Source organism: Cervus elaphus, chromosome 12 (assembly GCF_910594005.1).
Source record: "Cervus elaphus chromosome 12, mCerEla1.1, whole genome shotgun sequence".
NCBI lineage: Eukaryota > Metazoa > Chordata > Mammalia > Artiodactyla > Cervidae > Cervus > Cervus elaphus.
In genome coordinates, this window is record NC_057826.1 from 94335774 (window position 1) to 94479547 (window position 143774).

At 49.6% G+C, this 143774-nt stretch overlaps 1 protein-coding gene across 3 annotated transcripts; it reads left to right on the forward strand.

Annotated features, from left to right (window-relative positions):
- Positions 1-5899: 5899 nt before the first annotated feature.
- Positions 5900-93137, forward strand: CPLX2 (complexin 2). Of its 3 annotated transcripts, none has more exons than XM_043920973.1 (4): positions 5900-6184; positions 87821-87939; positions 88071-88246; positions 88989-93137. In XM_043920973.1, exons 2-4 carry the CDS (start codon positions 87909-87911, stop codon positions 89184-89186), a joined length of 405 nt encoding a protein of 134 aa, XP_043776908.1. In that variant the 5' UTR covers positions 5900-6184; positions 87821-87908; the 3' UTR covers positions 89187-93137. The 3 variants fall into 3 exon arrangements, with proteins under 3 accessions (XP_043776908.1, XP_043776907.1, XP_043776909.1); XM_043920972.1 differs by lacking the exon at positions 5900-6184 and adding an exon at positions 80462-80714; XM_043920974.1 differs by lacking the exon at positions 5900-6184 and adding an exon at positions 81224-81246.
- The last annotated feature ends 50637 nt before the right edge of the window (positions 93138-143774 follow it).

The following is a 143774-nucleotide window of genomic DNA, read 5'->3' on the forward strand; positions in this document are numbered from 1 at the left end:
AAGGAAAGAGCACCATTTAGTTGTCTTCGTATATTACCTCGCTTATTTCCCAACCAACCTGCCTTAGTGGCTACTTATATCCCTACTTTACAGAAGAGGAAACTGGGGCTCTCAGAGATTAAATTATTTTCCAGGCTTACACAGGCAGTCTGGGAGGAAACAGAATAGGAAATTTTGTATCTGGGAGACAGTCAGGTATAGTCTTAGAAACTATAGACTCAAGTCAAATAGCCAAAGTTTGAGGTCTGTCTCTGTCAGGCAAAGCTCATGACTCCTTTTTATCTTCATCTGAGTCATACCTGCCTCACAGGGTTAATATACGTCAAGGGCTATAAAGTGGAAAAAAAAATGATTTGTTAGTTGCTCAGTCATGTGACTCTCTACGATCCCATGGACTGCAGCCTGGCAGGCTCCTCCGTCCATGGGATTCTCCAGGCAAGACCAAACCAGGGATCGAACCCTGGTATCCCACATTGCAGACAGATTCTTTACCATCTGAGCCAGCAGAGAAGCCCCAAGTGCTCTAAAGGAGCCTAATATAAGTCAGTCATCTGTAAGTTAGCCATTATCAGGGTCCATGTGGACTTCCCAGAGGGCTGGGGAAACAGAAGGTAGATTTTAGTTCTTGAGCCAAGACTGAGTTTCATTAGCATGGTGATTGCCCTTTAAAACACTGACACAAACAATGGCATGTTATGTTATTGCCACATAATAGAGACCATCGGGACCAAAATTCAGGAGCCAAAAGACATAAAGAGCATACAACAGAGGAAATCCTGGCTTGGCTGGGTGTTGGCAGCCTAGGTGCCAATTTTCTTTTTGGTATGTTGGAGAGGAAAATTATTGCAATTATTCAGCAACCATTTTGGATAACTAAATTCCAACCTCTTGAAGGTGCTTGGAGGTAGGCGGCCATAGGTTTTTACTTTCCAGAGTCAGTAGTTCACAGAATTCTACACTCGTGGATTAAGTGATGCTTCTCATCACTTCTCTCTTACTTGAATTATTGTGGCAGCCTCTAAACTAGATTCCTCCAATTTTTCCCTCTTCAACAGATACTTATTAACTGAGCTCCTACATTGTACCAGCTTCTCTGCTAGGTACTAGGAACAATAAGAAAAGCCCAAGGATATGGGGCTCTCATGGAGCTTCAGGTCCACATCACTCTAGAGCAGTATTTCTGTTAGTATTATAGAGGCACTTTGCAAATTATAAAGGACTTAACCAATGTTGTTCTTGTGAGATGATCAAGGTGATGACGGCAGTTATTAAAGAAGAGCTCTTGCCTTTCAATGACTCTCTGCTGCCTGTAGGATAAAGGCATACAGTCAAGTTCAAACTGCATTCCAGACTCATTTCCCATCTCTCATCCCTTCCATCAGCCTTAGTCTCCATTCACACCAAACCAAGTCCCTTAATTTCCATACTTCAAAGATCTTGTATATTCCATTCCCTCTGACTGAAATACTTTACCTTCTGTCTGCCTAGAAACTCTTAATCCTTCAAGGCCAAATCTCAATCTCTCCTCCCCACGGACAGCTTTCATCCCTTCTTCCTCTCCTTCTGCCACACTCTCTACAGGAGTGCTTCTCAAAGGGGTTAAGATACAACAGAATGACCTAAAGATCATCTTTAAATTCCAGGCCATCCATGCTCACCAGACATTCAGATTCAGTAGGTCTGGGGTGTGTAATGGTTAAGAATTCAGGCTTTGAGTCAAACAAACTTAAGTCCCAGCTGAGCTGTTTACCAGCCCCCGACCTTAGCCAAGTTAGTCAACCTCCCTAAGGTTCTGTTGTGTGCTAAGTCACTTCAGTCATGTCCCATTCTTTCAACCCCATGGACTGTAGCTCACCAGGCTTCTCTGTCCATTGGATTCTCCAGGCAAGAATACTGGAGTGGGTTGCCATGCCCTCCTCCAGGGGACCTTCTTGGCCCAAAGGTTCTATTAGCTCTGAAAAGCTGGGGATAGAAATAGGTAGGAATGATAAATGGAGACAACATGTGTAAAACACTTAGTATAGTACCTGATACCTGGAAAGGACTGAACAAATTGAAATTGTTATTGAAAAGAATTTTGGTTTATTCTGCACCTGGCAGCCTATTCATTTCTTTTCCAACTCATCCATCTCCAGGTTGAGAATCACTACTGTTATTCATTAAACTGCATTGAAAGTGTAAGTTGCTCAATCATGTCCAACTCTTTGAGACCCCATGGGCTCTAGCCCACCTGGCTCCTCCATCCATGGGATTTTCCAGGCAAGAGTACTGGAGTGGGGTGTCATTTCCTTCTCCAGGGTCCACATCTTAGCTCTAGATCCCCAGCACACAGCACAGTACCAGGAATGGCATCACCACTTACAAGTTGTGTGATCTTGGTTAAGTGAGTCTTGCTCTTTTGACCTCAGCTATGTTTTCTGTTGGGGAGAACAATCTCTACCAGAGAAGGTTGCTATGGATATCAAATGAGATTGTGGGTATGGAAGTGCTTTCTATGGTATGGAGAAGGGAGCCAGTGTGGAGAAAAGAGGCTGTGATTCAGGCCTGTCATCTCACAGCCACATATCCATGGCCCTCCACTTCCTCTTCTTCCCCATCCCACAGAATGTCAGTGTGACCTTCTTTCCTTAAATATTCTCAGTTAATTTATACCTAGTAGAAGATTGCATAATGACCTGCCCAATGGCTAAAATCTTCCCAGGGAGAAAGGGACTATAGATGCACTGGTATGAGGTAAGTGCCCCTTGGATTGCTAATCACCTAAAATATTGCATGGAGTAAGACATTCATGATATTTGCCCTAGTCTCAATTCCAGTTGAAGGAAAGCCAATGATCAGCAAGAAAACCTACAAATAAAATAATGTCAGAATAATAATTACTAAGAAAAATGAAGCAGACAATGTCAAAGAGTCATTCAGAAAACAAACATTAGTGTGGCCAGTAAAGGCCTCTTTGGGAGCAGACACTTGAGCTGAAACCCGAAAGACAAGAAGGACTCAGACCAAGGTTACAAGGGTCCAAAATAGAGAAAACAGAAAAAAAAGAACTTTTTTTTTAAAGTTTTAAAAAGCAGCTTGGTGGGACTGGATCTTTCAGTCATGCTGGTTTGCTCCAAACGGGACCTACTGGATACATGGCTCTTACCTATGGGTTTTGCTTCCCCCTGGCTGGATAGGGAGATGCACCCTAGGTCTAACTTTTACTCATGGCTTCATATTTTTAGAGCTTCCAGAGAAGCCTACTAATCTGCCACACCTTAAAACTCGTTGGGCAAGATCTGCATTTCACTGGTATGATTATCTGGCTACAGTATCCACTCCCTCTCTGGAACCACAGATCAGATATTATGCTACGAGTTGATGCTCTGACTAACTTTCAGCCCCTACTGCTAAACAAATACAAATTAGAAAGGTGGTTCTACAAAACAGATTGGCCTTAGATATTCTGACGGCTGCACAAGGAGGAATTTGTGCCATTATTCATACCCAACATGAGTTACTCACTTTACTAAACACATGAACAAGATGATTCAGACTACGGATTCTCCTGAAGCCTCAGTCACCTCGCTTTGGGAAATGTTAACTAGCTCCCCATGGTGGAAAACTATCTTAATGATAATAATTCTAATTGTTCTGTTTTTGCTGTTTACCTTATATTCTGTAACTGTAAAACGGGGTTTGTTTCTAACCATCTGAAAGCTTTTAGGTTGCAAATGGTTGTCCAAGCTCCTACGATTGCCACAATTTTCCCCAACTATTACTTGGAGCCCCTGGATCAGAGACCCTCAATATGAGGGTTAGGAGAATATGTTGCCTCAACAATTTAGGGACAGTGCCCGTCACAGCAGGAAGTAGTTGTGGAATGAAACGACACCCCTTTCCCTTGGCAACATAATTCTCCTAAAAGAAAAGGGGGTATGAGAGAGTCATTTCCTAGGCAGGTTCACAAGAGGAGAGAGGGGTCTGGAATTCTCAAGGAGGAGGAAAGGACAAGCATCATTTTTTCTCTACATTCCTTAGTCTTAGTAACAGAAAACATTTTTTTCTTTAAGCCGGGAACTGATGATTACACAACAAACAACTCAGTTTAAACTCTGTACTGAAGATTATATAATAACATTGTATCCTCCTTGAGGACAGTTTCTCCTTCCTGAAAACCTTCTGGCTAATCCTATTATCTTAAAATGTAAATTATGGGAGTGGGTCTAGTAAGATCTTTACAACCTTGAGACATTCTTTTGATTTATTGTAATAACTGATTTTAAAAGTTGTAACTCCCTTGCTGGAACTAGCAAGGGGGCACTCTCTGTCCCGCCTTCTGATGTCTGTGTGTCAGAAGCTTTCTCTGCTCCTTTTTATACTATAATAAAAGTCTGCTACACGCACACACACAACAAGAGCAGCTTGGTACAAAACAGAAGTTTCTGTAGGTGAAGTGACTGAGTCAGGGGAGAGTTGATGGTGATGAGGCAGGAAGGCTAGGCAGGAACGCTGCCACATGGGACTTTGCAGGCTGTGATTATATATATATTTAATATATACATATATGTATATATTACTTTCCTTTATAAGATTGCTCACTTGAATATATATTCATATGTTGAATGAATTATATATTGATATAGTCAATATATATGCATATATATTCAAATGAGCGATCACATGAAGGAAGGGAAGCGACTTTGACCTGTTTCTCACGTGTGCATTCACTCAGCCTATGTAATTCAACTATTCTACTGTGTGTCAGTCACCGTGCTAGGAGACAGAGATACAGAGAAAGACAAAATATGAACCCAGTTTTTATGAGCCTGGTAACAGAGGATATGGGACTTCCCTGGTGGCTCAGAGGGTAAAGCGTCTGCCTTCAATGCAGGAGACCTGGGTTCGATCCCTGGGTTGGGAAGATCCCCTGGAGAAGAAAATGGCAACCCACTCCAGTATTCTTGCCTGGAAAACCCCATGGACTTAGGAGCCTGGTGGGCTACAGTCCATGGAGTCACAAAAAGTCAGACACGACTGAGTGACTTCACAACAGAGGATATAGATACACAAGTAAGTACAAAACAGTGTGACAAGAAGCCTAATAAAGGAATGTAGAGGCTGAGAGAGCCTAGAAAAGAGTTGATTGTGCCTTAGAGATTGGGGAAATTTTCATTAAAAATGGAGACACTTTAACTCGCAGACAAAGCATAAGTAGTAAGGGGGAAGAACGTTCCAGCAAGAGGAGCAGCAGGTGCCAAGGCACTGCAGTGACCCTGTTCAGAAGAAATGCTCATTTGTCCTGACAAGCACACAGTTGGAGAGGAGGCCCTTGGTCTTCCTGGTAAAAGATCTTTCAATTCCAGACCAAAGAGCTTATATTTTATTACTGGTGCTCGTGCTTAGTCGCTCAGTCATGTCCAGCTCTTTGTGACCCCGTGGACTGCAGCCCACCAGGCTCCTCTGTCCATGGGGTTTCTCCAGGAAAGAACACTGGAGTGAGTTGCCATGCTCTCCTCCAGGGGATCTTCCCAACCCAGGGATCGAACCCAGGTCTCCCGCATTGCAGACGGATTCACCGTCTGAGCCACCAGGGAAGCTTGTGTTTTTATTACAGATGCACGATAAATAGGGCAGGTTTAGAAAGCTCTCTCCAGGGAATGGTAGATGATAGACTGGAGTTAGGTACTAAAGGCAGTCGGACCAGTGAGTGGAGTTTGCAGCAGAGCAGGTACAAGATCTGCATTTGGTCATTGATCCCAGAAACGAAGCGGGGTGGGGGAGAGATGTTTCCAAAGCAGGATGCCCTTTGTCCCTTAAGCAACAGGACCCTGCTGTCTCTAAACTTCAGGACAGAAATGACCCTGGGGAGCTCCCCTATGCCTCCCTCTGAGTTACAGACACCTCTGCTGGCGCCCTCTCTCGTTCCCGTCGCCAGCCCCCGCCTCCTTTCTCAGGAAGCTTGGGTCTCCCTGGGAGCGGGTCTGCCCTTGGGGGAGGCCTGTCGACTCGGCGCCCTGCAGACCGACGGGCATTCGGGGCGGATCGAAGAGGGGCTCGGCGCCCCCTGCGTGCACATGTGCTAGCCCGGGCAGGAGGGAGCGCCTCCGCGGAGGAGTCCAGGAAGAGGGGGCAGGGAGAGGCGCTCCACAACCTCGGTCCCGGGCGCCCTGGTCGGCCGCGGTGGAGCTGCAGCTTCCAACAGGTTCGTAGAACTCGCGCTCGCTCTCCGTTGCGGAGCCGCCACCTCCTCCGCTGGAGCAGGTTCGCGGGAGAGACCCTAGCCATAGGCCCCGCGCTGCTGAGCTCCCTGAGGGCGGCTTCCTCCGCCCTCCTTCCTTCTCCGGGTAGCTCTGCGCTGCCGCCGGCTCTTCCGGGGCGAGGCGGAGGGCGCCACGGGCTCCAACTCGCTTCAGCACCACCTCGGGGACAGCTCCCGCGCCCCGCAGCGTCCTCTCCCTGGGGTCAGCTCTCGCACCGGCGGACCGCGCCCGCCCGGCCGGCTCGTCTAATGGTTCGGTCTGGGTTCAGTACCACGGTCGCGGAGGACAGTCCTCCGCCCCCGCGGGCTCCGTTCCCCGCGTCAGCACCGTAGCGGCGGACAGCTCTCGCCGGGCGCCAGCTTCCTAGCGAGCCGCGAACAAAGACAGGGGGCTGGCTGGGGCCTTCCGCGTTCCTTGGGAGTGGGTGGTTGCCTCCGTGCGGGTCTTTCGACTTCCCCCAGAGCAGTGCCAGAGGCGATCAGGGGAGGGGGCCTAGTCATATTCGCGCGTTTCTTGCCTTGGGTCTGCAGTTCGCCAAGGCCTGGCGGTGCAATGGCGGGTCCCAGCTGGAAGTCGGAAAGAGGATGGGAGGGGAGACGGGCACAAAAGGTCCCGGGCTACAGCTGGGCAGGTTGGGCCTAGGCTAAGAGGAAGGAGTGCGCCGCCCCCTCTTTCTTCCAAATCCCCACCTCCGCGGCTAGCTCGGGACCGCGGACTTCCATCGCAGAGCCTAACACAGATGCCTAAGGCTGGCAGCTGCAATCACTGACTCCGACTGTCCCCGGAACATCCCTAGAAAGTGTGAGGCTGAGTTTCCGTGGGGGGAAGGGGGCCGAGAAACCGCGGGGAAGCCTCACGAAGCCGGCGGCTACACGCTCCCCCTCCCTCCTGCCTAGGGTTCCGCCCCCACCTCCAGAGTGAAGCCCGCAAGGAAAGAAGGGGGAAGGAGGGGACCTGGGCAGCAGGTTGTGAAAATGGCTTGACCCCGGGAGGTTGCAAGTGGCAAGAAAAGAGGATGAGAAGCTGGGAGGTTCTCAAACAGGGAGGCCGGTTCGGCGACAGGAGATCAAATGTGGAAAAGGAAACCTTTCCTCTGCTGAAGCAGGGAGGGCCCTGGAATCACGTGATCCTCGCTTACTGAGAGTCTCACTGGGAGATGGGAAGACCGAGCTTAGGGGGCAAAGGTAATTTGCCCAAGGTCAGTTAGCAATTTTGTAGCAAAATTGAGCCTAAAATTCAGGCTCCACAAATCCTGGACTTGTGTAAGATTGATAGGGAAGTCTTAAAATACCAGATGTGCAAAGAAAGGCCAAGTCGTTTCAGTTGAGTTCAAATCTCAGCTCTGTCACTTACTAGCCTGTGACCTTGGAAGTGACCTTCTGAGAAGACAGGTTAGTAGTACCCACTTGTAGTGAGGCTTTAATGAAATACCTATGTAATGAGATTAGGGCAGTGCCTGGCACATAATAAGTGCTCAAAAAATAATAACTACTATTCCTGATATTAGTCCCTCTGTAAACATGTGCTGAGGGCTCTTACATGCCCTGGCTGTGAACTAGGGAGGCAGAGAAGTGTCCTGAAAAGGACACAGACCAGCACAAGGAGCAGAAAAGTAAACAATTGCAATATGATATGATCGTGCTGTAATTAAGGTGAGTGTGTGTGCGAGGCTGTGAGATCACAGAGGCAGGAGTGATGAACTGTGAGGAAAGGAGGAAAACTACCTTGAACAGATGGAACTGTGTGTAGAGGCCTCACGTGTAAAACCACAGCCACCAGGGTGATGTCATTGTGACAGAGGGTCCTCAGGATGGGGACTAGGAAATGAGAGTGTAGAGAAAGCTGGAGTCAGTCTCCAAAGGCCCTTTTGTGATAAAATATTTCAAATATTTTTTAAAAATAGAAAGAATAGTATAATATTCTTATTATTCCCCCATATACCCATCATCTAACTTCAACAGTTGGGTAATTTATTTCATCTGTACCCACGTCCACTCTGTACCCACATCCACTTTAATCACACATACATGTACAAACACACACAAACACAGACTTATTTTGAAGCAAAGCTAAGACATCCTGTCATTTCATACAGAAATATTTTTAACATTAGCAACAACCTCTGCCATTCAAGTGGCATTCCATGTTAGAAGTCACTAACTCAAACCATGACTTTCTCTTCTTAATGTGTTCTGAACATTCCTGTTCCTTAGTATAAAGTTTTGAGAGAAGCCCACACTATGGTGACAAGCCACATGCTTTAGAGAAACTATTTTAGGAAAAGCAAAGGGCACATCAACTCTCTACAGATTTTACCCAGCCAGGGTAATCTCTACTACCTATACAGTGACCAGGGGCCAGTGACTATTGGCAAAGCTGATCAAAAGACAAATAGAGCCCCATAAAGAAGAAGAAAAAAAGTGAGCTTCCCTTTCAAGTCATCTGAATCATAAGTTCATAAATATAGAAGGTATGAAGTCATGGAAATCATCCAACCCAACAGCCATGTTTTACAGATGAAGAAGACAAGGGACACAGTTGGGGATGCATCCAAGTTCCTACAGGGCTGACACCAGAGCCAAGGCCTTTGAACTTAAAACCCAGACTTCTATTCAGTTCTCCATTTCGCCCAAAAGATTAGGCCTTAGAGTTTCTCAGGCCCTCCAGGTGAGATGCCATTTCCTTCCCCATCTCAAAGAAGCTGGAAGGAAGAGGCAGAAGTAGGGCAAGAAGGGTCCTTTCTGGTTCTCAAGAGGATGACAATGTCTGACACTTGGTCTCTGAGGTACCCTGACACAGCTCCCTCTTATATCTTTTTGGAGAAAGTTGAGGATGATGGTACCTCTGTTCCAGCTGCTACACATTAGCAATAGCTCTGCAGTCAGACACCTAGACCTTAATTCTGTGCATGTGTGTCCATCCTGCCTGCTTTAACCAGAAGCACGTGAAGACTTCCCATTTGCCCTGAATTTGGCTGCACATCCCTCTTGGCTACAGATAGCCATTCCTCTGGGGTGTTAAATGAGTAGTGTTTGGCCCAGGCGCTGGTAGGACTCAGCTCTTGTGCTTTCCTGGAGCATGATGTCTCCCCTGTTATTGACGAAATGTGATGGCTGTGATGAGTGTGTGCACTCCCATTGGGCTTGGGCACTTTGCAAGTCAACAGTCTTGCTTTTCAGGGATGTCCCTGCCTGCAAAATGGTAAGGGCAATATCTCACAAGTTTCCTTGAATCTTAGTTGGGCAAATTAAAACATGTATAAGAAGTTTAAGCATCCCTGATGAAGAGAAGTCAGCAGAGAATAGTCAATAAAGTGGCCTTATTTCTAGGAGCATGGTTGCAGGTAAGAAGTAGGAAGGTAATGAAGATCATGAATTTCAGCTTGTGAAATTATCCCAGCTTTTAGCCTGAGATGAGGCCAAATTAGATAAATTATATTATATTATCCGGGCTTAGTTGAATTGTAGCTCCCCAAAGAGACCTTGGAGAGTATCTACTCTTCCTTCAACACGAACTCATTGAGTGGCTATTATGTCAGGCACTGTTCCACATGCTGAGCAAGACCCTCCAGACCCCTGCTTCATGGGGCTTACAGACTTGCAATAGACACAGTCATTAACAATAAGTAAAAGGTGAAAACATCTAAGCAAACGAACAATAGGGGAGGTCTGTCTGCAAAGACTGTGATTTGGACTGAAGCCCAAATCACAAAAACAGTCGGTCATGTGTGGACGTGGGGCAAATGTTCCAGGAGAAGAAATAGCTCGATAGAGTGTCTATTGTGAGCCTGGACTGTCTGCAGACAGACAGGAACCAAAGTGGCTAGGAGCCAAGTGAGGGAGACGGGAGTGGCGGCAAATAAGGAGGGGTGGGCAGGGACCAGCCCATGCAAAGCCTTCTAAGTGCAATGGATTGTCACTGGACGGTTCAAGCAGTGGAGTGATAAAAATTAGTTTTGTTTTTAAAAGCTGCCTCTGGTTGCTGCATGGAGAGTGGATGATCCGGGAATGCTGGGCTGGGCAAGAGGGAGCAGAGAGGGTGAAACACAGCCTCCCCCGTTGAGATGCTCAGCATCCAACAGAGAAGACAAGACCCAAACCAGAACAACAGTCTTCCATGGGAAGGGCTATTGTGGCGAGATGTGCAAGGCGTCGCGGGAACCCAGAGACAAGAAGAACTCATTCAACCTCGGAGACATCAGGGAAGGCTTCCTGGAAGTGGGCAATGTCTGCTGAATTGCATCTAGAAAAGGAGATGGTAGGGTTAGTGTCTGAAACAGGCAGAGAGGGCACGGAGTGGCAGCAGGATGCAGGGGGTGGGCGCCAGCCTGCCTGGGTCCATTTAGCAGCTGTGTATCCTCAAGCAAATTACCTACCTCTCTGTGTCTCAGGGTCCCCATCTTTAAGATGGAGATGAGAATTACAACACTTTTCAAGGTGCTTCTGTTAGGATTAAACAAGTTACATTTTGTGAAGCATTTAGACAGTGCCTGGCACTGAGAAAGTGACAAATGAGCGTTGGTTAAATAAAAATGTGGCAAAATGGGGGTGGGAAGGCAGGGAACATGTGCCGGGAAAGTTCAACTAGAGCCCCACACTGAGGGGCCTTGAGGATCAGGCCAGGGAGGCCCACCTTGGTTTTGTCTGGTTTTTGTCTGCAAGCCAGTGGCTGTTACGGCTGCTCTGGGTCTCTGTTGGGGCACTTGGTCTTTCTCTAATCGAGGTGCATAGGCTTCTCCTGTTGCAGGGCGTGAGCTCTAGAGCATGTGGGTGCAGTAGTTGTGGCGATGGCCTTAGTTGCCCTCGGGCATGTGAATCTTAGTCCCCTCACCAGGATCAACTCAGGTTCCCTACTTTGTAAGGTGATTCTTTACCACTGGACCACCAGGGAAGTTTCCCATCTTGCATTTTTTTTTTCTTTTTCTTTTTTTTTTTTACAGGGAGAAGTCATCAAAGTCTCTTAAGCAGGGGGAATTAGGGGTGGAGAATAAACTGAAACCCAAAGGCCCAGAAATAGAAAGGAACCTACCCAGAGTCACAGAGCCAGTTACTAGACACTGTCATCTGTCTCCCCTACAGATCCATTATTGTAGGAGGGTAAGGACAGTATATATTTTATTTTGTTCTCCACTGCAGCCTCAGGGTTATAAGAATGCCTAGGATAGTCTCAGTAAATATTTGTAGATACGCTGCTGAACCAATGAACAAATGGGCAGGGAAAGTCAGAATCCTTGAATCCTCGAGAAGGTCAGGGCATTTTGGACAGTGGAGAAACTGCTCTCAGAAAAATAAACTCCTGGAGATGTTGACTTGGGGGCCTCAAGCCCCTCCAAACCCCAGCTTCCCCTGTGGCAGAGACACTGCTGCCCACAGTCCGCCAGGCACCCCCTCAAACTGCAGCAAGCAGTGCTGCATGGGGTTCAGAAGTTAATCTTGGTAAAGTGCCTGGAAGATGAGAATCGTTCCGCAGACATTCAGGGTGGTAATTGCCAGTGCAGAGAAAATGTATCTCTCCATTGGCGAGAAGCAGGACTTTGTGTTCCACAAAAACCAGCCTTTAGAATTCCTGTCTCTGACTTGTCAGAGAGCTGTGACTGCCGGGCGGGCAAGTAGGGTCTTGCAGTTCAAGCAGCAGATGGCAAGATACTCAGAGGCACTCAGATCCAGTTTTCGTGTTGCTGACTGTCTCCTCTGAGCCAGGCATGGAAGTGGGCGCATCTCCAAACTGGGGAGAACCCCAGCCCCAGCCCTTCCCAGCTGGGTGAACTGGGGCAAGTCCTTGCACCTTTCTGAACTTCAGGTTCATCATCTGTGAAATGGGAACACTGCAGCCAGTCCACCCAGGCCGTTTGATTCTGACAGTGTGGGCTTAGGGTTGTACGTCATTTCACAAATGTGGAAACTGAAGCTCAGGATATGGCTCATTGGCCCCTCAGTACTTACTGAGCACCTGTGATGGGCCAGTAACTCTTGCGGGAGCTGGAGAGTCAGTGAAGAATGAAATGAAAACACATTCTAGTGGAGACAGAGGAAGCAAGCGAGTAAACAAATATAATTCCACCAAGTTATGTAAGTGCTAGGAAGGAAATAAAAGAGGAGGTGTGCTAAGGAGAGTGGGGTTGCTTAGGTAAGGCAGGCTGGGGAGGCTTGATGGAAGAGGCATGGAGACCGACATCTGGATAGGGAGAAGCAGCTGGCCATGAAGCAGCTGTCCAGGCAGAAAGTGCAAAGGGCCTGGGGCAGGAATAAGCCTGATGAGATCACAGGACAGAAACCTACTGAGCAAAGGGGAAGGTGGTAGAGAAGAGCGCAGAGCTGGCAGGGCCTTGAAGACTGGTTGAAGCAGAGAGGTGACAGAATCTAACTTCTGAGTCATTTACCTCCATCTCCCTAGCCATAAGGGGCCTGACGTGGCAAAGCCCACATCAGAGAGATCCCTGGGACCTCTTCAGACCCACAGTCCCCACTGCCATCTCTGGAGCAGGTCAGCCAAAGGGCAAGCAAAATGATGGATTCTCCTGCTGGGAAATAAATCCATCAGCTGGCTGGCTGCCGGGTGGGCACCGCAGTGCCTCGCAGGCAGCATCCTAATGCCGTGAGGCAAGAGAGGGAGGGAGAGGACACAGGGCCGGCCCCGGCTGGGGGGTGGCAGGTGGGAGAGGCACCTGTCTTAGGTGCAAAATGTAAGGGTGTGCTAAAAAGCTCAGCCATCAACACAGATATCCTTTTGTGCAGTATTTTTTAATAAGATTAATGCAAAAAATCTATGATGATTAAAATACAAAATATTTTCAAATAAAGACAGGATTCCAAAAGAGGTTGAAAGATGAGTCATTCATGTGCAGGATGTAATCCTGACTCTCAGATGCTCACTCCCCTGCAGGGACACTTCCTGGGCCAGGGCCCTGTTACCACAGGGAGCCAGCATCTAAAACTAGTCTGTTCTTGATGAAGTGAAAGAAACAAACATCTCCAAACAGGAACTCAGAGATCACCGCTTGCTTCAGTTGTGGAGACAGAGCTCAAGCAGGGACCACACAGCTTGGAGGCGCTGCTAGGCCCACAACCCCCAGGGCACAACATTAGTCAAGCAGTTCAAACCCATGTCTTGCACATGGTGGGATCCTGAGCAGGTCAGGCAAAGGGCAAGCACAGTGATGGATTAAGTAAGGCGCTTTGCCTCTCAAGCCTCAGTTCCCCATCTGTGACCCTGGTGCCAATTAAACCTGATCCCCAGGATTCAATAAGATAAAGTCCCCTGGTGACTCAGAAAGTAAAGCATCTGCCTGCAATGCAGGAGACCCAGGTTCCATCCCTGGGTTGGGAGGATCCCCTGGAGGGGGGCATGGCAACCCACTCCAGTACTCTTGCCTGGAAAATCCCATGGACGGAGGAGCCTGGTAGGCTACAGTCCATGGGGTCACAAAGAGTCCGACACGACTTCACTTTCACTTTTAAGTCTTCTAGGACCTAGCTGGGCCTTCCCTAGAGGCTCAGTAGTAAAGAATTTGCCTGCAATGCCGAAGACGCAGGAGATATGAGTTTGATCCCTGGGCCAGGAAGATCCCCTGGAGGAGGGCATGGCAACCCACTCCAGTACTCTTGCCTGGAAAATCCCATGGACAGAGGAGTCTGGGGCGGGGGTGGGAGGGGGCGGCTACAGTCCATGGGGTCGCAGAGAGTTGAACATGATGGAAGCGACTGAGCACGCACGCACACATGGGACCCAGCTACACCAAGGGGATCACAAACCAGCAAAGTCAGTATCTTCTGGGAACGTATTAGAAATGAGGAAGTGCAGCTGCTTCCCAGACCCATGGAATCAGAATCTGCATTTTAACGAGACTTCCTGGGAGGGGGTGGCATGCTTGTGAAAGCCTGAGAAAGCGGTCAATTCTTGCCATTTGGAAGATGCACACAAAAATGACAGGCTTGCCGCTGTACCCACCAGACCCTGAGTTAGATCCTGACTTGAGGCAAGAGGAGAAACCAAAGATGGAGAGGCGAGATGCTGGTGTGGCCACCTCACTAAATTTTGAACAGTCAAATATTGAAGCCAGGGAGTCTGGCTGAGCTCCTTCTATGCTTAACCATGGAGGCCCCCCATTTGTTCACCTGGAAAATGGGAATAATAATAGCTGCCTTACTGATTGTTGTGAAATATGAAATTGTTGTGCTAAAGATCACTGAATGCTTGCCCTTGTTGCTGGTGGGGTGGTTGGCGTCTAATACATCATTACTGAGCACTGTCCATGTGATGAAATAGGTAACATTTGTGTAGCTCTTTGTCATTTACAAAGCACTTTCCTACATACCATCACCTGACTCTCAATCCTTTGGGTGAGAAAGCATGAGATTTATTTACTTTATAGAGGAAAGTACTCTAGGCTCAAAAATATGCAGTGACTTGTCCAAGCAAACCAGGATTTAAATGCCTGGAGTCCAACACTAAAATCCATGCCATCATCAGAGCATCCAACAATAACCACAGAAAAGATTAAACACAGGAATAACTGGAATAAGACCATATTATACACTAGGGATGGTCTTGTTCAATCTCCTTATTTTACTGAAGGGAACACTGAGGCCCCGGGAGTGGAAGATGCTTGACCGAGTTTACTCAGACAGAGCACCAGCCCTGCGGTCAGAATGCAGCTCACGAGGCTCTCAGTCCAGGGCCTTTGTTCAGTGTCCACACCCCTCATCACACAGGCCAGCCTCCACCCGATCAGCCCCGGGGTGAGGTGCTGGCAGCCAGGGGTGCAAGACCAGTCTAGTGTACAGGAGGGACCCCAACTCCTCCTTCCACTCCAGCCCGGCCAGAATAGGGAGTGCAGAGGTTGCAGTTGCCAAGGTGAAGCCTGCGAGGTTGCTAGGACACATTTTGGGAGCAGTCAGGTGGCAGAGGAGGGTTCAGCTGGGCTGAGGCTGGGGCAGAGATGACGACCTGACCCACTGGTCTTCTTGGAGCTGCGGGAGGACTTCCAACTCTGCAGGGCGGGTCAGCCAACCGGAGGGCTGACTTGCAGAGAACCCACAGCTCTGTACTCAACACACCGCCCAAGCCTGGGGGCTGAGAGGCTCTTTCCTCTGCCCTGCGCCTCATCAAACACAAGCCTTCCTGCTGAGTCCTCCCATCCCCCCAGCCACATCAGCTCCCTTCCAGAAGGAGCTCTCTAGAGCTCAAAGCCAAGCCCTGCAGGGCCCTCCAGGATCCTCGGGGTGAAGCCCACACCCTGCTGAACTGAGCCCCCCAACCTGGCACCAACAATCTGCCAGCCTCATCTTTCTTTCTCCCCAAGGCTCTGGCCAAACCTAACTCCTCCAAGTGCCTGGGAAGACCATGCTCTCTTGATGCCTTTGCAGATGCTCTTCCCTATGCCTGGGAAACCCTTCCAGCCCCACTGTCCCTAAGCCTCAGCTCCAGACTCTATCTCAGGGAAGCCCTCCCACTGCCTCCTGGCAGTGAGTCTCCTCTGACCAGCCCACCCTCAGGTGGGTGGCTCATCGTGTTTTAAGTATCCACTTCCCTCTTTGGGTCCCAATTAGGTTGTGAGCTTTATAACACCTCACTCTAGAGTAAACCCGGGTTCCAGCGGTGCAAGATTAGCACTTCTCAGAGCATCTGTGCCCTCCTCTGTGATGAGGAGGATGACCTTGGCCTTGCCAGGCTAACGAGAGGATTAGAGATTGTGGATGTGAAGGACTCGACACAACTCAGTTACACTGAAGCTGCGGTCACCATCCTGTTGCTTATGTCAATAACACGGACACCAGGCATAGAGGGCTCCCCTGTAAACCCGTGCCAAATGGGTCCCTCAGCTGCCCAGTGGGCGAATCACCAGGCACGAAAGCTCTAGAAAGAGCAAAGCCCCGTTCTGGTGTGAGTCATAAGGACTCCAGTAGTTAACACTCTTGATTCCCACAAGTCTCCGGACCTGTGTCGTCCCAACACACTCTCTGCCTACCCTTCACTCACCAAACAAAATTTATTAAGTACCTACTATGTGCCAGGCAAAGCAGTAGGTAGACACGAAGCACTTGATCTCAACACCTACATTTCTCTCCTTGCCCCCCCACCTTTTTTTTTGAAGTATAGTTGATTTACAATGTTTTGTTAATTTCTGCTATACAACAAAATGATTCAGTTATACACATATTCTTTTTTTATTGTTTTCCATTCTGGTTTATTCCGGGAGATTGGATATAGTTCCCTGTGCTCTATAGTAGGACCTTGTTGTTTATCCATTCCAAATGTAACAGTTCACATCTACTGACCCCAAACTGCCTATCAGGGTCAGCCTCCCAACTCAACACGCAGACCCTGCTCAGAGGCGCTCCCGGCAGCCAGCAGGCCCAACCAAAGACCCGCCTCCCCCGACCCCCACCTCACCAGTGAGGAAAAAGCAGCTCTGCCCTTTTGCCAATCCAGCTGCTAGCTTTAAATTCAAATACTGTCAGCCTCCCCAGAGCAGGCAGCCCGCATGGCCTTTCACTGCGCTGTTACCAACGTTTAGAACAGGGCCTGGCACAGTCATCCAGCCTCTTATTTACGTGTTCATTCACTCACTCAGCAGATATTTATCAAGCCCTGCTAAGTGCCAGGCTCCGGGCAGCCAGCAGCAGGGCCCTTCCTCACTCCACTCCTCTCTCAGTGGAGGGGCTGAGGGGGCAGAGGGGATTCTGTTAGGAGGTGATGACGCCAGGAGCTGTTGAGACCCAGCGGGTTAGGGCTGTGCTACCCAGGGTGGTCCCGGAAGATCGCCAGTGACGGAAAGGTCCTCGAGTGGGCTGACCTGTTGGAACCCCTGACCTGGGGCCAACCCCCCAGCCCCAGCTCTGTCGCCGAGACCGGAATCTCCACGTCGTGTGTCACAGCAAGCAGGACCCTGGTGGCGGCAGGAAGAGAAAATATTCGAGGAGGAGATGACAGGTTGCGCTCAGGTCCCTGCAGTGGCTGAGGCCTTGGCGTCCAGCCCAGAGAGGAGCTGACTGCAGCAGGAGAGAGAGAGTGAGGGCTGCAGGGTCTCGCCCGGCCCCACACTCTCCCCTGTGAGTGAGTAACCGAGCGGATCACGTCCGCTTCCAGCCCCTGTGTGCGCACTGTGCGCACCTACGACGTGGGAGCGGAACATCGACCTCGTTCTTCCGAGCCGTGTGAAGGCAAATCTAGCAAATTTGCTGAGCATTGCTCAATCGACAAATACTTACTGGGTACCCTTTGCCTTTTTAGGTATATCTGCTACCTCCTAGAAGAGAGCAGAGGAAGGCAATTAGGATTTCAGGGGCTACCATGTAATAGAAATCTTCACAGGCATTATCTTACGTAACACCACCACCAATAATACTAGAGGCTTCCCTGGTGGTTCAAGCAGTAAAGAATCTGCCGGCAATGCAGGAGACCCGGGTTCAATCTCTAGGTCGGGAAGATCCCCCGGAGGGGGGCCTGGCTACCCACTCCAGTATTCTTGCTGGGAGAATCCCAAGGTCAGAGGAGCTTGGGGAGATTACAGTCCACAGCGTCACCAAGGACTGGACACGACTGAGTGACTAACTCTAATATTAACTAACCAATAACAGTAACAAGTACCTATACGGCACAATACATGAGGCTGGTGCTATTAGTAGCCCCATTCTATACAGGAGGAAACAGGCTCAGAGAAATGGAATGGATTTCCCCAAAACCAGAACTCAAACCCAGATCTGACCGACCGTAAATCCCACCCACTGACACCAGTCAGAAATCACAAGGAAGCCAGAAAGCAGTGTGGTCAGTGGTACCGCAGCTGCATTGCCTGAACCGGAGACTAAGATGGATGGCTGCTGTCAGGAGCAGGCGAGGTGGGGTCAGGGTTGGGTCTCCTGCCAAGCAGGACCCCTCCTGAACTGCCCAGCCCTTTGCCAGAACCCAGAGAATCAGTGCAGCCTCAACAGGGGCAAGGGCTCATCTGTCAGGGGGGTCTGGGGAGGGGTGCCCATTCAGGAAGCCGCCCCACCCCCTGCAGCCCTCTCCCCTCCACCCTTACCACCCTCTCCCCCTCCGGGAAGTCTGTGGGTCTCTGGCACGCTGCCGGCTCTGCCTGGTAACTGAAGGCTCCTGCCTCTCAGCTCAGCCAGGAAGCAAAGTAAGGGTGCTGCCCAGGCTCACGCCCATACGCGGTGCTCAGCGCGCCCCCCACTCCTGGTGAAGGTGGTCGTGACGTTACTTCCCCATGGTGGTCACCAAGAGCACTCCCCAGTGGGAATGAGATGGGTCAGTCTGGCAACACGTTAGAATGGCGCTAGCTCACATTACAGCAGAGAAGAACGTCTTTGTGTGTGCTACCTTATTCAATGATGACCCTCCCTCCCCAAAACACCTGAGGTATCACCCCCAGGTTACAAATGAGGAAACTGAAGCACAGAGCAAGGGAAGGACTTGCCTGAAGACGGACAGCTGCAGGTGGCTAAGCCTGAGTTTCCACCTTCTTTTTCCTGTCTGTATCCCAAGTGGCCCACGTACCTTTTAGGTGGTTGGTATTTGTTGGACAGATGAATGAGTGAACTAACGAATTGCCTAAGATCAATGGCAGGGCAGAGCAGAGCTGGGAGCTTACTCTCCTCTCACTCCCAGCTCCTATGCCTTTTGTTGAGCTTCTGCGTTGATGAGCTTAACACTCCGCTCTGCACCCCCACCCCAGGACCTCAAGCATCTCATGTGTGATGTTCATTACCCCCACCCCCGCAGCAGACTAAATGATGAAAGGTGGGCCAGTCAGCCTTGGTTACTCTTCCAGGTGGCCCCCAAGCTTGGATCACACCCAGCATCCCTTCATCCATCCACCTCGCCTCTTCCTCACCACCCACTACCAGTAATCCAACGTGCATAGTTGTAAACTTGTTTCTTTAAATAAACAGTCTTGAGTTTCATACCAAATAGTCTTTTAAGAGGAGGAACGTCTCCAGGCCACCTCGTATTTAGCATACACTGAGCCACATATTTGCACAGAGAGAGTGTGTGTGGATATAGAGATCGCTTGATCGCTATAGATATCATTGCTCATCCAGATGGGAGCTATTTATGATGCTGAGTCACTCGCAGAGAATGCCACTGAGGGATTCCAGGCTGGGCTCTGAGCCCCAGCATCACAGACCTCGTGGCTCTTTGCCTCATCCTCACTTTTCACAAATGAGAGAGACAGAGACGGAGTGGTCTCTCCCACCACCGCGCAGGGACAGAAGGAGACGTGTTGGCCACAGTGTATACAGACTTTCTCATAACCAAGCCCTATTCCAAATCCTTGTCCTCCATCCAGGACACCACAGCCCTTTCATCTCGTCCAGCTTCTTCATTGTATAGGAGCAGAAACTGGGAGCCAGAGGCGGAAGGGACTCGTCCAGTGTCCCACAGCCAGTCGGGGGCAGAGCTGGTCCCAGGGTTCAGATTTGCTGAGTGCTGTCTGGTCCTCCCTTCCATCCCCCAGCAGCCTTCTTCAGTTCCTCTCCGAGGTCACGCCGCTTCACAGGAGCCTCTCTGTAAACCCAGAGCTGACCCTGAGCATCCCCTTTCATGGGCTGTTCCAAGAGGGGAACTGAGTCTGGCTTGTTTGGATAACCCCCATGCTTAATGCAGGACCTGTATACGCTAGGGGCTCGATGCTAGTGCCCTGGGTGTTATATAAGGCCAAACTCAGTACCAATTCCTGGGGAATCCTAGTTCCCTGTTTGAAAAAGCACCCATCTCTCTCCACCCTCTCTTTCTTGTCTCTAAGCCAGTTCTTTATCCATGCAAAAATAGACTCCCTCCCACTCACCACCCACTTCTGCCCAGTTCTATAATGAATCAATTTTATTAATAGGCTTTGGGATGAAAACTTGACAAAGGCTTTTTGTAAAAGTCACCCTTTATCTCCGTATATAGTTCACTTCTCAAAGCATTCTACTAAACTGGTCAGGTGGGATTTTGCCTCACATGAAATATTCATTAATCCACTCTTTCCCTCCATATAGAATGTGTTTGTTTAAGCATTTGGTGATCTCTATGCTTTATTATGGATTCTACTCAATTGTTCTAAGAGACAGTGGGATGAGATAGAAAGAGAACAAGCTTTGGAATTAGGACTGAGTTACATCCTAGCTGACCACTTAATGGTTCTGCACCCACACCGATTGCTGTGAGAATTAAAAGGTATAATGGCTGTAAAGTACCTGGCACATAAAATGCTCAATACATGTTTGTGAATGAATAAACAAATGAATGAGTTACTCAGGACACTTATGAATAAACTATCCTACTCTGAAGTGTGAGAGACCACTGACTCTGCAGTCTGAAGTACTGAGGTCAGACAAGTCCAAGGGCAGTTTGAAAAGTCTTGTGTCACCGACCGCAGGGATTAAGCTACTGGTCGGACTGTCTCCAAGCCAGAGAGGGATGTTCTTTCTGTGGCCCCTTTGGAAGGTATTCATTCCCTCAGGAAATCTTGTGCTGAATATAGGTTCAAAATAGAAAACTCCTTGAGAGTAACGATTGTGTCTGGTTGTCAGATTCTAACTTTTCCCAAACAAGAGCTTGACTCAGGGTAGTAGACAGAGAGATGTGCGGTAGGTACGCATTGAGGTATGAGTATGCAGTAATTATGCACCAGACTGCAAGGGGGTCCATCCTAAAGGAAATCAACCCTGAATATTCATTGGAAGGACTGATGCTGAAGCTGAAGCTCTTCGGCCACCTGATACAAAGAGCCGACTCAGTGGAAAAGCCCCTGATGCTGGGAAGGATTGAAGGCGGGAGGAGAAGGGGACAACAGAGGATGAGATGGTTGGATGGCATCACTGACTAAGTGGACATGAGTTTGAGAAAATTCCAGGAGGTAGTGAAGGACAGGAAGGTCTGGTGTGCTGCAGTCCATGAGATCGCAGAGTTCAGATTGAGCGACTGGACAACAACAACAAATGCACAGAGTTGGGTTGAGTTGAGTAGAGTTGACTTGAGTTGACTTGGCTTGAACTGACTTGTTTTGCATTTGTTAATGGACTCAAATTAAGGACTACCAAGGGAGAAGGCCTGACTTAGACATGGTCCCTCAGCACAGGGGAGACCCCAAATGTGATGTTATGGGGACATTCAGAGCCTTCCAAAGATGGAGGCATCTCAGAGAAGACAGGGCCATTGCCAAGACTGAGGAAAAAAGGTAGCAGCCTTGGCTTGGTCGGGGGCACCGCAAGGCTGAATGTCCTTTAGGAATCTTTAAAACGTACTGTAACTCTATGAGGATCTTTCCATATTTTAGGGCAACAGAGTCTTCTCTCCTGGGAGACAAAGGACTTTGGGGAATACCTACTTCAGTGGGGGATGGACTCTAGTTTTGAGGGGCCAAATCAGCTTCACCATGAGGTGGCCTGTGACGGCCCACAGTTAGGCAGAGCCCCCATACTGCAGACGCTGGGAGAGTCATAAACTGGTCTTCCCGCTGCGGGGAAGGTTTGGGGTTCTGAGGGAGTATGAGTCTAAGTCTCGACTTCCATCAGGCGGTGGTTACTAAAGGGAGCAGCAATGCGGGGACATTAGTGAGTAGTCAGACAAGACCTCTGGCGTCCCACCATTGAGGCCAGCCAGCACTGCTGGGTCCCCTCTGCTGGCTCCGCCTCAGTCACCACCCCTCTCAGGGTGTGGCCAGGCGTCTGCGGGAGAAGGAGCTGAGGGAGAAAACGGGATTCCGGATCGTGCGCAGCTGGGTCTGTGTGAGCCCCTCTCCCACACTGGCCTGAGACCCATCAGCCCCCCGTGCCGTCCGAAAACCTGGGTACCAGTTATACGTTCCGTGAGTGAATAATGACGGCAGAGTAAGGCTTACAATGCCAGTGGAAGATTTCAGGAAGGAAAGATGGAAAATTTCAAGATTTCAAGATGGCAAAAGCCCAGGGTGAAGACGTCCAGCCAGAAAGGATAGCATAGATTCAAAAGTTGTCCCTCAGAAGTGTGGCTTATAGAGAAAATTGGGCTAAGGAGAGTCAAGAAAGGGTGGTGCAGTGTAGGCTTAAAATACTGTTCCTCAGAGTCTCAGGCTTCCGAGGCAGACTCCCAGGGACCACCCTAGGGTGAATTTGAGCAAGGGAAATTCCCCTGACCCACCCGAGACCGTGCCATTCAAAGTTTTAAACTGCAATTTTATCTATTTTATACATTGGATTGGGCTCCCCAGGTGGTGCTAGTGGTAAAGAGAACCCAACTGCCAATGCAGGAGGCATAAGATGCGGGTTCGATCTCTGGGCTGGCAAGAACCCCTGGAGGAGGTCATGGCAACCCACTCCAGTATTCTTGCCTGGAGAATCCCCATGGACAGAGGAGCTTGGTGGGCTACAGTCCATGGGGCCACAAGGAGTTGGACACAACTGAAGTGACTTCACACACATGTATATTGGGTTTCCACACATTTTCATTTTTAAAGGATTCTTTGGATTGAAAAAACTCATTTGGAAAACACCAATGTTGAAATAGTCTAGGCATCTGCATTAGGCTGTCTGGATGCAAATCTCAGCCCCTAGACTTTCCACCTATGAACATCAGAATGGGGCCCTTCTGAGCCTCCACATTCTTGTCTGTAAACCATCCTTCTTCCAAGCATGTGTGAGCATTAGCTAAGATGCTGTAGTATTTCCCAAAGGCTGGTGCACGTGTGATTGATGGTGTGTGTGATGGTTTTAGGTGGTATAAGGATAAATATTTATTATTTTAATAGCTCACAATTGATGCATGTTAGGAAAACATAAGCAGCATATTAGACTCCATGATTTATGGAAATAATATAGCATTTCCTTTTAAAATAAAATTCTGTGCTTTTTTGAAAGGCAAATCGATTTAAAGAAAAACACTAAGTAAATGAACAGCACTGATAACCGCAGAAATCATGAAGGTGATACATGAATGACTGAAAGGTGGCAATATTTGAAATGATATATATAAAACAGCTATCATAGTGCCTGTCATTTAGGGAGGGCTCTAAATGGTGAATTCTTATACCTTTCTGTACCTTGCTGGGATGGCTCAGCCTAGAACCAAGCTCTCTACTCGGGCAAAGTAACTGTCCAGGCCTGGTCAGTCTGGAATCCAGTGTTTGATGGGCATGGGGCAGGCAGCAAAGGTCAATTTCAGGCAGACAGCAGTGGTCAAGCCCCAGAGGGCAGCACCGATCGGGTCCTGGCAGCCAGCCGGCCACAGGATCTTGAAGCAGACATTGGCTGCTGAGGCAGCATCCATGGTGCCAACCACGAGTGGTCTATGAGATTACTTGGAGAGTTATTCAGGCACAAGTCAAATACCCCTGGGAGAGAGTTACTTCCTTTTCAGCTGATTCCATCAAGGGGGAAGTCTCAGTTGGAGGGTAGCACCTCCTTGAGACCTCTCTAATGCTTGTTGATCTTCATTTCCAAGACAGAGACCCAGTCTTCAGCTGCCAAGAGTTTCTGGCTGAAAATGAATAACAATGTTGTCTTTTCCGTGTATTTTTTTTTTACTATTACTTTCCATGTATAGAACACAATACAGGTATTCTGTTATGAGAAGGATCTCGTGTTCCCTTTTCAAATACATGTTTTACAGGTTAAAAGGGAGAGTGTTACTTTTGTTCAGTATAAAGATAATGAAAGTACAAGCAGGATAGAGACATAGAAACAGATAAATGTAGTCCTTGACCAAGAAAAATCCCAGCCTGGCAGAGGCACGGCTCCAGAGTCCAGGCCGGCCCACAAGCAGGATGTCTTCTGACTCGGCCACAAGCTTTGCGGCAAGCATTGTCCTGGGGAGGGCAGAGGAGGCCACACCCTGAGAAGGGGTCAGACTGCTGGGCAGATGACCCTGAGCTGCCAGGCTGCCCAGGGCAGCGGCCGGATAGTAGTCAGGACAGCTAGGGGTGACCCCAGACGGTGGGCCTGGGAGGGATGCCGGGCCTTTAGTTCCTAGTGAGGCTGGGCCGGCAGAAGATGGCTCTGATTGAGGGGGACGAAGGGGCTGAGGATTGGGAACAGGGAAGGCCTGACTCCACAGCCTGCACCAGCTAGGTGCTCAGGGGAAATCTGGTATGAACCCAAACCATTCATACCAGTCTTTGAGAGGGGCTGGGTATGAGTTAGGGTGTGTTGGTAGCAAGCAACAGAAACCAATCAGCCTCACTCAGACAGAAGCAGGGATTATAAAGAGAGTATCAGCTCCCAGAATCAAAGGCCAGGCTGGTTGTCAGACCCAGGAAAGGATCGGGGCCGGGGCAGACTAGGAGTTTGGGAGCAGGGACTGAAGTCATTTTTTCCCTAAGTTCCCCTTTGGGATGCATCAGCCACAACTGCTGTTTCCCCTCTGCCTCAGTCTTCTCGTGAGTCACAGTCCCAGGAGGGGTCAAGCCAGCCTGCCCGTGTCCCGTGTCCTCCTCTTGGCCGATGGAGAGCCTTGAGATTTGATTAGACTCAATCCAAGTTTGAACACCGAGGAAGGGGTTGTTCCCAGAAAGAAAATCAAAGGACTATTACTAAAGGAGGAGGAATTGATTCTGCGCAGTCAAAACCCAGTAGCGCATGTCTTCTACAAGGGGTGGGCGGTGAGGTGCAGGCCTGCCTCTCTGGGACCATAAGGGGGTTTCCTTTCCCCCACCCTGGCTGAACCAGGTTCCTCCCACTCCGGGCCATGGTCAGCTGAGGCAGGGACCTCTTATGCTTCCCATGAGGAGCTCCTGGAGTCTCCGATGGTCTGGGAGAGGGAAGTGGCTGGACAAGCCTGGCTCATGGCTCTTCAGACTTTTCATGGCTGGAAAGGATCTGCTGGGTTGAGAAAGTCTAATGAGAATTGCACGCTCAGGGGTTGCAAACCCAACTGTCTGCTGGCTGGCAGAGAGCAAATGCATGAAGGTAACTGAGATGGCTTGGAATAGCCATGCCTGTCTAGAGGGGATGCCACTGCCGGCTCCAACCAGTTATTGGAGCTGGATTCTTTCTGGGGGGTGGGGGCTGCGCTGTGCCTTCGCTCTGGTGCATGGGCTCTTCACTGTAGCATGAAGACTTTGCCTGGCTGCATGTGTGGAAGCTCCTCGCTGGCTGTGGCGCACTGGCTCTAAAGCATGCAGGCTTTAGGAGTTGTGGCAGGCCAGCTTAGGTGCCCTGCGTCATGTGGGATCTTACCTCCCTGACCAGGGATCGAACCCTCATCCCCTGCATTGGAAGGTGGATTCTTAACTACTGGACCACCAGGGAAATCCCTTCATCCTGAGTTTTTAAAGTGAAACCCAAACCCAGAATTTTACAAGGCTCCTCGTTTTTAAATATTATTAACATTTAAAATACTGCGCTGACCAAATGGTACAAACCACCAGTTTGCAGCCGTCGGACTGACTTCTATTCATCCACTGCAACCCAGCTGAGCAGGGACTTCTCAGCCGGGAAGCCTTCTGTGACTTCTTCCTCCCTCCACCGTGTCCACCCTTTCTTTGGATTCCTTGTAGATGCTGTATTTCTTCTTGTCACAGTACTGACACTCTGCATTATAAAAACTCATTTGTTTTCATCTGCTGCCTCGTCAAGGGTGAGGACACCCACTGTGTCTCGTGTCTCTTCCCAGCACAGTGCCTGACACATACGGGGTGCTGTGGCATTGCTGAAGGGGGGCTGTGGGGACTGCGTTTGTCAAGGTGGCTAGGTTATTCAGTGGTAACAAATTAATCCTGCAGTCTCTCTGGCTTAATACAACAAAGGCTTGTGTCTCTCTCCTATGGAGTCTGCTGTGGGACCTGCAGCTCTCCAGGCAGCTTCTTTCTGAGCGGTGACTCATGGAACCAGACTAGCTCCCTCATTAGGGGGTGGGGGGAGAGCACCGGGGGAGAACTCACACCCCCTCTGACAAGCCTCAGCCTAGCAGCGACTCTCACCGGCTCTCTTCACAGCCACTGGCCAGAAGGAGGCCCATGACCAGCCTCCCTATAAAGGCCTGGAAATATGGGTGGAAGGCAGCCAGGGCCCATCATTCACAGGAAACAATGGGACTCTTAAGGTCACTGCATGGAAACACCTCTTAATTTGTGACATCCAGAAAAGTAGAAAAGAAGTAGGGAGAGATTTCATTAGCTTAAACTTTTTTCCCAATCAGTAAACACTAGGAACTGGAAATCAAATTGATGGAAAGTAGAGGTCAAACACCAGTGAACAAACCATTTATAGTGAAATCACATCTGAGTCCTTGGCATCTCATTTGAGGTCCATGATGGCCTGGGAATGATTGCTGCTACTCAAAGTGTCTCTCTTCTGTGATCAAATGCTGATGCATTCAGGGATCCTGACCCTCGCTGCCACCCTTGGCCAGAAACTCAGCCAAGGTGGGTCAGTGGGCCCCCCCAGAGGCTGGAGACACACATCATGCCTTCTACAGGCTGGGCACAATGCAATCGCAGATGTTTCCTTGGATTGGAATCACAGGATAGTAGACGTGCTCTAGAAAGAGGGCAAGCTTTGAGAGCCGAAAACACCCGGGTTCAAATCCTAGCTCTTTCCTAATAAGTTAAATTCCAAGCAAGACTCTTCACTTCTCTGAACCTCTTTCATCATCTTGGAAATGCGGACAATGGTAACACCTTCCTCCCAGAACAATTGTGCAAAGTCTATGAGGTAACACATGTAAAGGGCCTGGTACACAGTAATACCTCAATTGACATCATTTCTTTTTCCCCACTGGGTTGAAAGGACCGAATCTAACCTATCAATAGCACTCCTGAGTGCAGTCAGCAAGTTCCCATTTGCACGCCTCTGTTGATAAGAAGTTCACTATATATCTGGCCCCCAAGCCCCAAGCACCCTGCTCCATTTTTTAACCACTCCCATGGTATCTGTAATGAGAGGATCTGATGTCCCTGGGGACTGGAGTATGGGGGAAAGGCGCTTGACCCAGCTCTCCTCTCTAGATGACTGATCACTACCTCTGCCCTAGGAGAAGATAAGTGTAGTGGGAATGAAGGAGGTGAGGGTTTCAGAGAGGCGGAATATGTGTCCATTTCCAGCTTACAGAGAGAGGACAGAGAAACTCATCACATGGGAGACAGGATCCCAGAGAAGAAAACTATCTGGGAGACTGTCACAGGACAATGATTGGGGCCTAGCCTGGGATTAAATGAGGGAAGCTACAAGGGAGCCAACAGGAGTTCAGAATAAGAATGAACATTCCTTTATTCATTTCGCAAACATTCACTATCCTCTATGCCAGGCTCCATGCTGAGCACTGGAGTCATGAGTCAGCCATAGGGCCTGATCTTGGGGAAGACCATGTGATAATAATATTAAACCCATATGAAGGGAGTAGCCGAGATAAAGGGAAGTATGGGGACTGTGAGAGCTCAGAAGAGGGGTCCCAGACCCACCTGGGGATGGGGGGTTTAGGAAAGGATGAGGAGGTGGGCAAAAATGGGGATGCTAGGCAGTGGGGCAACATAGGAAAAGACATAAAGATAAGCAACATCCTAAAAAAAAAAGAGAAACATCCTGGCCTGTGGAAAGACCTACGCTCTGTCCTGCTGCTTAAGGCAGGGAGATGGCCGGAGCAGGCAGCAGAGGGCCTGGAATGACAGTGCAGAGCTGAGACCCTCCCCAGACTAGGAGGAGGCTTGGAAAGGTGCGAGACTTCGTGGAAGATTGTTACTGCAACACAACCCACATTTGTAAAAGTGGTCGTATCACATATTTACAGCTCATTGTATTTTCACAAAACGAACATACCCCTGTAACCAATCAAAAAACAGAAAGGTAAAAGCAGCGCACAAAGCCCCCTTCACTCACCTTCCCAGACACCATCCCCGGCAAAGAAACCCGTCTCAACTTCTAACCCCATGCGTTAGCTGTCTTGTTTCTGAACTTCATGTAAATGAAGTCATGCGGTGTTTGTGTCTGACTTCTTTCAATCAATATTATGTTTGGGATTCTTTCACATTGTTGCATCATGTTGCATTCTTTCACAGTGTTCATTCTCATTGCTAAATTTTATTCCACTGTGCAACTGTACCAAAATCTGTCCACTGCTCTGGTGCTGAGGGGCATTCAGGCTGTGTTCACCTTGGGCTCCTGTGAAAAGTTCTGCAGTGTAGATTCTTGTATGTGGCTTTGGATCAACATTTATGTACATTTCTGTTGCGTTTATACCAAGAAGTAGAATCAACGCATCCTAGAGGATGCAGGTTCCCCAAGGAGAACAAACATTTGTGTCCAAAATGGTAGCCCCAATTTACAGTCCGTGCAGTACTGCATGAACATTCCAGTGGCTCCATATTGTCAGGAACACTTGACATTTTCTGACTTTTCCATTTAAGCCGTTCTTGTGAGAATGCTCTGATTGTAATTTGCACTTCCCTGATGACTAGTAAGGTTGAAAACCTATTTGTAGGCTTGCTGGCCATTTGATCATCATCTTTCCTGAAGTACTTATTCAAGTCCTTGGGAAAAGAGAGACAAGGTTTACGTTGCATTTCAGAAAGTCATCTTGGATGGCCAAGTAGGATGATGGAGATGGTAGAAGTAGGTTCTCTGAAATTTCTGGCTGGTACCAATGGCATCTCACTTAGGTGCTGGACTTCATCTACTTCTTCTGCTTCTTCAAATGCCTCCTTACCAACCTCTCACAGATGAGGTGACTGCGATAACAGGGGGTAATGACTTGCCCAAGATTTCACAGTTGGGCTGAAAGTGAAGCCCATGGGTGTGGGCCTCGGACCCTCAGTTCATATCCTCAGTCTCAGACTAGAGTGGGATGTTGTGGGAGAAAAAAGAATAGGAAAAAAAACGGAAAGAAAAGTAAAGAAACAACTACACAGACACCTCACTCATTTTACACAAGAGCAGATTGTCTCTCCCTTTCCCCTCTCCCTTCCTCCTTCTCCCCAGAAGCCCAGCAGAGGGCGGGGCCATCAGAAGCCACATGCCCACCAACCCTGATACTGTGTTGGGTGCCCAGTGGTGTGAAGGGAGGAACGGGGCCCACCCGAGTCAGATCCCCGCCTTCCACCGCCCACTGTGGGCCCTAGACTCATCACTACCTCCCTGGGCCTGACGCTCTTCGTCTGTTTCAATACCGCCTTCCTCAGAGCCTGCAGAAGGGACCCAGCGAGCCAGCTCCCTGCCTGGCGAGGGGTAGCCCTAGTCTAGGTGACATGCCCATTCCCTCCCCGGGAGCAGGGCTCCCCATCCTGCCCACTGCCCCGTTCTTTGACTCCTGCCTTCCTGAGCGGCAGGAGCAGCATCCTTTTGTCTCCTGCAGCCGCAACAGGCCCCGGAGGGCTCCTCACTGCTGAAGCGCAGGTGTGGCAGGGGCAGGAAGGGTGGCCCTCCCCTCCCACCAGGAGCTCCATTTCCCATGTGGGCTGACAGCCACACACTTAACCCCAGAAGGGCCTTTCTCTTCTCAAGGGCTCTCAGCTCAGAGCCCAGACACCTTTATTTTGGGAGCCTTGCTTGGTAAAGTGCTTTGTCAACACCACCTCCAAGCAAACCCCCTCTCCCACCACACACACACCCCACAGTGCCATCCTGCCTGTCCTTCCATTCATTAACCCACTCAGCACGTAGGGAGCATCCCAAGCACTGTGCTAGGCATCGGGACACCCACGAGGTCTCTATCATCATGGAGTTTTCCCTTCGGGGAAGAGATGGATAATAAACAAGCAGGTGGGTACTGTAAATAGGATCCCTTTGGATGGTACTCAGAGCCATGACATGGGGAAAGGCCCCCTTTGATGGAGGGGGCCAGGTGGGCAACCACTCCATCCCAGGGCAGAGGGGGAGAGGATAGGCCACTGCCTGCAAGGCTATGTCCTTCTCTGGTTTGGGTTCCAAACTCAGCTTCTGGAGGGAAGGGTCCCACTGCAGCCACCACGGTGGGGAGGTCCCAAGACTTTGTAGCAGAAGGTCATAGCTGCTGCTGACCCCTAACAGCTCTGCCCCCTCCCCTCCAACCAGCTCCTTCAAAGTCTGCCTGCTCTGGGCCCTAGCAGCAGGGAGATGGTCCTGGGAATTCTTTCTCTATCCACCAGCTTTTCCCTACCCATCCCATAGGTTGAACCCTCCAATCCTACTGGACTTGGAGAAAACAGTCTTTTCTAGTTGGTTCCCCCAGCATAGCACCAGCGGCAAGGCCAACAGAGCCCCAGTCAGGGCCAGCAGCCCCTCCTGGCTCCCCCCGCCCAGGACGCTCTCTCTCCACCTCTCCTTCTCAGACCCCCTCTTCTTTCTTTTACCCTCTCGCTGACTCATCCTCTGTGTGCCTGTCTCTGTGTCTCGTTTTGATCCCGTCCACCCCACCCCCGCCCCATCTCCCTGTCACTCTAATTCACATCCTAAATGTATGTCTTTCTTGGACATTAATTTACTTCAAATACTGATTTTTTTTTTTTAAATGCATTGAGCCCCTACCGGGTGCCAGGCATGGGGCAAGGAGCTTGGGTCTAATCAAAGATGAGTAAAGCATGCACTTCCCTGGAATGGAGATGAGTCATGCACTTAAATAAGTGAAATGGGGAGACTGTAAGTGACCAGTGTAATAAAGGAGACACAGATGGGGGCTGAAGGGAGTCAAGGAGAGGGGCTCCTGGGGACTTCATGGAGGAGGTGACTTTTAGTCAGATGTTGGGACATGGTCATGTCACGGACTGTGGGCTGACTGTGGGGAGGAAGACTGCCTCCCGTGGGCTGGCTGCTCGGTGCTCCCCTCTCACATGGAAATCTTACTGTGTCCTCCTTACTTAACCTCCAAGAAATCCTGAATAAAGCATGGACTTTGTGTCTGAAAGCCCTGGGTCTGAGTCTCACTGACTCAACAATCTGAGCTTTCATTTCATCATCTGTAAACAGCCTCCTAGGGCTGTTGTGAAAATCAAATAAGACAAAGGATGTGAAAATGCTTTCCTACTGTTAATGAGGCTCTTTACCGTTAATGAGGGCTCTTCTGACTGCAAAGGACAGAAATCCAACTCAAAATGGCTTAAAGTAAAAAAGAAAAGTCTGACACAGCTTGTGTCAGGCACACTTGGACCCGGAGATTCAAATGATAACCTCAAGCATCTCTTTCTGCAGCTCTTGGGTCTGCTCTCCGCACATTGGCATCATTCTTAGGCAGGCATTCCCCCTCTGAGTGGCAACACAGCAACCACCTTCCACTAGCTGAGTCAATCCAGTGGAAATAGGATACCAAATTCCCAGTGGGGATTGAATCTCAGGGAACTGATTCCTAGTCCATCCCTAGAGCCAGACCTGGGTCACACACTCACCCTGAAGTTGGTGATGACGTGATCCTCCCACCCAACCCATGACTATGAGTGGGAAAGGGGTAGGCCCTCCCAAACAGGCACTGTTACACTGTTATAAGTAGGGGTAATGGATATCCTATTTTCTTTTTTCACTTTAACGGGTTGTTGTTGTTGTTATGACTTATGACTTATCCTAAGCTGTGTCCGATTCTGCGATCCCATGGACTACAGCACGCCAGGCTTCCCTGTCCTTCACGATCTCCCAGAGTTTGCCCAAATTCATGTCCATTGAGTTGGTGATGCCATCCAACCATCTTATCCTCTGTTGCCCCCTTCTTCTCCTGCCCTCAGTCTTTCCCAGAATCAGGGTCTTTTCCAGTGAGTTGGGTCTTCATATCAGGTGGCCAAAGAATTAGAACTTCAGCTTGAGCATCAGTCCTTCAATGAATATTCAGGGTTGATTTCATTTAGGATTGACTGTTTTGATCTCCTTGCTGTCCAAGGGACTGTCAAGGGTCTTTTCCAGCACAATTAGAAAGCATCACTTCTTTGGCATTCAGCCTTCTTTATTGGGTAATGGGTACTGGGTGTCAATTCACTTGGAAAATGGAGACAAAGAACACAGAGGAAAAGAAGATGTACTCCTTCTTGTCTCTCAGGTCTCAGCCTAGTTGTCATCTCCTCCAAAATTCTCTTCTGATCCCTCAAAGCTGTATAGGGTACCATCACGACCACCACCCTCATGGGTACAGCACCTTATGCTTCCCTTTCCGTCATACTCATAACATTTATTATAACTTTCTACTTACTTGTCTGTTTCCTTCATAATATTGGGAATAAAAACACAGTGCCTGTCTTATGTGTTATGGTAGCCTTCATACTGACAAATGCTAGACACTTAGTAAATAGTGGATGGACGGATGGATTATGGATGGATGGATGAATGATTGAATGTAGGGATGATGGATAGATGGCTAGATGAATGGATAATGGATGGATGGTTGAAATGAACAAATGAATGAGTGGTTGGATGAATAGATGAGTGGCTGGGTGGGTGGAGGGATGGATGGATGAAGATGAATGGAAGAATGAAGAGATGGATGATTGGCTAGATAGATGAAAGAAGTAGTAGGATGAGTTTGGGATGTGCTAAGCATAGGCTGCCTGTGAGTACAGAGATGTCCCTTAAGCTGTTGACAGGCGAACTTGCAATTCAGGAGGGAGGTCTGGGGTAGAAATAGAGATTTGAGAGCTATCAGCCTGGAGGCGATTATGGAGGCCTTGAGAGTCGTTCAAGACCACCAGGGAGGGGGCGGGAGGGGGCAAGTGATGCTGCAAAGTCACACCCATCACATCATAGACACTTGCACTCAGGGCTGTGTGATGTCAAGGTCTGCTCTCCTTTTTTCACTCCAAGGGAACCTGGCCACTCCTTGAGGGGGTCAGCACAGAGTTAACTTCTCTCCCTTCTCCCCTCCCTCCCCCTCCTCAAACCACTCAGCCAGAAGGGAGCAGCTGCCTGGGAGGACAGAGAGACAGATTATGTAAACTGTGATTGCCACCCACAGGAGGAGGAGGAGCAGGAGAGTGAATAGGTATTGAAATGCGCTTTCAATAATGCATGTCCTCCTCCGCAGAGGCCCGGGGCTTGGTGGAGGGGAGAAGAGCCTTAAAGAGACCAAGCCTCTGGTCCCTAGGGGCAGCCCACACACACCCCAGCCACACGGTCCTCTGTCCACAGCTGGAGGGTCCATGGACATCGGGGGTCCTCAGCCTTTCACCATCAAGGACACTTTTTTCCCCCCTCTCCTGGTCCCAGGAGATTTGAGCTTTTAAAGATTCTGTTTCCCAAACACACTGCATTTAAGTCATGATTAATTCATTTTTCCCATTTTTTATTAATCAAAGACACTTAACCGCCAGTCAGAGCTTTGTTCAGCAAGAAGTAAGTCACAAGGATATAACTCCAACCCAAAACCGAGAAATCTGACAACATTGTTAGCCAAACCCACCTTGCTGTTAGAAAAAAAACCATCTTCTCTCCCCAACCCCCATTCATTACTGTTTTTGGAAAACAAGAGCTTCCTAGGTGGCTTGCTGGGTAAAGAATCTGTGTGTAATGCAGGAGATGCTGGTTCGACCCCTGGGTTGGGAAGATCCCCTGGAGAAGGGTGTGGTAACCCACTCCAGTATTCTTGCCTGGAGAATCTCCATAGACAGAGGAGCCTGGAGGGCCAAAATCAATGGGGTCACAAAGAGGTGGACACAGCTGAAATGACTGAGCACATATGCATATGCAGCCAGGATACAGGGCTTCCGGCAGCACGCTCATTTCACAGAGTAGCAAACTGAGACCCAGAAAGATGAAGGGACTTGACTCAGTCTCAGAATCAGTGGGAACTGAAGGCTGAGGTCTGGCCTCTCCAGCTTCAGTTGATTTAGAACTTGGCAGTGAGGTAGGGATATGGAAGTAAGAGGATGGCAGGGGGGAAAGCCTCATAGGCAGCACCTTCATCGGAACCCTACTATGCACCTGACCCAGTAGATATACTCCTACTGTGTTCCCACACAATGGCCCTGAGAGGAGAGGTCACTATGCCTCGTTATGCATATGAGGAAACTGGGCATCGAAGAAGCTCTGTGGGTTACATAATCCCCTTGGCTGGAAAGTGAAAGATCAGGATTCCAGCAGGTTCTCCCATTGACTGTGAAATTCATACTCATTCTACTCACTGGTCTAGCTGGGAGGAAACAAGGCAGCCGTTCAGACTGGATCTCAAGTTCTGCCCACCTCTTACCAACCGTGTGATTTGGTTACTGATCCTATCTCTCTGAGCCTCCATTCCTTCACCTGGGGAACTGGGGTAATATCTTGTTCCTTGAGTGATTGTGGAAGGTGAGAAGAGACAATGGATGTTCAAGACTCCAGCACAGACCTTGGGGTACAGCATTTGGAATTGGCTTCTCCTTTCCTACTCCCCTTTACTTGTTAAAAATCCAAACTGACAGAAGTCAGGGTGAGAGATCTGATTGCTTATGTTTGGGGGCATCTCCTAGACTTGGAATAAGAAAAGTATTGCTCTGTTCTCCCTCTGTTATCAACTAAGTGGACTGCCCTCCTCTGGTCCAATAATTCTAAGACAAGAGCCAAGTCTATCCCTCCAGTGTGAATGCTCTCCTGGCCATCACCATTTTATGCCATGTCTGGTTTTGTTGGTATCAGGTCAAGATGTCTCGAAAATTCCACACAACACCCCCACCCTCCTGAAAACCCCATTTATTTCTCTAAGTGGAAATCTTAGCTCCCAGCAGCTGGAGAGGGCGACCTCCTCGACCTGCCATGGTTGTTGCCCTGGACAAGGGGGAGGTTGAGCAATTGACTCCCTGGTCCCTCCCACCCCAAAATGGTTTTAAATGATTAAGTTCAATAGACATGGTAAGTAGGATAGAACACCAAGAATTCCTTGGGCATTATGCAATGTATCAGAGATTTGTGAGGCTCCTCCTAGGGCCAGCTGTGAGCTGAGTGGTGAAGACTGATGGATGAGGGGGCCCTGGCTCTGCCCTGCAGGAGCTCCCGGACTGGAGGGAGAGACGGACGCAAAGCCAAGCTAGGACCACTGGGCAGTTTAGAGATTGTGCTAGAACTCTAGGCAGGGTGTGGGGGCCCAAGGGATAGGTGGGGCTGACTGAATGCAGAAAGCAACATGGGGAAACGTCACAAAAGGCTGATGCTTATGCTGAACCTGGTATAAAAGTCAATTTCAGACAGTGGGACAGATGGAAAGACAGGGCCATGGGAGAACATTTTAAGGAGGATTCTTGGTTGTATGAATGGAAGGGGGTGGACATAAGGAAAGCTGTGTTGGGTTAGGTCAGGTAGTGAAAGGTCTTGAATGCCATTGCCAGTGGTAAAGGATTCCAGGCTTTGGCCATGGAAAGCCATGGCACAAGAGGGTCTGTGATCAGATTAGCATTTTAGAAAGAGCTCTCTTTTGTAGAAAATAGATTCACAAGGACAAAACTAGAGGCAGATGTTTTGAAACATGAGTGACAGTTGATGTGAAAATCAGAGGGGCCTTGGACTAGGCTAGAGAGGTTTTGTGGAGGGTGAATGTATTGGATGTTATGGTTGATTGGATGTGGGGATGAGAGACAGCAAGAAATCTCTCAGGATGGCACCTTGCTTTTTGGATCCTACCTGCCTCTCTACTCTACCTGACCACCAATGTCCAGGCCAACTCAGGTTCCCAAGGAAGCTTGGAGAAGGATGACTTCCCATCAGCTACCTCCCAAAACTGAAGAGGAAGTTTAACGCTTGTACTCTCCTGCTGGTCAACACACCCCCCAGTTGCAACTGAAAGAAACTCAGTTGAAAGTAAATTTAGCAAAAAGCACAATTTATTGGCATAGGTGATGAGAAATTCAAAGGACGACTGGCTTCCTCCCTAGCTGAATAAGGCAACTCGAATAATAAGAGCAGATCTCAGCTTCTCTCCAGGTCTTGGCTCTTCTTTCCTTTGGTGTTTGCTTCATGTTCAGTCAGCTTCTGGTCCCTGCCGTTCTGCACTTGGACCGCGCTAGCTTAGCAACCCACCACAGAAGGAAGCTTCCCAACGTCTCCAAAAGTAATTCCAGCGCCGAGCCTCATTGGTCTCTCATGGGTCACATGCCCATCCTTGAACCAATCACTGTAGCCCAGATGAACAAGCGCTGGGCTTGTAGCGCTGATTGGCCAAACCCTGGCCATGCGCCGTCTACTGGAGCTTCAGGCTGCTTGGCTTATTCTAGTTAAACTGCGTGGAAGGAGACGGGGAGAGGAGCCGTTCCCCCAAAGGAAAATGGGGGTGCCTTACTGAAAGAAAGGGAAATGGGAGCCTAGTATGCAAAACTACCAGCTCTTGACCTCCTTTCCATTGCAGCGTGGAGCTATGTAGAAAGGGCACCATGCCTTCCGGAGTTTGGCATCTGTGTTAGATCACGTACCCAGGCCTGCTCAATACACCTTTAAGGTCTAGAGCAAGGAGATGTGCTTGGCCTCTTGCACTTTGAAAGTAACAACCAACTGAAACTATTCGTTCATGTAGTCACTGGCCGCCCATGTGCCCTGGCCAGCTCTGCCTGCTGTGGGTGATGATGGAAGGACTCAGACTCTTCCCCCAAGTCATTCACAGGCTATTTTAAGTGTAATTCTCTGATAATTTAGTAGAGTCAAATTTACCCTCCAAAAATTACATTTCACTGCATATTTTTTTCTGGCACTTGGATGCTTTTATTTACTTTTAGATTAACTGCCTCCCATGAAAATCACAAATTGAAAAGGCCTCTAAAATTCCCTTTTTACTTCTGAGTCAATTTTGTCTTTACTAATAAAAAAAATCTAGTTGTTATTGCATTTATTGAACACTCTCATTGAGGCAGCCTCTAGTGTTTTCATGACTTATTCTTTGGAAATCTAGATATGAGCCCTGACAAGGTGCACAGACTAAGAGGGTAAAGATCTGTCCTGTTGGATCAGGGGAAAATTGAAGACCAGACAACACAATACTGGTGGCATGTGATGCCTATTATCAAATATCTACCTGTGGAAGCAATGTGATGTTGATCTTTAGGGCAGAGGTTCCAGTGGTTGGGAAAAAATTTTAGCTCTGTGAATGAGAAATATTTAAGGACAGAGCTATCACAAAATGAATAAGCTGCTATATAAGGTTGTGAGCTCCTCATCCCTGGAGGCATGTAAGCAGAAACTTTTGGATAGGAAGTTGTACCAAAAGATTCAGACTCTTCCAACTGGGAGATTCCTGAACCACAGGTTGAGTTCTACCTCAGTCATTGTCTTACAGTGTGGCCTTGGGTGAGGTCCTGTCCCTCTCTGAGCCTCAGTGATCTAGATAACTCTGTATTTTCTTCTTCCTCAAAATGTCTTGCCTCAGGTATTCACACATGTCTCTGTATACTCAGGCAACTTCTGTCCTGTGTATAGCCCAAGGCTCCTAGTGCCTGAGAAAAGCAGGCCAGCAAACCTACAGGAGTGAAGCACCTTCTGTTTGTAGAGACCTGTGATTGATAGCCAGGGGGATAGGCAGGTCTGTGGAGGGAAAGCAGCCCCTGGGGCAGAATGTATCCCAAACACCTGACTTGGCCTCCAGCATGCATCGTCCCTCTCACCCAGGATGGGCCCTCCACCCACAGATCATCTTGGGAATTGGCCTCATCCCACCAGGTCAGGCAAAGGGCAGAAGAGACTGATGCAGAAACCAGTGTCATGGAGGCAGAACGTTTCTTCTGCCTTTTCATGAGTGATCTCAGTTCTCTTGCTTTTCTCACTCCTTTTCTGCTCCCTGCAAGGGAGGCATTACTATCCCCAATTTCTTGGAGATCTGAAGCTCAGAGAAGCTGCCAATTGTTGGAGGTCAGCCAGCAAGTAAGCAGTGGAGAGGGCCCTGGAGGAGGTCCACATGCCTTGCACCATACTCCCTGCCCAAGGATGCTCACCAGCTCACCTTCCAGAAGGAAGTATCAGTTCCTCCTAGGTAAGTGCCCCTTTGCCAGCATAGTGGGTGAGAGACAGACCAGCACCTCCAGTGCCTCTGTGAGTGTTTGCCAAAGGATCAGGAGGAACAGGCGGGCCCGGAGCAACACCTTCCCTCTGAATTCTGCTGGACCTGTTGGAAAGGCTGTTGCCGTCTCTGGACTGACCTAGTCCCTTCAACAGTAAGGTCTAGGATTCCACCATCCAAAGTCTTGCTCCCAGGTCTCCATCTGGGTGGGGATGATGTCTTCTGGCCACATACAGGCTGACAGAGTACTTTCCGTGGCCTGTCGACCCAGAAATGACCCTGAGACATGGACAGTAGAGGTCCCCCACCCAGGACAGATGAAAAAACGAGAGGCTGCGTCTTGTGCCCAAGGACACACAGTCAGGAGGGCACAGAGCTGGGGATGAGGCCCAGACTCTTAACACCCTGATGGTGACTGCCCAGAACTCACAGAGACAGAGGGGACCTCAGTGTGGGGAGCAAGGTAGGGAGGCATGCAGGGAGACAGGACGGGACCTATATTCTGTGGTTTAATTTTCACAATTCTTGGAGATGATCTGTACCATTTTTCAGGTGAAAACACTGAGGCTTGGAGACGTTAAGGGATTCCAGGTCGTAGCCAGGGAGTGGCAGAACCAGTTATAAACCACTATGTCATGGCACCCCCAGGAGGTGCGGAAAGCCCCCACCCAGGGTTGCTAAGCCAGTGGTCCTCCTCCAGGAGGGACAGGTTTAGTGGTGAAGTACCCCCCAGCCCTCGCCATCAGATGCACTCAGCCTCTGCCTCTTGGCCACAGCCCACAGCCACGACCAGGGAGGCTGGGCAGGTGTGCTGGAGGTCTCTCTGGGGTACTTTGCACACAGCAACACAGACAGCAAGGAACAAGTAAAATCCAGTCTCTGGAGTCTTTATTCCCCAGGGCTTTCCTGGAAACAGCAGGAAGCTATTTTAAAAAGCTGCATCCATAGGCAGTAACCCAGGAGATGGGTCCCCTGCCCAGTCTTCACCCCTGTTGGTGGGAAGCGACGTTTATCCTGCTCATTGCTCAGCCAAGAGGACCACAGGGCCCCCACCTGGCCCAGGCCTGGGAGAGAGGGCAGGGGGACATGTCATGTGCCAGGGGAAGGGCCGTGTGTCTCGCTGAAAGCATCCCCACCCTACCAGCTGGAAGGGGCCTCCGATTCCTCAAAGGCAGTGTGCACGCTTGTGGTGCAGCACTCGTGGGTATCAATGAGACTGCATCTGTTGAGTATTGTAAAGTGGAGTCTTGTGTATCTGGGGGTGGTGTGTGTCCACGGCAGCCCAAGCGTCTCTCTGTCTCGCACAAGTGTGATGTGCAAGTGGGTGTCTCTGTGCTTCTGAAGGTCAGTATGTTGATGTGAATCTGTGTGTGTATGCACGCACGCGTGTGTGTGTCTGGGTAGCTGCATCTGTTTACTTCTGTGTGTAGGTGTGTATACACATGAGTGTTTATGTGTGTCTGTCAGTCTCCAAGAAGCCCAGAAGGTAAATGTATGCAATTTTAGATGCTGGAGAAACATAAGCTACCTCTTGAGCTCAGCTCCTGCTATCTCCACGGCTTAAGTCACAGAAGGAGAATTCAAAGCTCAGAGAAGGAAAGGGATCCGCCTGACGTCAGGCAGCAGAAGAGAGGACTGGAGCCCGGTTCCCTTCTTCCCCATTAAAGCCTGTCTACCCAGTCACACCACAGAAGCTGCATTTCCAAGGTCAGCAGCTGCCCCCTGCCTGCCCCATGCAAGTAAGGGTCAGCTGAGCCCTTCGTCCCCACTGGGCTTTAAACTAGCGACTGAGAAGGGAGAGGTGTCTAGGCACAGGCGCATCTGTTCTGGGCTCCGAGCAGTACATTCACGAGAATAACACGGCCTTGATTCGGGGAAAGAGCATGAGCTGAGCTGACTGGCTACTGAACCCTGGGCCCACAGAGATCCTGAGAGAGGCTCGATGGTGCCTGCCCCGAGGAGGCTGCAGGAGGCCAGGCAGGCAAACCAAAAACTCTGACCTGGGGGTAAAAGCTCCTGCGTTTCTGCACAGAGGCAGGGGCACGTGAGCCTGCCCAGAAGGCTGAGCAAAGCTAGTGAGGAGGTGAGGTCTGAGTTTGGACTGCAGAGAGGCAGGGTGGTATGTCAGACACTGAGGAGAAAGGGGCATTCCAAGCCTGGGGCACAGCCTATACAAAGGGATCTTATTGACATCCTCACACTTTATTCCAGCCAGACCCAGCTCCTTCCTGATCTACCCTCACCCTCTGCGTAGTCTACCCTCCACCTCTCTCTCCTGTGCCCCTGTATCTCCACCACACAGAACCTGCTAGTTCCTTCAGCAGACGTGTCCTGGGCCCCAGATAGGTGCCTGGCCCTGAAAGTGGCACAGGAGCTAGAGGCGGGGATTGGGCGCAGTCAGCCAGCCGCATCCCCTGATTTTCTATGTCCCTGGACCTATGCTCAGTGCAGTGAGGGATGAGAAGACCATGGGGGAGAGGAAGGAAGCTCAGTGAAGGCCTTGCTATGCCGGGTGTGAGCCCCCACTACAGCACAGAAACTTAAGTCCTGGTGGCCCCATTTCTGGAAAAGAAAGTTGAGGCTCAGAGAGATGAGCCGACGTATTTGAGATTGAGCACAGTGTGTAGAGTCGAGCCAGGTCTGTGGGACTCTGGAGTCTGGTTCTTTCTGCCAGGCCCAGCTGGCTGTCTGCATGACCGGCAACACAGGCTTTGGAAACTGCCGCTTCTGCTGTTCCTTTGTCTGTACCCATCTCTTCACCGAGTGCTCTAAGCTTTCAGCTCTGTTCCTTTTGGAAATGCCTGTCAAGTCAGTAGCAGGGCCCTAGGCAGTAGGGGGCTTCTTTGCCCTTGGGTTCAAAGAAAATGGGATCAAACGCCCATGTCTAAGGAGCCCATGTGGGCCCAGAAGATTTGAGATCAGAGTACATGGGGAGGCCTCAGGGCACATGGCTGGACCTCCTAGTTTTCCATGCCTTCTGTTAATAAGGAAGCCTCCCTGCCCAGACCCTTCACTACTCAGCCTAAGAAAGGAAGTACACACCGTGAGGACCCAGCAAGGCCACGCGCGGGAGACTCAGCATTCTGCTTGCTGGGAGTAAGCTCTCCATAACATCAGCTAAGAAGAAAATGACTAGTCCACATCGCGTGTCAGCCATAACATTTTGTAAGTTTTCAAAATCTTATTTATGACTGAATCTTCACAGTCCGCCCCCCTGTGATTAGGAGTGGCCACCTCCACAGATGACAAACACTGCCTCTGTGCAGATGAACAAACCATGGCCCTCACCCTCCAAGAACCACAGGCAAGAAATACAGACACACAGGGGCCTCTGGGTACTCAGTAGCAGTGTGTGCCCAGTTGTGTCTGACTCTTCTGCAACCCCATGGAGTGTAGCCCACCAGGCTTCTCTGTCCATGGCAAGCATACTGGAGTGGGTTGCCATTTCCTTCTCCAGGGATTGAACCCACGGCTCTTGCATCTCCTGCATTGGCGAGCAGATTCTTTACCACTAGCTCCACCTGGGCAATCTATCTGTGATAGACTGAGTGTACTCATGGCTGTGATAGAAAGAAGCATGGTGAAGGAAGATAGCGGCACATGAAGGACTCCTTTTCCAACAGGGATAATTACAGAAGGCTTCCTGGAGGAGGAGACCTCTAAACTGAGGCCTGAGGGTGAGTCAGAGTTAAGCAGGAAAATGTGAGTAGGAAGGGATGATAAGCGATAGAACAAAGCTTCTAGTCCAAAGCTCAAGTTCTACCTGCTCTGAGAAATCTTATTTCAACAGTCCTCAGATGGGCGTGGTCTGAAATGCTTTGGCAACAAGAGTCTGAGGTAGGGATGGGAGACCAGAGAAGGGATAGTAGATCTCATCTCCAGAGTCAGCTGGTCTCCAGACTGGAGAGGACTCTTTAGCCCTTCCTGTCATGACCGGCCCCTTTTCGGAAACCCCACCCAGGCCCTGGGCTGAGCTGCTGCCGGACTCCTGCTTACAGCTCTCCTCCATCCCATCTCCCTTCCTGGTGAGCTGTGAACTTCTCAAACCTGGAAGGGCAGCCCCCGTTGCAAACCAGTGCTCCTCCCTGGAGCACCACCCCTCCAGCCGGCCACAGTTTCAACACAAGATTTCACTTCGGGGTGAATCCTACGATATTTTCCAAACCAGCAGCATCTTGGCATGTGATGGAGACGGAGGGGGAATCACTGGGTCTAGAGACAGGAAGACTCACCTTTGAAAGGCAGTTTTGCCACTTACACAGCTTGGGAAGTCATCACACGGCTCTGAGCCTCAATGTCCACACAAACATCAAATCAGACAATAATACCAGCTGCACAGAATTCTGTGAAGAGTCAGATGAGATGCTGCACGTGAAAACTGCTCATAGACTGTTCAGAGGTATGCATATATAGGGGCTTCCCAGGGGGCTCAGTGGTAAAGAATCCACCTGCCAGTTCAGGAGACACAGGTTAGATCCCTGGGTCAGGAAGATCCCCCGGAAGAGGAAATGGCAACCCACTCCAGTATTCTTGCCTGAGAAATCCCACGGACAGAGGAGCCTGGTGGACTACGGTCCATGGGGCCACAAAGAGTCAGACACGACTTAGTGACTGAGCGTGGGCACATGCACATGTAGGTGGTGTTATTGCTGTGATTTTGGGCATGAATAGTGATAAATGTTCATTCGTTCAACAAGCATTTATCTAGGACCCATGTGCCAGCCGCTGTGCTCAGAGCTGGCATCCCACAGGGAACTGAGTAGATGCAGGGTCTGCCCTCAAAGACTTCACCATCTGGGACAGAGATAGCCATAGACAAGTTCAAAATGACATGATTTGTGCTTGGTTGTGGAGAGGCACAGGGTTTAAGGATAGCCAGGAGAGTCAGCCAGTTCAGCATGGGAAATCAAAAAAAAAAACCTTTGCAAAACCGAGATCCCAGTGGTGTAAGCTGGGGCAGGTCAGGGAGGAGACCTGCAGAGGCAACAACATGGGCAAAGGCCAGAAGGTAGGACCACGGGGTCAATTTGGGACATCGCAGAGTGAAGGAAGTTGAAAATTAAGCAGAGTGTATCTGCTTTGAGATAAGATCAAAGTTAACTATATTATGTTAGTACCTTTTAAGCAGGTTGCAAACAATTTGATTTTTTTTTTTAAGTAAAAACAGAAAACCATGACATCTAAATTCAGATGATATAACAACTGTCAGCGCCTGGTGCAGCCCAAAAAAAGAATTCAGGTCACAAAATATTGCCATGAGCATCAAGTGTTTGTCCCTCAGCTCCGAGCCAGCTGGAAAGGCAGGACCCCTTTCCTTGTAACACCGACAGAAGTCCTAGGTTTATTCGAATTGGCTTGTTTAGGTCAGAGATCCCCAGCCTCCAGGATCTAATGCCTGATGATCTGAGGTGGAACTGATATAATAATAATAATAATAATAGAAACAAAATGCACAATAAATGTAATGCACTTAAATCATCCCCAAACCATCCCTTCCCACTGTGGAAAAGTGATCTTCCAGGAAACCAATCCCTGGTGCCAAAAAGGTTGCGGACTGCTGGTTTAGGTCACGTGGCCTCCCTAAACTAGAGGGGTACAGTGATCTGATGAGCTAGACGTGGGTGGACAGCGGGACTACGGTAGTTTCCCAGACAATACAGCAAGGGGCTGTTATGAGAAGGGGCACAGAAAGTAAGGAGGTAAGGGTAATGGTAATGTCAAGACAGTGTACCCAACTGGAAGTCCTTCCCCTTTCTATTCTGCTTTAAGGAAACTCAGAGTCATCCCAGGAGGCAGTCCAGCTTTGGGTTCCATATTTTCTGTTAATTTGATCCTTGCGGTGGCCCTTCTGGGGGTGTTAGCATTCCCATTTTACAGATCAGAAAATGGAGGCTTAGAGAGATAAAACTGCATACCCAGGGGCCCAGAGATTAAAAGGGGCAGATTCTAGATTTGAGCCCTGGTGTCTCTGAAGCCTATTTTTACCGCACATCAGGCTGCCACAGTCGCTCTGCTCCCCACATACTTCAGGCATATTTTCTGGACCCAAGGGAAACTTGAACGGCATAGCTGTCTTGGCTGCCCTGGTTTTCCTGCTCAGGTCATTCCCTGCCACTCCGGAATCCAGAGCCCACCTGTGAACACTTGTGTTCTGGGTTCTGGTCTCCTAACTGAAGAGGGCAAGAGGAGAGATGGGGCCCAGAAGTGGGGTTCAGCCAGAGTGAGTTACATGCGGATTTGTCCAAGCCTCCTACCTGCTACTGCTGTCCCCCACAGCCTGAAGGACAGAGGCCTGGAGCAGAAAACAGGAAGCAGACAGTAGCAGTCACTGCCGCCCACACCTTCCTTTAAAGTTTACAAAGCCGCCGTCTCAGCCAATCTGCATCCTGCACGGCCGCAGAGCAGGGTACCAGCATCACGCCCATTTTACAGATAGGGATCGTGGTCACGGCGGTGGGAGGAGGACCCAAAGGGGTGGAGCCAGATCTTGCGTTCACATCTCCAGGATTCCACACCCCAGGGTTTTTCAGTTCTCAGAAGCCTCTCCAGAGGAAAGCAGACCCAAGCTTGGCATCCTGAAGACATGGATGGGAAGGAGACCCTGGTTCACGGCTTAGGTGCCACAGCCAGCGTTTTCTCACACTGGGTCTCATTCACCCCCGACGCCGAACCTGCAAAGCACGTATCATTGATCTGAGGCTTGGAGAGGAGCACTGACCTGGCCAAGGTCAGGCAGCTAGGAAGGGAAATTCAGACCCCAAACCCTGCTATCCCATGACCTTCATGTGGCTTTTATTAAGACCTCCCTGCCACTGCAGCGCGACGCCCTGGGCTCCCACATCAGGCAGGGGCTAATTGGAAGGCAGAGCCCCGAAACTTCCTGCTTGGTGTGGTGCGGCCCCGCCCTCCCCCTCTCCACCTGGAGCCAGGGCCATCTGTTCCCTTTTGTCGGGATGCAGGGGAAGATGAAACTAAATTTAAATACTAATAATACTTAACATTTGTCTGGAAAATGTTTTGCACACTAATTGCTGATTAATCCTCCCCAGGCCCCAGAGAGATTCTGTCTTTATATCCCCATTCGGCAGCCGGGCTGATGGGACCCAGACCAGGAGGCTGGAGGGCAAATTGGGGGCTTGCTGGGCAAGAGTCTAGTCAACCTCCATCTCTGCTCAGCAGGACGGGGGTGGGTGAATAAATTCATCCAATTCATTGTTGCTCCACAGCGAACAGGAAAGCTGTAGCTGGATGCAAATTGACTTGGCTGTCTACCAGCCGCCTGATCATGGGCAGCCCCTGAACCTCTCTGAGCCTTGATTTCTTTATCTGTGAAATGGGAATAGTGTTCCCTTTTGTTTCAGTTAGTCATTCACCACTGTTTGCTGAGCACCCGACTTGCTGGCCAAAGGCCAGGCCCTGGGAGTCTGCAGAACGTGATAGACAAGGTTCCTGCTGGCTTGCAGCTGGTCTGCATCTGACTAGGGAGACGGAGCAAGCAAGATAATCACAGCTGCTGACAGTGAAGTTGTTAGAAAACAAATTCATAAATGTATTTTTTTAAACCACGATACACCTCTAAATTCTTCTGGGTGATACAGTTGAAACCACACTTCAGATGGAGTTTGAACCCAGCCAAAACTCAGGTTGGGAGTTGAACCCACTGTCCTTTAGTTGAAATTGCTCATCTGTGTCAGGACTTACCGAAGCTCAAGTTTTAACGTCTCAGCGCAGAAGGAATTCAGTAAGAGGCAAAGAGATAGGTAAGAAGTGGATTTATTTAGAGAGACACACATTCTGTAATCAGAATTCTGTCCATCTCAAAAGATGAGAACGGCCCTGAGATGGGGGTTGGTTAGTTTTGTGGGCTGGGTACTTCCGTAGGCTAATAAGTGGGAGGATTGCTCCAATTGGTTTGGAGAAGGGGCAGAGATTTGTAGGAATTGGGCTACTGCCTGCTTTTTGGCCTTTGATGGTCAGCCTCAGAACTGTCATGGGGCTGTGGGCGTGTCTTCAGATATACTGTATTACAATGAGCACATAATAAGGCTTAAGGTCCGCTGGAAGTCAAATCTTCTGACATCTTTGACCTAGTTGGTTCTAACCAGTTTATGCCCTGTCCTCAAGGGCTCTGTCATTCTTTTAAAGGTTGTGCCTTGCCCCTCCCCCTTCTTTTTTTTCCCCTCCTGTTTCAAAATGACTTATTTTTCTTGTAATGTTCATCTAGAAATTAGGCTTCCCTGGTGGCTCAGATGGTAAAGAATCCGCCTGAAATGCAGGAGACCTGGGTTCCATCCCTAGGTCAGGAAGATCCCCTGGAGGAGAGAATGGCAACCCACTCCAGTATTCTTGCCTGGAGAATTCCGTGGACAGAGGAGCCTGCCAGGCTACAGTCCATGGGGTTGCAAAGAGTCAGACACAACTGGGTGACTAACACTTTCACTTTTTCCCAAACTGGAGGGAGGGGTCACAGTGGACAGAATCACGGGCTTGAGGATTTTGTTGGAGCTGGGGACCCTATGGACCCTAACATATTCTTGCAAATCCAGGGAAACAGCAGCTTCCCACTCTTACATCCCCAGGAAGGAGTCAGCTGTTTCTAGCATTTTCCATATCTCCCCTCTTATGTCAATCACCTTTCCACTTTCCCAGGGTTTCTAGAGCCAGGCTTTTCTGGTGGAGTCAGAGGGGGGGCCACGTGGTTTGCCAGCTGTGTTTTTTGAAACACCAATATTCAACAAGATGACTTGAGGTCCACCTCTGGGATGAGACGGGACCCATGCAGGGGTCTCCAGGCCCACAATCACCCCAGACAGCAAAGTTATTCTAACGTTCTTATCTATTTTCAAATTTATCTAAAAAGAGAATTCCATTTCTGTGAAAGAGGTTGAAAAAACAGCCGTCTTTGTGGAGATGACCCAGAGTCAGGAGACCAGGATTTAAATTCAGATGTATCGCTTAATAGCAAATGACCCCTAGCAGGCTGGATGCTTTGCCTATAAAATGAGCTTGCCATCTGACCGAAAGAATGAGACCACATGGAGACAAGCCCGTGCAAAGCTTGGCTCAGTGGAGGCTCTCAAAAAGCTTATTTAAACCTAAATTTCTTCCCCCTGGGTATTTAACAAGCCGGAATAGAGCTGAGTTGCAATGTCTGACTTCACCAATAGGTGGACCCTGCTTGAAAAGGTCATAAGATCCTCAAAACAAATTCACACCTTCATTTATCAAGCCTGTAGCTCCAAAAATTTTAGCTACCCATTCATTTAAAAATAGGAAACACCTCTGTCTTTGGTTTAAGAGCTTCACGTCTAGCCTTCCGCAGAGGGTGAAAAATCGGCACAATTCACGGCAGGACTGTCAAGAAAGCCCACCCAGCCGCATCGTCCCAAGTGTGCGCTTATTCTCAGATACAGCAGGTCTGACAGGGTCTCGCCTCTTCTGCATTAGTTGGTGCCAGAGAAAGGGATGAGCATGGCCAGAAAGGAGGCGACTGTCTGGTAATGACGTCTGGGGAATATCCAGTTTCCACATACATGGGGAAGCAAGAGGGATTACACGTGGTGTGACAAGACTTCTTTCTATAGCACATTGAGCTCCAAGGACCTCCTCTGCGCTGGGCATGGGGGCGTCCTCTCGGGTCGTCACTGCAGTTTGACAGAGGACACCAGGCCCTGGGAGGGTGGGTAACTCACCAGCCTCCCGCACAGCAGATGGTGGAGCTGGGGTTTGAACTGAGAACTCTAACTAGAGAGGCCATGCCAGAACTGCTTGAAAGTAGAGACAAGGAAAGTGTCACATTTGGTCACGTGAATGATTCCAGAAGCAGAGTTTGAAGGGGAAGGTGAGACTCAAGTCAGTGGCTGCTTCTCACCTACACCCTAGACCCCCACGTGATCAAACATCCCCCCCAAACTGCAACCTGCACCTGGATACAAACACTCCGAGGCCCAGCAGCCGGAAACCATGGCCACACAGGTGCGTGCTTTGCACAAACCCCCAGCGGATGCACCATAGGCTTACCCATGTGCTCATGTGGGTTCAAACACAGAGACACACAGAGGCCAGCCAGGGAGCAGTCACACACATGGAGATGACCCAGACACACCGGAGACACACGCCAGGAACACACAGCCCGAACCTACAGGTGGAGGCAGCCGGAGTGTGGAACTGCTGTGTGCCGGCGCCCGCTATGGACAAAGCTCTGATCTGATCCTTAGAGTCCAGGGACCCCAAGCCTTCTCCTCTTCCTCCTCACCCCACCCCGCCCCCTGCAGCACCAGAGGATTGAGGTCCTGGCTCGCAGCAACACATGGGCACCTCTACTGCAGAGGTGGCGCTTGGGTGTGTGTTGCTCAGGGGGGCCGAGGTGGACAAGTGAGGGGTCTCCCTTCTACACCGTAGGTCAGAATGGTGTGGTGATTAGAAACACAGACTGAGTGGGAATCTAGGTCCCCTCCTCCCCTGCTGTGAGTGATCTCAGACAAGTCCCCCTTCTCTCTGAGCCTCAATTTCCTCATCAGCAAAATGGGAGTATGACACCTACCTTGCAAAGTTTGTGAGAAAGGATATGAAGTATGTAGCAGCTAGCAGGAGCTGAATAAATCTGATTACCTTCCCCTGACCTTGCCCTTCCATTGCTCACAGCTCAGTGCAGCAGACAGACAGACTGACACCATTCAATCAGTCAGGCATCTCTCCCCTAATCCCTTTTTCCAGGCAGGAGCCGGAGAATTATGGAGAAGACAGAGATCCAAACTGGTAATAATTGTCTGACAGGAAGCGCTGGGAAGGAGGGGATCCAGGGCACTCTGGGAGCTGAGAGGAGGAGATGCAGCGAGGCTGTCTAGCGGGGCGATTCCACGGCTGCCTTGCAAGGTGGTACCACAGGGCCACGTACAGTCAGGAGCAGCTGGTCCACTACGGCCCCCTCATAATCGTTTCCTTGACGACCCCCAGCGTGGCTGGGTACTTCACACACATGTTCCTGTTTAATGAACCAACACCCAGCGATACAGTCAGACAGCTATTATTATCTCATCCTACAGAAGAGGGAACCAGGAGAAGGGGTGTGACCTTCTCAAGGTCACTGAGGTCTGGACCAAGCCTGACTCCAAAACCTATGCTCTTCCCCTCCATGCCCCTCTCAGCTGCTGTCACAAAGGCCCCCATGACCTGATTGTCTTCCTCCCCGTTCACAGGAAGTCACCTGGCGTCCTCCCAGCCCCACATCTCTTTGAGCACTTGGAGCCTGGGGAGGCGTAGCATGGGGTTGTGCTCCCAGCTTCTCAGCCCTGCTCCTCTGGCCCTGCCTGGCCCATGGCCTCAGTGGCCCTTCTTGCCCCCCTGAAGTTGCCAGGCTGTTCTGCACTGGCCCAGGCAAAGGGCCTGGCCTTTAGGGGTGGAGGCAGCCTTTCCGAGCCCGGGATCTGCTAGCTCTGCCTTTCTAAGGTTCTCACAGCACCTCGGACTTGTGGCCATTTCACAGAGGAGAAGACTGAGGACAGTACAGCCAGAAGCCCCAGAGGTGAGGTCAGAGGCCTTGGGGAAACAGTAGGTCTGAGGGTACAAAGATCCTTCTTAATTTACCCGGGGAGTCAGAATTCATATCTCCAAACAGCAGCCGGCCTTCAGGCTGAGCTAGGACTGAGGCGGGCTTCCCAGGGAATGGGCTCCTGAGAGAGGCGAGTCTCCCAGCCAGCAGGGTCAGCCAGCCGGTGACCCAGGAGGTCAGCGGGCCGGGGGGACAGCGTCACTGTCTGGCAGGCAGTGTCTGAGTCAGTCGGGCAGGGGCGGCTGGTCAGACGGCGACGACACGCCAGCCCTGGCTCACACCCTCTCATCTCCGCCTTCCTCAAGAGTCTTGGGAGGACTGGCCAAGCTCAGCTGTATCACTGCGGCAGCCTGCCCTTCTTAGCCCCTGACGAAGCCTTGGAGCACCAGCCAGACGCCCTGAGCTGTAAACAGTGGCGCTCAGGAGCATACACTGTGATCTCGGTCCCTCTCTCCCTCCCGCCGCCCACATACACAGGTTCATGCACACTGTGTCATATCACACACACACCTATAGAGTCATGTGTATCCACACAAGCACACATCCAGGCACACACACCTGCAACACACACGTGTGGGCACACACCCCCGCACCAGGGCACACACACCACCTCCTGTCTGCTCGCATTTCTGTAATGGAGGCACTCAAGTGTCTGCCTAAATCCATCACCTAAAGGACTGAAGAGACCTTTCAGGGGAAGAGGGCTGTCCCTCCTCACCAGCAAGAGGTTAAGCAGAGAGTGGCGGGCTCTGCAGGCCCTAGCGATGACCCTTCAGAATGGTGGGGAGGAGGGCACTGGGCAAACCAGAATGAGAGGGTTTGCAGGAGCCACGGAGCCCTGGGGGGCCCACGCCATCCTCCAGCCCTGAGATCTCCTCTGCGCGAAAGCTCTGCCTCACTGAGTTCTCCTCCAGGGGCTTGCCTGCGGCGGCACGCTCAGCCTCACTCCTGACCTCAGTTTCCTTGTCTGTAGGACGAGGTTAATGAGCCTTGTTATTAATAAAAGGAGGCTGTCTCCGGAGAGTGTTCCAGACTGAAACCACTGTCCAAGTGGAGCTACTAGTGGCCAGCAGGGTTTGGGGGCGAGGCAAGGAGGAACGGCCAATGGTAGAGTCGTAATTTTAATCGTACTGGGAAGGCGGTGGGGAAAGGGTGGGGCCCACCCATAGGAACAGGGCCACCCAAGATAAATAGCAAGGTCTTAGCACAGGGAGCTATATTTGATATCTTCTAATAAACCATGATGTAAAAGAATGTACAAACATATGTATAACTCATCACTTTGTTGTACACCAGAAACGAACACAACGTGGTAGATACACTTCAATTTTCAAAAAAGGAAAGTCGTGATTAGTGATAATCAAACAAAAAATTCCTGTAAAAGTTTATTAGGAAGTCAGATACATGGTACTCAGATAATCCTGGGTCAAATTAAAAACAATTTTTATTCTGAAATTTCTTTAACATGAAATAAAGTATTTGTCACTAAAAAAGAGAGAGAGAGAGAGAGAGAAACAGAGGTGCCAGAAGGCAAGCAGCTTCTGTTTTCTTCATCAGGAAAATGAGTGTCTGTCTCAAAGAATGGGTCATTTATTCATTCAGCAACCTTTACCAAGCTGCTACTGTGGACTGGGTGCTGGGTTTATGGAGACCAACAGGACAAGACAAGGGCCTGCCTCAAGGGTCTTCTGTCTAGTGGGAGAAGGCTGCCCACAAGCACACAGATAATGGCCCCACTGACAATAAATGCTGGAAAAAATAAAATACAGCAATTATCCCCAGTGACTAGGAAGGTAGCTTGTGGGTAGGAAAAAATCAGAGAAGGCTTCTGAGGGGGTGGCCTGAAATTGTCTTGCCATATGAATGGGAAGCTACAGCCATATGAAGATGAAGGATAAGAGCAGCCCAGGTAGTCAGTCAGTTCAGTCGCTCAGTCGTGTCTGACTCTTTGCGACCCCATGGACTGCAGCATGCCAGGCCTCCCTGTCCGTCACCCACTCCCGGAGTTTACTCAAACTCATGTCCATTGAGTTGGTGATGCCATCCAACCATCTCGTCCTCTGTCATCCCCTTCTCCTCCTGCCTTCAGTCTTTCCCAGCATCAGGGTCTTTTCTAGTGAGTCAGCTCTTTGCATCAGGTGGCCAAAGTATTGGAGTTTCAGCTACATTATCAGCCTTCTCAATGAATATTCAGGACTGATTTCCTTTCGGATGGACTGGTTGGATCTCCTTGCAGTCCAAGGGACTCTCAAGAGTCTTCTCCAACACCACAGTTCAAAAGCATCAATTCCTCTGCACTCGGCTTTCTTTATAGCCCAACTCTCACACCCATACATGACCACTGGAAAAACCATAGCCTTGACTAGACAGACCTTTATCAGTAAAGTATTGTCTCTGTTTTTTAATATGTTGTAGGTTGGTCATAACTTTTCTTCCAAGGAGCAGGCATCTTTTAATTTCATGGTTGCAGTCACCACCTGCAGTGATTTTGAAGACCAAAAAAATAAAGTCTGTCACTGTTTCCATTGTTTCCCCATCTATTTTCCATGAAGTGATGGGACCGAATGACATGATCTTAGTTTTTTGAATGTTGAGTTTTAAGCCAGCTTTTTCACTCTCCTCTTTCACCCAACCAAAAGGTTTTTTAGTTCCTCTTCACTTCCTGCCATAAGAGTGGTGTCATCTGCGTATCTGAGGTTATTGATTTTTTCCCTGCAATCTTGATTCCAGCTTGTGCTTCATTCAGCCTGGCCTTTCACATGATGTATAAGTTAGATAAGCAAGGTGACAATATACAGCCTTGACGTACTCTTTTTCCAATTTTGAACCAGTCCACCGTTCCATGTCTGGTTCTAACTGTTGCTTCTTGATCTCATACAGATTTCTCAGGAGGCAGGTAAGGAGGTCTGGTATTCCCATATCTTTAAGAATTTTCCACAGTTTGTTGTGATCTACACAGTCAAAGGCTTTGGCATAGTCAATGAAGCAGAAGCAGATGTTTTTCTGGAACTCTCTTGCTTTTTCGATGATCCAACGGATGTTGGCAATTTGACCTCTGGTTCCTCTGCCTTTTCTAAATCCAGCTTGAATATCTGGAAGTTCTCAGTTCATGTACTGCTGAAGACTTGCTTGGAGAATTTTGAGCATTACTTCGCTAGTGTGTGAGATGAGTGCCATTGTGCATCAGTTTGAGCATTCTTTGGCATTGCCTTTCTTTGGGATTGGAATGAAAACTGACCTTTTCCAGTCCTGTGTCCACTGCTGAGTTTTTCAAATTTGCTGGCATATTGAGTGCAGCACTTTCACAGCATCATCTTTTAGGACTTGAAATAGCTCAACTGGAATTCCATCACCTCCACTAGCTTTGTTTGTAGTGATGCTTCCTAAGGCCCACTTGACTTTGGACTCCAGGATATCTGGTTCTAAGTGAATGATCACACCATCGTGGCTATCTGGTTATCTTAAAAGATCTATTAAGATATTTTTTGTATAATTCTCTTGTGTATTCTTGCCACCTCTTCTTAATATCTTCTGCTTCTATTAGGTCCATACCGTTTCTGTCCTTTATTGTTCCCATCTTTTCATGAAATGTTCCCTTGGTAGCCCAACCAGAGGGAATAGCAGATGCAAAGGCCCTGAGGCAGGAATAACTTGTCACACCCGGAGGAGCAGACTGAGAGCCTTTGAGACTGTGAATGAGTAAAGAAGTGGGGGGGGGGGGGGTAGGAAAGTGCATTTCCAGAGGAGGGAACTCAATAGCACATTGTGTAGGACAGAATTCCTACAAGACTCTGTAGGACACTGAGGAGGACCCAATGGGGAGTTTGCCAATTGCAGGGGCTGGAAAGCGGCGTCTCTGTTTGGGAGCTGGGTTGTATTTTTGGAAAATATTGTTTCAATGCAGTAGCCCCTGGGAGAGACAGAAGAGGCTGGCATAGACTCAGAGGCAAGGCTTGGTGGGCTTCCAGACTCCCCATCTGCCTAGAATATCTCCGAAAGTGATAAGTTCTTAGAGATAGCAACCCCAGGTGGACCTGACCTGTGACTCCCGAAGGCCTTCCCAACACCCTGGACAGGCTGTGGCTGCAGAGGCCATGGCCAACCGCTCACTCTCCTGAAGGCTTCTCATTTTAACTTCTCATCAATCCTGTGCAAGAGTCACTAGCAGATCCCTTTTCTGGGGCATAGAATTTAAGCTCTAAGATGTTAAGGGGCCAAACTCTTCTCAACCTTCACTGTCTGTCTCTCCCAGGAAGCCACCCACCCACCCGTGTCTCACCCATTGGCCCCGATTCAGGCCCCCGCCCTAATCTGTTCTCTGCACACCACCCAGAGAGGTCTTCTTAAAAGGCATTTGGACAAGTCCCTCCCCTGCTTGTAACTCTACAAGGCTCCACTACACTCACACTAAAATCCAGTCTTCTCTGGGACCCTCATGGCCCCGTGTGGCCAGTCCCTTGCTGGCTTCTCATGGCTTGGTTCCCCAAACTCCCACTGCTGCAGATCCAGCCACACTGGTCTCCTGTCCATTGCTGCAAAGCACCAAGCTCATTCTTGACCCAGGGCCCTTGCACTTGCCACTTCCTTCCCTTGGCAGATTAGCCTGTAGTGCAAATGTCACCTCCTCGGGAGGGCTTGCTCTCTGAGAGTTAGGCCTCCCACGACCCCTTCCCCCTCGTCCCAAGCTCATTGTCTTCAGAGCACTTAGCACTGACATTACCTTGTCTTTTGTTTGTTTAGGGGTCGTCTGTGGGCCCTGCTAGATGGAGAGCCTCCTAAGGGCAGGGCTCTCGTTGGGAGGGCCTGACACACTGCCTGGCCCAGAGCAAGAGCCCAGGAGAGATTGCTGGGAGGGATGGATAGACCTGTGTCCAAGATCACCCAAGCCTTTGACCCTCTAGGGCCAGAGATGGGACCCAGTCCAGGGACCCAGGACTTGGAGGGAACTTGGGATGGGTGGTCCTAGTTGCAGGAAAGGGGAGTCACCTGTGACTTCAACCTCTGCAGCCCGAGTGATACAAACAGCCAGTCTCCTGGCTCACGCCTCCCCCTCCTGAATCACTGGGACCCGACCTCAGTGGGGACAGCAACCCTCCTCCCACGGGACTCCCTGGCGCTGTCCTCCCTTCCCTTTGAGGCCTGCCTTACAGTTACTCGCTGCTGACCATGTCCCACACACCCCTCAGCCTGGGGCCAGGCCAGTCCTCCCCAGAGGTGGGCACAGGACCAGCACTAGCCGTTCGGGACCCCCAGAATGCCAACCCGTGACTCCACAGGGCAAGCGCGACACACCAGTGCTCCACACCCATGTGTCCCCGGGGGCTCGAGGGAGCACATGGCCAGCCCCGTGGTGGGGTGACGTGACCACAGCGCTGGCTGCGGAACCCGGGGACCCAGGCTCCAGGCTTCTCCACCCACTGGTAGCAGAGGTGACCTTGGGCAGATCAGTCCCTCCCCTGAAGCTCAGTTCCCTCATCTGCAAAAGGAAAGCAGCTTGGATCCAGTGATTTTTGAGGAATCTTGCAGCTCCAAAGAGAAAGAGCAAAGCCAGTCAGCCCACCTCTCTAGCCTCAGCTTCCTGGTATACAACATGGGTAGGGGGCACCTCTGATCTTCGGGGACATTGAGATGACTCAAGGAGGCCGTGGTGCCAAGGACACAAAGGAGGTTCCAGATGGGACCCTGAGTACAGAGACAGAGAGACACGAGGCTGGAGGGGGCTGCGGGTGCTGGCAGAGGAGGTGGGCTCGTCCCAGGCAACGTGGGGCCACCACAGGAAGCTTCCGAGCAGGGAGTGATATGATGGGAGTATTTTAGGAAGATTCTTCTGGCAACACAGCACAGGTTGGGTTGGAAGAGCTGTGTGGAGGAGTGTGAGCAGGATTTGTGCCTGGAAAACACTTATAAATGAGGTCCCCCCCACTCCCCAGCCCTCCAGCATCCCAGGCAGTTTGAGAAGCAGGCTGGGGCTGGGGGCTTCTTCTTCCCCCACCCAGCTTGCATTTATGGCCCCAGGCTGAAGGTCTGCTCCCCGGAAACTCTCCAGCTGGCTCCTCTCCTGAGCTGCATTAGCCCCTCGGCAATGACAAAGGAAATGGCATCCTGGAGAAGGAAATGGCAACCCACCCCAATATTCTTGCCTGGAGAATCCCATGGCCAGGGGAGCCTGGCAGGCTACAGTCCATGGAGTCGCAAAGAGTCGGACACAACGGAGCGACTTAGCACCATGATAAAGCACTTTCCTGCACATTGCCTTTGGCCAGCCAGTCCATCTCAGAGCTGCGGCTAAAGCTGGGGAGCTGGGATTTGAACCCAGGTCTATAGGACATCGAGTTCAATGGCCCTCCATGCAGTCACAGAAACTCGAAGTTGGTGGTGGGGGGGTGGGAATGGGCCAGTCCCCGGAACCCTGAGTCTCTGATAGGCGTTCTCTGCCCTCATCTCAGTCCAGGGCAGGATTAGACAGAGTGGAAAGCCTTGCTCAGCCCAGGGCCCTCCAGTCCAGGAGAGGCATCAGCCAGCCTATACAAAACATGCCTGGATCCAGACCGGCTCCATTACTTGGTACCAATCACGACGGAGTTAACCCCGGCTTCCCCAGGCCTGACTAGTCAGCAGCAGAAAGAGCTGCCTATAGCCGAGCACCGTGGAGAAGGGGGCGCTTCTGGCCCAGCCCGGGACCCTCCCCACACCCTGTGCTGGGCAGTGCCCTGTGAGGCTCAGGTCTTCTTGCAGTGAGGTTTCCGGCCAGTGATGCTGTCAGCGTGGCTCCCAGCCACCACCTGGCAGCCGCCTCCCAGGGCTGACGGTCACTGCTTGTTCATTCAGTAAGCCGTCTGCAGTGCTTGCTGGACACTGGGTCCCGGACGTGGTCCTGGACACCAAGGGACATTTAGACAGATCCCCACCCTCACACAGCCCATAGGCTGGAGTGGGAGGTGGGAAGCTGCAGGATGGTAAGTGTGTGATAGGGGTGCACAGCCAGCTTCCAGAGACAGGGGCGCCTCATCCAGCCAAGGAACTCAGGAAGGCTCCCCAAGGCCCACCACACCTGCTTACAGAGCTGGGGGGCATGGGGGGCCAGGTACAGAGAAGGGTGGGGAAGACGGAGGAGCGTCCAAGGCTGAGGCACAGTGAGAACCCAGGGACAGGACAAGGGCCCCAGGCAAAGGGAAGGGCCAGGTGCCCAGACATGGAGGCGAGAACAAATGGGATGTTTGCAGGAAATCGCAGGCAGCTCAGAGCAGCTAAAGGAGAGATGCCGGGGCAGGGCGGTGGGTGCAGGTGGATTAAGGCCCTAGAGGATCACAGGGACCAGATGGCAGAGATCCTTGTCTACCATGTGGAGGAGGCAGGATTGTATCTGGAAAGCAGGGAGAAGCTCTTGAGAGCTTCTGTGTGGGGGAGTGACACTGATCAGATCTGGGACAGAGGGTGGGGGGACTCAGGGGACCACAGTCCAGCTAGAGAGCCAGAATGGCGGTCCAGCCTAGTGCAGGCTCTGGTCACAGGGGGGTGGCCTCGGGACAAGCCGGATGGTGGGTAAAGGAAGCAGTGCCTTGCGCAGGTGCAGGCAGCAGGGTAAGAACGCAGGTCCAAAGTCCGAAGACCACAGCTTCTGCTCCCCTGCTCCCACCCTCAAGCCCCTCAGCTAATGGGACCATGGCTCCTACCCAGGGCCACCAGGGTGCTTTGTGTACAGGCTACTTAACCTCCTCATGCCTCAGTTTCCTCATCTGTAAAGTGGGAATGCCATCTGCCAGTGAATGGCAGGCTGGGATTTGAACCCTGGCCATTAGCCCAAGCCCACACTCTGAACCACCCCACTGGCTCCCAACTGCCCTCTTGTTGGCAATGGCTGAAACAGGTGGCAGGACACAGCAGTCAACAGACCAGAGGAGGTTCCTGCCCTCGTGGAGACTGTATTCTAGCTGGAGAGATGAGCAATAGGCATGCAGACAAATACATCTAAACAAAGATAAAGTCATTTCAGACAGTGGCAAGTGACACGAAGACCATTAAATGGCGATAGGAAGTGATGGTCTCTTTTAAATAGAGTTTAGATAGAGTAAAAGAGGGGCAGCCTCTAAAGAGAGGATGTTTGAGGCAAATATGAATATCAAGAAGGAGCCAGCCTGGTGAGGATGTGGCGGAAAGGTGTCCCAGGCAGAAGGAACAGCAGGTGCAAAAGTCCTGGGGCAGCAATAAGATCGCAGCGCAGGGAAGACACAGCATCGGTGTGACCGGAGTGGAGACAATGCGGGGCAAGTGGTGGCAAGAGGGCCCAGCTCCCGCGGGGGCCTTGAAGAGCCAGGAAAGGCCCAGGACGGCAGATTTCATTCCAAGTGTAGTTGTTTGTTGTTGTTGTTGTTTTTTTTTTTCAAGCTAATGGAGGGTTTTAAGCAAAAGCATGCAATGATCTAATTTGCATTTTCTCAGGATTCCTCCGCATGCCAGGAAGACTGTGTTGGTGTGTTTTAATGCCAATCAGTGCTGCAGAGCATGCTGTAACCACGTCCACATTTCAGCAGGTACCAACAGAGAACAAATGTTAGTCAGTTCTCTCGTTTGGGTGGGGCTGACCTATCTGTTGTCACCAGCCAGCTCCAGGTGGCTGTTTGCAGCTAGAAGTGACGTTCTTAGTCATCAGGCAGGCCAGCTACCCTGGAGCCAAAAGAGAGGGAAATTCATAGGAATGTGTGATGGCGAGACTCAGGGCACTGGACCTCAGCCTGTATCTTCTCAGGACTGTTCCCACAAAAGCCCAGAATCTTCCTTAGGCCTGGACACACTTATCCCTCCCTCATGTGCACAACTTCATGCATGCAGCCAAACCCCATGCTAGAGACTGGAGGTGTAAAGACAAATAAGACTTCACCTTGAGGAGCTCCCAGCCCAGTGGGGTGGTACAAACACAGGAGCAGAGACTCTGGCTGAGCGTAGGCAGCCTGGTCTGTGGGGCGAGGGAAGGCTTCTGGAAGAGGAGTCCTGTGACGTGAGTCCTGCTTGGGAGCCTTAGAGCAGAGGCCCAGCTCTGGCGCCACCCTGGGCTGGGGTCACAATTCCACGTTGTTCCCTCAGCCGCTCCGTGGCTCCATCCTTCTGGGAGCTCCCCTCCCGGCACCCTTCTGGCCAATAGGTGATGTGTGAGGTGTACAGCGTCAAGACAGTGCCACGCACCAAGAGAGCTCTCAGTAAACGCTAGCCTCTCCCAGAACATTAATAAGATCATTCCTTTAGGGGGAATGGACTTGTGAGCTGAGCATCAGAAGCACGGCTTTGCAAACGTCCTATTTGCCTAGCGAATCAGGAGTTCCTAGTGCCCCACCACACACACACACACCCACACACACACGTGTCGCCCTTGGGGGAGGCATTGTCTGTGTAGCAGCCTCACCCTCAGCAGCTAGATACACCAGACACGCATTGTAAGTGAGGGACCTGCACTGATATGGATTAAAATACTCGTTTGCAAATTTTTCAAAGCAAATTAGAGGGGATCCAAAGAACTCCCCATAATAAAGTCATGCTCAGAATGACCTGAGGGCAGCAAGATTTGGGACCGTGGGGCCAGAGGAAGGCGAGAGAACTCCCATGCCTTCACTCAGGAGAGCCGCTGTCATTTGGGCTGGGGGTTTCCCTGGTGGCTCAGATGGTAAAGAATCTGCCTGCAATGCTGGAGACCCGGGTTCAGTCCCTGAGTCAGGAAGATCCCCTGGAGGAGGGCATGGCACCCCACTCCAGTACTCTTGCCTGGAGAATCCCATGGACAGAGGAGCCTGGTGGGCTACAGTCCTTGGGGTCACAAAGAGTCAGACACGACTGAGCGACTTCACTTTCACTTGAAGCAAAGGCAGCTCTGGACAGACGGAGAGAGTGAGCTGGCAGGTGGGAGAGGGGGCGGCAGACAGCCACAGCCGGCACAGGGAGCATCCGGAGGTTTGCTTTCTGGGTGGAAATTTCTGGACGTTAGTGGACTAGCAGCTGGAAAGGCAGGCTTGGGCCGTGCTGTGAAGGACCTTGACCGCCAGAACAAGGCACTCAGGCTCCAGCCAACACTGCAGCATTTCCCAAAACGCAGGCCTCAGAACACCCCTCGCCTTGATCTTCCACGCCGGAAAGTCCCATGCTCAAATAAGCTCTAGAAATGCCAGGCGCTATGTCGCCTCTCAGAGAATCGTAATCCAAACAGCACATCAAAGGCCCTGAAAATTCCTGCAGGGAACAATCTGTTGGACTTCACTTAGCCCAGCAATCCCCACTCACCTGACCGAGGGCTCCCCTCCTCACAGAATCCCTGTGGAACCTGCACGGTCCACTTGAAAAACGCCAGGGGAGACAGGAGTGAGTTGCTAAGTGTCTTGAGCAGGGTCAGCACTGCGTGCTCAGAGCTAAGCGCACAGAGGAGCTGTGAGTCAGCCTCATGCAAGGGGAGTGGAGGACAGTGGGGCGAGGGAGCCAGGCAGAGCCGGGGAGACACGCCAGGTGGCTGGCACAGTGCAGGGGAGCTGGTGAGGCCTGGGGGGTCCCCGGGGAGGAGGGAGGGCAGAGATGGCACGGGGCGGGCAGTTCAGACTCAGAGCTGGGCACTCACACTGCTGTGGGCTTGAGGAAACAGGGAGATGGCAGAGCCGCCACTGAAGGACAGCTCTGATGCTGGGTGCAGGAGTCCAGCTTGAGGCGCCTTGCACGGGAGGAGCCTGTGGGCAGGTGGCTGTACCCTCCAAAGCCATGAGCCTGCTTTCTTGTCTCCCTGAAGCTACCCTCGGGTTAGGGAGCCCCAAGGAGGCCCGCCCTCCTCTCCTCCCGAACTGAGCACTCAGTCGGCCCCTGTGGTTTAAGTGGGGAGCCCCTGGATGAAAACACCGCAGAGCCATTCATTCCCACAGTAAACATTTGTCAGGTCCAGCCTGGGCCGGCCAGGCGCAGCCCAGCAGCGCAGAGACACTGCCCTCACTGAGACGAGCCGCTATGCCAAGTCACCAGGCAGGCAAACAAGAGCCATCTGGGAACCGGCGCAAGTCCCAAGGAGGCGGGGACCAGCTCTGCGCAGAGAAGGAGACGTGTGTCCTGAGTCACGAGCCATCCTAAGAGGAGGCAGGGCACCCCGGGGGGAAAGCGACGGCAGCTCTGCAAAGAAGGGCTTGGAGAAGAGGTCTCATCACAAGAAGTCCCTGCAAGGCCTGGGCCTTAGGTTTCCCACCTGTGCAATGGGTATAACAACCCTCATGGCAGGCTCCTCTGTAAGGACCCCGGAGGAAGGGCTGTGATCCCCTCTCATCCACTTCCCAGGCGCTGCCAGGCCCTGCGCAGAGATGAATGAGGCAGGTGTGGGGGAGTCACTGAGATGAACAAGCCTGGAGACCCAGGTGGGCTCCTTCACGCCGCGGCCAGGGGATATCTATTTTTGCCCTCCGGTGTCTGGGAGGTGGATATTGTTGGAAGCAAAGCAGGGCCTGTCCTTGGCTCCCAGGGGCCAGGTTCCACATGTGCACGTCTGGCAGCAGCGCTTCGGTCCTGGCGCTAGTCTGAAGCTCCGTGGGCCGCTCGGGAAGAGGCAGATGTATTTTGACAAGCCTGCCACAGCTTCTACAGCATCCTGAGTCAAAATAAGCCCTTCTCATGGGCAGCCCCTGGGACCGGGCTATTTCTGCACCACATTCCCTTTTCCCACATGGGGGAGGGGTGCGGTGGGGGGGCAGGACTCAGCAGCAATGGTTCCAGCTAAAAACAGAAGCTGCCTCAGCTGGAGCCCACGACATCCCCCTCTGCAGAGCCATCAGCTCGTGCCTGTCGTGAACTCCAGAAGTCTTTCATGTGGGCGCAAACTCAGATAATTTCCCCCGAGGGTATTGGCAGTCCAACCTCAGAAACACTTCAACAATCTTCCCATCCCAGAGGGTCACAAATCATAAAAATAAGTAGTTCCATGTGTACCAAACTTTGCCAATGACAGTGTCTTCTTGCCCACACAGCAACTTGATGAGGCGGCTGCTATTGATCCCTTTTGTTTGGGGTTTTTTTTTTTTTTTGGCTATGCTTGCAACTTGAGGGATCTCCATTCCCTGACCAGGGATTTCCTCCCTGGGCCTGCCAGTGAAAGTACCAAGCCTTAAACACTGGACCACCAGGGAATTGCCTGCTGTTCCCATTTTAAAGATGAGCAAATTGAGGCTCAGAGAAGTGACCTGACCCTGGAGAACATGAAGGAGAGAAGAACTGAGTTCAAGGCTGTCAGAGTCTCTAGATGGAAAAAAAAAAGAAAGAAAGAAACAAGAGCCTGTGAGAGAGGAAATGGAATTGCAGCAAAGGTGGTGGCAGAATTTTAAATTAGATTGGATTGGGATAAAAAGGCAGGAAGGCACGCCGCCTGAGTCCCCGCTCACTGTGCCAGGCACCATACAAAGTCACTCTGACACACAGCATCTCATTTTAATTTTCCAAACAGTCCTGGAAATAGGAACTGCCATCCCCATTTTCTAGATGGGGAGACTGAGGATCAGAGAGACAAAGCGCCCTCCCGCCCGGCTACAGGGAAAGCCGTCTCGACCTGGGGCCTTTCCTCCGGCAACCAGTCTGCAAGGTCGTGGCTTCCTTGGTGATGGAGGTGCTGCACGAACTGAGGCCAGGGCGGCCTCTGGACAGAGGGAGGCGAGGTGAGCAGGCGGAGTCTGCGGGTGTTTTCCGGGGCCCAGATGACTGCGGGTCCTTCGGGAGCTACCCCTTCAGAGAGCAAGTCGTTGGCTGAGTTTACGCCTCCCTTCCAGTTCTCCTTCAGTGTTCCATGGCACCTGTGAGGCAGGCCTAGTCCTCACAGCTCTGCAACTCGAGCCCTCCCGTTCACCGCCCGCAGACGTGGGGTGCACCCGTGCCCCGAGCCCTGAGCTGGACACCCGCACGCAGGTCCTTCTCCTTGTGCGTGCACGCGGTTACCCCGTTACAGCAAGTGACACCGGTTTTCCGGTGTGAAGCGGGGAGTCGAGGTTTCCTTTTAAAGTGAACGCAGTGAAGGGTTTTATTTTTGCAAGTGAGTGGAATTAGAGGGTGGCGTTCAGTAAACAGCAGAGGTGGTATACAGATGTGACAAACCCGTGAAGGTGCTACTCCAGGGAGTGAGGCCGCCACAGCGGGCGCCTCACCTCTGGGCCGCGGCTGGCACCAGCCCCACGCGGAGTCCCTGGAACTGACTGCCGGGGCCCCTGAGAAGCCAGCTCCAGCACTTCCCCGCCTGCAGAGCAGGCTGGGCTCGGGGCCTTGTTTTTCCTGGGCCCGGTGCCACGCAGGCCCCCGCAGGTGGGCGGACACACACCTGCCCCCTGAGATCACCAGGGAGAAGGGGCATGGCCCTCGAGGCAGAACCATGGAGAGAGAAACTTGGAGCCTCAAAGAGGCGACAGTGCCAAGCAAGTAACTGCCCGCCTGGCCCCTCCTCCCGCTGAAATGCAAGATCAGCCTTCCTGAGAAGAGCACAGGGGTAAAGGCAGGTGTGGACCCACTCCGCCTGGGCGCGGTCCAGCTGCCTCGCACATGCTGGGGGATGCTGAGCCAAGAGGCCGCGCGGCCCGCCAGGCCCGCTCTGCAGGGTGGGGCCGGCACAGGGCCCACTTCCTAGGGGTCTCGAGAGGGGCACCTGAGTTCATGCAGGGGAAGAACTCACAGCAGCCCCCGCAAGGGGCTTGCACCCCACCCCATGCATGGTGCCTGTTATTCGGTGTCAGACCCCGGCTAGGCACTTGGCAGGTGTTCTGTCGAGGCTGACATCTGCCCTACAACGTGGGCTCAGAGAAGTGCAGCCCCTTACCCCAGGTCACACAGCCAGCAAGCCCTGGGGCCAGGGCAGGAACCCAGGCTCTCCAGCTTAAGCCAGTGCCCTTTCTACGGCACCCCCGAGCTCTCCCCGCTTACCCCCACTCCCAGGCCCTCAGGGTTCCCCTCCCGTCTCACTGCTCACCCCTCCACTGACCTTCACAGTGAAGATGCTTCTCCTTCCAAGAAGGCACAGCCAGGCCCTTTTAGCCCCTCTTCAGCCTTTCTGCTACTCCTCCTGCCTTCCCACCCAACTTGCCTTCCCCCACTAAAGTCACTAGGAGAGCAAGTTCTCTTTTGATTGCATGCAACAGAATCTCAGCTGTAAACTAGAGAAGCGTAGGAGACCATATAAGTTCTCTGAGCTTGAGTTTGCCCTTAAGTATAAAGGGTCACCACAGTATGCACACAGACATTTGGCATAAGGATTAAATGAGGCAATGCAAGTTAAAGCTTCAGAGCTGAGCCTAGCAAATAGTAAGTGATCATTACTACTGTTATTCCTTGTATTGTTGTTGTTATTATTATTACTACTACTTGAGGGATGATGGTTGGAGACACTGCCCCAGTCTCCAAAGAATGCACTCTCTGGTAAATACACTACGATAAGTCAGCATCCAAGGTCACAGGTACCCTCCGCTGGAGTGAACTAGAGTAGAGCAGGAGAGAATTTTGCAGTGTCAGAATGATACAAAACTGCAGTCAAACAGGTGCACAGTGATCCAGGGCCACCGTGGGAGCGAAAAAACTGCACAATTCATTTATTCAGCAAACATTTACCAGGCACCCACCACAGGCCAGGCACTGTGCCAGGCATCAGCGCTGCAGAATGGCCAAACAGACGTCATCTCTGCCCCCGTGGGACTCCCACCCAGTAGAAGAGATAAACCTGGAACAAATCATTATTGAAGTTCAGTGGAGCTAAGAAGAAAAAGTACATCGTGCCATAAAAATGTCTGCTAGGAAACAGAGCTTAGTCTGAGGGTATGGATGGGAAAGGCTTCTTTCTCATAGGAAGTGGGGATTAAAGGGGATCAGAGAAGCAAGGAGAGCAGTTGGGTGAGATAGGAGAGTAGAGATGATAAGAGATTATTTGGGGGGTAAAACCAGCCTTCTATCGTAAGGCAAAATGATCAAGGTGTCTAGAGTCAAAATGCCTGAGGTCTAATCCCAGCTCTGACATGTACTGGCTGTGACACCTTCGCCAATATAATAAATCTCTCTGAGCCTCAGTTCCCTCATCTGCATAATGGGCACCATGCCAATAATCTCACTGGATTAAATGTAATAACGTACATGGGATAGTTAGCACAATGCCAGTCAATTCTATTTTAGAAATAGAAAATGGTAGAAAAGTCAATCAAAGGATTGATTTAAGGGCAAAAAAGGATTGTATTAGTTCGTGTAACTGAAGAAGTCAAGAGCAGTGGATTTCAGGAAAGGCTTGATCCAGGAGTCATGCACTATCATGAGGGCTCGGTCTCTCTCCCTCTCTATCAGTTCTGTTTCTCTCTGGCAAGGCTTCCCCCTTAGGCAGGCTCTTTCCACACCATGACCCTGCAGCTAGCTCTAGGTTCACACCTTTTCAGCTCAGTAACTCCAACAGAAAGAGAATTTTTCTAACGCTTCCAAAACAAGCTTCAGGACTGAGTGTCCCTGGGCCATCTTGAGTCACATATCCATCTCTAGGCCTGGGTTATGTGCCAGCCCCTAGAGCTCGAGAGAAAGAGGACCAGAGGACTCCATCCAAACCACATGGCCAGAGGACAAGGGAAGGGTGGATCCTCAAAGGAATACCAAGCTGCTGAGCAGAATAAAAGCTACAGGACAAGATAAGACAGCCGTGTCTACCACGGCAAGCACACAGAGGCACAGGGGGACTGTGCTTCGGCAGCCGGTGACACGCTGACAGTGCTCAAAAATCTCTCAGCGTCATCTCAGCCTGAGCCTGGTCATGGAGTGAGTCCCACCCCAGGCAGATACCCTGGTCCCAGAGAGGTGAGTGCCGACTCCAGGACCAGACAGGTTGGATGCAAATCCTTAATGGCAGCTTCTGGCTGTGTGACCTTGACCACTTTCCTGTCCTGTCCCTGCCTGCTTCCTCCTCTGTGAAATGGGTACAGCGGTAACGCCTCCTAAGGCGGTTGCACGGCATAAACAGGGTAGCAGGTATAAAGCATACAGCAGCTCAGTCAGGCCGGCTCCTGTCACTACGTCATTCCACAGGTTCTGAACCTCAGGGGTCGTGCTGATTCATCCCTCCCCACAGATAAAGCCCCTTCCCCCCTCTTCCAGGACATCCACCAAAAGCCAATGAAAGGCCATATCTGACCTTCCACTTGGTGACATTAGATGGAAATATGAAACTCTGGGGCAACAGGAAATCGAAGTGAGTAGACCCTGTCATCTGGGGAGTCTGCAGCCAGCCCTGAGTTAAAGTGAACTCCCAGGAGTGGGCATCAGAACCCTGGGCTACTCTGGCTACCTCCTCCCAAGGACCAGGCTCCCCTCCCTCTTAGAGGCTCTTGCAGGTCTGCTCAGAGAACCAGCTTCTTCACAGGACACTCCCAAGGAGTTCAGCTGTGTCCCCTGTCTGTCACCTGTCTGATCCTACAGCTGTCCTGGTCTATGCACCCTGACCGACCCCCCTCCCCGACCCAAACATCTAGGAGGCAGAGCTGATGACAGAAGCAAGAAAAGAGGTAAATCACATTCATGAATCACCCTGAGCCTGTCCCGCACTCAGCTGGGCTTCTTGTTTACAGATTCTCGTTTGATCTCCATCATGAACGCTAGTTACCATCTGCCACCCAAGCTTCAGGTGAGGAAACTGAGGCTCAGAGAGGTGATGTGACCTGCCCAAGGTCACCCAGCTAATGAGGAAGAGCTGGGGCCCAGCCCAGGCCCTTAGATACAGCATTTCAGCTCCCGCCATGCTCAGCTCAGAACCACAGAGGGGAACCTAACAACCAGGCAGCCCGAATCCAAAGAGAGAGCAGGTTTCCAAGGAGAAGGAGGAGAGGTGTTGGGAACATGCGGTTATTTACAGGATGCCGTGTGGGTTGCTGCAGGAGAGAGGGAGCCGTCCTGAGGTGAGGAGGGAACGGGAGGTGCTGGGTCCTCAGTTTCCACATCGAGGGAGCCGAGGGGCTCATGCCAGTTTTTCTGGGAGATGGAGCCAGGGGAGGGGAGAGCGTGCATGCAGGGCTTGCACTGTGCCTTGAGCACAGAGGGGTTTTGGCGGCTGTGAGCTCCCTCGGGGGGACCCAAGGGGACTACGGCCTGACCCAGGGACTGCGGGCGTCGGATTCCTGGAAGCGAGGGAGGAATCTGCTTAGATCCGCAATCTGCTTAGGCCCTCAGTTCTCCCAAAATGGCCATTTGAGAAGGAAATCACCCTGGCTGATGAGGTCAGGGCACTTGGGGCTGGGTACAACAAAATTCAACCAGAGACTCTCCGCGCGTTTGACCTGACCCTTGACCTCCTAGCAAATGACCCCATGCCAGCTGAGGAACACCCTGGCCTCTCAGTGTGGTGGACAAGGACCCAGAGGACCGCCCAGCTCTCTACCCCTGGCTCCCTACACTTCCTCCCACCCGGGCTCCTTTCTGTTCCAGGAATAGGCCACTCTCACACTCAGCCTGGGGAGGGGGGTTCCTTCGGCCCAAATCTGCTGCCCCACATCATCCCACATTCAGGCCAAGCTACAGTGTCATCCCCAGAAGCCTTTCCCAGACACCCCCACCCCATCTTTCTTTCTCAAATCTCCCCGTTATGGTCCGTCAGTGCAGCCGCCACTCTCTGAAATATGTGTCTTTCCATTTACTTGTTAATTGCCTGACCACGCCTGCCAGAAACACGCCACGAGGCAGACACCTCTTCTGTCTTGTCTATCCCTCTTCCAGCACCGAGACACACCCAGCCCCGAGCAGGTGCTTGGGGAACCGTGTTACCCGGACGCTGGTCTTTCCAAGGTGGGGATGTGATGGCTAATTCTAGCTGCCTTTTCCTGCATGCCTCCATGTGCCAGGGCCTGTACATGCACGATCTCAGCTCTCCAGTGCACTGTAAAGAAAGTGGCGATGCCCCCTTTGCCAATGAGGAAACATAAGCAGGACAGGCATGTACCACGGGGACAGTGCCGCTCCCCCAGGCAGCACTGTTGGGGAGCCATCACCACCTCTAAGCCCGAAGGGCAAGGAGGGAGTAGCTGCCAAACCTGGAGAGGGTGCATATGTGGAAGGGACCACTTTACGGGAGCAGTGGCCTTCAGACAAGGCTCACTCTCATTTTGCTCTAAACATCCTCTGATCCCTGCCAGTAACTCTCATTAAAAAAAAACAACAACAACCAGAAGCTCAAGGGCAAAGAGAGCCTGGTGACTGGTCCAGATGGATAAGCCTCGTGGGCCCAGAGCTGGGCAGGGAGGGGCAGGATGGATCTGGAGGAGCAAACAGAAGCAAGCCCACAAGATCGACGCCCAGCCGAGGCCGTGGGAACCCCTGTGCCACTCCAGCTCTCCCATCCTGCCACAGTGACCCTGGAAGCCGCATATCAAGTTGGTGGCATCATCAAGATGGTAGAACTTTCCTTGAGCCTCATCAACCTTGCATAGAACCTCCTTCTCCCAGCCACAGCTCAGCATGGTCTAACTACTATAGTCAGAAACAAAACAAGATAGAACAATAAGCTAAAGAGAGGTGCCTCAGAGGCATTGCAAGGAGAAAGGCAACTTTTGAAAAACCTTTACAAACTAATGTCTTAGGCTCAAGAAGCTTACCCAGGACAGTGAGACCTTGAAATGATGCAGTGCAAAGACACCCCAAAAGTCACCTTGAGAAGGACTGTGGGGACAAGAATCACAGGTCTTTCATATCCATCAAATGGAAAGAGGTCAGATAAAGGACCAGCAAGATGCTTTCTGATCACAGTTCTGGGAGGGAGCTCAGAGATGAAAAGGAGAAGTCCAGACTATCTGAGGGAGCCTCGGCGTCAGCCTTGACTGCGGAGGACCTCAGGGAAGTTCTTGCTCCCAAATTGCTTTTTGGAAGTGGGGACACCAAAGGCGCTGTTCTGACGGGCAAATGTTCTGACTCCAATTGACAAACGAGATGCAGACAAATCGCCAGAAAGAGATGGCACCCGCCCAAGAAAGCTGATGCCACTCAAGGGTGAAATTGCAGAGCTCTTGGCCAAAAATATGTGCATTTTTGAGGGGATGCGGCTATGTGAACTGGAATCTGTGGATATAAAGTTTGGGCTTTAGCAATGTGAGCTCCTTCTCTCGCTGAAATCAACATGACCGTGGGGACCATGTTGCACTGGTGACAGAGACAGAAAACTGGGACCAGGATGAGCAGCTCTTTCTTTCCTGGGATGTGAGAACATTAGACAGAGGGTCCTTCCAGGGTCAGAGCCTGCTGGATTAGAAGTTTTCGGAAGGAGGGGACATAGAGCTCCAATATCACAGATTCCAGCAAGTCTCTTGCAGGTGGCAAAGGTAGAAGCCTCATTCAAAACAATTTAAGCAGAAAGATGGCATTTACTGATCACATAATGGAAAAGTACATGAGCAGATGATGCTTGAAGGCACATCGAGATCTGGACACTCAAACGCTGTCATCAGGAATTTGTCTCCTTCCCTTCTCTTGGCTCTTCTCTTCTCTGTGTTGGCATCACCCTCAGGCAGGCTCTCTCTGGGTGGTGACAAAAAGGTCCAGCTGCTCAGGCCCACATTCTGCCAACCTTGCAAATCCCATAGAAATAGAAAGCTTCTTTCTCATTGGTTCCTACTAAAGTCCCAGAGCTGACTCTTATTGGCTTAACTTGAGTCACTTGCCCACCCTGAGCCAACCACAGTGGCCAGAGCTAATAGTGCTCATTGGCTGGCTGTGGGTCTAATGCCCACCCGGATCATAAAGTCTAAAAGCAGGGGAGAAAAAGATGCCAAAGAGATGCCAAACAGGCCAAAATGTGCGTCACCACAGCAAATGACACCAGAAACATCCCAATGACAAAACCCCACAGTTATGGGGCAAAAGCATGGGAGGGACTCTGGGGGTTATGTGTAGGGGCTAAGAAATGCGAAAAACAGAAAGAGAAGGGGACAGTGGGGAGCAGTACAAGGTTCAAATGAGGATGCTAGCACTGTTACTGTGGTCTGTGGCCCAGCAAGGAGCCTAGGCCTCCAAGTGCCCGCAGCTAAGATGAAGGTCTTAAGGCCCACAAGCCGTTTCAACCGCAAATGGTAGGGCGATGCGATGCACAGATGTTGCGTCTGGAGATCGTCATTGAGCATCCACAGTGAGGAAGTTCACTGTTTGATGTTGGGGATTCAGGAATGAGCAAGACACATTCCTTGCCCTCAAGCAGCTTACACTCCAGCAGCAGAAGACAACCAAGGATACATAAGCTAATAGAGGAACGAAGTGAACATCAGAGTGTGGAGTGGACCGCAGCCGGGAGCGGCTGGCGCAGGAGGCAGAACGCAGACCAGGGGAGGCCCTCGTGGGTCTGGACTTGCTGTGGGCAGTGGTGAGTCACCGAAGGTTTCAGCGCACCGGGGTTACACAAGCGGGAAGAGGTCTCCTCGGCTTTATGCAGCCAGATGAAGTCCAAAGGAGAGTCACAGAGGCGATCAAAGGGCCGACGACAGGCCTGCGGAGGGAGACGACAGAGTGAGGGCCGGGAAGACGAAGGCCAGGCCAAGACTTGATCCAAGTCGGCGGAGGCGCGCCCTGCTTTCTGACGCGGGACCGAGCTGCGGATGGAGCCGCACCACGAAGTCACAGAGAAGGTGGCTTTGTCTAACCCCTGTGGGGACAGGTGAGTGTCACACAAACAAAAAACGCCATTTACGTCACTGGGGCCCCCACCCCCACAAGAGAGGGCATAGGCTGGAGGTGGGGAGTAAATCACTCACAAAGAGGTCCTGGTCGAGTTCTGAGCAATCGTCATCAAGGACGGCTGAGGGGCACCCGGCTGTCTGGGGATGTCCGACATTCATGAAAAAACTGCTTCCTGAGGGCCTGCTTTGAGCCTGGCTCTCCTCTAGCCTCTGAGCCCAGAGACAGGCGCAGGCCTCCCCTTGTTACCTCACAGCCTGAGCGCCTTCTGAGATGAGCCCAGGGCTGTGTTTGTTTACTGGGGCGGCGTTTGCTTCCCCCATCAGACAAGACAGAAGTGTGTGAGCTGTTTTTTTTCTCTCCGTGGCATCTCCAGGACCTACAGGAGCCCCTGGCCTGTTGTAGAAGCTTAGTACATATTCGCTGACTGAATGAATCCCTCACGCTCAAGGAGTCCCCCCTCCCCAAAGGCCTCAAAATCTAGGGAGAAAGACAAGAAAATCAACATCCATTGTAAAATCTCAAGGGTGCTACAATGAAGAGGTCTGTGTGGGAACACACAGGACACCCTGGACTCAGCCTCACTTTCCAGAAGTGTTCCTTTCTACTTCAGCTGCCAGTCAAAGCGGAATAGGGCAGGCAGGCCTCCGCTGGGGGCAGGCAGACCTCCGCTGGGGCCGCCAGCATGGGCAGAGGTGCAGAAGCTCCAGGGGTCGGGCAACGCAGATGGCGTTCATGGAGCTAGAGAGACCATTTCCGGTCTGGGAGGGCCTGAAGGGCCAGCTTAAAAGATTGGCACTTCCTCCTGAAGGCAATCAGAAGACATTAAAGAATTTTTTTGTGTGTCAGTTAAGATCCTTTTCTTTGCAAGAAGAGAAAAAACTAAAGCAGCTTTAAGGAGAACAAAAAGGGGAGGGGTGGTTATCGGCTCATAAAAATGATAAGACCTAGGACAGCTCTAGGGACAGCTTGAGCCAAGGGGGAAAAGAAAGTCACCAGGCTAGGGTTTTTCCTTTCTCCTGTTCTTGACTCTACTGGCTCTGAGCTGGTCCCCATTCTGAAGCTCCTCACGGTAGCTCTTGGGAAATCTGATTCATAGAGCTCGGTGAAGCAAAAGAGCGTCCGTGTCCCTTAGTTCAAGCAGTAATTCCAGAATCGAGTGTCTCTGTAGCCCCGACTGGTCTGACTTGGGCCCTGGGACCATCCCTGAGCTGATCTGGGGAAGCAAGGAGAACACGATGATGATTGGTTTAGCCCAGGTCACATGATCGCATCCATGGCTCCAGATTAAATACATAGGCTGGCTCATCCCGAGCTGATGGCACGCGCGGGAGGAGTGGGTGCGAGGTGGCAAAATAAGCTGTGACCACCATGTGTTTTGAGGAGGAGACTGATGCAATCAGGCCGTGTTTTAGAAAGCTATGGTTCTCCTACAGATCTGGAAGCCAGTTAGAAAGTCAACGTGCAGGAAGACCAGAGGCAGAAGCAATGGTGAGATGCCAGTGTGAAGAGCCAGCTTGAGCCAGACTGAGTGGAAGTGAGCCCAGGACTGTGACAGAGGGGGGATTCTTTTCATTTAAACCCTCAGGGCCCTGACTTACAGCCCCCATCACCTATCATCACCTCAGATTTGGAGCACCCTGCCCCATTAAGGACCAGCCTGTGGCATGGTCCCCGTATAGGAGCCAGAGCAGGGTCACCTATCCTCTGGGACCAGTTGCCCCAAAGCTGCAGATCCTGGCTTGGTTGCCAGAAACCCACCTAGTCCCCCTCTGAAAATGAGGCCACCTGCACAGACATACCAAGTTCCAATGCTGCTGATGCTGCCACTTCTCAGCTGTGCTACCCTACCCAAAGCCCTTAACCTTTCTGAGTGTGAATATCACTACCTGAATATAAAGTGGACGTGCTGACATTTAAGGTATGGGAGGCGTCGGTGTGGGGATTTAAGCAGATAAAGATATGAATCACTAGCACAGTGAGAGGTTCAGGATATGAAAACTCCTTCCTCTTCAAACCCTTCAGCTTCTCCCAGGTTTCATATTCCCAAGACCTTTCCTACCCCTTGCTAGTTTGCCAAATAAAAGGTGTCTTTTTTTTTTTTTCCTGCCAGAAAGAAACAACTGGAGGTTGAGTGGCACAGAGCAGCCATTTTTAGATTTGTGGGTGGAAAATTCTTCATGTTCACAGGCCCAAATTTAAGCCCCCTCTGGACTTCCACCAGGCAGTTCGCACGTGAGGACATGATGCTCCAGCCCCACATGTGCTGGAGAGGAAGCCCAAGAAGGGGTAAAGACGTAGAAGAAACATCCCCCTCCCCAAAGCCAGCTTCCTCTAAGCTTCCGATTCTCCTTTCTCACCCCAACTTGACCAAACTCAGGGGGCTCATGATGCAGAGTCCTCTGACCACGAAGTTCATAAAAAGAGGCTTTGTCTAATGATCACACTGCCCCAAACACCAGAAGAAATTCCCACCTTCCTCGGCTGTTGGAGGGAAAGAGGTTGACACTTGCTGAAACTGTGCTATGATTCCCTGTCTTATCTGAGTCTAACAATCGCCCTGGGAGGTCGGGATTGTTAACCCATTTCACTGAAAGGAAACTGAGTCTCGGAGAAAAGCCTCTGTCTCTGGAAAAGGCAGAGAGCTGCTGAGATTTCACCCACGTCTCTGTGTGAGCAGAGCCCCTTGCTGTCCCCTCCACAGTGCCTCTGAGATGACTCGCACAGCCCAGGAGCCAGCCTCCCTGTCCTTCCCTGCTCTGGGCTTCCAGTCCCATCTGGCTTGCAAGCTGTGAGTTTTTGATTCTCCTCCTCAGAGCGGCCTCTTCACTAGGATAGCACTTAGTATGTTGTCTTATCATTGACTGTTGGTGGGCACCTCTCCCCGCTCACTCCTGAGTGCTTCAAATCAGAGCCTCTGATCTGAAAAGATCTCGAGCGTCTGAATTGGTCCTGCGTTATCTCTCTGGGGAATATTTGCATCTCTCGTTGCAGAATCAAGAGGAGAAGAGAAACTCTGAAACTTCTTATCTTTGTCTGCCTAGGAGACTGCCTGGTGTCAGAGGCCTTACACACATGTTTGATGAATGAATAATTGAGTAAAAAAGACCTACCACATAGCGTTGTCATGAGCTGAAAGGGTTGATATCTACAGCATCCCTAGAACAGTGTTTGGGGTGCTGAAGGTTTTTAAGAACGTGATGCTGAGTTACAACTGGGAAGGACTACTTACCCAGGACTTAGAGGTTTCATTAACTTGCCGTGTGGCCTTGAGAAAGTCCCTCCCCCTTTGGGGGTTTTGGTGCCTTCATCTGTGAGTTGATTACATTGGGTGAGAAGACCAGAAACGTACCTTTTCAGTGCTGCTGAAATACATGTGCTTTTTCATGCATGTTTAATTTCCTCCATTCACCCCCACCCCAAACACACATACACACACACACACCCCACATGCGTCAGTCTCCAAAATAGCCCTCGGCATTTTCTGTCTTTCATTTCCTTGACCAGAAGAAGCTCCGTGAGGTTACTAACCATTGTTGTCCATGTTCCTCAGCTATGACTGCTTTAGTAAAACAGCGATTATGTCCCCTCAGATTCATTTTATCAAGCAGCAAAATTTGTTTTGTGGGCCAGGGTGTGCTGGTCCTAAATGGAAAGTAGAAGTCATTTCCAGCTTACTTGCTCCATAAACACAGGGGTTCTGTCTGCCGCCTTTGCACCCAGATGGAAAGAACATTTAACTTCACAAATGTAGGCAATACCATGGAGGCAGCCCTGCAAGGGACAGGGGGAAAAGCTTTCCATTCCAAAAGGAGTAGTTAGGCTGAGAAAGAAAAATTCCTCCTAGAACAAGAACAAAATCACACTGTGACCACTTTCAAATCCACAATTCAAGACATTGTTACAGTTGTGAGTGCATGTGTGTGTTGAATCTTAGCTTGTAAAATATTCTATGATTCCTTGATTCAGTCTTTTTTTTTCCTATAAGACCTAGGATCATATGGTAGTCAGATTCTGTTGACCCAAGACAAGGATGTTTCAACTAGTATGGGTGCTGAGTCACTCAGTCGTGTCTGACTCTTTATGGTCCCGTGGGCTGTAGCCCATCAGGCTCTTCTGTCCATGGGGATTCTCCAGACAAGAGTACTGGAGGGGGTTGCCATGCCCTCCTCCAAGGGATCTCCCCAACCCATGTATCGAACCCAGGTCTCCCACATTGCAGGTGGATTCTTTACTGTCTGAGCCCCCAGGGAACTAGCAGGTGTATCCAGAACACCTGGGGTCTTGGTAACCAATGCAAATTCCTGGGCTCCCATCTCTAAGATTGTGGTCCATCCACATGGGATGAGCCCCAAAAGTCTGCAATCTTTTTAACAGTTCCTCCCATTGCATGGGATCTGAGTAGGAGGCAACCACTCTTGGACATACAGTGTTTAGAGAACCTGTCATTCTAGATTCTGTGATTCTAAAATGGCCTTTTGCTTATGATTCTAGTATTCTGGAACTCTTATTCTGTTTCCATATGCCTAACAACAAGATTCCAAGGTCTACAGATTATCTTTCTGAGTAAAGGTTTTTACTTGGGGGAGGGAAAAAGGGACCCAGTGTCATGGGGTTAGAGGGACATTCTGGAAGGGGGACTTCCTGTGGGCACAGCACAAAGGTTGATGCTCTACTGATCTACCTGAGCAGGTCCAGTGCTAGGACTCAAATGAAGAAGCTTGGCGGGTGTGTTGGCTGGCTCTGGGATGACACGTGCATGTGGGACCATCAGGGGGATTCCCGATGGACAGAGAGATCCAGCCATGTCCCAGAGAGCTGGAAGAGCTGAGGCTGGAAGAGTGGAGGCAGTAGTCAAGCAGAGAGCTCAAAAAAGAACCTGTGGCAAGGGAGGAAGGATGCACCCCCACACCCTCCCCGCGCCTGTGCTGGATGGTGGGGGATGTGCAGACTGGTTTGGCAGACATGAAAATGTAAGGTTTCAGGAAAACCCAGGACAAGAGGGAGCCAACTGTGTGGGGATATCCCAGGGTACAACGTGTGGGCTGAAAGAGGACTGCCTTGACATGCTAATGAGTGCCTGGATCTGGGAGGCTGGGGATGGGAGGAAGGTAGCAGAGGACCTCTGAGGAGCTGGCAGACAGATGCTGGGCTGGGGAGGAGCTCTCAGTTGGGGAGCAGGGTCTGGAATAGAGAGGGTTTCCTCAGAATGTTCCCACACACATTCCACGTGCCATCAAAGGGTCAGGATTCAGCTGAGGAACCTGGGATCCCTTTCCTAAGAAACAAAAGCGGAGGATGGAGAAGGGAGCCAAAAGTTTCCGGCTTCCCAGACGGAGCAGGCTGGGTTACCAAGGGTTTCTCTGGAAGTGGGGGAATGGAAAAGAAAGCATCAGTCACCCTTGGTGACACGTTTAGGCTGTCTGCCTGCACGGTGGTGAGGACACACTCCTGGCTGCACGTGCAAGCCCCTCTGTCCCGCACAGTGACGTGTGTGCCAACTCACTGTAACATACTCATACCTGCACCCTTACCATCAGTGACTGCTCCATCTCACACTGATGCTGACACATGAGGCATCATCTCTCATGGGCAGGAACACTTAGCACACCCGTCATTACACAGAAATGCTGACGTGCCCCCAGAACTTTGCTCCTGGCATGGTCTACATAGAGAGCACCCTCTGTGGCTGTGGACAGCACACCCTGCATTCAATTCAGCTCAGTCGCTCAGTCGTGTCCGACTCTTTGCGACCCCATGGACTGCAGCACGCCAGGCTTCCCTGTCTATCACCAACTCCTGGAGCTTACTCAAACTCATTTCCATGGAGTCAGTGATGCCATCCAACCATCTCATCCTCTGTCATCCCCTTCTCCTCCCGCCTTCAATCTTTCCCAGCATCAGGGTCTTTTCTAGTGAGTCAGCTCTTCGCATCAGGTGGCCAAAGTATTGGAGTTTCAGCTTCAGCATCAGTCCTCCCAATGAATATTCAGGACTGATTTCCTTTAGGATGGACTGGTTGGCTCTCCTTGCAGTCCAAGGGACTCTCAAGAGTCTTTTCCAAAACCACAGTTCAAAAGCATCAATTCTTTGGTGCTCAGCTTTCTTTATAGTCCAACTCTCACATCCATACATGACTACTGGAAAAACCATAACTTTGACTAGATGGAACTTTGTTGGCAAAGTAATGTCTCTGATTTTTAATATGCTGTCTAGGTTGGTCATAACTCAAGAGTCTATCTGCATATAATACCTGTGCCTTACACTCAAATCATCACCCCATGCCATTATCATATTCTACTGTAACAACAACCCACTTAGCTCTACACGAAATCACACACTCACACCAGAGTCACTTCAGATCAGAAGGGGTACAGCCCCACACACGGAGACAGACCCACCCCCGCTAGCCCCTGTATCCCCCCACAGGGATGCTGCCCACTCGCACCTGCACAGTGTCCAGAAGTGGACACACACACATGCAGCTTTGCACATCCGCGGGTTTGCCTTCACCCCGTGTCACTCCATGTTGAAGGAGAGACTGGGACCCTGACCTCACTGCCTGACAGTGATGCCACCCTAGCCTTATCAGGGACAAGAGGGGAGGCATTCACCAGAGGAGTAAGGCGGCCTAGAGCCTTCTCCTGTGCACCACCCCCATAGCTCTGGTCCTGCCTCTGGCATACAGCCACCCCCTCAAACCAGCTCTGCCCCTCCAGGCTCCAGCTAGAATGGCAGGATGTAGACTCAGCATCTAGAGCATCCAAGTGTCTCCCTGCACTGACCAGCTCAACTCCTAGCTGAGGTCAGGGCCAGCTCAGCAAGACCCTCCTCATCTCCCACATGGCAGCCGGGGTGCCCTTTGGATGGAGGCAGCTGCAGGAAAGAGATGGGCTGACCTTTGGCAAGAGCCATTCTCACTGATCACATTTACAGTCTCTGACAGCTGTCACTCCTCACACACTGTTCCTCAATCCTCACACAAAGTACTGACATTCGCTCTCTTGATTGGCTTCTTAGTGAGCATTCGAGACATATACATAATCATTTTTAAAAATCTGTTCAAATCTGGTCCCCTGCCCCAGCCCACAGGGCTCATAAATAAAAGTAGAAATTCAACACTAGCCAGGGTAAGACACCTTAAGCAGAACCACGTTCATGTTTTACCAAGTGACTCTTAGAAGCTGTCTACAGAGCAGGCTCTGCAAGGTCCAAGGCTCGGGGTAGGGGGTGGGGACTTCAGCAGGCTGGCTTAGAGATGCAGGAGATGAAGGAAATGCTGACAACCCACATGACAAGAGGACCCTAATCTGAGTGTGAATTCATAGCAGGTTTTTCTTTTTTCAAGCGAGAAACTGGAGAACAGGGAAGATGATAAATGTCAATGTAAAAAAATGTATCAGCAGAGCAAAAGTTACATTTCCATAGGCTGTGGGATGTGTCAGAAGAGAAGCAGCCCAGCTTGGTGGAAGGCCCCTGGAGCCCAGTGTCATGCAGTCATGGGCTGGAGTCTTGGATCTGCCAAAAACTTACTATATCTCCCTGGACCTTGCCTTCTGCACCTTGAAAATAGGGATCTGTGTGAACTAGAGGAAAGAACGTACTTTATGCAAAGCACTGAAGTGAGTACCTAAAACATAATTGGAGCTGATGGTCATATGATTAGCAATAATATAATCAGTAGGAAATGTTCACAATACTTAGCAACATTTTGGCAGTTATAAAAGAGTATTTAGGAACCATGTCTACTGGTTCAGTGGTAACACTGAACGTTGTCCACTGGTACAGTGGTAACAATGAACAGGAGCAAGTGTTCATCTTTTTACCATCTTTTTTTGACAGGAAGCATCAATGGCTAATATCATGTCTTAATCATTCAAAGGATAAAGCCACCAAAACTTGATTGAGCTGCCCTTTTATTCGCCAGTAAGATTTTCTGCAGCTAGACATGACTCATGTCAGCTCATGCAGTTTTAATAGGCTCAGAGAAACTGGGGCTCAAAGGGGGTTTTAGCTGTCACTTACCACCCACCTGCTGTCTTCCAGGGATAGGGCACTCAGCACCTCACATGGGCAGACCATACTGCGGTTGTACAGCTCCAGCTGGTAGAAGGCTCTTCCTCCTAGAGCGTCTGTCTGCCTTCCTTTACCTTTCCCCCATTGCCCCAGTTCTGTCATCAGCACTGGGAAGAATGATAGTTCTCTTTTTTCCCTTGCAATGGTCACTTAGTCATTCAACAATCATTCTTTAGCCCCTGCTTTATCAGGGGCTTGCTAAGTGCTGGAATTACAAACTGAGCAAAACTTGCCAGTCCTTGAAGGGCTAATCCCACTTAAGAACCCTCTCCTCCAGGTAAAACACATCCTCAAATCCTTCAACCATCCCTCATTTAACTGGATTTCCAGACACCCACCACTAAACCACCCTGCTTCTTTTCTAACCATATTTGAGCCTACTAAAGTCTACCTTAAAGTGTTGTGACCAAAATTGAGCTTAGTATTTTTCTGAAGGCTAATTTGAATTTTTAGCCCAGCTTAGTCAACATCCATGTCAAAGGCGATGCCCACTGTGGAAAAAGGCAAATTGCAACTAGAGTGCTGCCAGCCAGATCCACTCACTGAGCTTCTGTTCTAGGAGAACAGGGGAAAAGGAGGGGAGAGGAGAGAGGAGGACTATGACTCTTGAAATGACAGGATGTCAGATCTCTCTGCCCAGAACTCCCCTCCAGGCATTAGTGGCAAGTCTAAGTCACTCTAATCAAACAACCTCCCCTCTGCCCCCTCCATTAGTGTCCGCCTCTGAAAAAGGAAGAAAAATTTTAAATGAGCCTGCTGATGGGCCAACACAGCATGGAATGGAAAACTCAGCCATAAAGGAAGGGACTCCCCTACACCCAGTCTCACAGCCTGGAAGGGGAAAACAGAGAGAAGCTTTAGAAGGTGACTCCATAGGTGAGGAAAGTAGGTCTTCCAATGACTTCTGATGTGTCTGTGTGTGTGTGTGTGTGTGGCGGGGGTTGGGGGTCCCGCATTTTGAGGTCTTTGCTGTCGACATGAATAAAGGAAGAGTCCCTGTTTATTGGAATAAAATCATGCCTCCTGCCTTTCCCAGATCCTGTCCTTCTGCTGCTCTTACTGCTCCCTTCTTGGAAGGAAGCCATCCCTTACAGAAGCAGGAGTCATCTCCACTCTGACATAACCCTGATTGATGCATAAACTCCTGCAAATCTTTCAAAGGCCTGGTGCATGGCCCCTCCTCTCTGAAGCCATTTTCCTACACATTGGGCTGGATTAAAGGAAGCATTTTAGAGCCAAAAGATGCAAGCAGAATAGAGAGGCTCATAAGGAGAGAGTCATAAAATGAAAAGATGAGTGTGAGGAGAGGAGGAAAGAAAGGCTGGGGTAGGGGGGAGGGGCATGTGTTCTCCTGCCTCTTGGAAGTCCTTTTTCTTCCCTGGGCAAAGGAGAGAAAATATGGCCTTCCAGAATAAACTTTGCCAAAGAATTCCTTTTCCTTGCTCTTCACGGAATATCAGATCTAGAAGGTCCTAGCAAGTGACTTGCCCAAGGTCCACAGCAATTTTGCAGCAGTTTTCTCCCTCTGGGTCCATGTGGAATGTTCCTTACTGCCTATGGAGGCCTTGCCCATATGATCCATCAGTTTCCTGAGTGTTCACATAACAGGACAGGATGCTGAGGGGCTGCAAAGATGATCTGACGGTGGTTCTGTCATCCTGTAGGAGCTCACAGCCAAGAGGCAAGCAAATAGAGAAGCAGGGGTGTGCCTGGGGCTTGAGCGGGGGTTGAGCAAGTGCTGAGGCAAGTGTGATCAGTTCTGCCTGGAGGAATCAAGGTGGGCTTTCCTGAGCAGTGGATCTTGGATTTCTGCTTTAAAAAGAGAAAAAAAAAAAAAAAAACCCTCCCTCCGTCTCCTGACCAGCACTACCCCTTGGAACATTGAAGGAGCAAGCTTGCCGTCCAGAAATCCTGGCTGGGATAGGCAGCTCTGTCCTGAATCCCTGCGGGAGGGATTGCTGGGGACGTCTGGAGGAGAAGGTGGAAGAGAGGAGGTGGAGAAGGAAGGAGAGGGGAGACTTCTTTTTTCTTTTAAGAGAGGGGATAGGAGGAAGAATGGGAAAGGGAAACGGAGGGGGAGGAGGAAGAGGGAGGGAGGGAGAGACGGAGAAACGGAGAGAGAGGGGGAGAGAGCCGGAGGAAGAAGAGAGGGGGGAGAGAGGGGAGAGAGAGAGAGATTTGAATTTCCCATCTGGAAGGGGAGCGGTAGCACGTCAGGGCCTGGCTGACGGGCGTGATTGGAGGGCGCCTCCGGCAGCCGCCCGCGGCAGTAGCCGCGGCCCCAGCTCACCGGGCGGAGTTGCACGAGGCGGCAGCGGGAGCTGGAATCGCAGAAGGAACTGCCTCGCTGAGTTCGGCCGGAGCCCCGCAGTGGCTCAGACGGTTGCGAGGACCGCCAGGTCGGTGCTGGCCGCGGGCCGGGAGGGCGGAGCCGGGCTGTGGGCAACAGGGTCTGGGCTTTCGCCTCGAGGCCGCAGCGTAGCCCGGGAAGCTGCGGAGTACCGCTTTCGGGGGGACAACAGCTCCCCACGACTACCCGGGTGCTGGAAGCGGAGGCTGCGCGGCCGCAGCAGGGACCCCCCCCACCCCGGGCGCGCTCGCGGTGGTGCTGAAAGGACAGCTCCCCGCGAGCAGGGGACGCCTGCAGGCTGGAGGGAAAGGCTGTGAAGCGCTAGCCAACTGGGAAGGAGGGGTGGGTCCCTGAGCCGGAGACCCTCGGGCAGAAGCCCCAAACTGCCCGGCTCCCTGGGAGCCAGGACCGCCCCGAAGGCGGCGGGCGACTCAAGTCTGAACCTGGAGAACAACTTCGGGCTCTTGGCGGAGGGATGGGGGCACGTCAATCTAAGCTACTTCAGGTTCGTGGTTAACCTGGAGACCGCCAGGGCCCTCTTAGCCCAGGAAGAGCGACGCCCCCTCCTCACCCGCCAAGGGGTACGGTTCGGGTATCGGAGTGAGTCAGAGGGCGGCGGGAGTGGGGCGGACAGACCGAAGGTGGTGGGGAGGACAGCCCACACGTCGACGGGAGGTGGGGGATCGAGAGGACTCTATTTGTCAGGGGAGGAGGAGGATCGGGGTTGAGGCTGCCCCTGTCCGCTGCCTGGGGTCAGTTAGGACGGTCGCCGGCCCTACTCTGCCCCCTCCCTCAGCAAAGTTTGAGACCTGGCCAGGTCTTGAGGTTGGAGCTCTGAGTGTTGGGGGACGGTGGGGAGGGGCGCTTTCAGTGGCCAACCACGAGCTCCATGTAGAGCAGCCGGCTGCGTTGATCTCCGCGGGGGACCGATCGAGGGGCGCCAGGATTTCGGTCCCCCTCTTCTGCTGGGAGAATTACGAAGCCCCCGCCTCTTCCGCTTTTCTCCAGGAGCCAGTTGCTTACCCATTCCCACCCTCCACTGCTCCTTCCTCTCCCCTAGTGCTCTCCCGTCTAGCAAGGGGCGGGGGTGGGGAGGGGGATAGGGGGACATCCCCTGTCATTGTACCGCCATTCGCATAGAGTCCCCCGCAAAAAGCAAATGAGTGTGGAACTGAGTTGCAGCGCGAACATGGCCCGGACATGAGCTATTAAAGAAAAAGAAAAGAAACAAAAACGGATAAACAGTCACAAGGACAAACACTGCAGGTGCTCGAGTCTGCTGGTCAGATGGCGGGGCCCAGTCCTAAAAACTGCCTGGGGCTCAGATGGTCGAGCCTGAGGAGGTGCCTCGGCTGCCTTTGGGCTGCGATGGGTTGGCAGAGTCTGGGCGCGGAAGCTGAAGGCGCGTGCTGCATCCCGGGCGCGCTAAGGGCAAGGAAACCTACTGCTGCAGCAGCATCCCTCCCCCACCCCTCCTGGCATCCCCTCCCCCAGCCTATCGTCCCCACTACCAACACCACCATCGCCCTTCCCGCGCAGGCATCGACCGAGCTTCCCGCAGACCCGCTGAGGAGCGCCTCCTGGCGGTCTGGCCAAAATCATCAACGGCAGGCAACCTGCCGGACCTCAGCACTCCTCCAGGCATATGGCAAAACATCTACACGCACGCCTGCACACACGCTCACGCAGAATCACAATGATGCCTAAGTTCAGACGCGCAGGAGCTTACCTTGAACGAGTACACTCTCACATACTCGCGAACACACACCATTCAATTCAATCCAGCAAACATGTCCTGAGGCTCTACCATTAGCTAGGAGAGGTTGTAGATTCTGGGAAAGGGGAAAAAAAAAAAAAAAGCACAAGATACAAGCCCTGCCCTGGGAAGATTTCAGAGTGGCTGGGAAGGAAAAGACGCATAGGTGTATAGAGTGCCTGAGCTGGAGGCAGGCAGGGTTGCCCTAGAAAGTGCCATGGGTCTCAAAAGAGGAAGACTCCATCACATTTCACCAAGGATATCTGGGAGATTTTATGGGAAGAGTGATGTACGAAGGGAACCTTTGAAAATTAATGCTGCTGCTGATGGTGATGATGATGACAGCTAATTGTACTGAGCACCTACTATGTGCCAAATGCTGGACTGATCACTTTATTTGCATTATTTCATTTAATGCTTACAACATGATTTGGGCATAGGTGTTATTGTCCCCATCTTACAGATGAGAAAAGATGAAGTCATTTGCTCAAGGTCACTCTAAGTTGAGAGGCCAGGGCTTGAACTGGCAGAGATAAGGTTAAGAGGTTCCAGGGCTGTGGAAATAGCTTGAACAGATGCCCAGGAGTTTTTGGAAAGGATATATGTGGAGGTATAGCTGATACTGAGCCACATGCAAGGAATGGGAAATGAATGGTGAGGCAGGCAGATGCTAGACTGTGCAGGACTTGAAGGTCAGCACAAGGACTCTAGTTGGCTTAACCAGGCCATGGGGAGCCATTGCAGGGTATGTTTGCATGAGCACATCTGCCCTTTAGGAAGATTAATTGGACAGCCTTGTGGAGGATGGATGAAAGGTAGGGGAGGGGTAGAGTTAGAGGTTATGCACAAATTCAGAACACTGAGGCCCTGAACCAAGGCATTAGCAGCCATAGGAGAGGGGATGTGTGGATGCAGGGAACACTATGAAGCTATAATTCCCCGGCTTCTCCCTCAGAAGCCCATCCCAATTATAACTTGCCAATTCCCGTTGCGGTTTTTGTTCAGCGTCTACCTCCCCAGCTGACTGAATGCTGTGAGACCAAATGCAAGGACTCCCTTGTTCCCTGCCGCAGCCCAGCACCCAGAACAATGCCTGGCAGACAGACGATGCTCAAAGAACATTTGTAGTGTGAGTGAGTGAAGGAATGAATGAAGCATTCACTGACTCTGGAGTTTTCCACTGAGGCCATGGGAAGAAAGCATTCTAAGGAAAAGGTGGTCGGTGGGGGTAAGGGGCAAAAGAGCAAGGATGAGACTAGCTTTGGATAGATTCAAAGTGAGACTATCTAGCAGAGAGTTAAATGCGCAGGTTTGGGGAGAGAGAGAGGGTTGAAGCAGGGTATAAACCATTAAGGGGAGGTGAAATTTCCCAGGGAGACAGTGGGGGAGTGAGGGGCCATGGAGGGGAGTCAGCGAAAGATAGAGGAAGGCCATCTGAAAAGCAGGATGATGACACAGGAGGGCTGTGTCATGGAATTCAGGAGAAGCAAGAAGAAGGTTGAAAACAGCAGAGCGAGTGAAAGTGGGGTGAGGGGTCCTCATTGGCCTCTGATGCTGCAGAGGGATGGAGGGAGAGGGGGAGGAGGGCCATGGAAACTGTCCTGAGTCCGGTGATTCGGAGGACTCTGGCAACTCCGGCCAGGGCAGCTTCAGTGGCAAGGGCAGCAGTCACACGTCTCTGATCTCACAGAGACCAAAGGTTTGACCGGGAGGTGGAAGAGTGGTGACACCAAGGGGAAACCTCTTGATCATGAAGCTAGGAGGCAGAGAGTAAGAGAAAGATGGGAGTCAGAGCAGGAGCTGGAGAAGGAAGGGGATGAAAGACACCTAAGGAGAAGAGACTGAAGATGTAAGGGAACGGGAGTCATAAATGGATCCAGGAGAAGATGCAAAGAGAGAAACTCTGACGCTAAGGCAGATGGATAGGCTTCGGGGGGGAGGAGGGAGACTTTTCTCCCTTGGGAGTTTTGGGGAGAGGTGCAGGAGCTTACACTACCAAAACAGTAATTGTTTTAATAATGATAACACCCACCATTTACTGAACTTCCATCCTATGCCAACTGCATTCCATAGATTATTTCTAAGCCTTCAAAAGGGTATTATAATCCTCACTCTATAAAGGAGACCGAGACTCAGAGAGGTTATGTCAGTTACTCACTATCACTCAGCTAAAAAGCGGCAGATCTGGGATCTGAGTCAGATGTGCCTGACTCCAGACTTCCCAAGCCTTCAGATGCACCACACCACACAGAGTGAGAAGGAAGTCACCTGCTGAGAGGGATGAGGAAGGAGTAGGTTGGACCTTCAGATGGGTTAGGGGCAGTCTCACCAGGGTGAAGAAATGGCTCAGCAAATGAAAGGGCCACGCTGGGAGTCAGCCGCAGGACCTTTGTGGTGGACCCAAGAAGCTGGGCTCCGTGATCCTGGCAAGCGGGGAGTAAGAGGCACCTGGAGTGACAGGGGTGTAGCCTGGAGAAGACTCCAGTCCTCGAGTTGATTGCTTTGCATGCGGGGGAGTGGGCGGTGGTAACCGAAGTTTTCTGAATGAATGCAGGAAACAGAGGGTCTGGAGAAGGAGATGGTTTGGTGGCAGAGGGGTGGCATGTTGAGTATGAGTGGTGACATGGGACATTCAAGGGGAGGCATTGAAGAGGGAGGCAAGTGTAGTTCTTGACTAATTTGCCTATTTCACACACACGCGCGTGTGCACACACACACACACACTCACTCACACACACCCCAAAACGTAATCTGCATGAGGGCAGGACTTGATCTGTCTTGTTCACTGTTACCTACCCAGTGCCTAACACACTGCCTGACATGCAGTAGGTGGGGCTCAACTAATGCTTGTTGGATGAATGAGTATCTGGTCTGGTGCCCAGATAAGATGTCTAGGTACCATCAGCGTTAGCGCCCGTTTAAGCCCCTGGAAAGGATGAGTTCCCCCAGGGAAAGAGTAGAGACGAGAAAGAGACAAGGACTGAGGTCAGAGTCCTGGAGAACCCACTTGGAGAGACAAGAGGAAGAAAAGCAGCAGATGAAAGGAGGGAAGAAGGAGCAGGAGGGAGAGGAGAGAACTGAGTCACAGAAGCAAGGAGGGAGAGGGGGTTGAGGATACAGTGGGGTGGGGAGCAGTTCAAATGCTTCAGAACTGCTCCAGCAGAAGAGCTGGGGAAAGGGCCCGGTAGATCATCTGACTCTGGAGAGAGACTTACCAGATCAGCAAGTTAGGGATGAGGCAGGAACTAAAGCCCAGGTGCCCCGTGGACCAATTTGAAACATCTCAAATTAGACTCCTGCGTCCTCCACCACCACCTGGCAATTCCTTGAGCTGCCAGTAAACACAGAGGAGGAACCCAAGAGTTCCTGAAATCATTTGATTATTATTCGTTTCCTGTTCTTAGAAATGCAGTCTCTTTACAATATTTTTAGTCAAATGAAAACATCTTGATTGACTGAGTGAGCCGCCTTCAAACTCAGAATTCTGGATCAGGGTGGGTTCTCCTGCATTTCCTGGAAATCCTGTTCCTTTCTGGAGTGTCTTCATAAACATGCAGTCAGTGATGGCTGACATTAAGGAGGACCAGCTACACACCAGGCACCTGACCAGTATCTTATCTTCCCCTTCTAACATCAGTGCAGGGTTAGCCTTTCACACTCCTTCATTTTGCAGGGAACAACCTGAAGCTTTCCCAGGGAGCTGCAGCCAGTGAGGACTGGGGGTGGGGGCAGGATTTCAAACCAGGTATGTCTGATACCAAAGTCCCTGGGGATGGTTTTCAACTCCATCATGACTTTCTCTCCTCAAAACAACCTATCAGGCGATCTGATCACGTAGAAGTCCTCAGATGAACTTCCAGGACCCATTGTATGAAAAGATCTCAGTCTGCTGATATGTCTTCTCATTTTGAAAGAAATGAGGAAAATTCATCATCAGAAAACAGCCAGTGACCTTGCACTCAACCTGGTTGTAATATCCGGCCTGACTCCTCTGCCACCATTTCCTAGGACCCCTTTATCCTCCTAGCCAAGCATAAAGACCCCAAGGCTGTGTAGAATAAAAGGCCTTGGGGAGTAGGTCTGGCTTCAGTTGACCATCAGGGCACACGACACTTTGATTAGCTCATTGATGACCCCTCCACACCTGAGAAAGGATTTGTGGTGGATTTGCCTACGAAGGCACCAGTGAAACTGAACGATTAAAATAAAAATAAAGTGTCTGAGAGTTAGAGCATCTGGGTTCACATTCTCAGGGATGCAGGAAGGACAGCGTAAGAAGGAGGCCAAGGGTAGAGAAAGGCTCCGGGCTACCCGTCCACTCCCACTGCTGCTGGAATACTTCCATTTTTATGTGTTTCGCATAATGAGATTCCCATTAAGATTTTATTTGGAGAAAATCTTCTGAGGCAAAAAAATAACAATAAAAAATACAATAGAAACTGAAGGTTGGTGATCTAGGGAGAAGGAAAGGAAGACTAACATGAGCTGAGTGCTTATAACACCCAGTGCTTGGTACTTTAAAGGCCTAAGCCCCAGGAAGATTATCAAGTCTCCAGCCTCCTATGCATAATTCAAAATAAAAATCAGTATTAAGCTATAAAACACAAAACTTACATGTATGATGCAATAAAAATAACTTATTTCTCCATTTGTCTAATTTCAGAAGTCTGGATATGTTCAATATAAGCTGGCTGTTCTCATTTTTCCACCCACCTCTGATTTGCTGGGTCCCCAAGTGCAAGCTCACTCCTTCTAGGGCTTGATGCAGCAACCCAGGCTGGAATTCTCTCCAGTCTCCACAGCAGCCCTGAGAAAGGAGGCACTGCCATCTCTGTCTTACAGGGTGGCAATTAGAACCCAGCTCCACCTGCATCCAGAGTCCGCACTTTCTCCAGCTTTCCTGGACTCAATCAAATTAATACAGATACCATGAAGGCTTTAAAATATGGATCAAAAGGCATTTGGCAGCGTGCGTGTGCCTGGCACAGGGCTTCCCGATAGCTCGGCAGTAAAAAATAATCCACCTGCAATGCAGGAGACACAGGAACCATGGGTTGGATCCCTGGGTCAGAAAGATCCCCTGGAGGGAGAAATGACAACCCACTCCAGTATTCTTGCCTGGGAAATCCTATGGACAGCGGAGCCTGGTGGGGTCGCAAAGAGTAACCGGACAGGCTGAGGGACTGAGCAAGCAGGCTCACGCACTCACGCCTTGCACGAAGCAAGTGCTCGGGAAACAGCTCCTTTCCATCCCCTTTCCCTGAAGTACCAAGCACTGGGTCTTAGCCTTGACTGATGGTGCTTGATGCCGAACTAGAATGAGGCGTCCTCTGTCTGACTCCACCATCCTGCCTACGCAGAAGCCTCGCCCATCTGACCTCCAGTTCCTCTTTTTGCAGGTAGCCGCATCGCCCCGAGCCAGGCCTGCCTGGCGCGCTGCATGCAAATTCGGCTGCTGGCTAGGGCACACTAACCCGAGTTGCAGGCATGGACTTCGTCATGAAGCAGGCCCTTGGAGGTGAGGCTCTAGCCCTACACCCCCTTCCCCCCTCTCCAGTCCAAACCCAGGGGCCTCAGTGCCCCGGGCCTCCCTATGCCAGCCTTGCCGCCATGACGCCGCCCTCTTCCTCCCCAACCCGTCCCCCACAGGGGCCACCAAGGACATGGGGAAGATGCTGGGCGGAGAGGAGGAGAAGGACCCCGACGCACAGAAGAAGGAAGAGGAGCGGCAGGAGGCACTTCGGCAGCAAGAGGAGGAGCGCAAGGCCAAGCACGCGCGCATGGAGGCCGAGCGCGAGAAGGTCCGGCAGCAGATACGAGACAAGGTCAGCGCCGCCCTCCTGCCAGTCCTAGAGTGTAGGGGGTAAAAGAGGTCCCCCACAACCTCGGGTTTCCCTGAATCCCGGCGCTCGCCTTAGACCTAGTTCTCTCTGAGCCTCACTCTTTTCATCAGAAAGATTCATGTCACAGAACAGCTCCCTCAAGGGCCTTTTGGAGATTAAATAAGACAGTGCACATAGTAAGTGTTCCCGAATGTTTGCTGCTATAGGTCCATACCCTGTGCCCGAAATCCTAGAGACCACACAAGTTTGGAATCCAGAATTTAGATACTTGGGGGAAGGACTGTAGTGCCCTGAGCGCTGTTTTGTGTCGCTTCTGGTGGATTTGCAGGTGCCACCCTGTGCCAAACAGTTCAATACTTGTCTGCTTGCCCTGCAGAAAAACCAAGGCTCTAAGCAGCCTTCCATCAGTTCAAGACAAGTTTTGTCACCAGAATTGAGCCCCAAGCATGTGGGAGACCCTTCAGTTTTCAGATCTTGAAAGATTTCAAACAAAAGCAGAGAAATTATGGGGGTCCCATGCATCGTCTCTCTCTTGTTAAAAGCCCGCGTAAGACAGGCACAGTCCCACAAGGAAGATGCCCTTATGCCCATTTTACAGATGAGAGGCCCGAGGCTTAGCAAGTTCCCAGAGACTGCCCCAGCTGTACGTGCATGACTGCATGACGGTGGGACTCAGCTCTCTCCTCGCCCCGTTCACGCCCCTCTCCACCCTTCCCCTCCCCAGTATGGGCTGAAGAAGAAGGAGGAGAAGGAGGCCGAGGAGAAGGCAGCCCTGGAGCAGCCCTGCGAGGGGAGCCTGACCCGGCCCAAGAAGGCCATCCCAGCAGGCTGCGGGGATGAGGAGGAAGAGGAGGAGGAGAGCATCCTGGACACGGTGCTCAAATACCTGCCTGGGCCGCTGCAGGACATGTTCAAGAAGTAACCGGCGCCCCCACCCCCGACCCCATCCACTTGTTACTTTTTTTTTTTTTTTTTGGTTCTTTCTTTTCTTTTTATTCTGTTAAGTCTCAGTTCTGAAGGGGAAAACCTCAGTTGGCCTCTGCCCCACTTCCCCGGCCAGGGGCTCCTCCCCCTCAGCACTCCTTCACGCCCGCCTTCATCCAGGGTATCCTGCCTCCATCACCTCACTCCCAAGTTGCTTTAAAAGAAGAAGACAGCTTCTCTCCAACAGGAGGTGTTGAGCCCAAGGCGGCAGGCACTGGAGACCCCCTCCGAAAGCCTGAGGTCTGTGCTGGTGTGGTGATCCCCATACATTCCTTCATGCGCCCCACTGCCAGGAGGACCACTGTCCCCAGCCAGCCAAAGTAATGACACATTCCAGCCCTGCCCAGCATGCTGACCTTTGGCCTCTGAATCCCCGTGGGCCTGCAGGTCAGGGCAGGGGTTGAGTGGCCTGGCTCTGAGAAAGGGAGTCTGGGTAAGTCTGGCCTGTCAGGGCCTAGCCTGAGGCTGGCCTGCTCTGTTGTGGCCAGGCCCGGGGCTGGGCAGGAGGCTGGGGCTCTCCTTCTTGCCTCCCTCTAATGACACCCGGTCCAGGAGCACCCCTCCACCCCCCCCACCTCCCCCGCGAAGAGGCACAGCTCCTGCCAAGCCAGTCCCTCCACACGGATCCTCTGTGGACTTTGACTCATCTATGGAGGGACCCCAGGGTAGGGCAGCCCCTTGTCCCTCCCCCACTCCACTTAGGTCTGGAGCCCCACTGCCAGGCTGGGCCCAGCTTGCCCAGCCAAGGGGCTGCCCAGGCCCCCAGAAAACACTTGGAGCCATTGGGCAGTGATGGCCCGTGCCGTGGGACTGCCCACTGGCACAGCCTCGCTGTCCCCATCCTTACCCACCCCTCTTCCTCACATTGTCCTGTTCACGGGCTTCCAGGGCTCCACAGTCCCCAGGAAGACCACTTTTGACCTTCCTGGCCAAAGCCCCAAGCTTTTGGGGAAAAGCCAGTTCCCACTTGACAGAAGGTGTCTGTCCACTCATCTCACTGGCCAAGAACAATGTCTCCTCTGGGATGTGAGATGGACATTTGCTCCCCCCATCCCAGATCTTCAAGGTCTCCTTCTCAGTCAGTTGTGTGAGAACAAGGCAGTCAGGAAGCACGTGAGAGAGCAAGGTGTGTGTCCAGCCGTGCATGAATGTGCATGGCGGAGACCGTGTCAGCAACTGTGTGTCCAGAGGTTATATACATAGCCCTGTGATTAGAGTGTCTTGAGATTTTATGCGTGTGTTAGTCATCATCCCTGTGTCAGAGACCCACGTATGTCAGGCAGCCTTGTATATATATGTTTGTTTGAGGTGGTATGTTTGAGTTGAGATTGTGTCATATGTGTGAACTCACCATCTCGTGTGTGTGTTACAGCTTGCATGAGTTAGCTCACATCTGCAATTGTTTTCAGAAATAGTGTATACATCAGGAGTGATGAGAACATGATAGATATTGTAAAAGTATGTGTTTGAGAGAGCTGTCAGATATGCTGAGACTATTGTATGCATGTGTGTGGGCTCTGAAAAAGCAGTTGTGTACTGGGTGTGTGCTTGGGGAAAAGGAATATTGGTAAGATGACTGCTCTTGGAACCAAAACCACTAATCACGGGTGGCCACACCCAACAGGAGACCTTGTCCTTGGCCTGGAGTCCTCCTGCCCTTGGGGGGTTCCTGCCTGAAGTCCTCAGAAGTCCACTGGGACAGACCCAGGCAGTGCCCAAGAAGCCATGCTGGCCCCACCAGGGCCTGCCCCAAAAGCAGGGGCCAGGGAGGGGGCGCCTTGCCTGCCCCGAAACCCCTGCCCCATTGGCCCGTTTGCATTCTGCAGGTTTTCCATTTTAGTGAATTTATGCTTTTATTTCAGAGACAGACATGTGTCTTCTCTGTCTGTTTCCAATAGTTAAAGCCATATCAGTTAGACTGCAATACTTTAAAGACAAGACAAAACAATCCATATGTTTAGGGAACCAGAAAAGTCCCCTGGTCTGTCCCTCCTCTGGGGAGCAGGGCCTCAGCAGCTCCAGTTCCCTGGACTTGCCCTTCTCCCCCGCCCCCACCACCTCTGCTGTGCCCTTGTGTCCTGCCCCCCAGGGGGCCCGTGTCTTTGCCTGTGTCTGTGATGGGGAGCCACCTTGCACCCCTGTTGTCCGCTTGTCTATTTGTGTCTGTTATCCTGGGCAGGATGGTCATTCTCAGGGGCCCTAGGGGCCTGAGGCAGAAACAGGCGGGGTCCAATCTTGGGGCCCCAGACCTCCCAGACCCTGTGTGTAGGTTCCACCTAGACACAGGGATGGACCCCAAGTGTTTAGAAAGGCCTCCCTCTTGACGAGGGCCCACAGACCTCAGAGGTGGTACCAAGGCACAGAGAATGCAAGATGAGCAGGGAAGACTGGGGCCCAGGGGCCCCAGAGGCGCAGGGGAGCCCAACCATGCATGTGGGACACCCCAGGCAGGCCCGAGGAGCACCACCCTCAGAGGGCGCCCCTCACAGTCTTCACAGCCCCTCTGCACCCCCAGAGTGGGCTCAGGGCTTTTCCCAGAGGAGAGCGCCTTCCAGGTAGTCTGGCTTCAGGCTGATGTACACCCCGGACTCCTCCAGCCTGCTTCTGAGCTGCAGGACTAGACATCTTTCTGGAGGAGGAGATGGGAAGAATTTCTGCTGGGGCATACACTTCCAGGGAATGACTCCTGGGTCCAGGGAAACACAATGACCATCGTTCCTGACACAGACCTCACTGTGGGGAGAGGCTAATATGTGACCAGAGAGGATGTCATGGGCAACACGTTTGTGGGGGCACAGAATATTTGTGGGGCACTCTAGCTGGGAATGGATGGTCCCAAGAAGTACATGAGGTGAGAGGGACGTGAGGCCCGCTGATGGGAGGACGCAGAGCATATGTCACACCCAAACAGGGCAGTGTGCCTGCGACACACTCAGGAGGCAGGGCAAGGCGGGAGTAACCCCACAATTCCCACGTACACACACAGTGTACAAGGGAGGCACCCCCTAGCCAGGAGAAAGGAAGGAGCACTCAGCGCCCATGAGTGAAAGCAGAACAGAAGGCCAGGTTGCCGGGGAAGGCCACCTCCTTGCGGTGCGCCTGGGAGCTGACCACCAGAGAGGAGAGAAGGTGCTTCTCGAGGTCCCCTGTGTGGGGCACTGGTGAGGACTGGGCTTTCCACACAGGTACATCCTCCACCCCAGGTCCGGGAGGTGTCCTTAACTACGAAGCAGTCTCCTCCAAATGCAAGGTCAAGAGACCCTCTCGGCTGTGAGAGAGGGCAAGAGCCAGCGAGAGAAGGGGACAGAAAAACTTCAGCTCAGGTCCCTTCCAGATAAGACAGCTGGTGAGCGAAGCAGCCTCCCCACAGGCCCCTGGCTAGAGTAAAAGGCGGGCAAAGCAGCAGCCCCAGGAGCCCCTGAGCCCAGCTGGCAGGGTTGACCACCACCACCATGCCACCGCTCCATCCTGCTGGGCTCCTCACGCCCTTGACTTGAGGACCAGCACAGGGGCTGGGGGTCAGACTGGCACTGGGACATGCCTCCCCCCACACGGCCCCTGCTCTGCTCCCCACTCCCGTGTCCCCCGTCTTCACTGGAAAGAGAGTAAGAGGCACTCCTGCTGGCCCTCAGGTGGGGCTGGGGGTCCTAGTGAGACCCGGGTGAGGACGACCATCCTACTCGTGTGGGGGCCCCCTTTCCCACATCTGTGCTGTGTCCTTGTTGCTCTGCTTCCTTTAAATGTGTCAGTGCCTGGGGGGAGGCAAGGGGCGCCCCTTCACGCCCCCCGAACCTGACCAAAAGCCATGGCTGTTGCTCCCCCTTTGTATGACGCAGATGCTAAGATGTACCAAACCAACCATGACACAAAGAAAAGACCTTGTACAGTAGCTCTCGGTCTGTCTGTCCTCTTCTGTCCATCGGCACCGCTTGGGCGACATGGGACCCCAACTGAGATGAGGGGTCAACCCACAGAGCTGGAGAGGCCCCAGAAAACCTTCCGTTTTACCTTCACTTCTGGCCGGGACCTTCTGACAATGAGCCCCAGAAACCAGCTGAGGCCAGAGTGAGGGCTGGCTCCAGAGATTCAGGGCCATCCTCCTGCCCTTCCAAGCCAGCTGGCACCCCCAGGAGCTGGCGGTTCAGCCTGACTGTAAGCCCCACGCCCCATTTCTTGCCACCCTTTCCCACAAGTTCCTTGGGTGTGGCATCCTGCCACAGAGTCAAGTCACATCAGTTCAGTTCAGTTCAGTCGCTCAGTCGTGTCTGACTCTGCGACCCCATGAACTGCAGCATGCCAGTTCTCCCTGTCCATCACCAAATCTCAGAGTCCACCCAAACCCATGTCCATTGAGTTGGTGATGCCATCCAGCCACCTCATCCTCTGTCGTCCCCTTCTCTTCCTGCCCTCAATCTTTCCCAGCATCAGGGTCTTTTCCAATGAGTCAGCTTTTCGCATCAGAGTACTGGAGTTTCAGCCTCAGCATCAGTCCTTCCAATGAACACCCAGGACTGATCTCCTTTAGGGTGGACTGGTTGGATCCCCTTGCAGTCCAAGGGACTCTCAAGAGTCTTCTCCAACACCACAGTTCAAAAGCATCAATTCTTCGGTGCTCAGCTTTCTTCAGAGTCCAACTAAGTCTGCCATTTGTTGTCCCACCAACATTGATGCAGTTTCTACCTCTGCTGGGCTGTGTGCAGGAGGCCAGGGACCCAGAGAAAGGATGCCATTCAGCATTGCTCCTGGACACAGACACATGCCAGGCCTTGTTGAGGAGTCAGGACTAGACCACCTTTGCTACCCCTCCCCCACATAACCCTTCCTTAAGCTAAACCTCTTCTCTCTGCTTGGATAGACACTCATTCCCCACACCCTGGTCTCCTAAACCGTGTCTCTTCCCTTCCACCCACCCTCTCCCCACCACCCCATCCCACCTAAAAGACTCATCTGAAACCCAGACTTAGCCATGCCACTCTGCTGCCCAGCACCTGTCAATGGTTTACAGGGCAACATCACCATTGTCAAAGTGGCCATGTGTGATGTGACCCCTACTGGCTAGGTCTGACCCCACCTAACTGTACTCCAAACACTCCCCCCCCAACTAGTTCCCACACATCTCATGCTGTTTCATATTTGCCTATTCTGTCCCCTCTGCTGAAATGAACAGGACCCTCCCCCTCCCTAACTTCTCAAGACCCAGTTTCACTGTCACCTCCTGCGTGATGCTGGAAAAGACCCTGATGCTGGGAAAGATTGAAGGCAGGAGGAGAAGGGGACAACAGAGGATGAGATGGTTGGATGGCATCACTGACTCAATGGACATGAGTTTGAGCAAGCTCCGGGAGATGGTGATGGACAGGGAGGCCTGGCGTGCTGCGGTCCATGGGGTCGCAAAGAGTCGGACATGACTGAGAAGCTGCACTGAATTAAACTGATTGGTTAGGAGTCACAGGCTCCAACCACAGTTCAGGGAAAGGACTACACAAGGGTACAAGCGCTGGGACAGGGACCACTCGGGTCATCTCAGAGTCTGCTCCCACAGAGGCCGAGGCAGCCCTTCCCCACAGAGGAGCAGGAGCTGAGCAGGGCTTCGGTGGAGCCAAACCACAAACTTCTTGTGCCCTGGGTGCTGGGGGAAGTGTCTCAGAGCAGGGCAGGGGCCAGTGGTGTGCTCTCCTGGGGCTTCTGCAAGACTGAGGCCATTCTCAGAGCTGGGGTCGAGGTTCCGAGGCTCTTTCGTAGTCTGGGAGCTGGAGAAGAATGGTCTGTGAGGGCTTCTTGCTTCCCTGGGAGTCCACCTGTGTGCTTCACCAGTGGGCCAGCCAGTGTCCCTCCAAGGCCCCGGGCCCTCCTCAGCACACTAACAGCTCCAGGCATCCAGATGTTTATTCTCTGCCTCCCTCTCCTCTGCTTTACCTCAGATGCACCCCAAAGTGCCCTGTGGGAAATCCTCTGACTCTGGGCCTTGAATGTCTTGTCCTAAAGAGTCAGTTAAATAGTACTTACTGTGCTCCCACCACCTGCCAGGCAGCACTAGGTAGTTCTAGGTACCAAGAACATCAACTAACAGCCCTTCCATCCAGAAATCTACTTGTTAGTGGAATAAACAGGCAGACAAACAGACCTATTACCCACCTAAACATTTGCAATGATACAGGCAAACTCCAGGCACTTGAGGAAGGGTCCTTGGAAGAGGTGGCATCTGAAATGAGTCTTAAATGAGGAAGAGTCAAGCTGGTGGAGAAGGAGGACCCCGCAGGTAAACGAGCTGGCATTGTCTGACATGGGTGGTGCAGTAGGGTAGGAAGAGGTGAGAGATTTCTACAGGAACTTGAGTTCTTGGTGAAAAGCTGAGAGTCTGGATATCAACCAGGGTGGGATGTCCCACAGTGGAGCTTGGGCGGTTCCTGTAGGTGGTGGGGAGCCCTTGAAGGGTCCTTAGAAGAGTGTGACCTGATCATATTGAGGAAGACCATTAGGGTTGTGAAGAGGATGAACTAGGAGCCTAGGGAGGAACTGGGGCAACATCAAGATCAGAGATGGCAACACCTGACCTCAGGCAGTGGCAAGTGAGTGGGGAGAAGTGGCTAGACCAGAAAGCCATATAAGAGGGAAGATTGGCAGGACTTGAGGATTGCCTGTGAGGGGTCTGGAGAAGGAGCGTGTAGGCCAATGCTTGTGTCTCCATCTTAAGTATTAATAGTTCCATTCTCCAAGATCTATAATGGTGGTAGGAGACAGGAGTGGAGGAAGATAATGAGTCTGGTCTGGGTTTCTGGGTTTGAGGCACCTGGGGAAGAGTCCAGCAGGGAGTCTGGAGGGCAGGAGAAGCACAAACCATGTGATTGCTGGGCTAGCCCTCCAATGGAGTGATGCCTTGACCATTTAGTTCACCACAGGGAGCAAAGCACAGGAGATCAAGAAACCTGGACTGGGAAGAGGATTTAGTCAAATGCATCCTCCTATGCTACTCAGGAGTCCCTCCTGTGCCATCTTTGGTAAAGGGCACTCTGCTTGCACGTCCCCACCACCACAGTGTGGGAGAGATCCTTACAGAAAGAAGTGGACAGGTCCTAAACCAAGAGCTGCCAGGAGACAGGGAGTTAATGAAGCCTCCTCCAGTTTCCCTTTAATTGGCTGCAAAACTCTGCTTTCAAACCACTCACTTAGTGCCTGTAATTAATTGGGGCTTTCTGCCTTATCTGAGAGATGATTTGATACCCCCCAAGGACAATGTTTTCTTAGCTGGGATCCTCCAGCTGGAGCTGTCTCTGCACACTGGCCTCTCCATGGTGTGCTGACTGTGGCCACAGGCTCCTGCAGGGCTCGTCCCCATTCCAGGCCAGCACCAAGTGGTACAGACGCAGGGTACAGGCTGAATGGGTAGGGCCAGGGGCTGCTATTACCACCTCCTTGGGCTCCAGGGCCAGGCATCCACTCCATTCTGGGACAGGCCCATGGTCTCCAGCTCTTGGCCAGAGGAGTCTGCCGGGCTGCAGTCCATAGGGTTACATGACTGAGCATGTGTGCACAAGGGTGGAGGGAGATGGGTTGGTAGCAATAAACTGGTAGAACTAAAAAAAAAAAAAAAAGGCATCACCTCTGCTCATCCTGACAGGAATCTCTGAGGTCAGGTTTGTGCTCATTTTCCTCATGAGAACACCAATGCTCAGAAGTAGAGGTTTATAATGGAATAGGCACAGGCTTTGGTTTTCAGACAAACCTGGCTTTGAATCCTGATTCTTTCTGTCTGGTCTTGGATAAATGATTCAATATCTCTGAACTTTGGTTTCTTTATCTTTAAAAAAAAATTGAGTACAATAATGCTTAACCTGACTAACACCACCAGGGTCTCTGAAGGAATTAAAGAAAATAATGTCTGTAGGTCTACTGGCACAGTACCCCGGCATGGAGCAGGTACCTAAAAAGTGACAGCCATTACTGCAAAATGCTACTTCTACCATGGGCAGACTGATGAAGAGGAGGACGGGAAAGGAGGGAGAAGATATGGAAATGAAGAGGAAAAGAATTAATTTCCATAGTAAATTGAGAAGCCTGGATTTAAAGCCAAATGCATTTCATGTCTTTTCACTGTAACACAAGACAAGTTGGGAGACAAGGGTCACAAGTGAGAAGGAAGGCAGAAGGGAGTAACTGTCTTTTCCAATAAGCTCTCTTCAGCTCAAAAGAGGCTTAGGAATATGTATTAGTTATCTGTCACTGCATAGCAAATTACTGCAAAACTCAGTGGCTTCAAGCAATGAACATCTCTTTTCTCTCACAGTTGCTATGGGTCAAGAATTCTGGAGTGACTTGACTTGGTGGTCCTGGACTGAGATCTCTAGTGAAGCTGGGGCTGCAGTCTCATCTGAAGGCTTGACTGGGGCTGGGGGATCCCCTGCCAAGATGGCTCAGACACACTGCTGGCAAGCTGGTGCTGGCTGCTGGCAGGCTACCTTGTCAGGAGGGCCTCTCCTGAGGGCTTCTTGAATGTCCTCACAATATGGCAGCCAGCCTCCCCTGGAGTGAGTAATCCATGAGGGCAAGGTAGAAGCTGCAACATCTTCCATGACCTAGGTTCAGAAGTCACCACCATCACTTCTGCAACATTCTGTTTGTCACATAAACTAGCTCTGATTCAATGTGGGAGGATACTGCCCAGGATTGCACCAGGAAGAAAGGGCATTGGAGGTTGGGAGGCATCCTGGAGGTAGGCTACTTCAGCCCACCTTTAGACTCTAGTCAACAAACATTCCTTTATTCATCTATCCACATGGCAATCTCTTCCCACGTGCCTCCTCATGGCCAAATGCTGGGCTAGGCACTGACTTTCCAATCTGAATGACATAGTCATAAGAGCTGAGAATTCAGACACACACACCAACACATGGTAAGTCACTGTGAGCAAACATTTGGATTTTTCCCATCAGTTCTGGCCCCAAACCCAGCTTGTAATGTTGAAGCCATTTGACCTTGAGCAAGTTATTTTACCCCTCAGAGCCTCCATACAAAACGATAATAGTATCTGCACTGGCCAGCAATTGCAACAAGTGTCTTAAAATACCTGGCACATAGCAAGTTCTCAATAAATGATGACTAATACTTTCAGTACTCAATAAATGATGACTAATACTTTCAATATTATTACTTTAAATAAATGGAGATTGCACTCCCAAATCCGGACAGTGGCCCCATCTAGGCTTCCCCTGCCCAGCAAGAGAAAATTGGGGCTCTTTGACCCCAAGGCTGACCCCTGGGTCCTGCCTGTCACCTCCTCCCAAAGGCCTAGCTGAGCCCTGCGGTGACTCTGACAGCCTGAGGCTCCTGGCTGCCAGCCCTAATCAGAAGCTCCGGCCGAGACCTCAAATTGATTTGCCATCATTTAGCTGGGAAGCAAGAGCTCTTCTTGACTCACAGCCAAAATCTATTCTCTGATAGCAAAGTAATCACCTCCGTGGCAGGTGTGCGGAGACAGTGATAGAGATCTAGGACAAAAGTCTCCATCCTGCCACCCAGAACCCGAGCTCACTGCTGTTCGTCGCTGGTCCCCCTTCTCCTGCCTGTGTGTGGCCTGCTTCGCGTGTCCCCATGAGGTGGCATGGGCACCCCCGCCCCAGCCCTGGCACACACACACCCACACTTCACGTGGTAGTGAGCAGTTGGCAAATTTTGCAGAAAGTGCAACGACCTGGGGATCCTTAAAAAACACTGATGCCTGGCTCAGGCCTCCAGATATTCTGATCCAGTTGGTAAGGGGTGCCCCCTGGGCACTGGGGGTCTCATCAGTTCTCCTGGACGTTCTCATGGGCAGCAGAGTTGGAGAACTGCTCGTCTGGTGCACACAGCAGTAGCTTCACCTAGATGCATGTCCCTCCACACTCATTTAGTCACTCGACAGTTGTTTACTGAACATGGACAACGTGCCAGGCACTATTCTAGGAGCTGGAGACTCCACAAAGAACAAAGTCAGTGCCCGAGCTCATGGAGTTGACATTCTGATCAGAGGCAGATGAGATACAAAATTATAAGGAAAAGACATAATATGCTAGATGAGAATAAATGCCTGAAAAGTCACCTGTGGCTAGAGCCTCCTTTATATGACATGTGGGTCACCCACACACCAGCTTATAGCAGCTGCCCCCTACTGCTGACCAGACCCAGGCTGAGTCTCCACTTCAGCCGTATATGAACCCAACTCTCACAAAGACCCCCACCTGGTCACACTCTAACCCTGACACCAGGCACAGGATGAGGCTGAGCCCCAGTGGCAGACAAGCCCTAAGTCCTGGTAGTCCCTGACCATCTGCTCAGGCCCCCAATTCTCACATGAATCCAGCACTTTGTCTGGAAGATTAAGTATCTCTGGCCCTACTGCAGATCCCAAACTTAGCCCTATTCTCAAAACTTCCCCCACAGAGAAATTACTGGGTTTTCTAAGAATTCTTACTACTAGCATCTAGAGGCATAAGAAAACAGATGGACTAAACAGATGGGAAATGCCCCCAAGTGGTAGGGTTGTTGATGCTGGAAGGTCCCTTGGAAAGCATCCCACCTCTCCCCCTCATTTTACAGCCAGGCCCAGAGAAGTTAAGAAGTAACTTGCTCAAGGTCACACATCAAGCCCACAGCAGAAGCAGAATGGGGATCCAGGTCTCCTCTTAGTTCAGTGCTCTCTCTGCTACCCTCTGTCCTAAGAACATAGGGAGCACTGCCCCTCTGGTAAAATAGCTCCCAGAATTTCCTTTGAGAACCCACCCTTCGCCTGTTCTCTACCCAGGATTGGGTCAAATCCAATCCACCCAGCACCAAGTATTCCCATGGCCCTGTGATCAGTTGTGGGCAAGACTCAGGAGCCAGGGGAGGCAAAGCAGAGATGCAGCAGCTGCTCTGGGACCTTGAGCTATGGGGCAGGAATGGCTGCTGCCATGTTGTTATTTCATGTGGATTAAGGACTAAGCCAACCTGGGATGGAGAGCCCATTTGGGAGATGAAGAGAAATAGGGTTGCAGGAACATCCTCTGGCCCCAACCAAGCCATACTGAGAGGGACTCTCACCTGTGGTTCTGTTTTAGCTTCGTGAGTCAATAAATCCACCTTGTGCTTAAAGCCAGTTTGAAGTGGGTTTCTCTTACCTGAAGATCTGGCCACTATAGACAGGAATCCCTTTCCAGCTCTCCCAGAAACTCTCCCACCTGCATCAAATCAGCTACTCTCTGACCCCAGCCCACCCCTTTTGCTCTTGGTCTCCCCAGCTCTTAGAGTTTCACAGAGTCTGGCCCCTAAATTCACACAGTACTACTTCCCTGTTCTTCCACATTGTGACGGGCAGAACAGGACTGCCCTGAAAAGATGTGCGCATCCTAATCTGTGGGACCTGTGAATAAGTTGTTACCATACACAGCAAAGAGGAATTAACCCTGCAGATGAATTTAAGGTTGCTAATCAGGCAACCTTTTCAGATCTCTGACCTGAAAATGGGAGATAATCCTGGAAACTCCGGGAATTGATGATGGGCAGGGAGGCCTGGCATGTTGCAGTCCATGGGGTCACAAAGAGTCGGACATGAGTGAATGACTGAACTGAACTGAACTGAATAACAGTTGGGCTCAGTGTAATCACCAGGGTCCTTAAAGAAGAGGAAGCCAGAAGGGAGAACCAGAGAAATGGCAACATGAAAAAGACTCAAGCCAACATTCCAGACCTTGAAAGTGAGGAAAGTGCCCACAAGCCAAGGAAAGTGGAAAAGGTCGCATAAGCTGGAAAAAGCAAGGAAATGGATTCTCCCCTAGAACCTCCAATAGGAACCTAGCCCTTTCCACTGTTTGAGGTTGGTCCAGTGAGATTGAGTCCCATTGGATCTCTGATCTCCAGAACTGTAGAAGAATGAATGTGCTGGGTGAATCACCCACTAAATTTGGGGTGATTTGTCATAATAGTGATGCTGTTGTTGTTCAGTTGCTCAGTTGTGTCTGACTCTTTGCAACTTCATGGACTGCAGCACGCCAGGCTTCCCTGTCCTTCACCATTTTCCGGACCCTGCTCAACTCATGTCCATCCAGTCGGTGATGCCATCCAGCCATCTCATCCTCTATCATCCACTTCCCCTCCTGCCTTCAATCTTTCCCAGCATCAGGGTCTTTTCCAACAAGTCAGTTCTTTGCATCAGGTGACCAAAGTATTGGAGCTTCAGCTTCAGCATCAGTCCTTCAAATGAATATTCAGGATTGATTTCCTTTAGGATTGACTGGTTTGATTGCCTTGCAGTCCAAGGGACTCTCAAGAGTCTTCTCCAACAGCACCATTCAAAAGCATCAATTCTTTGGTGCTCAGCCTTCTTTAAGGTCCAATTTTCAGATCCATACATGACTGCTAAGTAATATGCACATTAAAGGACCCTGATGTTACATTAGAGAGATTGGTCAGCATCTCATTTCTTTCTGCAGTTCTGGTCGAGCATTTACCATATGCCTAAGCTGTATCCTGGGAACACTAACCAGACACCTGACCCAGGCCTTCTAGGCTCCCACAGCCAGCTTGGAGCAGATGACAGGATCTGTAGTCAATTTGGATGGACAGTGCTAAGTACTATGATGCAGAAGCATATGGGATGCTATGAGAGCCCACAGGAGATGCACCTAAACCTACCAAAGGTGGGGAGAAGGGACATATTCAGGGAGCATTTCCTGGAGGAGTCAAAAGCTGAGATCACAACCAAAAGCAGGGAAAGTTGTTCTTGGGAGATGGGACAGCAGAAACAAAGACTCAGTGTCAAGAAACAAGGCGCACTGCAGGCCGTGGAGCATGCAGAGGGTGGGAGCAGAGGCTCCAGCAGGGGCTGGGCCATGCAGAGCCCAGAATGCCAGGATGAATACAAGCGGCATCAACAGGAGCGGGGCATGCACATATGTGTAGTCCGTACCTGGTCTCCTGCTTAGCAGGCAGATTCTTTACCAACTGAGCTACAGGGGAAGCCCATCACTCACTCGTGTCCAACTCTTTGTGACACTCTGGCTGTAGCCCGCCAGTCTTCTCAGTCTGTGGGTTTCTCCGGGAAAGAATATTAGCATGGGTTGCCATGTCCTCCTCCAAGGGGATCTTCCCAACCCCGTGGATCGAACCTGTGTCGCCTGTGTCTGCTGCATTGCAGGCAGGTTCTTTACCTGTTGAGTCATCAGGGAAGCTCACAGCTGTGGGGAGCCATGGAGAATTTTAAGCAGGAGAGAGATATGAACAGGGAGCAAGCAGGGTCACGCAGAGGTCCAGAGACCCACATGCAGACTCCAGGAAAGAAGGAAGGGTAGATGCCCTAGGGCACATCCATGGAGAAGGGTGCAGAGAAGGAGGCACTGAAGAGCTGATGAAGAATGGAACAGGCTCGGTGTGCCTTGCCCACGGTGCACCCAGGAAGGGAGGGAGCTGGGAATAACTGCACTTCCTGCTCTGCTCCAGTGGGAGCCCTTCTCAGAGATGGTGGCGCCACGGAGGCGGAACAGACTTGAAGGAGAAATGAGAAGAGGTAAAGTCAATGGAACCTGGAAGCAGCCCCAGGAGATGTCCAGGAGGCAACTGTTCGGCAATGAGTCTGAGCCCGGGGGAGGAATGTGAGTCAGCACAGGTGAGTTTCAAGGCCCTGGAAGCCGAGGGCCCAACAGAATGTCAGGAAAGAAGAGAGGCCAGGCAATGCAGCCACTTAACAGATTTCTCTAAAATGGGAGCAGGAAGACACTTCAAGACTACAAAGAGAATTGTCAGGATACTCAGAGACAGACCAGACAAGGACTGAGGGTCTGCTGGACCCCACAGCTCCCTGCCCAGCCATCATGGCAGCCAAGGAGACTCCAGAATGGCAGTGCGTCTTGGAGAGGCCTAGGGACGGCTCTGGGGTCAATCCACCTCCCTGACTGCATCCGAGGATGCTTAGGACACCATCCCTACTGCCAAGGAAGTGCTGGTACCATGGTGACAGGTTTAGAGCCTGGAGAACCCCAGTCTCAACTGTCCCCTCATATAATGAGAAGAAGGGGTTCGCTGGTCTGGACAGAGGCAGACAACCTCCCGCAACTTCCACAGTTGCTTTCTTCCTTCCTCTGCCAAGCTCACCATTCTAGGGAGCATTTAATAACTGGCTGCCAGGTCTCCTGGGGACAGACTAATGAAACCGGCTTCCACCTCCTGCAGGCCTTGGGGCTCTGAGCCCTGCCCCTCCCCGCCTACTCCCACCCCTCCTATCAAACCTCCCACTCTCCCCTTTGAAGTGCTCAGGCCTGGGGGCCTCCATCTGGGCCCTAAATTGCTAGGCTTTAGATGACAAAGGGAGCTCCAGGCTCCAGGAGAGGCCACAAAAGGAGGCACCTGTCTGGGGTGGGGGACCCTGGGGCCAGAATGTCCCTTCTTGGGTCTTACATCTGAGTGTTCTCAGAATGTCTGCTGAGTGGCTGCAGGAAATAGCCAGCACACCCACCTGCCACACTTCTAAGGGCACCAGGCTGCACATGGGTCTCCAGCCCCCAGCATCAAAGGGGTCCTGGTTTGGAAGAACCAGGGTTTGGATATTAAATGAATGTCTCTGCCTCACAATGTGTGACCTTGGGAACTTAACTTCTTGGAGCCTTGCATCTCTCCTACTTAAAACAGGAGACAATGATACCCCTTCACGCAGAACGGATAAAAGGAGGTCATGTATGTAAAGCACTTGACACAAGGCCTGGGGCACAGAATGTTCGCAATAAATTTTATGCCAGAATGTTTCAAATTGCACTCCCTGGCAAGGTGAGGTGTCCAATCAGGATGTGGCTGTTGCCCTGGAAACTCAGGTTTCTCTGTACAAAGGGTGAGTGGATGCTGCGGGACTGGCCTCCCCTCTCTGGCTTCCCCTAGGCCGGTTTCTGTCCCTCCAGGGGTTGGTACTAATTTGGAAAACCCTTTTCCTCCTCTTGCTTAATCACCGCGAATCCCTGGAGTGATTTGTCAGACGGATTCCATAGTTGGGCCCACGGATCACAGCAGCTCAGATCTTTCCATTAAACCTCCTTCGTGCATGAGTGCATAGTCGCTTCAATCCTGTTCTACTCTTGGCAACCCTTTGGACCGTACCCCTCCAGGCTTCTCCGTCTACAGGATTCTCCGGGCAAGAATACGGGAGTGGGTTACCATGCCCTCCTCCAGAGGATCTTCCCAACCCAGGGATTGAACCCGCATCTTTCATGTCTCCTGCATTGGCAGGCAGGCTCTTTACCACTGCACCGCCTGGGAAGTCCCTTAAACCTCCTTACTCCAAACTGTAATCCACAGTGTGGGGAGGAAACAGGATGCTACCTCCCCACCACCGGGCTGCCTGCGACCATGCCAGTCACTAGCAAGGGCTGTGGCGCTCCCAAGTGTGCTGCTGTCTGGGGCCCCGTTTACCTTCCCTAAAGGATGGCATGAGGGCTCCTGACCCCCTGATTTCCCTCAGCCTGGGTCTAAGGAGACCCATGGACAGGTCTGTCTCCACAAAGCACTGCTGTGGGCTCCTCTGGGGTCCTGTGAGGAATGCCCATTTAGTCTGCATGTCATCTCCTCTTCTAGATGCGGGACTCCAATATTACCTTGGAGAACCACTTCTCCCACACTCTCAGCTCCTGTAGTGCAGGAGGCCAAGGCTTTAGGTGTGGTCACGTGACCCAGGTCTGGCCTGTGAGCAGGTCACGCCCTGTAGCCATTTGATTGGTCAGGAGTAGCCATGTGACCAGGTCCCACCTGTGAGAAGGCCACACTCTTTTAGCCAATTGATTGGTTCAGGGATGGTCACATGACCCAGGGGTGACCAATGAGAGGGTCCCACGCTCCTTGGCATAGTGATTGACTTGGCAATGGCCTGTGACCCAGTGAGAACCCTACCTGGGACTTTACCTGAAACCACCAGGAAAGAGGCTCCATCTCTCCTGTGCAGTGGCTGAGTTGGCCCAGTAAGAGCTTTGAGCTTCCTGCAGCCATTTCAGCTCCTTATGTGGGAAACTCGTCTGTGAAGGCAGCTTACACAGAGGAGCACAGAGCTAAGCTATAGTGAGAGACACTGATTTGAGCTCTTGAGCACCAGGCAATCTCCCTTCCTTCAAAAAGCAAAGTTGCCCACATCCCACAGCAACCAAACTTACAAACTCTGAGTTGCCACGTGAATGAATCTTGGGAGTGACAGCACTCCCAAGTGCTGAAGTGAGCCTTGACCGTCAGGCTCGGAGTCAGATAGACCTGGTTATGGGCCCCAGCTCTGCATCCCTGCATGCTTAACCTCAGGCAGGCTACATCTTTTGTATGAGATGCAGTTACATTCTCTTTGAAATGGAGTTAACACCTGAAGGCAAGCTAGAAGACCCCATACTATTTCCTTGGTTAGAATGTACTACTTCCACTTCTCCATCTTGTGGACTCTTACTTAGCCTTCAAAACCCCACTCATTCTCACCTCTAAGTAGTCTTATTATTCCTTCCAACCCTGCCCCTACAGAGATAATACATATTGAGTGCTTACTATATGTCAGGCATTGTGCAATTGCATTAGGGTACACAATAACCCTAAAAGATGGGAGCTAAAATATCCCTATTTTGCAAATAAGGCATCAGAAACTCAAAGAGTTTAATTAACTTACCCAGGATCATACCTTCCTCTCTGGTGGTATCATGGTCCATTTTGTTTCATGTTATTCTCCCCTCCCCACCCCCAACAAGATTCTGAACTCCTTGACCTTGGCAGCCCTGCATCCTCATCCACTCACCAGAGAGCCTTTACCACCGGTCGGAAGCATCCACACACAGGCTGACCACCAAGAAAGACTCATAAACACTCCTTCCTATTTATCTAGCCACGTTTCTCCCCACCTGCATCACCCTGACATTCACCAAGTGTCCCCGGGATTGCACGAGGAGGGTGCAGCTAATGCCGATGCCGAGAGCTCAGCTTCTCCGTACGTCAGTGCCAAATAAAATCTCAGAGACAGAATTTGGGTGAAGTAGAAAAGCAGAGCTTTATTTTTGCCAGGCAAAGAGGGCTACAGCAGGCTAGCACCCTCAAAACCATGTGCCCCAACTTGCAGAAGACAGTGAGAAGTTTTATAATAATTGTCCAAAGAGGGTGTGATCAGATTGTGGACATTCCTCTGATGGGTTGGTGGTGAGGGAAGTGGGAGTCAGCATCATTAACTTTCAGGTCTAGCTGGTCTGGGGTCTACATGCGCGTGGGCAGCACATGATTAATCATTAACCTTCCCACCTGGAGGGGGTATGAATATCTGCAGAATGGCTCTGAGATATTGTTGTGTGTATCTGTTGATGCGGAAACAGAATCTTGCCCCAAGGCTGCTCTTGACTGCTTATTTCTCCCTGGTCTCCCATCCCCTCCCTTCTCTGGTTAACAACTGCTTGAATCTGCCAATTGGAACTCAGGGAAGGTCATGGAGGCTAAATGAAAGCTGCTTCCTATAATCAAGGAAATGGGGGACACAGAAAGACCTTGTGCCCTGGAGCACAAGGGGGCACCAACAAGGTCCCTGCACAGGATCATTGCCTCAGGGACCCGAAGGGTATGTAAAGAAGAAAGTGGGTGGCAAGGAGACTTCAGTTAAAGGAGAACCAACCTCCCTGGGTGGCCAGAGACTCTCTACAGATTTGGAAATATCTGCTAGATACATCATTAATAGCTCAGTCAGTAAATCATCTGCCTGCAGTGCAGGAGACCCAGGTTCGATTCCTGGGTCGGGAAGATCCCCTGGGAAGGAAATAGCAACCCATTCCAGTATTCTTGCCTGGAGAACCCCACGGACAGAGGAGCCTGGCGGGCTACAGTCCATGGCATCACAAGAGTCAGACACGACTTAGCAGCTAAAACCACCACCATTATAAATGAAAGTCAAAGGAATATCTATGTTTCCCTTAACCAAAACTGGGAGGATACACAAGAATCTAATACAAGGTTTTATTTGTGGTGAGGGGTTGAGAACAGACTGGATGGCAACAAGTGTGGGAGTTTAGACTTTTCTTTTTTTCTGTTTTGTACTGTTTTGATTTCCAAACTCTAAGAATGTATTATCTATTTAAAATAAAACAAATAAAAAATGTTAAATAACAGGAGAAGAAAGCCCCACTTATCTCCAGCTGACTGTTGCCATGCAAAGATGTGGGTCCGGCATTGCCAGAGTTTGCAGTTCAGAAGAAAACAGAATACAGGATTTTAATGTGAACTAGCCCCATTTTTAAATGTTGGGAATGACTGTATTTCATCAATATAGCACATGTTTTCACATGTGAAAATCACTGAATTTGGGGTTCATCTTGCAACTGATGGCATGTCAGGGTTTGTGAGCTTTTCTTCCTTAATGGTACATTAAATGGAGGCACACCTTCAGTCAGTCTCACAGTAGGTTTGATGAAAGGACTTCCCTTGTAGCTCAGTTGGTAAAAAATCTGCCTGCAATGCAGGAGACCTGGGTTCAATTCCTGGGTTGGGAAGATTCCCTGGAGAAGGAAACGGCAACGAACTCTAATATTCTTGCCTGGAGAATCCCATGGACAGAGGAGCCCGGCAGGCTACAGTCCATGGGGTCACAAGAGTCGGACACGACTGAGCAACTAAACCACCACCAATGTAAATAAATGCTTTGAAATACTGCCCAGCCAAAGAGAGCACACCCAAGGGTCAGATAGGCGAGGGGCTTCTGGACCTGACTCCCCTCGACCATGAGCTCTGAGCTGCCTGTCCCATGAACACAACGTGGCCAGGCCCTCAGCCACCCCTGGCCTCTCACTGGAGAGGGGCCATCAGCTGCCACCACCAGGGCTCAGCACTAAGGCTAGGAAAAGCAGAGGCTGAAGAATGTGTACTGAGTGGGTACAAGACTGCAGAAGGAGTGATTTAAGGACAGACTGGAGTGGGAGGTGGCCTCTCAATCCACCTGCCTTTAGCCCCCGTCCCAGGACCCAGCCTGACGTTCCCCAGAGTCAGGTCTAGTGGGCCTGGAAGTCACATAGACACTTCCCATGTAGACATGTGAGAAACACCCTTGAAAGCAGCACATGCCCCCAAGTAGACAAGACCAGTCTGATGCCCTTCATCCTCTAGATGGAATGAAAGAGGTCTTCCCAGATGGAAAGGGCATGGATACCTGTCTTTGGGGTGTTTGTTTTTGTTTTTTAACTAGCATCTCCCTTTTATTTTGCTCAGAGTTTCTCAGTTTTCCTTTGGGAAACCTCTTCTCCCCAACTTCCCATCAAGAGGGGCTAATCTCATTCCCCCGCCACTGCCAGCTCTAGGGATGGGCACGTGACTCAGGCCTGGCCAATGAGTGTCAGTTCTGAGATTTACCCAAGAGCTACTTACCCCTGGATGGGATGAGGGGTGAGGGGTGGCTCCCTCTGTTGCTGAACCAGCAGGACGTGGGCCTGGAGCTGTTGGCAGCCATCTTTCAGTCCACAAGGCCAGACTGCCCCAGACTCAAGCTAATGCAGAGGAAATCGGGACTTAAGAGATGGAGAGACAGGTATGTGAGCGTGGCGAGAGAGTAAGACCCATCCTGATGACATCTTTTGAGCTCCTAGACCCATCCATTCCTGAAGTCCATGCCATCTTCTTAATTATGTGAACAGTACATTTCTTGTATTACTTAAATTATTTTGAGTTGAACTTCTATCACTTGTAAATATCCTCAAATAACTACCTATCAATTATACAGTAGTTTATGGAGTCCTTATTGATTAGCCAACACCAGCTAAGAACTTTTTCATCTTTCTTTTATAAATAAGTACACTCCTTGCATGGATACTGTGATATACCACTCAGGTACCCCTTCAAGAATAAAGAACTTTTTTTTTTTTTTAATTAGTTGGAGGCTAATTACTTCACAACATTTCAGTGGGTTTTGTCATACACTGATATGAATCAGCCATAGAGTTACACGTATTCCCCATCCCGATCCCCCCCCCCCCACCTCCCTCTCCACCCAATTCCTCTGGGTCTTCCCAGTGCACCAGGCCCAAGCACTTGTCTCATGCATCCCACCTGGGCTGGTGATCTGTTTCACCATAGATAGTATACATGCTGTTCTTTCAAAACATCCCACCCTCACCTTCTCCCGCAGAGTTCAAAAGTCTGTTCTGTACTTCTGTGTCTCTTTTTCTGTTTTGCATATAGGGTTATCGTTATCACCTTTCTAAATTCCATATATATGTGTTAGTATGCTGTAATGGTCTTTATCTTTCTGGCTTACTTCACTCTGTATAATGGGCTCCAGTTTCATCCATCTTTTTATCCCAACTGCAGAAAAGTGCCTCCATCAGACAGTCCTCAGCTACCAGCGCCTTCAGGGATCGCCTCACAGGAAGAGGGCCTTCTTACCTAAGGTGACTTCCTGTTCCCAGGACTTCGTACATCCTGTGACTGATCAAAATGGTGGCATAAAAGCCAGGCCCATTTGCCCCAACTCGGGACAGCTCTTAACGTACTAAGGATATGCCGCCTACAGAACTCACCCCAGGGCCAGCTGAGGCTTCGGCTGGTAGAGCAGGGCAACGCAAACTTCCCTCTCTACCCCACCCTGCTTCTTTCCCTTTCCTTCCACAGGTGTTGATTCTAAGAATAATTCTTAATAAATATCCTACACACAGAATTCTGTCACAGAATCTGCTTTTTGAGAGCCCAACCTGTTACATACAGCTGGTACCGAAAGTGGGTCAGGAAAGCAGACACTGGGATGAGAGCTTGGAGCTGAAATACCTGCTACCCAGCTGGCAATTCCTGCCCCCCACCCCCCGACAGATAGCCGCCGGCATAGGTGATAAATTAGGATGGCAGCCTGGAAAAGAGAATTCAGTAACTGGTGTGACACATTTGAGAAATATGGTGGAAACAGTAACTGGCAGGACAACTGAACTGGGAGGCTATTGTTAAGCCCAGCTGATCTGGAAAAACATAACAGAGGGTAGAGTGTGGTTAGTCAGCAGTTAAAAGCTAAATGGGAAAGCCAGAGGCCCTGCTGTTGGCATTTAGAGAAGCTGTCATCTCCCTCCATTGGCAGGGCAGAGAAACGAAAACTCCTCCCAGGCTCCAAAGAAGGCTTGACTCTAGCCAAGGCAGGTCCACTCTGCCACAGTCAAAGCCCCAGCTAGGAAAGAGTGGAGCCCTGGAGACCGGGATGGAGACCTCTGGATTGACTCTCCAGGTTCTCCTGAGCCCTCTAAGCCTGCAGAGGACCCGCCCCTTCCTGCTGGGGGCTAGCGCTGCCTCTTCACTGGAAGACTGCAGAGCCCTTGCAGACACAGGATCTGCCCCACTTCTTCTGCTGCCATTGGGCCAACAACTAGGCTTAAGTCACAACAGAAACTAGCTGTGTGCATGTTGGTCTTGATGTGGAAAGATGGGGGTTATACCACAAAGGAGCAGCAGTACAGTCAATGTGGGACTAGGCTTGGACAGAGGGTATTTGGTCAAGAGCCCCAGATCATAAAGTTGGATCAAGGGTGAAAGCAAAGTGTAAGTGAAAGTCGCTCAGTTGGGTCCAACACTTTGCGATCCCATGGACTGTAGTCCACGGAATTCTCCAGGCCAGAATACTGGAGGAGGTAGCCTTTCCCTTCACCAGGGGATCTTCCCAACCAAGGGATTGAACCCAGGTCTCCTGCATTGCTGGCAGATTCTTTACCAGCTGAGTCACAAGGCAAGCTTATCAATTTGGGAGCATTCTTCCAGGATGCAGGATTTAATACTCTGACAAGTACCCCAAGAGACGATGCACACTCGTTACTGTGATGGCCCACATGAAGGGAGAAGCAGCATGGCACACGGGGGAAGAGGGGATGGAAAGGCTCAGAGAGGTGGGCATGCCAGGGGAGATGTACTCTGTAAGGCTGGAAACCCCACCCCACCTCCAGAGGCCGGTGTTACACCCAGTACCCAGAGGACACCCCACTCAGCCAGGCTGTCAGGAGTGTGCAGGTGAGCAGTCCGCCCCAGCCCCCGTCACTTGGAAGTTTAGTGATGGCTCTTCCCTGTAGGCTGGTGCTGGAGATAGGAGATGCTGGACTCGTTCACAGCAATGGGGAAGATATGAACCGAAAAAAAAAAAAAACAGAAGCCATCCAAAGGCAGAAAGATGCAATCTTGTGATGCGTGGTAAGGTGGAGGGGCAAACAGGGGCAAACAGGAAGACCTGCAAAGAGTGACGGAGTTACTGGAATGCAGCATCCCTAGGGTAACATAGATGGGCGCAGCTAATAAGGGTACGACTCCATCTGCACAATCAAAAGAAAGCAGGGATGGGCGGTCAGGAGGCTAACAGTAGGCACCCCAATATAGAATAATAATCCCTTCCCCAGTTTCATACTTGAGCAGGTTTTGGACCTGGAACTCATTAGCTAAAAGGAAGAAGGACCCCAGTCCTCCCCCAGAGTTACTCAGATAACTGAAGGCTGTGGAAAGGGGTTAGCCAAGAAATTCTAGAAGAGCTGGACACAACTGAAACTCACACTGGTACTTAAAACTAAGCATCCTCATGGTCCCTGCTAAGATGAGGGGATTGATAAATGGAGTTCTAGCCCAGAACCATCTCACAGTGGTTCCAGCTGCACCCCACCCAATGGTCTCCAAATGGATAATCAGAACTGACATACTTAGTAACTGGCATGTACTCCTCCTTAAGGCTTCCCTTGTGGCTCAGACGGTAAAGAGTCTGCCTTCAATGCAGGACACCTGGGCTCGATCCCTGGGTCAGGAAGATCCCCTGGAGGAGGGCATGGCAACCCACTCCAGTACTCTTGCCTGGAGAATCCCATGCACAGAGAAGTCTGATGGGTTACTGTCCATGGGGTCCCGTAGATTCAGACATGGCTGAGTGGCAAACACACACACATTCCTCCTAATCCTATGAGGTTAGAGCTGTCATGATGGGAAGGATGGATGGAGGCTTTGAAACTGCCGCTTCTGGCTGAAATAGTAAATCAAAACCAGGGTTACATCCCCAAGGGATGACAAAGATTAGTGCTGTTTCTAAAGATCCAAAGGGTGCAGGATGGTAATTCTTTGCTCCACTGAACTCCTGGGTTTGGCCCCCATGGAAACTGCAGATGACCAGAAGTGTGAAAAGTGGCAGCCCTCTAGCACGTGCCTTACCAGGTATGACACGGCCGCTATAGAGGTTACCGTGAACTCTGGAACACGTTATGAAGCCATTCATTTGATGAATGTGTTTTCCTCAGGCTTCCCTGGGGGCTCAGTGGTAAAGAATCTGCCTGCTAATAATGCAGGAGACTCAGGAGACGCGAGTTCCATCCCTGGGTCGGGAAGATCCCCTGGAGAAGGAAAGGACAACCCACGCCTGTACTCTTGCCTGGAGAATCTCATGGGCAGAGGAGCCTGGGTCACAAAGAGTTGGACACAGCTTAGCAACTCGACAATAAACCATCCCAGTCAAGAAACAGAATGAAAAAGAGTCCACACTCACAAGGAACAGATGACAGTATGCACCCACCACTCTTACCAGGGTGCTGCCTTGGTGGTCCAAGGAGACGAGCACTATTCGGCCTGCTGCCAAGCGTCGCGTTGACCCAGTACTCCGCCCACACTCTGCTGAGAAGACCGAGGAACAAGGGGCACCAGCGTGCTGGAGGCCAGAGGGCGAGAGAGAAAACTAATAGACCCAGGGGCCCACCGCATCAGTAAAATTTCTGAGAATCCAGTGGTCTGCTAAATACTGGAGCATGTCTCCGTAGTAAAGGCAAATTATTTCATCTTTCACTTCCCATCATGAAGAAGAAAACACAACACCTGACTGATGAGTCTGGAGGCGACATATTCCATTAGCTGGGAATCCTGCTCCAACTCCCCAGGCCAGGTGACATGAAGGACCACCACAGCCCAGAGCAAGGAAGGGCCCCACAGAAGGTTCCAGCTGCTGCTATGTTAGCCTTATGGCTTGGGCCGTGTGACCCCGTAGACCCTGTGGGGTCAGACATAAAGGACAGTGACATGTACAGAATCAGGTAGTGACAGGATACACTTCCTGCATGGCTCAGTTGATAAGGAAGCTGCCTGCAATGCTGGAACCTGGGTTCCATCCCTGGGTCAGGAAGATATCCCCTGGAGAAGGAAATGGCAGCCCACTCCAGTACTCTTGCCAGCAGAATCCCATGGACAGAGGAGTCTGGTGGGCTATAGTCCATAGCATCACAAGAGTCGGACATGACTGAGTGCTATCTTTCTTTTCCAGTGATAGGGAGGCTGCCACATGAAGTGTGGCAGACTCTAAAGAGAGAATCACTATGGCGGTCTCGGGGATTTCTAAGCAAGGAGATCATTTACAGCCAAGAACCATACACCTTCTGAAAAACAGGTTGTGGTGTGCTCCTGAAAACAGAGCAGCCGATCACAAGACACTGAGCAATCCTGTCACCAGGACTGCCCGCCATGGGCCGGGTCTGTCAGACCCACCGCCTCAGAAGGTGGGCGCATCTTGAGCGGAACACTAACAGGACTTGAGTTCACAGCATGCTACACCGCAGGCAGAAAGGCCCCCGCCATCGCCACTATTGCACCAGCACCAGCTCGTACAGACAGCCACATCAGGCTCCTGTGCCACCTGGCCGGAGAGGAAGACAGACCTCTGGGTTGGTTTGGGTCGGTATGTGGCAAATGACTATACAGGACTGACCCTGCCGCCCCTGAAAGACCAGGAGTAGAGACATGTTTCAGCAGAGACTTGTCTTTCCTGCCCATGGTTCTCTACCCAAGGGCTTATGAAGCATTTGATTCACTGGCACATGACCCCCCATAACATCACCTCAGACCGAAAAACCCACCTTAAGAGCTATAATCCAGGAAGTGTGGGAATGGACTGGCCCGAAACCAAAGGATCCACCGGTAACACCACAGCCCACCACCCAAAACCTGCAGCCAGATGGAGCAGTGTGACGGGGTGGAGCTGAGACACAGTGGAAAAGCCAGCTCAGAGACAAGGCCCCGTGAGGCTTTGGCAGGACCACTTTAAATCAGACGCCTTGTACTGCCCTGTGTCCCCAGTGGGGAGGATGCACGGGTGGAGGCCAAAGTGGCCTTCTCCCCGTTGTCCCCAGTGACCCCTCCCCGCTTAGGGAGTCTCTGCTCTCCATCCCTCAGCTTCGGGCTCTGTGGGTTTGACACCTTTGTCTCCAAAAAAAGGACACTCGTCCAGTGGACACAGCAAGAGTCCCTTAATCTATACATTACAGTTGCCTCCTTGGCACTTCAGGCTCCTGCGTCAGGGCACCGGCAAGCAAGAACAGTCACCGTTCTGGACTGAGCAGCTGTCCCTGGACGTCAGAGACAGGCCACCCTTGGGGACAAGGAAGAATGCACTGACACCTCGGCGGTGCCTTTGGGCGCCTCTCGGCACTTCCATGCCCATGTGGACAGGAGACTGACCAGTGCAGCCACCCTGGCCTGAAAAGGATGTGGTGACCAGAGTCTCCGTCCCCGTAGAGATGAAACCCGAGAGGGAGGGATGGTGAAGGGTCTGCTGAGGAGTGGCCTTGCAGCCCTGAGACCACAGCCTTGGCGAGGGAGCAGTCGTTCACCCACTAGCCTCTCCCTCCCAATTTCCCAGAGAGGTGCATCGCCCAGATGGCTCTGTCAGGCACCACCCAGGTCTCCCTGAACCGACAGAGGACTCACCGCCCTGGCAGGTGGTTGTCAGCCCCCCCACTTCATTCCCCAGGTTGGGCAGACCTACATGCCATGATGGACCAGCATGCAGGCACCAAGGCCCAGCCCGTTCACCACAGCTCAGGACTCCCTGAAGTGCCATCCTGCCCTCAGAACTCCCTGCAGCTGAGCTTCCATCGAGACAGCGTCGTAGGTGGGCATCCCCTCTGGCCCAGTCCTGTATCTGTCCTCCCCCTTCCAAAGACATCGATCTGCAGAGCAGTCCCTAATAATCCCCCTGCCTGCCGCATCACAGAGACCAGCCCTAAATCATTCCCTGAGTCCTAGCAGCAGAGACCGCGCTGCAGAACTCTTCTGGCCCAAAGCCCATACACCTTCCTCTAGAGCATCAGGCCTTCTTTACCCACAGACCCAAAAAGTCAGCACATGCAAGACCCAGAAGAGGAGATGCCGAGCAGGCCTCTTCATGGAATTCACAGCAGCCAGATTTGGGCTCCATACTAGGAATGTCCATCTGATTCCCTAAGCTGCTGCACGGTATGCTGAGTCCCACCCGGGGCGGGGGAGGGCAGACGCTCAGCTTCGGTTTCCTCAACTCCAAAATGGGACCAGTAAGGCTGTCCACGTGCATGTTTGCACGCCTGCGGGGGCTCCTGGCAGGCAGACACCTCTGAGAATGCAGCCATTATCATTCAGGAGCCGTGGAGCTAATTAGCCTCGCTGCTGATGCAACAGGAACTCACAGCGGCAACTGGCCTGCGGAGGGGAGGAGAGGCTAGAACATCTCATTTTGACAAATGGCTTTTGTTTACCCACGACTGGCAAACAAACGCTCCACGCCGTGTGGCTAATCACCTAAAAATAACAGCGCATATGTCCCCTCTGAGGAGCGTTCCTTGCTAACAAGCACAGAGGCTGTAGGCTGTTGGCGGGGGAAGCTCTGTGCTCCCCTCCCTGCCCCCCATAGCCATGCGAGAGGACCCGAAGGCTCTGGCCACCCAGCTTCCTATTCCGCACGTCCAGCCTTCACCCAGTCCCTCCAGCCCCAAGAAGCCGGCCCTCCCTTCTGTGGCCCCAGCCGTGGCCCCCAGCTGCACTCCGGGGTCAGGCGTCGCCACTCACTTGCCAGGGCTGCACCCCGGTCTCCTCATGGCTCTGTCCTGCCCAGGACGGGCCTCCCATAACACACAGGTCCGACCACTGCCTACAGCCCTCCCTGGCTTCTGGCCCTCAAGACCATGCCATCCTGGTGTTCCCCAGCTTGGCTTGGCCATCAGCACTCGCCCTCCTGGTGCCCTGAGGGCACCCAGACTCTCAAGTCTCCAGGCCCCTGCAGATGCCAGGAGCAGGGCCGCTTCCGTCTACAGTGGCCCTCAGTGCTCTCCGCCAAGGGCACGGAGATGGGAATGCTGTCTCTGGTGGTGACAGATGAAGGGAGTCTTCTCCCAAACTCCAGGCCTGTGAGTCCAACCACTTACTCGATGTCTCATCTTGGTTGTCAAGATGCATCTCAACAGTATGTCCAAACACACACACACACACACGTATGCACACTCACGCATGTACAAACACACAGGCACACACATGCACTCACAGTCCCCCTGCTATCACCTCAACCCTTCCAGCTGCTCAGGCCAAAAGTCCTAGAGCTGCCTTTGACTCCTCTCTTCCTCTCCCAGCCCCTAACCAACCCTTCAGCAGACGGACCAGCTCCATCTTCCAAACCCATCAGACTCGCCCCCAGCACTGCCATCCCGTCTCCACCTCTGGCCTCTGCCTCAGCCCACCACACAGCCCCCAGGGGATCCTTTTAAAACTGCTCACAAACTGTCCCTCCTCCTCTCCAAACCCTCCTGCAGGTTCCGCGTCTCAGAGTCAAGCCAAGTCAGGGAGGGTAGCCAAATATAGCAAGTAAAAATACAGGACACCTGAAATACAGGACCTCTGAAATTTGAATTTCAGAGAGAGGCAAATTAGACTGGGACACGCTTATGTTAAAAAGCCATCTATTGTTTAGCTGAAATTCACATTTAACGGGGTGTTCTGTATTTTTTCCAGCAGCCAGGCCCGCCCCCACGCTCCCCTCCCCCACGCTCGCGTCACCCCCACCCTCCCTGGCAGCCGGGACTGGCTTTCCCCAGGGCTCCTCAAGAGATTCTTCCATATCCCAGACAGTTTCCTCGGCCGACAGAATTTTCCTCTACATCACTTTTGGCTTGCCCCCTCGCCCGCTCCACCAAGGCCTGCCCTGACCCCCTAGACCCAACAGCAAGCACCCTTGCCGCTTTGCTTCCTCTTTCTCCACAGCCCGTGTCCCCGCCCACCAGAAAGTCGTCTCCTCGAAGGCAGAGATTTGTCTGTTTTGTTCACAACTGTATCCCTACACTTAGCACTGTGCCTGGCACATCATCGTCAGTAACTATTTGTGGAATAAATGACGTCTCTGCTGTCCCGCCCCCACGTTGCCTGGCAACGCCTCCTCAAACTGCAGGGACCGCTGCCCGGCCTCTCCTGACCACGCTCAGGGGGCACCAGGAAGGAAGCATCACCCCTCGTCTGTGCAGCCGCCGGGGCTGCCCCCAGACACAGCACAATCCAGCCCATCCTGGTTGATACTCTCCCACAGCTCCAAAGAACGCGGGTGTGCTGGCTGCATTTCCTAAATTAAAAAAAAAAAAAAAAGTGGGACTTCCCTGGGGGTCCAGTTAAGGATCGTGCTCCCAATTTCGGGGACGGGGGTTCAATCCCTGGTCGGGGAACTAAGATCCCGCATGCTGGATGGCGAGGCCTAAAAAAAACAAAAGAAATGGTGACAGGGACGAGCCACGTGTTAATGAGGACAGTGTGTGAGCCAGTAGATTTAAAATATCTGGAGAGAATCCAGGCTGCAGAGTCTGAAATCAGCAGCTCTCCTTAGCCTGTATTAGAGCTGTTCTCTCTCTTTACAGGCATTCCCACTCGTCCAGGGGCCCCACCAAGGTGGGAATCGTGTTCCATTCCCCTGTTTATCCCCAGTGCCTGATCGATCGGAGGTGCTCAGTAAAGGTGAAGGAATGAGCAAAGTGCGCATGTGAGTGAGTAAGGAATTAAATAGCTTAGGAAAGAAAGAGAGTTCTAGTCCAAGGCTTAGCCTGAGAGGGGCTGGTTTGAGACCCCTCGTCCCTAAAGGTAAAGTGTCTTGCTCTTTAGCTCTGCTGAGAAAAGAAGGATGAAGGAAGAGGAGTCAGTCCTCCCTGTAGCCCACGTCCCATCAAGCACGTCCATGTTAGCATCCTCTCAGCAGCCCCAAAAGGCAGCTATTGTGACCTCCTGGTCCAGATGGAGAGACTGAGCCCCAAGGAGATGCAGCCCTTTGCAGAAGGTCACACTGTGAGTGGCGAGTGGAGATGGGGCTGGGTCTCGGCCATGGCCTAGCTGCCTCGCCCCAGGTTACAATGACCACGGCGGAAGGGGCACTCTGTTCCCTGGATGCGCTTTTGCACAGTTCAGGGAGGCCCCCTGAGCAGGAAGGTGGGACAAGTCAGACTGCACAAGAGAACAGACCATGTGGCTTTGCTCCAGTCTCCCACTGGCTGTCCAGGGGGCCCGGCCTGGCTCCCTTCCACGTCTGCACTGTTCCCTTCTGCCTCTGACCACAGTTCCTGGGCCCACACCAGTTTCAGAGCCAGGCTGATGCAGGCGCCTGCCCGGAATCATTGCATTTGTCTCAACATTTTTTTGATATTAATATCATTCTGGACTAATGAGTCTGGCCCACTTCGTCCCAGCTGGAGCCTCGGATGTCTGCTGATTAATTTGTGCAGAACTCGTGGAGGGAGGTAAGGGGGGAGGGGGGGAAGGAAGAGAAGGGAGGAGGAGGGAGAGCTGCGTGGCTTCCAGAGTAGAAACAGGTTTCCTCTGCTCCCCAGTGATTTTCCACAGGTTCTTAAGCCCCCCGCCAGTGATGGGCGCAGAAACGAGGAGGCCCCTCCCCCCACCCCCGGGTACTTGCTGTCCCCAGTTCAGGGGGAGGAGACACGTGCTTTCCCCAGGGTGCGAAGGTGCAGGCTCCAGGCGAGCCCACAGCAGGGACTGGAGGAGCAGGCTCCTGCCTCACGCCAGCCCGGCCGTGTCGCCTGGGGGCAGGCGTAGTCCTCCCTCAGCCTCGTTTGCTCGTCAGAGAAACAGGAGCAAAGATCCCAGGGGAGCACAGTCAGTCTGAACTCAGACATGTCGACTTGGCTTCCAATCCCAGCTCCCCCATTTGGGGCCAGGTGGCCTTGGGCAAGCCACTTAACCTGTGTAACGGGACAGTAAACAGCAGCTGCCTGAGTTGCAAGGATTGAACAAGCTCATAAAAGTGCAGCGCTCAGCCTGGCACTCAGCAGGGCCCAGTGCTAAATGATCAGCAGCTAACTGTCAGCACACACAGCAATAGTCAACCGAGGAAGCAAAGCCTCGTGGCCCCACTCGGTGGAATATTACACAGCCACCAAAAAGGATGCACAGCCGTTTACAGGCTGGTCCAGGAAAGGCCCCTGCTCAAATGACCGCAATATACCTATTTGAGAGAATCTCATCGCCCTTTCACAGCAGGGGTAGCCAAGCCTCAGAGGAAGGACTTGATTTGTCCCAGGCCCCCGGGGAAGCACACAGCTGAACTGGGAGTCAAAGATAAGGAAGATCAGCCTCACAATGAAATCTCTTTCCTCTTGGCCATGATCCCTGCACATCAAATTTTAAAAATTGATTCATTAAAGTCATGAGCTTGCAGACATTTCATTCTGGTTCCTGTCCATGTGACTGATATTTTTGTGCCATAGATAATCATTTTTTAAGGCAGATAATAATCCCCATCCCATGTTTCCCACTTGGCTGACATGCTGATGAAAGGATCTAATGGCTGTGGGAGAGTTTTGGAAATAGGAAATGGCTGGGCCCGGGGGAACAACGGTCAGCATCATTACAGGACCTGGGTGACTGAGCTTAATGTTACACATCCATTCATTCATTCAACAGGCATGCATAACGTCTAAAGGTACATGTTCTAGGCTTATGGCAGAAAGTGAAGAGGAACTAAAGAGCCTCTTGATGAAAGTGACAGAGAAGTGTGAAAAAGCTGTCTTAAAACTCAACATTCAAAAACCTAAGATCATGGCATCCAGTCCTATCACTTCATGGCAAATAGATGGGGAAACAATGGAAACAGTGACAGACTTTATTTTGGGGGGCTCCAAAATCTCTGCAGATTGTGACTACAGCCATGAAATTAAAACATGCTTGCTCCTTGGAAGAAAAGCTATGACCAACCTAGATAGCATATTAAAAAGCAGAGATATTACTTTCCCAACAAAGGTCCATCTAGTCAAAGCTATGGTTTTTCCAGTAGTCGTGGATGGATATGAGAATTGGACTATAAAGAAAGCTGAGCACTGAAGAATTGATGCTTTTGAACTGTGGTGTTGGAGAACATTCTTGACAGTCCCTTGGACAGCAAGAAGATCCAACCAATCCATCCTAGAGGAGATCAGTCCTGAATATTCATTGGAAGGACTGATGCTGAAGCTTAAGCTCCAATACTGTGGCCCCCTGATGCGAAGAGCTGACTCACTGGAAAAGACCCTGATGCTGGGAAAGATTGAAGGCAGGAGGAGAAAGGGCCAACAGAGGATGAAATGGTTGGATGGCATTACCGACTGGATGGACATGAGTTTGAGCAAGCTCCAGAAGTTAGTGATGGACAAGGAAGCCTGGCGTGCTGCAGTCCATGGGGTCGCAAAAAGTCAGACATGACTGAGCAACTGAACTGAACGTGTTCTAGGCTTAGAAGATAGAGCAGTGAACAAAAGAGATGACACTCCTGGTCCCTTGAAGCTGACATCCTTGTGAAGGAGACAGACCGTAGATAAACAGATACAAGTGTTACAGAGGAGAAGAAAGCAAGGTAAAGGCACTGGGGAGTGAGGTTCTTTGTCTGTAGTGTCACAGAGGGCTTCTCTGTAAGGTGACTTGGAGGCTAAGTGTTTTGTTTTTCCTTTTCTTGGAAGCTAAGTTTTAAAAAAAAGTATGAAGGTAAATGATGATATCAAAAGTAAATGCATTCCAGTTCAAGGGAGCAATAGCAAGTGCAAAGGCCCTGAGGCAGGAGTATACCTTTGATGTTCAAGAAATGCCAAGGCCAGTGTGGCAAACGTCAGGAGAGACTGATAATAAAGGGGGTCCAGCAGGGATGCATAGAATGTAGGGCCTTGTAGGCCATTGTAAGAGCTTCAGGATTTACACAGCTCAACTCAAGGATTTAGTTTACCATTTTCTCATTTGACGTATTATTTGCATTGCCTTTTCCTTCCAACAATTCCCCATCTCTGACTGGATCAAACCAAATTCATTGGCATGGCACTCACGGCCTTTCAGAGTCCTGGCCCCCATGGACCTTTCCAGCCTCCAGTCTCCTGGTTTCCCATGCCCCGCTCTCAACCCCTCCACCCACCTCTATGCCTTCACCCACGCAGTTCCCTCTGCCTGGCTTCACTCAGGCTCACACTTAACAAATATTTGGTCAGCACCATTAGGTGTCAGGCACTATGGGAGGTATCAGGGGGGAAATGGAAACATTTGCCCCTGTCCCTGTTCTTCAGGCCTCTAGCAGAGAGGACAAACATTAACCAGGAAAGTGTGGGGAAATGAGTGTGTGATTCCCAGAGCTGTGGGGCCATGGCAACGGCTAACGGGGCCCCCACTCTGGGCTGGGGGGCGGTCAGGCTGACTCAAGGATGAGCAGCAGTCAGCCCAGGGCAGAGGTGGGGAGGAAGAACCCACCCCCGGAGAACAGCCAGAGGAGAGGGGAGAGGAGGCCAGCCTCACACGACCCCATGGATGAGCTCAGGAGTCAGGCCTTGATACCGAGGCCCATGCAGGGCTTGGTGGCCAGAGGCTCAGCTGACTTCCCACCTGGCACATCCTCTGTGCCCAGCTTCCTCCTGGGTACCTGAACCAGGCCAGGAAGGGAGCTCAGCAAATAGGCAGCACCCGCCTGGCTCAGCGCTGGGTAAACAGGACTCTGCCCTGCAACTCAGCCCGCAGCTGCACGGGGATAAATATTTGCCTAGAGCCCCATGTCTCCTGATGACTGTTGGGGCATCTGCCAGGCAGACCTGACCGAGGGGAGCTGGCAGGAGAGGGATCAGCCTCAGGGGACCCCCGTGTCTCACTCTCTGGGGTGCTGGGGTACAGGACCCAGACCTGGAAGACCCCTGGCCAGGGCACCCTTGAAGGGCTCTGCCCAGGGTTCAGTGGGGTCTCGGGAAACCTGATGCCAGCTGAAAGCCAAGAACAGAGAGTGATCTGGAGAAGGACAGCCCTGGCCACACCCGGCCACAGAGGAGCAGCCAGTGCGCCCCACCTTCCTCGCTCACTTCCCCTCCCCCTACTTCTTCTGAATACAGTACATACGCCTGGATATGTTAACTCTGCATCCGGCAGGGGAGAAGGGAACTGGGAAACTGTACTCCTCCTCTTGGAGCCTTTTGAATGATTTACCTTGTGCATTATTCAAACGAGTATTCAAAGGAGTAAACTGTAAGGTAATATGTGTTCATAATTTTGGTTGTTTATTTATTTTACAGTAGGTCCCTGTTGGTTACCTCTTTTAAATATAGAAGTGTGTACATGTTAATCCCAAACTCCCAGTCTATCCCTCCCCTCTGGCCTTCCCCTGCTGGTAACCATCAATTCCTTATGTAAGTCTGTGAGTCTGTTTCTGTTTTGTAAATAAGTTCACTTGTATCATTTTTTTTATATGTTCATAATTTTAAAAAAAATTGTGAAGAAGAGTGTATGAGTTGCAAATTAAAGTTCCCTGACCCCCTGATCTCGCTTTCCAACAGAACCTCATCTGAACTTGGGTGAGATTTCATTTTTGTTATAAATAGCATCATGGGGTACATTCTGCTTTCTACCTACATGTACGCCCGGGACACCTTGCCACACTCACACATCCGGGGCCACCTCCTGCTTCTCATTCACTGAATTTGTCCTGTAGTTTGGATGTACTGTGATTCATTACACAGTCCCCTTTGATGGGCATTTGTTTCTAGTTTGTTGCTATTACAAACATTACTGTACTGAATGTCCTTTTACCTGTATCTTTGCATATTTGCTGAAGCTGATTTGTGGAATAAATTTCAAGCTGGAGGCCTAGTGGCTTGTTCATGTACACATTCAACAGAATTGCCAATTACCCTCCATAATGCCTGTGCCATCCTCATGAGAGTGCTCATTTCCCCATCCCCAGGTATAAGACAACCTTTAGCTCTTTGTTAAACTTATGGGTGAAAAATGGTACCTCATTTTTATTTCTTTTTCTTCTTTTTTTTTTTTTCATTTTTATTTCTATTTCTTAATTTTTAGTGAGGGTAGACATCTTTCAGGCATGTGCTTGTTATGTATTTCTTTTTCCGTGAACTGTGAACTTCATACACTTTGAACAGTTTTTGGGTAGGGCTTTTCTTTCTTTGTTTTATATCAACAGTGGCACCTGTGGTGAATATTGTATTCAATAACCTCTCATGAAATAGAAAAATGTATGTCCACACCCAGGCAAGGGCTGGAGGCAGTCCCAAGACAAAAGACAGCCAACAAGCTTTGAATCCTATGAAACGCGAAGCACCTGATTTTAAGTGGACTGGGTCTCCATTTTCTTGTCAGTAAAGTAGAAAAATACAGTAACTCCTGTTCATTAGTGAGAAAAGCACAAAATTGTTTTTATAAATCGGAATAATTCAGAAGCAATTGACAGAAAACCAATCAAAACTGGCATAAACACAAGAAGGAAATGTATTGACTCGTGTGAATAAAAGCTTGGGTTTCAGGAATGGCTGGATCCAGGTGCTCAGACATCGCCAAGCCTCCTCTGTCTCTCCTCCTCTTGCAGTTCGGCTTTCCCTTGTAGTCTCAACCTAAATGTACTAAGATGGCCCTCAGCAGATCAACACGTTATCGTCGTGGTTCAACGGCCCATGAAGAGTAACTATTCTCCAGCAGCTCCACAAAAATCCAGAGACCAGCTTTGATTGGTCCAGACAAGGTCATAGGTCGTCATCAAGCTAATCATTCAGGTCTGAGTGATAGATTATATAAGATGAGGGATAAGAGTGAGTCCTGTATGAAGCGTATGGCCAGAATATGAGAATGGGAAATTTTGACTGCCATTACTAAAAGAAAAAACAGGCTAAAATTACAGCTGTCCCTACACTGGATTCCAGCCCTGCCCTGTCTGCGTGCCCCTGGACAAGCCATTGCTTCTCTCTGGCCCTTGAGTTCCTCGCCTGTAAAACCTGGGCATTAAATTCAAGCACTGTTTTGATCTCCTACAGATCAAACATCCGTCTCTTGGCAGGTTTCCGTCTCTCTGAATCAGTGACTTACATCCTCCCTCCTACTATCTCATGACAGCATCCAGCTAACCTGCCTTGATTCAGACGAAAGAGACTCCAGGAACTGCGATCTTTCTTTACCAAGAAAAGGAAAATGATAAAAATTTTGGTACCTCTGCCACAAACTCTGTAACATTTACTTATAATAAGGTCAATCACTTGGAACAATGATGTTGTTTTAAAGGATCAAGAAGAATAGGAAATTAGATATTTGATAATGTTTGACAGATACAATCATGTTTCAGCCTCAGCACTGACTTTTTAAAGTCCTGTCCTTTTTAAAATTGTAAATATCAAGACAATCCCAAGTTGCAAGGAATACAAGGTAGAAATGCTCGTGGCATTTAAAAGTTTGCTTTGCAATTTCAGTATTCTCTGTAATTACATAAACAGAGACAGAAGGAGAAACTTTAGTGTCAAGCCTGCACTCAACATGGAGGAGACAATGGCAGCCCACTCCAGTATTCGTGCCTGGAAAATTCCATGGACGGTGGTGCCTGGCAGGCTATGGTCCAAGGGGTCACAAAGAGTCAGACATGACTGAGGGACTGAGTGGGCAGGCTGCACTCAATCCAGGTAACTGAAAATGTAAGAAACTGTGCTGGTTGTCTCTGCAATATTAATATTTAGCATGCAAGATATCCGAGGGGTTTTGTTGCACTGGGTACAATGTTTAAATAATTAAACATATTTAAAATGTGAAGTTCAAGTATGATATTTATGGAGGCCTCTGCTTTGGAGAGCACAGTGCCAGGTGATCTGTGAGCTTTACAATGCGTGCACCTAAGTGGAGTTCTGCTGGGTGTCCTCCCGCAAGATGCTTCACTTCATTAGGCTTTGGTTTCTTCATGTGTCATGGAATCCCTTGCAAACCCAAGGAAATCGAACAGAGAAACAAAAATTTTTTAAAAGCAAAACAAAAGGACAGATCAAAATGTGTCACTGTAACATGGAGACGTCAGTGGCTCCATTGGTGGCCTTTCATTTAACAATGTGCAAAGGGCATTAAGTTGAAACACATGAAGCTCCAGTTTTAACAGATCAAAACAGCCAAATAAAGGCAATTTTGCATACAACACAGTTGATCCCTGAACAACATGGACTTGAACTGTGAAGGTCCACTTAGTGTAGACTTTTTTTCAATAGTAAATACTACAGTACCACATGATCCACGGTGAGTGGATCCATGGACGCAAAACGGCAGGGACAGAGGAACTGTAGACATACAGGGCCAACTGTAAGTTATAAGCTGATTTTCAACTGTGTGGAGGGTCCTAATATATGAAAACCAGTAGTTTGTGGTTCTTTTCTAGCACATAGACATATTTTATTTTAAAAACACAAACTGAGATATTTCACATGACAAACAGATTTCTAGTCTCTGCTTAGAAGAAAAAATTCCTACACAAACACATACGAGAAAACTGTTGTGATCATGGGTTGGGCAAAGACGCCTTTGCTACACAACAGTAAAAGAATGACCAATACAGTACAAGAAAAAGGTGATAAACTGGACACCATCAAAATTAAGAATTTCTTCTCTTCAAGGACAATGTTAAGAGAATGAAAAGATTTCACACTTGAGAGAATGTGTTTGCAAATCAAATATTTGACTTAGAACAATCTGTATCTTGACATACAGAGAACCCTGAAATCTTTGAGGACATAAATCTTTTTTATCTATCATATAAATAGATAAGATTCTATTTATATGAAATGTCCAGGAAAATCCACAGAGAAAGAGGGAGGGAGAATTGGTGATGGGAGTTGGGGGTGATAGATAAAAGGTATGAGATTTCTTTTTGAGGTGATAAAAATGTTTTAAAGTTGACTGTGGTGATGGTTACACAGTTGTTTGAATATACTAAAAATCACTGAATTGTATACTTTATTTTTAATTGGAGGGTAATTGCTTTACAATAAATATTGTGTTGGTTTCTGCCATACATCAACATGAATCTGCCACAGGTATACATATGTCCCTTCCCTTTTGAACCTCCCCGCCTCCTCCCGCCACATCCCACCCCTCTAGTTTGTAACAGAGCACCAGGTTTGAGCTCCCTGTGTCATAGAGCAAATTCCCACTGGCCATCTATTTTACATATGGTAATGTATATGTTTCAATGCTACTCTCTCAATTCGTCCCACCCTCTCCTTTCCCCACTGTGTCCTCAAGTCTGTTCTTTATATCGGCATCTCCATTGCTGCTGCAAATAGGTTAATCAATACCATCTTTTAAGGTTCCATGTATATGCATCAATGTGCAATATTTGTTTTTCTCTTTCTGACTTACTTTACTGTATATAATAGGCTCTAGGTTCATCCACCTCATTAAACTCACTCAACTGCATTCCTTTTTATAGCTGAGTAACATTCCATCATGTGTGTATGTATATATACCACAATTTCTTTATCCATTCATTTGTTGATGGATATCTAGGTTGCTTCCATGTACTAGTTATTGTAAATAGTGCTGCAATGAACATTGGGATACATGTGTCTGTTTCAATTCTGGTTTCCTTGGGGTATATGCCCAGTAGTGGGATTGTAGGGTCATATGGTAGTTTTATTCCTAGTTTTTAAAGGAAACTCCATATTGTTCTCCATAGAGGCTGTATCAATTTACATTCCCACCAATGGAGCAACAGGGTTCCCTTTTCTCCACACAGTCTCCGGCATTTATTGTCTGTAGATTTTTTTGATGATGGCCATTCTGACCCGTGCGAGATGATACCCCATTGTAGTTTTGATTTGCATTTCTTTAATAGTGAGTGATGTTGAGCATCTTTTCATGTGTTTATTAGCCACCTGTATGTCTTCTTTGGAGAAATGTCTGTTCAGGTATTTTGCCCACTTTTTGATTGGGTTGTTCATTTTTCTGGTATTGAGTTGCATGAGCTGCTTGTGTATTTTGGAGATTAATTCTTTGTCAGTTGTTTCATTTGCTATTATTTTCTCCCATTCTGAGGGCTGTCTTTTCACCTTGCTTATAGTTGCCTTCATTGTGCAAAGCTTTTAAGTTTAATTAGGTCCCACTTGTTTATTTTTGTTTTTATTTCCATTACTCTAGGAGGTGAGTCATAGAGGATCTTGCTGTGATTTAGGTCAAAGAGTGTTCTGCTATGTTTTCTTCTAAGAGTCTTATAGTTTCTGGTCTTACATTTAGGTCTTTAATTCATTTTGAGTTTATTTTTGTGAACAGTGTTAGGAAGTGCTCTAATTCCATTTTTTTACATGTAGCTGTCCAGTTTTCCCAGCATCACTTATTGAAGAGACTGTCTTTTCTCCATTGTATATTTCTGCCTCCTTAATCAAAGATAAAGTGCCCATAGATGTGTGGGTTTATCTCTTGGCTTTCTATCAGAAAGAGATATTAAGGGAACAATCCCATTCACCACTACAACAAAAAGAATAAAATACCTATGAATACACCTACCTAAAGAGACAGAAGACCTATATGCAGGAAACTATAAGACACTGATGAAAGAAATCAAAGATGACATGAACAGATGGAGAGATATACCATGTTCTTGGATTGAAAGAATCAATATTGTGAAAATGACTATACTACCCAAAGCAATCTACAGATTCAGTGCAATTCCCTATCAAACTATCAATGGTATTTTTCACAGAATTATTAATAAAGCAAAAAAATGCCACAATTTGTATGGAAATACAAAAGATTCCAAGTAGCCAAAGCAATTTTGAGAAAGAAGAAGGAGCTGGAAGAATCAACCTTTCAGACTTCAGACTATACTACAAAGCTACAGTCATCAAGACAGTATCATACTGGCACAGAGACAGAAATATAGATCAATGGAACAAAATAGAAAGTCCGGAAATAAATCCACGCACCTATGGACACCTTATCTTTGACAAAGAAGGCAAAAATATACAATGGAGAAAAGACAGTCTCTTCAATAAGTGGTGCTGGGAAAACTGGTTCGGTTCAGTTCAGTTCAGTCACTCAGTCATGTCTGACTCTTTGTGACCCCATGAACTGCAGCACGCCAGGCCTCCCTGTCCATCACCAACTCCCGGAGTTTACTCAAACTCATGTCCATCGAGTTGGTGATGCCATCCAGCCATCTCATCCTCTGTCGTCCCCTTCTCCTCCTGCCCCCAATCCCTCCCAGCATCAGGGTCTTTTCCAATGAGTCAGCTCTTCGCATGAGGTGGCCAAACTATTGGAGTTTCAGCTTCAGCCTCAGTCCTTCCAATGAACACCCAGGACTGATCTCCTTTAGGAAAGACTGGTTAGATCTCCTTGCAGTCCAATGGACTCTCAAGAGTCTTCTCCAACACCACAGTTCAAAAGCGTCAATTCTTCGGTGCTCAGCTTTCTTCACAGTCCAACTCTCACATCCATACAAGACTACTGGAAAAACCATAGCCTTGACTAGACAGACCTTTGTTGGCAAAGTAATGTCTCTGCTTTTCAATATGCTATCTAGGTTGGCTATAACTTTCCTTCCAAGGAGTAAGCGTCTTTTAATTTCATGGCTACAGTCACCATCTGCAGTGAGTTTGGAGCCCAAAAAAATAAAGGCTGTCACTGTTTCCACTGTTTCCCCATCTATTTCCCATGAAGTGATGGGACCAGATGCCATGATCTTAGTTTTCTGAATGTTGAGCTTTAAGCCAACTTTTTCACTCTCCTCTTTCACTTTCATCAAGAGGCTTTGTAGTTCCTCTTCACTTTCTGCCATAAGGGTGGTGTCATCTGCATATCTGAGGTTATTGATATTTCTCCCGGCAATCTTTATTCCAGCTTGTGCTTCCTCCAGCCCAGCGTTTCTCATGATGTATTCTGCATATAAGTTAAATAAGCAGGGTGACAATATACAGCCTTGACGTACTCCTTTTCCTATTTGGAACCAGTCTGTTGTTCCATGTCCAGTTCAAACTATTGCTTCCTGACCTGCATACAGGTTTCTCAAGAGGCAGGTCAGGTGGTCTGGTATTCCCATCTCTTTCAGAATTTTCCACAGTTTGTTGTGATCCACACAGTCAAAGGCTTTGGCATAGTCAATAAAGCAGAAATAGATGTTTTTCTGGAACTCTCTTGCTTTTTCTATGATCCAGCGGATGTTGGCAGTTTGATCTCTGGTTCCTCTGCCTTTTCAAAACCAGCTTGAACATCTGGAAGTTTACAGTTCACGTATTGCTGAAGCCTGGCTTGGAGAATTTTGAGCATTACTTTACTAGCGTGTGAGATGAGTGCAATTATGCAGTAGCTTGAGCATTCTTTGGGATTGCCTTTCTTTGGGATTGGAATGAAAACTGAAATTTTCCAGTCCAGTGGTCACTGCTGAGTTTTCCAAATTGGCTGGCATATTGAGTGCAGCACTTTCACAGCATTATCATGTAAAAGAATGACACTAGAACACTTTCGAACACCATACACAAAAATAAACTCAAAATGGATTAAAAACCTAAATATAACACCAGAAACTATAAAACTCTTAGAGGAAAACATAGACAGAACACTCTTTGACCTAAATCACAGCAAGATCCTCTATGACTCACCTCCTAGAGTAATGGAAATAAAAACAAAAATAAACAAGTGGGACCTAATTAAACTTAAAAGCTTTGCACAATGAAGGCAACTATAAGCAAGGTGAAAAGACAGCCCTCAGAATGGGAGAAAATAATAGCAAATGAAACAACTGACAAAGAATTAATCTCCAAAATACACAAGCAGCTCTTGCAGCTTAATACAAGAAAAATGAACAACCCAATCAAAAAGTGGGCAAAATACCTGAACAGACATTTCTCCAAAGAAGACATACAGGTGGCTAATAAACACATGAAAAGATGCTCAACATCACTCACTATTAAAGAAATGCAAATCAAAACTACAATGGGGTATCATCTCCCACGGGTCAGAATGGCCATCATCAAAAAGTCTACAAACAATAAATGCTGGAGAGGGTGTCTTACACTGTTAGTGGTAACACAAACTGGTATGGCCACTGTGGAGAACAGTGTGGAGATTCCTTTAAAAAACTAGGAATAGTACTGCCATATGACCCACCAATCCCACTACTGAGCATATACCTCAAGGAAAGCAGAACTGAACAGACACATGTACTCCAATGCTCATTGCAGCACTATTTACAATAGGTAGGACATGGAAGCAACCTAGGTGTCCATTGGCAGATGAATGGATAAGGAGGTTGTGGTACATATATACAGTGGAATATTACTCAGCTATAAAAAGGAACGCATTTAAGTCAGTTCTAATGAGGTGGATAAACCTGGAGCCTGTTACACAGAGTAAAGTAGGTCAGAAAGAGAAAGACAAATACTGCATGTTAATACACACATATACGGGATTTAGAAAGATGGTACTGATGACCCCACTTGCAGGGCAGCAAAGGAGACACAGACATAAAGAACAGAATTTTGTACTCAGTGGGAGAAGGCGAGGGCGGGATGATCTGAAAGAATAGTATTGAGACATGTACATATGTAAGATAGATGACCAGTGCAAGTTCAAAGCGTGAAGGAGGGCATCCCGAGCCTCAGTGCTCTGAGACGACCAAAGGGATGGGGTGGGGTGGGAGTGGGGGGTCAGGATGGGAGGGACACATGTATACCACAGCTTATTCATGTAGATGTACGGCAAAAACCATCACAGTGTTGTAAAGTAACTATCCTCCAATCAAAATTAATTTTTTTTTAAAAACTCTCAAGAAAACCCATGAGGGATGAGGAAGGAAACTTGGAAGAGGATCAGAAAATAATTTGGGACCTGACTGAGGAAAGCTTTCAATGCCAGTATAAGAATTTCAGCCTTTATCCTGTGGGCCACAAACAGTTCTTCATCTTCCCCCACATGTGGCAAATTATTCTATTCCCCCTTTGCATGGAAGCCTGTCCCCTCAGCAGCCACATGACACTCCCTTCATTCAGGTCTCTGCTTAGATGGTCATCAGAGGAGCTTCCCTGACCTCACTATATAACACAGTGCTCAGTCTTGCCCAGCGGCACACCTGATACCCTTACCCCACTGCTCTTGTTTCCATAACACTTAGCACCACCTCACACATATCTTTCTGTTCACTGTCTTTATCGCCTCACTACAACATAAGATCAATGACAGCAGGAACACTGCTGTGTCCTCTGGGCCCACAACAGTATCTGAGTCAGTACGGAAGTCTGATAAAATATTTATTGAATAAATGAATCCAAATTTTACAGATGAGGAAATGAGGTCTTTGCAGCTAGTAAGCGGTAGAGCTGGGACCCAGACCCAGAGATTATATCAGTTGATTGAAAGAATGTTCTTTTAAACAGGATCCCACGGAGGGATCTCCGGGTATACACCGTGGAGTTAGAAAGACCTTGGCTTAAATTAGTGACTCTTTATCATTTTGGAATCACTGATCCCTTCAAGAATCTGTTGAAGATTTTAACCTTTCCTCTTAGAAACAGACAGAAGTGCAAACATGAAACATTTTGCAGGTGACTTTAAGGAGCTCACGGACACTCTGGTGCCTTTGATGAGCGTCCTGGCTTGTGTCTCTAGACGAGTCACCTCAGCCCTCTGAGCCTCAGTCACTGCTCTAAAGTGGAGATAATGAGGCTGATCTCACAGGGTTGAGAGAAGATGCGGCCAGCTAGCACAGACACCCAGTGTTCAAATCCCATCAGTCACCATCCCCATCTCCTCCTGAGCCACCTTGTGGCTGGGGTCCCAGGCCAGCTCATGTGACTCTCAGACCCTTATTTTCTATAAGCCCCGGTTGCCCCACCAGGGAAGATGTATTATTGCTCATTTAATAGAATGGATCAAGTGAGATAGTGAAAATCCTCAGGAAACACTAAAGCCCTGGAAATGTTTCCCAAGACATCTCTGAGTGCCGTAAATTGCTTTACTGTTTCAATTTCGGCTGCAAAGAACATTCTGCAGACCCAGGCCTAAGGAGTTCAAAGATAATGCAGGTCAAATCCCATTACACCAAATCCTATTAGAGTGCCACCCTCTCGTGTAGAAGCCTTCTCTCACCACTGGCTTATGGCCTCCCTGGGGAGGTCAGGCCAACTTGCCTTGTCTCCTGCCAGCCCGGCTCAGAGCCTGGCACATTGTGGGAGCTCCATGACAAAAATCTCCTCTCGCTGGCAGTCAAGAACTTGTTGTTTGGTTCACAGGAGTTCTGTTTTAAATAAGATGCCAACATTTAAAAGTTGAGAGAGTTCATAAACAAATTGAGGTTTTTGGCTTCTCTTGGAAAATTGATGCTTTATACCCTGAGGTCTGGTTTCCACATGTGGAAACAATCAGCTGGGGATGAATTGCAGCTGCTCCTTGTCTCTTCTAATGGCACCTGTCATGTGTCCTCTAGTCCCTGCATTCCCCGTAGTTCCTATGCATACACAGCATTTGTGTCTAACTCCAGCCTCAAATCTACGGACATGTCAGCCAGGTCCCCTATTCTATATCCTAGGAGCACCGTAGAAAGCCCATCCTGAGTACCAACTTCAGTAGGCCATAAAGTTCCACGAGCTAAGTATTAACAACCCCATATCACAGATGCTACTACTACTGCTATCACTTCAGTCATGTCCGACTCTGTATGACCCCGTCCCTGGGATTCTCCAGGCAAGAACACTGGAGTGGGTTGCCATTTCCCTCTCCAATGCATGAAAGTGAAAAGTGAAAGTGAAGTCGCTCAGCCATGTCAGACTCTTCGCGACCCCATGGACTGCAGCCCACCAGGCTCCTCCGTCCATGGGATTTTCCAGGCAAGAGTACTGGAGTGGGGTGCCATTGCCTTCTTCATCACAGATGCTAAAAGGCTCTAAAAGACAAAGAAACCCACCCAAGACCACAAAGCTGTGATAAGAAATGAGAGACAATAAGATAGATATTTACAGACACAATTGAGACTCAACCATGAATTCCTACTAACTGAGGATAGAGTAACCTATAACAATGGCTCCTACTTATTGAAAGCAAAAGTCACTGCAACTACACTCTGGCCTAAAACTCTGAGCCAACCAGACCTGGTTTCGAATCTGAACTCTGCTGTATGCAACCACAAGACTTCACTTTCTCTATCTCCGTGTCTCTCGAATGGAGCCTGGAGGAACTTCCTTTCAGAGTTCTTCCCTAAGCCTTCATGATCTTGGTCAACGAATCCAGAAAATGCCACCCTGACCCAAGAATGTAATGAGAGTCAGCGTAAGGTTTTGGCTTGCTTTGGTTCTCTACAGCATCACTGAGGAGCTATAGAACAAAAGACAGTTTCTTAAAAATCTTTGAGCCAGGCAATCATAGTTGAAAATGAGGCCTAAAGAAGTTATTTGGAGTATCCTATCTGATTGGAATAACACGATGAGGGAACAGTAATTTTCTGGGACTTATCCTGGTGGTCAAAACTCTTTGGGTTTCCCCAAGCCTTGCCTTCTTCCTCCTGGCCCCATGGCTAGGCTGCAGGTCCCAGACAGCTCCGTGCGGCCCAGTGACCGAGTTCAGGCCAGAGGAATGTGAGCAGAAGTGATGCATGTCACTTCTAGGACTGCCCACAAAGCCCTTCCCTGCATTGTCCACCATGGCCTCCATTCCTTTCTGTGGCCTGCTGCAGGCAAGCATCTCAGGGGTCAGGCTTTGAAGCTGGTGGGTGGTGGAGCCACACAATGGCAGGAACCTAAGTCCCTACGTCAGCAGTTGAAGGAGAAACGTGCACCCGTCAGAAATATCTATTCTGAACAAAAATAAACTGATTTTATATGACCCATTTTATATTGGTAGGGGCCATGTTTGCTACAGAAGATAGTGTTGACCCAGACAGATACAACACCAATATTTCTGTTATGAAATGAGGAAGCTAAGAAGTCAGCAACTGTCCCTCTGGGTTAGACCAGACTGTGGCTTAAAGAATAGGAATTTATTTCCTCTCCATTCTAGAAGCTAGAAGTTCAAGATCGAGCACCAGCGGGTTCGGTCTCCTCTGAGCCTCTCTCCTCGGCTTGCAGACGGCAGCCTCACAGTTTGCTCAGTGAGCGTCTTCCCTATGTGCACATGTGTTTCTGGTATTGCCCACTGTCCGTGTGCTCGCTGCCTTTCATTAAATCAATACCAGCCACGTTGGGTCAGGGCCACTCACCTTAATCACCTCTTTAAAGGCCCTATCTCCATCCTGAGGTATTAGGGTTTAGGGCTTCAACACATGAATTTGAGGATATCAATTCAGCCCATAAAAACCTCCCAGACTGAATTTTTGGATACTAAGACACTTCACTGTGATTCTCCATGGCTTACTTACTGTGTCATTCTAGGAAAGGGGAGGCCTCAGATGTAGACACTAGCCTTCCAGTCAGTAAAAAGGACTATTCAACTCCCACCTATGCCAAACAGAATACATTGACTTCTGATTTTTGTCAGATTTCTGTATAAATGTTTAGCCACCAAGATTCAGTTCTCCCAGATTTTATTAACTTTTGATTTACTAAAATGTCTAATTGTTAGAAGCAGTAAGCTTGGGTCTGAAGCACGTACAAGGGCCTGGCGAACAGCAACAGCTGTGGAGTCAGGCAGATTTGAGGTCCAGTCCTGACATCACCCCAACCACGAGCTGTGTGAGTGTGGGTACATGCTCTGTGAGGCCCTCTCTGGGCCTCATGTCCTTCATCTGCAAAGGGAAAGAGTAGTTTCATTGGTTAGAACTTTAGTTAAAGTGACAAAATCCTAAGCTTATGAGCTTGAGCAAAGATAAATTTCTGGTCTTTGGTAGGTTGACAAATAAGGCTTTAAGGAGCATTCACTCACAATGACTAAGAGAACAGGAAAGGAAATAATAGCAACAAAATCATGGATGCTGGAAAGAAAGTGGATTGATGATATTGATGATAACTGTCTTAGCAGACCAGAAGAAACAGCCTCGCCTCAATTGTGGGGGAGTGCGGTCAGCTAGCACCATAAATCTCTAGAAAGGCTCATGAATTGAAGGCATCAAGTACCTCAGACAAAGATGTGAAGGTGGCACTTACAACAGAGGACTGGTGGAAAGTCTGTCTGAGACAAAGATGGAATCAAATGATTAAACTTAATACCACTAATATAGGACTTTCTGAGATTATTATAATAATAGGACGTTCAAAAGAGGTACACAGCTTATACTACCAAGTCTTCTTGCCATTATATTTAACATGAATCTAATAAACCTTTAGACTGAGCTTTCAGTCCACAGGGAATTCAGGAGCTAGAGGAACAAGTCAAGTAAGAATATTATCAGCAAACCGAGACTGTGGGATATTTTGCAAGACAGACAACTGGTCTGGCCTCTTCGGAAAGTCAGTGTTCTAGATTTTAAAAACTAGATGATATATAAACATATATGACAACCAAATACCATGGATCCTGGGTTTTTTTTTAAATAGGCTGTAATTAAAAAGAATGAAATAATTCCATTCACAGCAACATGGATGGACCTGGAGATTGTCATACTGAGTGAAGCAAGTCCAAGAAGGATAAATATCATATGACATCCCTTCTATGTGGAATCTAAAAAGAAATTATATAAATGAAATTACAAAACAGAAAGAGACTCATAGACTTAGAAAACGAACCTATGGTTGCCAGGGGGAAGGGATATTTAAGGAGCTTGGGATGGACATGCACACACTGCTGTATTTAGGATGGATAACCAACAAGGGCCTGCTGCACCACACAGGGAACTCTGCTCAATGTGGTGTGCAGCCTGGGTGGGAGGGGGGTGGGGGAGAATGGATACACGTACATGCATGACTGAGTCCCCTCAGTGTTCACCTGAAGCCATCACAACATTGCTAACTGGCTATACCTGAACACCAAATAAAAAGTTTTTAAAAATAGGCTGCATGGAGAAGTTTGGATACAGATTGAATATTAGATGATGAGGCAGCCAGCCTCCAAGACAGTTGACATTGATCACTTCCTCCACACCTTAATTAGGGGGCCCTAATGAAGTCCCCTTTCATATTATGCCAGGGTTGGTCTGGTGTCTAACACTATACTGCAGAAGGGACCTAAGTCGCTGCCACAGTTAGGTTATAAAAGGTTACAGCTTCCATCCTGGGCGCTCTCTAGCACTCTCTGGCCCTAAGATCCCCTGCTTTGGGCAAAGCTAACTGCAACGCAGGACACTTAGGTAGGCTATGGATGGGACGGTGAACAAAGACCTGAGGCACCCAGACCATGCAATGAGCTTAAATGTGGATTCTTCAGCGTCATTCAAGTCTTGAGATGACTGCAGCTTCAACCAGCAAGTTTACGACAACCTCATGAGAGACGCTGAGCCAGAATCACCCAGCTAAGCTACTATCAAATTCCTAAATTTAGAAAACAATTCCATTTATAATTGCATCAAGAATAAAATAGGTAGGAATAAATTTAACCAAGAAGGCAAAAAAAGACTGGTACACTAAAAACTATTAAATGTTGCTCAAAAAGCAAAAGAAGACACAAATAAATGTAAAGACATGCCATGTTGATGGGTTAGAAGACAATATTGTTAAGAGTACCACCAATGGTGATCTGTAGAGTCAATGTTTCTCTATCAAAATCCCAAAGCCTTTTTTATAGAAGTAGAAAAATCTGCCCTAAAATCCATATAGACTCTCAGGGAGCTCCAAATATTCAAAACAATCTCGAAAAGGAAAAACAAAGGTGGAGAATTCACACTTTCTGATTTCAAAACTTACTACAAATATAAGTGAATTAAGACAGTGTGGTCCTGGCACGTGTGTGTGTGTGTGAAGTTATTCAGTTGTGTCCGACTCTTTGCAACTCCATGGACTGTAGCCTATCAGGCTCCTCCGTCCATGGGATTTTCCAGGCAACAGTACTGGAGTGCATTGCCATTTCCTTCTCCAGAGGATCTTCCCCACCCAGGGATCAAACCCAGGTCTCCCACATTGGAGGCAGACGCTTTACCGTCTGAGCCACCAGGGAAGTCACTGTGGTACTGGCATAAATACAGGTATATAGACCAATGGAATGGAATAGAGCACCCAGAATAAATCCTCATATTTATGGTCAAATAATTTTCAACAAGGGAGCCAAGATCATTCAATGGGAAAAGTCTTTTTTAAAAAAAAATGTTGGTAAAGTTGGATAGCTATGTGCAAAAAAAAAGAAAAAGAAAAATGAAGGAACTCTTAGATGAAAACATAGAGGGAAATCTTAATGACCCTGGATTTGTCTGATTTCTTGTATACATTACCTAAAGCACAGGCAACAAAAATAAAAATAGGTAAAATGAATGACAGCAAAAGTTAAAACTTCCATGCATCGAAAGACACAATCAGCAGACTGAAAAGCAACCTTTGGAATGAGAGGAAATGTTTGTAAATCATATCCATTATAAGACATTAATATCCAGAATACATAAAGAACATATGTCAATATATAAAGAAAATATGTCAACAACAACAAATACCACAACCCACTTTAAAAATGAACAAAAAACTTTATTATGGACTGAACTGTGTCCCACCCAAAATTTGTATGTGAAGTCCTAACTTCAATGTGATTGTACTTGGAAATGGGCTTTTAAAGAAAATAATTAAGGCTTAAATGAGGTCATAAGGTGGAGCCTTGATACAATGCAACTGGTATCACACACAGAGGAGAAGGTATGTGAGGACATAGTGAGAAGGTGACTGTATACAAGTCAAGAACAGAGTCTTAATCAAAAACTAAATTTTCTAGCACCTTGATCTTGGACTTCCAGCTTCCAGAACCATGAGAAAATAAATTTCTGTTGTTTAAACCACCCCATCTGGGGTATTTTGTTATGGCAGTCTGAGAATATTAAAATAATTGACCTTTGAACAACACAGGCTTGAAGTGCATAGGTCCACTTTAACAGCATCATCTTTCACGATTGTAAGTAGCTCCGCTGGAATTCTGTCATTTCCACTAGTTTTGTTCATAGTAATGCTTCCTGAGGCCCACTGGTTCTAGGTGAGTGACCACACCATCATGGTTATTCAGGTCATTAAGACCTTTCTAGTTCTTCTGTGTATTCTTGCCACCTCTTCTTAATCTCTTCTGCCTCTGTTAGGTCCTTATCATTTCTGTCCTTTATCGTGCTCATCCTTGCCTGGTATGTTCCCTTGAGATCTCTAATTTTCTTGAAGATATCTCTAGTTTTTCCCATTCTTTGGTTTTCCTGTTTTTCTTTGCATTGTTCTTTGAAGACGGCCTTCTTATGTCTCCTTGCTATTCTCTGCAACTCAGCATTCAGTTGGGTATATCTCTCCCTCTCTCCCTTGCCTTTTGCTTCTCTTCTTTCCTCAGCTATTTGTAAAGCCTCCTCAGACAACCATTTTGCCTTTTTGCATTTCTTTTTCTTTGGAATGGTTTTGGTCACTGACTCCTATACAATGTTACGAACCTCCATCCACAGTTCTTCAGGTACTTCATCAGATCTAATCTCTTGAATCTATTCATCACTTCCACTGTAAAATCATGAGGGATTGGATTTAGGTTATACCTGAATGGCCTAGAGGTTTTCCCTACTTTCTTCAATTTAAGCCTGAATTTGGCAATAAGAAGCTCATGATCTGAGCCACAGTCAGCTTCAGGTCTTATTTTTACTGACTATATAGAGCTTCTCCATCTTTGGCTGCAAAGAACATTATCTGATTTCAGTATTGACCCTCTGATGATGCCCATGTGTAGAATCATCTCTTGGGTTGCTGGAAAATGGTGTTTGCTATAACCAGCATGTTCTCTTGTCAAAACTCTGTTAGACTTTCCCCTGCTTCAGAGTAATGATCAACTCATACCCACAAGAAAAATACCTGAGGCTATGGAAAGAACCATCTAAAAGTGTGGGAAGGAATAGAACCTGGCACTCATATAAGGCTGAAAACAATGCCTCTTGCCTAAAATTTCATGGAGCATTAGGTAGAGCAATCATAAGGGTCTTCCTTTAGTTATGGAGAATAATTCATCCTAGATTAAGCACTGCCCCAACAAAGCTTAGGGCATTATTAGACCTTGTCAGACCTTCCTAACAAATCACAAAAGCAAGAACCAAAAAGATCAAGCTGTTTCTGAGTAACTTAACTATATTCCAGATCAAAGATTAAGAAGATGTATACAAAAATATCCAGCACCCACCAGGTAAAATTCAAAACATCTAGGATCTAATGAAAGATTACTAAACATGCAAAGAGGTAGGAAAACACACACCGTATGGAGGAGAATAATTAATAAATCTAATCTGACCAATAACTGACATTAATTCAAAGAAATACATTAAAAGCTGTTTTAAAACACACAGGATAGGATTCAGAGCAAATAAAATATTGCAGAAATAAAGATTAGTAAACTTGAAGATATTGCAATAAGAACTATTCAAAATAAAACACAGAAAGAAAAGGGGGGAAACATTAAGGGTATCAACAAATCTGTGCCAACAAAACTGATAACTTACATGAAATGCACCAATTTCTTGAAAGACACAATCTATATTAACTCACTCAAACAGAAATAGATAATATGAATAAGTCCAGAAGACTAACACACATATAATTTAAGTCACCGAAAGACTGGAGGATGTGAGGAAACAAAAATAATTTTGAAGAAACAACAACCAATTTTTTCCAAATTTGGTAAAACCTGTAAAACCACAGATTCAAGTTCAAAGAGCTCACACACACACACACACACCCTACTTTTGAAGAAAATTACACCAGTGTACATTATAATAAAATTTATCATAACCAGTAAATAAGAGAACTATTTAAAGCAACTAGAGATAAAAGGCACACCATATTGCAAGGAACAAAGAGAAGATGACACAGATTTCTAATCAAAATTATGGCAACTAAGAAGACAGCAGAGCAACATCATTAAAGCACTCAGGGATCTTATCAACAAAGTCTATACCCAGTGAAAATATTTTGCAAAAATGAAGATGCATTAAAGACAAAAGCTGAAGGAATTAATCCCAGCAGACCCACACTACAGAAAATGTTAAAGGAAGACTTTTAGGCAGAGAGAAATAGTACCAGATGGAAATCTGAATCTACACAAAGGAATGAAGAGCAACAGCAATGGTAACTATATGGGTAAGTACAAAATATTTTTTTCTTATTTTTTTAAATATCCTTAATAGATATTTTACTATTTAAACAGTAATAATAATATATTCTGGAGTTTAAAACATAAGCAAAAGTAAGATGCATGACATTAACAGCATAAAGAATATGAAAGGAAAAGTGGAAGAACACTAATGTAAACTTTTTATACTATACATGAAGTGGTATAATAGTACCTGAAGATAGACCATGATAAGTTAAAGATGTGTACTATACACACTGAAACGATCACTAAAGTAATAAGACAAAAAGTATAGCTAATAGCCTAGTAACGTGAGTTATATAATTCATTCATTCGCATTTGTGAATTATTTTAAAATTTATCCAAAAGAAGTCAGGGGGAAAAAATGATAAAAGAACAGATAAAAAACAGAAAGCAAATAGCAAGATGATGAACTCACATGTAACCATACTAATAATCACACTAAAGTGTAAGTGGTCTAAAACTAAAATGCAAGGATTATCAGATTACATTTTCCAAAAGGCAGTCTAGACTACATGTTATCTACAAATAACACACTTTAAATATGAAGACACCAATAGGTTAAGAGTAAAAAGATAGAAAAGATACAGTATGCTAACACAGGTCAAAAGATACCTGAAGTGGCTATATTAGTATTAGGCAAAGTAGATTTCATAGCAAAGGATATTACAAGAGAGAAAGACCATTTAAAGTAAAGGGGCCAATTAATCAAAAGAACATAACTACCTCAAACAGTTATGCCCCTAATACCAGAGTCTTAAAATACATAAAATGAAAACTGATAGCACTGCAAAGAGAGAAATAAACACATGTACAATCTTAGTCAGAGACTGTAAATCCCTCAATAATTAATGGAACAGTTAGACTGAAAATCAGCAAGAATATAGAGGACTTGTGCAACACTTAACAATTTGACCTGATTAACATTTACAGAATATGCCATCCAAAAGCCACAGAATACACATTTTCTTAAGTGCACATGGAATGTTTACCAAGACAGACCACACGCTGGGCCATAATGCAAGTCTTAATAAATTTAAAAGGAATCAAGCTATAAAAAGTGTGTTTTCTCATCAAAATAGAATTAAATTAAAAATCAGTTATAAAATGATCTCTGGGAAAAAAAAGACCCCAAATATTTGGAAACTAAATACTCCATTTCTAGGTAACCCATGGATCAAAGAAGAAATCAGAAAGACATTAGAAAGTATTTTGAACTGAATGAAAATGAAAATACAACATATCAAAATCTGTGCAAGGCTGCTAAACCACTATTTGGCAGGAAATTTATAGCACTAAATGCCTTTGTTAGGAAATAATGAAGATTTTTAATTAGTGAGTTCAACTTCCCCTGGTATAAAACTAGAATAGTAAGAGAAATTAAAACCAAAATAAGCAGAAGAAATGAAACAACAATGAGTGGAAATCAATGAGCTACAAAATGGGAAAAGAACAGAGAAAATAAAAGAAAAACCTAGTTGTTTGAGATCAATAAAATTTATAACTTCTAGCCAGATGAATTAGGGAAAAAATAAATAAAACAAAAATTGCCAAACTTATAAAAGAGAGAGGTGAGATTATTATAGATTCTATAGGTGTAGAAAGGATAGGAGAATAATTTTATAGCAATAAATCTGAAAACTTGGGTGAAACAAATTAATTGAAGGACACAAACAGAAAAACTCAAGAAGAAACAGTTAAGAGAATAGCTTCCAACATATTTTAGAAATCGAAATTGTAGTTAAAACCTTCCCACAAAGAATACTCTAGGCCCACAGGGCTTCATTTGTGAATATTATCAAACATTTACAGGGTAAAAAAATGCCAGTTCTATACTAACTTTTCCAAAAAATTGAAGAAGAGCAATGTTTTCCAATTCATTCCATGAAGCAAGCATTACCAGACACCAAAACCAAAAAAAGACATTATGAGGAAACTACAGACTGATAACTCTCAATAAGCACAAAATTTTTTAAAAGCCTAAACAAATTTTAGCAATTTGAATCTAAGAATATACTAAATGGATAATATATTCTGACCAAATGGATTTTATGCCAGGAATTCAAGGTGGGTTTAATGTTTAAAAAGCCAATCAATGTAACTCCCAATATTAACAAACAGAAAAACTGTGCCTTAGCACTTAGTTAAGGTCCTTAACTAATTCTCACTGAGACAGCTTGGTATCCCCATCTCTGGCAATTTCTTTAATGGAGGAATGGATGTGCTGAGTGGCCTAGCCCAGGCCAAGTGTTCCCCTCTGGAATCAGGCTGTAGGGGTAGGCAGTGTGTCCAGAGCCACAAAGCTCTCTAAATGAAAATCAGGGCTTTGGGAAGGGAGAAAGGGAGAGATGTCATTAAAACCTCCCATTTTCCTTTGCTTCTACCTGCATATCTGTTTAATTCTTCCAGTGTCTCGGGCTGAAGAATGTGTCTTTCAGATTATAATTAGACATTATGCTAAGAAGGTAAACAGAGTTGTCAGCTCCAGTTTTTTTAATCCCAGGAAGAGAGGTGGTTGCCCTGGTTTGGGTCGCATGCTCATGCCTGGCACAAGCAGTATTGCCAGGGAGATGGGCTACATGCCGGGCACAGCGAGCACCAAACAGCTACCCTGAGCCAGGAAAGGTGCTAGATTTACAGCACCTGCTTGGGTAGACAAGATAACAGGAGTCCAGTTGTTGAGACAATGTACACGAAGTCTCTTCTTCGGCAGTGTGTCTGATACCTCATTTCTCTCCCAGCCTCCCACCCCTACCTTGCTCCAAGTTTGCCAAACTGAAGGGCAGACCTTGGGAAAAAATAAACCAAAAACCCTTGGGTGACTTCTGTGTGAGCAGGTTCTGACTCCCTCTGTATGTCTCTCATCTCTCTCATTTAAAATAAAGAAATCGAATCAGAAAGTGCTCAGGTGAGCCACCATATCCCTGAGACTCAGATTCCTCACCTGTCAGATGGGGTTAGTGATAGTCCTCAACTCGGAAAGTAACTGTGCATGATACGAACTGAGTCAACGCATGTGAAACAGATTCTGAGCATACAGTAGGCACTTAACAAATGGTAACTATTATGCTCCATTCCACACTTTAAAAAAATTCTCAAAAGGGAATCTCACTAAAAATAAATTGCCCAAGAACATTCCAAAGCCCTCGCCAGGGCCAGGAAAAGACATCACTTTTTTCCCAAAGAGCACCTGCCGGGGGTGTTACCCTCCGGTGTCCCCACCTGCACCTCTGCACACCCACGCCGAGTCCCCTTCCCCCAGTTTCTCAGAGCTCCGATCTCCACGTTTGCCTCCCACCACCTCCATCCCCACCCTCCAGTCATCTGTGCTGCCCACCCTGACAAGCTGTCTCCCTAACACCTCACCTAC

Coding starts and splice junctions, on each gene's coding strand:
- CPLX2 (XM_043920973.1), top strand. CDS start 87,909: ATGGACTTCGTCATGAAGCAGGCCCTTGGAG. Junction 87,940..88,070: donor CATGAAGCAGGCCCTTGGAG/GTGAGGCTCTAG, acceptor CGTCCCCCACAG/GGGCCACCAAGGACATGGGG. Junction 88,247..88,988: donor GGCAGCAGATACGAGACAAG/GTCAGCGCCGCC, acceptor TCCCCTCCCCAG/TATGGGCTGAAGAAGAAGGA.